At 40.8% G+C, this 144,179-nt stretch overlaps 1 protein-coding gene across 2 annotated transcripts; it reads left to right on the top strand.

Annotated features, from left to right (window-relative positions):
• The first annotated feature begins 11,263 nt into the window (after positions 1–11,263).
• On the top strand, positions 11,264–96,816 carry lrrc4ba (leucine rich repeat containing 4Ba). Of its 2 annotated transcripts, none has more exons than XM_017710366.2 (4): positions 11,264–11,531; positions 57,306–57,416; positions 90,984–91,508; positions 93,952–96,816. In XM_017710366.2, the coding sequence occupies exons 3-4, from the start codon at positions 91,263–91,265 to the stop codon at positions 95,908–95,910; spliced, it is 2,205 nt and encodes a 734-aa protein (XP_017565855.1). In that variant the 5' UTR covers positions 11,264–11,531; positions 57,306–57,416; positions 90,984–91,262; the 3' UTR covers positions 95,911–96,816. The 2 variants fall into 2 exon arrangements, with proteins under 2 accessions (XP_017565855.1, XP_017565854.1); XM_017710365.2 differs by lacking the exon at positions 11,264–11,531 and adding an exon at positions 20,270–20,384.
• The last annotated feature ends 47,363 nt before the right edge of the window (positions 96,817–144,179 follow it).

Here is a 144,179-nt window from a genome sequence, read left to right on the forward strand (position 1 = left end):
AGTTTGAATTGAATTTAGAAAACAACAGAAACCAAAACTTTTATAGAAAAGTGTCTGAAGTTGATGTTTTCACCAGGTTCTAATTTGAATTTTCCATTCTAACTTCCTGGATCGGCAGAAGGGCTTGTGTGGTCTAGGGATCTTCAGAGCTAAGTCGTCGGGAGCAATATGCTCCTGGTAGGGTCTCCCAGGGCAAACAGGTCTGGAATGAAGACCCAGACTAATACGATCCAAAAAACCCACCATGAAATACAGGCACAGAATACCGTATACCCTGCCTGGTATAGGGTCACCGGCCTGGGATAGGGAGCCAGGCCTGGGGGTAGTGTCCCCTGGGGAGCACCCGGTGGCCGGGCAGCCCACGTAACCTGGCCGGGCTCAGCCTGAAGAGACAACGTGGGGGGACCATGTGGGCCCACCACCCACAAGGTCTAGCATAGGGGAGTGGTGCAGTGGTGCACAGGCAGTAGGAGATTGCAGGGGGGCTCTTGGTGGCCTAGGCCCTTGTGGCAGAAACTGGCTCTTGGCACGTGGAATGTAACCTCACTGGGGGGGAAGCAGCCGGAGCTTGTGCAGGAGGTTGAGAGGTACCAACTAGATATAGTTGGGATCACCTACACCCACAGTGTCGGCTCTGGAACCAAACACCTTGATAGGGGTTGGTCCCTCTCCTTCTCAGGAATTTCACAGGGTGAGAGGTGCTAGGTGGGAGTGGGGATACTCACGAATCCCTGGCTGGTGGCCACACAGTTGGAGTGTTCTGGTCGACAAGAGGGTCACCTCAATGCGAATTAAAATCGCAGAGAGAAAAAAACTGACTGTTGTGTGTGCTTATGTACCAAACAGGTCAGAGTATTCGGCCTTCTTGGAGTGAGTGGGCAGGGTTCTGGAAAGGGTCCTGCCTACAGACTCCATAGTCTTACTGGGGGACTTCAATGCTCATGTTGGCAATGACTGGGAGACCTGGAGAGGCGTGATTGGGAAGAACGGCCTGCCCAACCTAAACCTGAATGATGAATTATTATTATTATTATTGTGCCAGGCAAGGATTGTCCATAACAAACACCAAGTTCAAACACAAGGATGTTCATAAGTGTACATGGTATCAGAGCTCCTTGGGTAAGAGGTCAATGATCAACTTTGTTGTCGTTTCATCTGACTTGGGACCATATGTTCTGCACACTCAGGTAAAGAGTGGTGCTGAGCTGTCAACTGATCACTATCTGGTGGCGAGTTGGATCAGATGGCAAGGAAAATTGAAGGTCAGACCCGGTAGGCCCAAGCGAATAGTGAGGGTGTGCTGGGAACAACTGTCAGAGGCCTCTGTTCGGAATGATTTCAACTCCCATCTCCGGGAGAGCTTTTCTCATGTCCTCTGGGGAGGTAGGGGACATGGAGTCTGAATGGAAACCTCCATTGTGGAAGCTGCCGGGCACAGCTGTGGCCAAAAGCTTGTGGGTGCCTGTCAGGCAGTAACCCAAGAAACCCCTGGTGGACACCAGTGGTGAGGGAGGCTGTCAAGCTGAAGAATGAGGCCTTTAGGGACTGGATGGCCTGAAGGACTCCCAACTCAGCAGAGAGGTACCAACAGGCAAAAAAGGTGGCAGCCACAATGGTGGCAGAAGCAAAATTCAGGGTGTGGGAGGAGTTTGGTGAAGCCATGGAAAAAGACTTTTGGTCGGCTTCAAGGAGGTTCTGAACAACTGTCCAGCAACTCAGGAGTGGTTGGCTGCACCCAAGCTGTATTTGGCAAGAGTGGACAAATTGACTTCAAATGAGGATATTGTCGGTCGGTGGAAGGAACACTTTTGTGGTCTATCACCCACACTGGTAGAGGGTGCAATATCAATACAATAAAAGCACCCCACCTTGTACTTATGCAGACACCTAAACGAAATAGAGCTTCGACTACGCCACCCCTATACTATGGGGAAGGGGACCCCTCCCACAGGCCACTCCACCAAAAGAGTGTCTAGAGCCAGCCAAGAATACACCTGCATCAATCAGAATATAAAGTTGCAGTACATATTTTATTTTACAATTATAAAAAAAAACATTAAGAACAAAGAGTCTTAAAGATTGTAGTTACTATTGATAACTGTGTGGGATTCAGGCTAATTACCAGGACTAGTTAGCATAGCACAGGCCCCCAATAAACAAATGTGGCCAAGGAAGTGCCCAAGCCCACGGTGCTCTTCGCCCAAAAGTACCACCAATCGACGACCAATGACCATACACAACCACGCTCACCAAATAAAGATCACCCACAGCAAGACTACACAACTAACAAATAAAACACCCAAAGATGGCACCACCAGAGCACCGGGGCAGCCCACCCCTTGACCACAAAACAAAGAAAAAAATAAAAGTAGACACCTTCCAGGGTGCAACCATGAGCAAACGACCTGTGATATGCTATTACAAATTTTCATAAGTAACAACGGTAATACCTAAAACCTCAATCCCAACACTACATCCTAAACAAAAAAACTACAATCCATAAAAATAGATAAGTGGCCCACAATAAAATAAGATTCAATATAAATCATAAAATCACAAGTATAGGGTGCTAATAGGTTGCCATAAGCATACAGCCTACACATATGTAAAGTGCTTATGATGACAGCTCAATTTATAATTTCCAACAATATAATACATATCACTATGCACCCACATAATATAAATCATCAATAGTAATAGTAATACGAATAGCAACAATGGCACCACATACACACACACCGGCCCATGTGCCACCACATAGTGGTATCTCCACATTGAATGACCTACCCAGGTAACAGGCACTACTGACGCCACTACGATTGCTTGCTCAGCATACTTGCTCCATAGCTGTAAGTAGAACTAGAATTATCATCCAGCTAGAATGTACACAAAACACTCCATACCACACACTGATCAAGCATGAATGAAAGGCAACACACGTGACCACATACCTAATACGTATGTAGACAGTGGTAGACCAGCCGCACCAATTAGGCCACAGTTGATACCCAAGCACGCCAGCCTATGCCAAAAAGATCACCCAATATATTCACCCATAGCTAAAAAACTCTTACCAGACAGGCCATGCTTCCCAACCACCATTAGCCAGCATAAAAAGTAGTAAATCAACAACCTACCATTGAGTCTGCTAAGTGCACTTCTCTGGTTCTCGCCTGGTTGGCTACCCCCCATGGACCTCAGGAACAGTACCCTTGGACTGGCAGACCTGGGTGGTGGTCCCCCATTTTTAAAAAAGGGTGTGTGCCAACTATCGGGGTATCACAGTGCTCAGCCTTCCTGGGAAAGTCTATGCCAAGGTGCTGGGAAGGAGACTCTGATCGATAGTTGAACCTCAAATTGAGGAGGAACAATGCGGATTCTGAACCTGGCTGTGGAACAATGGACCAGCTTTTCTCCGTCTCATGGATTGTTGAGGGGGCATGGGAGTTTGCCAACCCAGTCTACATGTGTTTTGTGGATTTGGAGAAGGCTTACGACCGGGTTCCCCAAGATATCTTGTGGGAGGTCTTCCAGGAGTATGGGGTACCAGGGCTACTACTCCGGGCCATTCAATCTCTGTACTCCCAGAGTGAGAGCTGTGTTCATATACTCAACATTAAGTCGGACCCTTTCAGTATTAGTGTTGGGCTCTAGGAAGGTTGTGCCCTGTCTCCACTCCTGTTCGTGATATTCATGGACAGGGTGTCAAGGCATAGCCAAGGTCAGGAGTGCATTATGTGTGGAGGCCGGAGGGTGGCATCTCTGCTATTTGCAGATGATGTTGTTCTTTTGGCCGATGTTGTTCTTTTTGCCTCCAGTGCTCACTGGTTTGCAGCTGAGTGTGAAGCGGTTGGTATGCGGATCAGCACCTGCAAATCTGAGTCCATGGTCTTAGCCCGGAAAAGGATGGCATGCCCACTCCAGGTAAGGGGAAAGGACTTGCCCCAGGTGGAGGAGTTTAAGTATCTCGGGGTCATGTTCACGAGAGATGGGAAGATTGTGAGATCGGCCACAGGCTGGGACAGGTGGCAGCAGTAATGTGGTCACTGTACTGGACTGTAGTGGTGAAGAGGGAGCTGAGCCATAAGGCAAAGCTCTCTGTTTACTGGTCGGTCTACATCCCGACCCTCACCTATGGTCATGAGCTGTGGGTAATGACAGAAAGAATGTGATCGCGAATACAAGCGGCGGAAATGAGCTTTCTTCGCAGGGTGGTGGGCTACACTCTATTTGATAGGGTGAGGTGCTCGGCCATCTGGGAGGATCCGAGGATCCATCTGGGAGTCGGAGTCACCGGTGATGATGTTCAAATCTTATAACTCAACTGACGTGTTTCCCTGATACCGCCTTGTTTGGAGAATTAATTAATTGAGTCTATTTGGTAAACAGTTTCCTGCACAAAAATGGAGATGTAAACCAAGAGAGATGTAAAAATCTATGGCCTAATTATTAACTAAAAATTGTAAGTTGTATGTATGAAAAAAATGGATTACCCCACTGAACTCTGAAACTATGAAATCAAAAGCGATTTTTAATTTTTATCCAATATGAATCCGCAGTGTGCTCCAGCATCCCCCCCCCCCGCCCCCCGCGACCCTGACGGAGAAGCGGCTTAGAAAATGGATGGATGGATGGATGAATCCGCAGTGTGTCATTTTTACAGTCTGACATTAACAATTGTGGAGTATTTTTAATCCAGTATGAATCTGCAGTGTGTGTAGTTTTGCAGTGTGTCGGTAATAATTGTGGAGTGATTTTAATCCAGTATGAATCTGCAGTGTGTGTAGTTTTGCAGTGTGTCGGTAATAATTGTGGAGTGATTTTAATCCAGTATGAATCTGCAGTGTGTGTAGTTTTGCAGTGTCGGTAATAATTGTGGAGTGATTTTAATCCAGTATGAATCTGCAGTGTGTGTAGTTTTGCAATGTGACGGTAATAATTGTGGAGTGATTTTAATCCAGTATGAATCTGCAGTGTGTGTAGTTTTGCAGTGTGACGGTAATAATTGTGGAGTGATTTTAATCCAGTATGAATCTGCAGTGTGTGTAGTTTTGCAGTGTCAGTAATAATTGTGGAGTGATTTTAATCCGGTATGAATCTGCAGTGTGTGTAGTTTTGCAGTGTCAGTAATAATTGTGGAGTGATTTTAATCCAGTATGAATCTGCATTGTGTGTAGTTTTGCAGTGTGACGGTAATAATTGTGGAGTGATTTTAATCCAGTATGAATCTGCATTGTGTGTAGTTTTGCAGTCTGACGGTAATAATTGTGGAGTGATTTTAATCCAGTACGAATCTGCAGTGTGTGTAGATTTACAATCTGACTAATAATTGTGGAGTGATTTTAATGCAGTATGAATCTGCAGTGTGTGTAGTTTTACAGCCTGACAGTAATAATTGTTGAGTGATTTTAATCCATTTTGAATCTGCAATGTGTTTAGTTTTACAGGTTGATGGTAATAACTGTGGAGTATTTTTAATCCAGTATGAATCTGCAGTGTGTGTAGTTTTACAATCTGACGGTAGTAATTTGGAGTGATTTTAATCCAGTATGAATCTGCAGTGTATGTAGTTTTACAGTCTGACAGTAATAATTGTGAAGTGATTTTAATCCAGTTTGAATCTGCAGTGTGTGTAGTTTTACAGTCTGATAGTAATAATTGGGTGCAGATGAATCCAGTATGAATCTGGAGTAATCGAATAACAGAACCTGTTAATGAACACGGCTATGTTGTTATTGTTATTGAGTGAGACCTGTGGTGGTTACCTTTCCGTCCACGATATCGGTAGAAATTTACCTATATTACCCAGATACTTTATCCGGAACCAACCAGCCAATCAAATCTCAACAAATTACATTATATAGCCTCATCTGGGAAAGCTAATCCAGCATGAGTAGGGTTTAAGACTCAGTACCAACCTGGAGCTGCGGTATTCTTTTTTTAACACTGTGATGTGCTCCAGCGCTCTGGAACATGAGACGAAGCTAATGCGGCAGAAAAGCCCTTGCGGAGAACAGACTCATTACAGCCGCTGCATGGCAAACGCAGGCAAGCAGGCGACAGAACGCTGTCTGCAGGGCTAAAATGCATCAGAGCGGTGCAGCAGCACGGCCTTCCCAAAGTAGAAGCACAAACACACAGCAAATACCCAGCGGGCCCGGGACTGTAAAGTGACAGTTCAGTCAAAAACCACATACACACAGTCTTCGTCTTACTATAAGTGACTGGGGTTTGCCTCTTTTTGCACTGCAGCTAATCAGCTAATGTTGCTAATCAATAATGTATGCTTATATCCCACCAATTAGCATGGTGCTAACTGCATGTCTAAATCACACATTTTCTTCAAACCGTGTGGAGTTATTCAGTAATCTCTAAAACTCTTGTTTATGTGGTGCGTAGCCACTTTTTTATTGCATAGTACCGGCTTGACTCGACTTGGCTTTTTTGGTTTTCCACTAGGCAAATCTGGAACATGGTACCACGTAATATTGTTGGTGCCACCTATGTCGAGTTTCCAAGCGAGCTGAGCAGATACCAAAAGGTGACATAAAACACTACCAATAACCGATTGGTAAATGGGTTGGAGAGAATTGCTAAACACTTATGCTAACATTAGCTACCAGATTAGCGTACCCTTTGTGTTGCCTTGTTTGAACTGTCTTGTCATCTGAACTCTGATGCAGTCTTTTGAAGGAGACAAAATTTGTCAAACTGTTGCTTGCCTGTCATAACACAACCTGGTATCCCCAAAAGTAAATTCACAGGACAAGGAAAAAAACATTTTTAACTTTCAATGTAAGTGGATGTAAGAAGGTTTCTTTCCTAGTTATTTGGACTCTTTGGACCATATTTGCCCTGTTCTTCATTCATTTTTCTTATACAGTGAAAAAGATAAAAAGGTTTTCAAAATTATTGACAAAAAGGGTTTTGTTCCTACAGTAACAATATTGCTGCTGTCTGAAATCAAAACCTCCAAAAAGGTGACTTTTCAGGACAGAGAAAAACATTCTTAATTTTTAATGGAAGTGGTTTTATGAAGTTTAATGGAGAAATCATTTTTTTCCCAGTAATTTTAGACCATTTCTGTTGCTCTGTTCAATGTGAAATTTTGACACAACATAATGGGCATCTGCCTTTTTTGAAATTATATGAATATAGCACCAACAAAGGTTCTTCTGTTGTTACTATCCTGACATTGTAAGAACAGCAGAACCCTTTCTGTTGCTAGTTAATGTAGAATTAACACATTCTCCATCAATCTGAATCAGTTAAGCATGCGACTGAAGTGTTAATGGTTCTATACACAACCTCTGTCTTCACTAAAGAACCCTTGGAGAACCTTCTTTTTTAGGAGAGTATCTGATCTCTGACTGTGTTGGCGATTCTCTCCTGACTGTGAGGATCAGCGGACTAGAGTGACACTCACTGCTCCGTCTTCATCACGCGAGCTGCGTTAATCCTCCGTCCGGCCTGCATCACTATTCGTTTAATGGCCTGTGGTGTCCACACCATCATTCACATTCCAGCTGCCCCGCCGGAGACACTGCGCTCTCTCACAGGGGAGAGAGGGGGCAAGTAGGCAGACCGCCAGAGTACACAAACACGCACACTGCGGAACAGTGACACCTACCCAGCCGGGGGGGAACAGGGGGCATTGGGGCTGAGTGTTTAATTAGCTTTAAACATTGGGGGCGGGGGGTGGGGGGGTGGAGATGGTGGTGGTGGTGGGCGGGGAGGGGGGGTTGAAAATAATGAAAGATTAGAGGAGTGTGGGTGAGGAAATAGACAGAGAAGTGGCTGAATTGATGGAGAGAGAGGAGAGGGGGAAGAGAGAGAAAGAGAGAGAGAGAGAGAGAGAGATGGAGAGATTTCTAGGCCCATTTCAACATATCTGTGGGAGAAAAGACGGGGGTTGGATGGAGGAGAGGGGAAAGAGTGAGAGGGAGGGAGGAGGTGAGGAGGATGTGTGCGCGTCTATGTGTGAGAGAGGGAGCGAAAAGGAGGGAGGGAGGGATATCCACTGCACTGTTGTGTGACTGGAAATTTAATAGAGAGAGAGAGAGAGAGAGAGAGAGAGAGGAAGGAGGCGGGCAGTGAAAGGGCCAGGATGCAAACGCTGAGAGACTGAGTGCATCCACTGCTATAGAATTCAATTCCAATGGAGCGAACAATACAGCTACTGCTACTGGATAGAGCGCAGGAGGGGGACGGAGGGACGGCGGGCTGGAGGGATGAGTGCAGACATTATGATTAGTTACATTACTATAGATGTACAACCAGCCCTCTCTCTACCTCATCCCTTTACTCTCTCTCCCTCGTCCCTTTACTCTCTCTCCCTTGTCCCTTTACTGTCTCTCTCTCTCTCTCTCTCTCTCTCTCTCTCTCTCTCTCTCATCCCTTTACTCTTTATCTCGTCCTTTTTCTCTCTCTCCCTCGTCCCTTTGCTCTCTCTTGTCCCTTTACTCTCTCTCATCCCTTTACTCTTTCCCTTGTCCCTTTACTCTCTCTCTCGTCCCTTTACTCTCTCTCTCGTCCCTTTATTCTCTCTCCCTCGTCCCTTTACTCTCTCTCCCTTGTCCCTTTATTGTCTCTCTCTCTCTCTCTCTCTCTCTCTCATCCCTTTACTCTTTATCTCGTTCTTTTTCTCTCTCTCCCTCGTCCCTTTGCTCTCTCTTGTCCCTTTACTCTCTCTCATCCCTTTACTCTTTCCCTTGTCCCTTTACTCTCTCTTGTCCCTTTACTCTCTCTTTTGTCCCTTTATTCTCTTTCCCTCGTCCCTTTACTCTCTCTTGTCCCTTTACTCTTTCTCTTGTCCCTTTTCTCTCTGTCCCTTGTCCCTCTACTCTCTCTCCCTCGTCCCTTTACTCTCTTTCCCCATCCCTTTACTCTCTCTCTTGTACCTTTTCTCTCTCTCACTTGTCCCTTTACTTTCTGTCCCTCATCCCTTTACTCTTTCCCTCTCATCCCTTTACTCTTTCTCTCATCCCTTTTCTCTCTCTCCCTCGTCCCTTTACTCTCTCTCATCCCTTTACTCTCTCTCTCGTCCCTTTACTCTCTTTTCCTCGTCCCTTTACTCTCTCTCTTGTCCCTTTACTCTCTCTCCCTCGTCCCTTTATTCTCTTTCCCTCGTCCCTTTACTCTCTCTTGTCCCTTTACTCTCTCTTGTCCCTTTTCTCTCTGTCCCTTGTCCCTCTACTCTCTCTCCCTCGTCCTTTTACTCTCTTTCCCTCATCCCTTCACTTCTCTCTTTTTATATCTCTCTCTTTTTCTATCTTCCTCTTTATCTCTCTCTTTTCCTCTCCCCTTTTTCCATTTTTCTTTTTCTCTCTGTTCCTTTCTGTCTCTCTCTCCATCTCTCACTCTCTTTCCATCTCTCTCTCTTTCTTTCTTTCTTTCTTTCTTTCTCTCTCTTTCTCTGTCTTCTTATCTCTCTCTCTCTTCCTCTCTCCCTCACTTTATGTATATCTCTCTCATCCTTTCTCTGTCTCTCTCTCCATCTCTCACTCTCTTTCCATCTCTCTTTCTTTCTTTCTTTCTTTCTTTCTTTCTTTCTCTCTCTCTCTCTCTCTCTCTCTCTCTCTGTCTTCTTATCTCTCTCTCTCTTCCTCTCTCCCTCACTTTATGTATATCTCTCTCATCCTTTCTCTGTCTCTTTCCCTCTATCTCTCTCTCTCGCTCTCTCTCTGGTGGGTTTAGGTGTAGAACCGGAGAGATAATGTTATAGATGTGTTGTCAGCAGAGTGAGGGCTCTATTGTGTACTGCGGAGAGATGGAGAGCAGAGAAGCCGGAGGAGGAGAAAAAAGGAGATGAAAACAGAGGAGAGGGAAGAAGAAAGGATGTGGTTCAGGAGGCTGATTTGCAGGGGACTGGTGGTGCCTGGCCCCCTGAGGACGCGCCAGTCCGACATGAATATCATTTCAGACACAGAAGCACATCTTCCAACCTCTTACTTTCACCACCGTCCCAGAGTAAACACAGAGAACAGAGATGAACAATGCTGACTTACAGCCCTAATTAACAGTTATTAATATCAATGATTAATCTATCAATCACATTATACACACAAACACACACACACACACACACACACATATATATATATATATATATATATATATATATATATATATATATATATATATCACATATCAATTACAGTGTTATTAGGGTACACTATATCGAATATTATTAGAATGTGTGACACATAATTTCTTTATTTTGTGGTGCAACAAGACAATAGAAGCCATATCACCCCCTACACTTCCTGTAGTGTATTATAGTCTGTCAGAATGACTGTGAATTATATGAACATTATAGAGCTTTTTAAATGAAACAATAGAAGGCACATCGCCCCCTACACTTACTGTAGTGTATTACAGTCTGTCAGAATGACTGTGAATTATATGAACATTATAGAGGCTTTTTAAATGAAACAATAGAAGCCTATCGCCCCCTGCACTTCCTGTAGTGTATTACAGTCTGTCAGAGTGACTGTGTGGATCATATTAACATTATAGAGCTTTTTAAATGAAACAGTAGAAGGCATATCGCCCCCTACAATTCCTGTAGTGTATGTCAGAATGACTGTATGGACATTATAGAGCATTATTGAGAACATTTGCTTGTTTGTAAGTGAACAATGCATCACTGTTTTGCCAGAATCACTGACTAATCAGCTTTGCAACTAAATGTTGTGGCCTTAGCTGATATTAGCAGAGCAGATGTCTCATTTCCATGTAGCTCGGTGCCTCGTGAAAACTGTAGGGGGTAAAAAGAATGATCTGGGCTCGGATATGAGGGGTTATCAACTGGGTGATTAGTGCTGAATTGATAATGTTCTAAATTCAGACTCAGGGAAAATCAGTCACTTCTTCCATCGTTCTCTCGCTTGCTCTCTCTCTCTCTCTCTCTCTCTCTCTCACTCTCTCTCTCTCTGTTGCACTGACCCTCATTTACCACCCTTCCAACCCCTCAGTCATGTCCTCCCCTCAGTCAGATCATACCACCAGATATTGAGCTCTGTCTGTTCAGATGATCTGCCAAACTGCAGTGAAACAGCATTTAAATGCGTTTAAATGAAGATGTAGGTAAGCAAGCTTGGCAGGGGCAAGTATGTGTGTGTGTGTGTGTGTGTGTGTGTGTATGGGGGGGGGGGGTCTAGGCTTTGCGCTTCAGCGTTGCCAAGGTAACACACAGCCGTAGAGGAGAGAGCACAGCCTGCCCCCCCTCCTCCTTATATACACATACACAACAAGTATGAACCCAAAACATCTCCAAAGCGAGTGATCTCTCTCTCACTCTCCCAGTGAATTCACTGCTCGTGACGTCGATGGAAGAAAGCATCAGAGCCTCAAAGGTGGGATCATCTCTCCTCCACCAGCGTGTCGTTTAGCGTGTCACGCATCGTGCGTGTAACACGGCCTTCCTGACACACTCACCTGCGCCATCGCCTGAAGAACAGCAGCAGCCTGCAGCCGGCGGAGGGGGGCTTCATCCAGCAACCCGCGCTATTGACGACTCACATACTGCAGTAAGTTCACCTGGAGCCGCTTCTATCAAGTTCTGGCGGATGTAAAAATGTGATCAGTGCGATGAGAGGATTACAGGCTTTCTGCAGACTCTCCTTAACTCCTTAAAATCCTTGAGGCTTATTACTCAGTAACTACATGGACTAGGGCTGCATAACGTGGCCATACAATGCAATACTGATGGATCTTGCGGTGATATAAGTAGCAATAATTATATTTCAAATGGCATGACTCATTCTGGATGTGCAACAAGTACAGACGGATTTTTTGGCATATGCTTCTTTTAAGCATATATAATATTGCAAAAGCAGCATTACCTGCTGTGCAAAGTAGGGCTGGTCAATATGACTATATATCGTTATCGTCATAATACAATAAAGTATACTTTTCTGAGCATATCATGAATATCGAGCACTGGCCAATATTAGTCAAGTTTAACCTGATTTAGTGCAGCGCAGTATACAAATAGTGAATAAAGGTCTTTGTGATCACAGTTTCTGATAGCATTTTTTAAAACGGACACAACGGACTCTGTTTTTTCTCTGTTTTAACCAAACAGATCAAATCAGTCAATCAATCAGTCAATCAATCAATCTTCATTTAACCTCGGAGAACATTGATGTGGCCCTCATTTACAATGTGGTCAAGCTGATACAGGAAAATGGAATTAATAATGTGGAAGAACATATCAAATAATAAAAGTAAATTTAATCATAAAATGACTCAAATCAGGTAAGTATAAAAAAATGAAACATTAATAATAAAATACTTCTTCTTTGGGCTGCTCCCTTTAGGGGTCGCCACAGCGGATCATCTGCCTCCATCTTGCCCTATCCACTGCCTCCTCTACTTTCACACCTTCCATCTCCATGTCCACCTTCACTACATCCATAAACCTTCTCTGAGGTCTACCTCTTCTCCTTCTACCCGGCAGCTCCATCTCCAACATTCTTTGCCCAATTTAATAAAATACATAAAAAACAATTTATAAAACAATAATTAAAGTGTAACTAAAGTGTAAAAGGTAATGAAATCAAAGGAGGATAAATAAACTAAAAGGAGGATGAAATCAAAAAAGGACACTAAAATGAGTTAAAACGGCAAAAATAAAATAATCATGAATAAAGTAAGAAAATAAGAATAAAATAACTAAAATAATACAAACAAGACAATAATAGTAAAAATCGAGCGAAACAGTTGCAGGCAGAGTGAAGGTGGTTAGAGAATTAGTTTTAAACTGACTGAGTGATACGTATCATCGTGAAAAGTATCGCGATATTATATTTTTGCCATATTGCCCATCAGTAGTGCAAAGTACAAAACGAAACTAATGAATAATAAAACATTAACGGCTGCTTGCAGCTGTGATGTAAGCAGCCGTTAATGTTTTATTATTCATTAGTTTCATTTTGTACTTTTTCGTTTTTTCATTTAATGTACCGCTGTTGGAACAGCAGTATTTTCTGTATATGCATTACAGTGACTATATACAGTCGTATGCAAAATTTTAGGCAAACCTGGTCACATGATATGTTCTGTTGATGTTCTAGGTGTTAATAAGTTACAAATCCTCTACAGGAAACACACTTCTGCACAGTTTAATACACAACTACTGTACTTGGCTGAATTTAACACATTGGAGAAAAAATTAAACAAAAAGTTAAAAGCTAATGTTTTTTTTCCCCAGATATCTTGCTGAAGCTTGGCAAATGAACAGAAATTGTGCACTAAAATTACAGAAAAATGACAACATATTTTAGCCATATTCTCTACAAATGATTTATTTTTGTATTTCACTTAGAAAATCAAGGAAACTTGAGCAGGACTGTTGAAACTTTAGAATAAAACTGTAGATATTTGATGAGTGAATTTTGTGATAAGTTCTTAGGTTGTGGAACGAGTGTAATAGAAGTTTGAATAGCCTTTTAAAGGCTTAAAAAAGTTTATTTTAAAAAGAAAATGCTTTTTAAAGTAGAGTATCACAGCCAAACCAGCTCATACTGGCCAAGGTGAGCCTAGTTTTAAATAGGAATAGCACAGTAAAGAAAAGCTGTTGGTGTTTTTTGAGTGTTCTCGGTTTTATTGGAACGGGTTTCCCACCAGGAGGCACCACACAAACGCCCTTCAAAGTTGGACGGTGAAGTCAGGTACATCGAAACTTTCAGTGCAGCATGAAATGGCTTAATAGTGATGCCTGCTTTCAGTCTGGTGGAGGATAGAAGTGAATAGTCAAAGTAGTTCTAAGTGGTAAAGGCCAAACATTTATAGCATGTTACAATTACATTTTCAAATGGTTTTGGTACAGATTACTGTATATATTTCTTCTAAATAAAATCATTCCAGATGCTTAAGTAAAAGTAATTTTGTAGGTCAACAGTGGCTTATTATTCATACAATCAAAATAAATATTATAAATATTTTCATTGAACAGTATAAAGGCACACCTGTATTAACATTGCTTTCTAGCTTTAGCCTAGCAGGGCTGGCGAAAACAGTGCTAAACGTTGTTTCACATCTGAATTTTGACCCGGCTAAAGTTGGCTTCTTACTAGGCAGCTGTTTTATAAATTTTCCATTCCACCTTAACTGGAGCAGCAGTTCCATTCTGGCACCTGTATATGCACCTGAATAGTACGGCTACACCTTTTAAGGTGGAACAGTAATTTGGGACAAATCAACTTTGGTGAATTTCTCAAGTTACTTGATTCATTTGTATCACTGCTGTCTGAAGAAAACCTTGTATCTCCAAATTGTTAACTTGTCAGGAGAAGTAGAAAACATGCTTAGTTTTGAATGGAAGTTAATGGAACCAGATTTTTTCCCAAGCCCTTTTGGAGCTTTTCTGTGGTCTGTTCATCGTGAAATTTTGGCAGATTGTAAAGGTCAGCTGGCATTTTCAAACTCTGTAAAAAAAGTACAAAACGACAAAAACTGAGGTACAAGGTGTTCTTCCAGCAGCAGCAATATGTGTGTCCTACAAGCTGGTCTATGGCTTGTTTGAAGCACAAGGCCCTGAGACCATGACCTCGTCTGATGCAGCTAACTGTGTCCTTAGCTCCTTAAAATGGTACTAGAGGAAACCATGTGTCCATGTCTGGCTAAGGCCAACTGCAAAAAGACCAGCCATCACTTTATGTCTGCTTTCTCAAAAAGAAAGTGGACAGCTTCAGATAAAAGAGACTAGACAGCAGGAGGAGATGTGTTTTCATTGTGACTGAAAGGCTAAATGGTAGCGTGATTTACACAGTTTCTTTGTCCTGTTATGTGCGTTTATTTGTAGCTCACCAGTATAGTCATAAAGGTTATGACGAAACTGACAAAAATCTGAACAACTTGCACTTGAAAGCAGCACATTTAGGAAAGAATACTTCAGTCAAATGTTGCTAACATCAAATTAACACAGATTTAGTTTTGTGTTTACATGCTAGAAACACTCAGACCAGTTCAGTCAGAAAAGCAAATGGGAGTAGCCACTAATTAGCACTGTAAACCATACTAATCAAAGCCTACTACCTTGTGTTCATTGTCAGCCCTGTTTGCATTTCTGTTCCAGTAAGGTCAGTCATACTGTGGTGTGTACGGTCAGTGAGATTTTCCGTGTGGAACTGAATCTGAGTTCTTTGCTAGAAAGCTAGCTTGAAAATTCAACTCTCAAAGTTCACCAAAGTTGAACTCAAAGCCAAGTTTCACTGTTATGTTCACTTTTATGTTCACAGTTAATAAATGAACTTTCTTTTATTTAGGAAATTAGAAAAATGTATTCCATCAAAATATGAAAGACAAATGAACAGTATCTTGTTTTTCTGCTTTCTTGTAATGCTATCATTACTGATACTGAGTGCTGATTGATTAGCATTACTGCTACTGAGTGCTGATTGATTAGCATTACTGCTACTGAGTGCTGATTGATTAGCATTGCTGCTACCTAATGCTGATTGATCAGCATTGCTGCTACTGAGAGCTGATTGGTTAGCATTACTGATACTGAGTGCTGATTGATTAGCATTACTGCTACTGAGTGCTGATTGATTAGCATTGCTGCTACCTAATGCTGATTGATCAGCATTGCTGCTACTGAGTGCTGATTGATTAGCATTGCTGCTACTGAGAGCTGATTGGTTAGCATTACTGATACTGAGTGCTGATTGATTAGCATTACTGCTACTGAGTGCTGATTGATTAGCATTACTGCTACTGAGTGCTGATTGATTAGCATTGCTGCTACCTAATGCTGATTGATCAGCATTGCTGCTACTGAGTGCTGATTGATTAGCATTGCTGCTACTGAGAGCTGATTGGTTAGCATTACTGATACTGAGTGCTGATTGATTACCATTACTGCTACTGAGTGCTGATTGATTAGCATTACTGCTACTGAGCGCTGATTGGTTAGCTTTACTGCTACTGAGCGCTGATTGGTTGGCATTACTGCTACTGAGTGCTGATTGATTAGCATTACTGCTACTGAGCGCTGATTGATTAGTATTACTGCTACTGAGTGCTGATTGGTTGGCATTACTGCTACTGAGTGCTGATTGATTAGCATTACTGCTACTGAGTGCTGATTGATTAGCATTACTGCTACTGAGAGCTGATTGATTAGCATTGCTGCTACTGAATTCTGATTGATTAGCATTACTGCTACTGAGAGCTGATTGATTAGCATTACTGCTGCTGAGTGCTGATTGATTAGCATTACTGCTACTGAGAGCTGATTGATTAGCATTGCTGCTACTGAATGCTGATTGGTTAGCGTTACTGCTACTGAGCGCTGATTGGTTAGCATTGCTGCTACTGAATGCTGATTGGTTAGCGTTACTGCTACTGAGAGCTGATTGATTAGCGTTACTGCTACTGAGAGCTGATTGATTAGCATTGCTGCTACTGAATGCTGATTGGTTAGCGTTACTGCTACTGAGCGCTGATTGGTTAGCATTACTGCTACTGAGTGCTGATTGATTAGCATTGCTGCTACCTAATGCTGATTGATCAGCATTGCTGCTACTGAGTGCTGATTGATTAGCATTGCTGCTACTGAGAGCTGATTGGTTAGCATTACTGATACTGAGTGCTGATTGATTAGCATTACTGCTACTGAGTGCTGATTGATTAGCATTACTGCTACTGAGTGCTGATTGATTAGCATTGCTGCTACCTAATGCTGATTGATCAGCATTGCTGCTACTGAGTGCTGATTGATTAGCATTGCTGCTACTGAGAGCTGATTGGTTAGCATTACTGATACTGAGTGCTGATTGATTACCATTACTGCTACTGAGTGCTGATTGATTAGCATTACTGCTACTGAGCGCTGATTGGTTAGCTTTACTGCTACTGAGCGCTGATTGGTTGGCATTACTGCTACTGAGTGCTGATTGATTAGCATTACTGCTACTGAGCGCTGATTGATTAGTATTACTGCTACTGAGTGCTGATTGGTTGGCATTACTGCTACTGAGTGCTGATTGATTAGCATTACTGCTACTGAGTGCTGATTGATTAGCATTACTGCTACTGAGAGCTGATTGATTAGCATTGCTGCTACTGAATTCTGATTGATTAGCATTACTGCTACTGAGAGCTGATTGATTAGCATTACTGCTGCTGAGTGCTGATTGATTAGCATTACTGCTACTGAGAGCTGATTGATTAGCATTGCTGCTACTGAATGCTGATTGGTTAGCGTTACTGCTACTGAGCGCTGATTGGTTAGCATTGCTGCTACTGAATGCTGATTGGTTAGCGTTACTGCTACTGAGAGCTGATTGATTAGCGTTACTGCTACTGAGAGCTGATTGATTAGCATTGCTGCTACTGAATGCTGATTGGTTAGCGTTACTGCTACTGAGCGCTGATTGGTTAGCATTGCAGCTACTGAGAGCTGATTGATCAGCATTGCTGCTACTGAATGCTGATTGGTTAGCATTACTGCTACTGAGTGCTGATTGATTAGCATTGCTGCTACTGAGTGCTGATTGGTTAGCATTACTGCTACTGAGTGCTGATTGATCAGCATTGCTGCTACTGAGTGCTGATTGATTAGCATTGCTGCTACTGAGTGCTGATTGATCAGCATTGCTGCTACTGAGTGCTGATTGATTAGCATTGCTGCTACTGAGTGCTGATTGATCAGCATTGCTGCTACTGAGTGCTGATTGATCAGCATTGCTGCTACTGAGTGCTGATTGATTAGCATTGCTGCTACTGAGTGCTGATTGATCAGCATTGCTGCTACTGAGTGCTGATTGATTAGCATTGCTGCTACTGCGTGCTGATTGGTTAGCATTACTGCTACTGAGTGCTGATTGGTTAGCATTACTGCTACTGAGTGCTGATTGATTAGCATTACTGCTACTGAGTGCTGATTGATTAGCATTGCTGCTACTGAGTGCTGATTGATTAGCATTATTGCTACTGAGTGCTGATTGATTAGCATTACTGCTACTGAGTGCTGATTGATTAGCATTGCTGCTACTGAGTGCTGATTGATTAGCATTATTGCTACTGAGTGCTGATTGATTAGCATTACTGCTACTGATTGCTGAATGATCAGCATTGCTGCTACTGAATGCTGAATGATCAGCATTGCTGCTACTGAGTGCTGATTGATTAGCATTACTGCTACCGAGAGCTGATTGGTTAGCATTACTGCTACTGAGTGCTGATTGATTAGTATTACTGCTACTGAGTGCTGATTGATTAGCATTGCTGCTACTGAGTGCTGATTGATCAGCATTGCTGCTACTGAGGGCTGATTAGTTGGCATTACTGTTACTGAGTGCTTATTGATTAGCATTGCTGCTACTGAGTGCTGATTGATTAGCATTGCTGTTACTGAGTGCTGATTGATTAGCATTGCTGCTACTGAGTGCTGATTGATTAGCATTACTGCTACTGAGTGCTGATTGATTAGCATTACTGCTACCGAGCGCTGATTGATTAGCATTACTGCTACCGAGTGCTGATTGATCAGCATTGCTGCTACTGAATGCTGATTGATCAGCATTGCTGCTACTGAGAGCTGATTGATTAGCATTACTGCTACTGAGTGCTGATTGATTAGCATTACTGCTACTGAGTGCTGATTGATTAGCATTGCTGCTACTGAGTGCTGATTGATTAGCATTACTGCTACTCAGTGCTGATTGATTAGCATTACTGCTACTCAGTGCTGATTGATCAGCATTGCTGCTACTGAAGGCTGATTGATTAGCATTACTGCTACTGAGCGCTGATTGATAAGCATTGCTGCTACTGAAGGCTGATTGATTAGCATTGCTGCTACTGAGTGCTGATTGATTAGCATTGCTGCTACTGAGCGCTGATTGATTAGCATTGCTGCTACTGAGTGCTGATTGATTAGCATTACTGCTACTGAGAGCTGATTGATTAGCATTACTGCTACTGAGTTCTGATTGGTTAGCATTACTGCTACTGAGTGCTGATTGGTTAGCATTGCTGCTACTGAGTTCTGATTGATTAGCATTGCTGCTACTGAGTTCTGATTGATTAGCATTGCTGCTACTGAGTGCTGATTGATTAGCATTAATGCTACTGAGTGCTGATTGATTAGCATTGCTGCTACTGAGTGCTGATTGTTTAGCATTGCTGCTACTGAGAGCTGATTGGTTGGCCTTAGTGTTAATGAGTGCTGATTGGTTAACATCACTGCTACTAAGTGCAGTGCTGGTTGGTTACCGTCATTGGCCTGCCTTCTTGTTTTTTATGCCTGCTTTCAATATTCACGAAACTTCCTCTACATTAAAGTGCCCATATCTTATCATTTTCTTCAACTTTATGTTCTTCCCTGAGGTTCACTTATCTACCTAAAAGCAACACATTGCATTTTTATATTACCATTTTCTAGCTTGTCTTCATCTCTGTTTTTGCTACTGTTCCTGACATATGTAAACAATTTCTGTTCTGATTGGCTGCCTTCTATTGTGAACAGCAAGCACACTCCTCATAACTTAAGTGTGAAGGGGTTGGGTTAAACAGCTCTTGACTGAATAGGCAGAAATATATGGGCATGAGTGTGTTGGTTTGTGTGACATCACAGAGACAACAGAATCAACATGGGCTGTTTTTGCAACGTAGTTTTCTCATGTGAATCAAATGGACTGGGAAGAGAACGGTCCAAACTAAACAATGTTTACATATGACATCACAATTTATTACTTCAAAATGATTAAGAAAATTCTGTGATATGGGCCCTTTAATGCAGCAAAACTGGAACTTACTTACTTTTTTGAGTACAAAAGTCTTGGTTGGTCTTCAGCTGCTGCTGACGAAGATGAAGATGAAAATGAGTTGCTCTCCATATGCGTCTGGCCCAGGTTTTTGGCCACAGTCTTTATGGCCCACCTCTATGGTTCCTTAAACATTCTCAGTGTGCATCTGTTCTCTGAGCTTGTGCATATGGTGTTGAACGGAAGAGCGAATCTCATGAACCTGTAGATGATCATGAACTCTCTCTCTCTCTCTCTCTCTCTCTAACTCTTTTTGACTCTCTCTCTACCATCTGACCAGTCACTGTGCACAAGGTTTGAGAAAGGGGGGAATCAATGACAGAGAGAGAGAGAGCGAGAGAGAGAGAGAGAGAAGGAGGGAGAGAGAGGGGGAGGGAAAGAGGGAGGAGAGAGTGAGAGAGCTACAGGGAGAGAGAGAGAGAGAGAGAGAGAGAGAGAGAGAGAGAGAGAGAGAGAGAGAGGACAGGGAGAGGGAGAGGGAGAGGGAGAGGGTGGGTTTAGAATGAGAGTGAGAGGCAGTGTGAGGCAGCAGTGCTGGAGTGCTCCTCCGCAGCAGTGAATGTGAGCGAGAAGTGCAGGGGATTTTTTTTTTACTGCCGTATGAAGGTAAGGCATTTTCATGTCGTTGTCATCCGGGGGTCTTTGAGGGATGCTTCTAGGAAAATAAAGCATGCAGACACATCCAGTGCGTCTCAGCATCCTTATCAATGCTATTAATCACATCCATTAATGAACGCTTTGGGCTGGGGGTCCGTGTGCATGTGTCCAGACTTTGAAGGGGGAGGGGGGAGGTTGAGGGGGTTGAGACACTTAATGCAATGTGCATAGCAAATAGCAGATTCTCATTTGCCTGCCGCTTACTCGAATTTGCCGTCCCACCTTAAATACTGCTGCACCATTTAAGGTGGAACGGCAGATCTGACTAAGAAAGCCAACTTGAGCGTCGCAGAAGATGCAGACTTGCGTTCAAACGCTTTAGACACACGAATGTAGGACGTTTAAGGCGTCTGCACGTTCGAATGTGTGGAGCACGCGCTCCCGAGGTTCTGAAAAGCGCGAGCTGGAAGTGATTTTCCTTATTTTGTCGCCTCGTGACGCTCCGTGTCAGCTCAGAGGAGCGCATTAAGATGCAGAGAACCTTTTTTTGTGCAAATATTCCGTGAGTGTTGGTGCGTAATTGCTGTGCACGTACAGGCTTGGAGGAGGTTTGGTGTGAAAATGGCCCGTCGCTGTTGCGCAGTGCACGCCGTCTCGTGCCCTTGTAGTTTATGAACTTAAATAATAACGCAGATTTGCATTTTTTGTGGTCGCTTTGCTTCGATGCAAACCTGCTGCTGGTGAACAAGTGTCTCCTTCCAGTGAGGATCCTGTGCAAACTAGCTGTGGCAATGGGATTGCATTGCTAATGTGCTGCTGAAGCCTGGAGTTCAGAACTGTGGGCTGCATACCTGTTAACATAAGCACAGAGGGGCTTAAAATCCCACTTCACTAAGTGTTTTTAAGTAATCAGTCAAGTAGAAGTAAAATTACCTGACTTTAACTTAAAAAGTATTCAAAAACTCTTATTATAGTTTCCCCTGTAGAACTGCATTGGAACCTCCTACACACTTCAGAAAGATTTAAAGGCAGTTCTCTCTCTTTTTCTTTTAGAGCCATGAGTTCTGTACAAGACCATTTCATGCTTAAAATGATTCTTTGCTTGGTAAAATGGTTGGTTGGACTGGTTCTAGCAGGAAAAAGGGTTTTTCTGTTGTTACAAGCCTGACATTGTAAATAGCCAGAACCTTTTGCATGTTAAAATCCTTATTCAGATTGATTCAGAAAGGTTCTATGTAGAAGATTCTCTATCAGTCTGAACATATATTCACCAAGCAAACAACCATTTAAGTATTAGATGGCTCTATACAGAACTTGTGGTTCTAGAACACCCGAAGAACCACCTTTTTTAAGTGTGTATTACATCCAGTATCGTTTAGCATAAAACTGGGATGCTAAAGCTCAAAAGTGTGATGCCTGAGCAACAGTGAGGCTGAAGCAATGCAACAGAATGAAATTAAACCCAAAAAAAAGAATAGCTAAAATGGAGGTAGATCCATTTTCTGGTCTAAATAAAAAAGAAGAGGAAGAGTAGGAGGAAAAAGCAAAATCTAATCCATCAAAACTGTACATAAGTACATGAAACTGAGGAAAAGGAACTAACTAGCACTGACAACAGTCTATGGTAGTGCTTTAGTTTAGCTTTAGCTATGTGTATATTTTGTAATTTTATATATTAGCTCCTAAATCATGGCCTAAATCATGAGCCTTTGATGCAGGAGCACATCACAGGCCGTCTTAAAAGATGCATCATAGGTCACGGTATGCCAGTGGGTCTGTTTTGGTGGCTAGCGCATTGCTAGCAAGAGCAAAACTCAAGCTGTTCTTTCTGTGGTTGTGTAAACATGGGGGATTTGGCATGTGTGATGCCACATTAACTGCACTGATGTTATGTACATGCTTTAAAAAGGGGGTTCTAAGGTTCCTACAAAAAGGCAGTGGTTATATACAGAACCATTTGAATGTTTCAGTGGGTATGTGCTTCTCTGTTATGGAAACCGATTTGTACTTGGTTTTGTCCTGTAAAAATTCCTGGACACTCGATTAGTGACTGGATGTTTTTACTGAATTCACTGGGTGGATTGTGTTCACAATACAGCCTAGTTCACAGTTCAGCCATAGAACCTAATGTTGTCAACTATTGTGTTAAAGTGCTGCCTAGCGTCCAAACATGCCACCAAACAATTGTCCCTACTTTGACGGCAGTATGACTCCGTTCTTGGTATACAAATGGTTTGACGATAAAGCTATCGCCTTCGATAGCTCAGTTGGTAGAGCAGAGGACTGTAGATGTTACAAATGGCCACCCTTAATGTATTTGTTGGTAAAGAGGAGTTAGTAACACCTCTGACCTCCATGCTTTAGACTTGGGTTCGATACTCTGTCTATGCAAACACCTATGCTGTACTGATGAGAGTCCTTGGGCTAAACTCCTAACATTACTTTTGCTTACCTCTGTAAGTGTAAATCATAAGTCGCTCTGGATAAGAGCATTTGCCAAATGCTGTAAATTTAAAGAAACGATTAGAAATGCTAACATATAAAAAAGGCTGGACTCCGGGATATTTTGGGTTTTTTTTCTGTACAAAAATCCTGGATCGTGGTCACTCTGACTGTAATCCAGCTGAGTTTGGTGATGTCCTGGCTGAAACACACCTGCTAAACCTTTGTCTCATAAATAAAGGTGCTAAAAAAGTGATCTCTTACCCTGGAAGAACCTTTTTGGTTCCCTGAACAACCAGAACATGCTTCATTATTTAAAAAAAAAAAACAAACTTGAATTGAAAAGCATAAAAGTAGTTCTTTTAAGCACCTTGCAAAAACAACCCTTTGTTTCTAACCGTTTATCTAACCTTGCTTTTTTAATTTTGGCATGCAGGAAAATCTAGGAGTGTAGGTTTTTAAACTTGCAATGATTCAAGATTCTTATCAAGTAGTTTAATTCGTCATGAAATCCGAACTTAGTGTGATTCATTATGATTTGTTGTATTTCAACATCATGTTTAAACATACAGCAGAGTGAAGGAGCTATTTATATATTAATGGAATATAGACCATAAAAGTATTATACCAACCGTCTAGGCTTAGCCGTAATCTGTGTCTGCAAAACTGGTCAAAATTTCATTAGAATTGATTAGAATAATATTACAAAACCACTGCAGGTGAATGGCTATTTTCAGATAGATGTGTCACACATTTCTGCACTCCAGAAGTCACCAAACAGGGCTGGATTCTAGCGTTTCAGGCCCAAAGCTGGACTGGGTTAGTGTGTCCTGGGCTTTCAGCTGTCTTTAGTAGGAGAAACCGACAACCCGAGCCAGCACAAAGTGCCAATCGTCCACAGGCCTGCAGGCCCTCCGGCACCGCCTCCGTAGCTGTGTTAGAGGAGAAAAACATGTTTCCTCTGTCATACAAGTTCCCTTGGCAACTGAAGTCATGGCACATCACTCGAGTACATTTGCTTGAACACAGCTTCACCCCACACACGTAGAGTACCTGGGCAATGAAGCGGCCGCATGCAAGAGAAGCGGACGGCTGTTTGTTTGTAAACAAAGTATTTCCCTCTTCCTCTCCACAGGAGCTGCAGCAATTAGAGCATATTTTGAAGCTGAGCCGGAATCTAAAGCTGAGCCTATAGGAAAACCCATAGAGCTGATAGGAGTGAGACAGATACAGTCTCAGAGACAGAGTGGCCTATTCATAAAAGCCATCCAACATGTTCCATTTGGAGCATGTTAATAAGCTCCTAATGCCTCGTGAAGGGTTTTAAAGCGCGCCGCTCGCCGGCTGTGGGTTTTTCCAGTCAGAGGTGCCGTAACGTGATGGTGAGTTTTTATGAATAATTTTATTAATGACCTCATTGCTCTCTGTTCGTCTGCCTCCCTGAGTCTTCGCGTCTGCCTCTGGACGCCTACAGCTGTCCGTGCAGAAGGCCTTCAGATCACATTCTGTGGATGCATTGATATGGGAATTCTGGGATAGTTTTAATGTACATATCTGTCGGATACTGATGCATTTATAATATGTAGAAATTAGCACTACAGAGGAAACTTTCATTTCTGTACAGGCACAGATGCAGAAGAATGAATAAAATATTTTATTCACACATATTTTAGTGCAGTAACCCAGTGTAACCTAAATATTCTGCTACAGTAAAAATAAAAGATAGCAGTTTGAAGTAGATGTAAACATATCTAAACAAGGGGTGCACCAAAATGTGCCATGTGGGGGGAAAAAGGAGCTAAAGGAGTTACTTACTTTTAAACGGCTTACTGAATAATATTTATTAAAAAAAAAAAAAAAAAATATAGTCTCCCAAAGGTATTTGAACTCCAGTGCTTCACCTGAAAGCACCACTTGCCACAATTTGGGCTGAAAACTGGACTAAAAAAGCTCTACATCGTTTAGATGCCTAAAAACTTTAGATGTTCATAATTTTACAATTATTACAATCCGTCTTTAAGATATTTAACATGTTTTGCACATTGTTTACAATTAAATTAGTCTTCTTGTTCTCTTAGTTCAAATTTCTTATACAGATTATCACCTTTAAAGCATTGTCAGCTTTTATGTTACTCATAAAAGAGCTAATTTTTGGTTTGCAGAGTCAGTTTTTAGATTCTGGCAAGAATTTTCATTTGGGTGTATCACTAATCTAGACATTTTTTAGTATATCATCTGCCATCACTTGTACGGTTCCATTATCACTACATCCTGGATGAAAAATATTTAGTTTTTGTTTCTTTCTTTCCATTTATGTATTTAGCTTTGGCCGTCCAATGAAAGCCTTCTAAGTCTTACACTGTGAAGAATTCTGAGTTTGTTCCTTAGAGTAGAGCATCTAACATCAAACCACTCAGAATAATTACATCTTAACAATTAAATGATGGAGAAATTTTTAAAGTTGGCGGACTTGCCCTTTCAAGAGTTACTTTGGCTGGGTCAAAAAGTGATGGATGTCAGTTGTCAGAGAGAAAAGTTTTCACATGAAAGAGCAAACTGATCCCCCCCCAAATGGCGGACCCCACAATCCCCCTCTGATCGCCAGGTCCTGGTGGGCTTCTGCCCGTGGCTAAACGAGCTGTAAATAATCAGATAATGATTAAAAGAGTGACAGAGATGAAAGTGTGTTGACGCTATGGAGCACCACAGCCCTGTGAGCGAGGGAAAAAAAGGGAAAAACAAGACGGAGCTTCAGGCTCCGAGTGACACACACACACACTCACACTCTAATCCCTATAAACCACCAAAGAACGTGTGTGTGTGTGTGTGTGACTGTAACCTCATCACAGTGTAACTCAGTTCTCATCAGCCATCACTCTCAAAATAACCACATCACAGACAGTCGGACTACAAAAGATCATCAGTGTCTTTAGGACTCAATTAAACAGCAACTTCTGATCAGCTGATCAATCAGTTCATTGATTTTCATATAAATCTATTCAGGGAAGCCCAAAGTCACAGCAGCTTTTTTACATTCTACACAAAATACAACACTGACAATATATAAATAATAACCATAACAATTAATGACATTAGCAATCTGTAAATAAATAAATGGTAGTAGTAATTCAGCAGATTGTTATTAATAAAAAATTATATTAGTGAAAATGAATATTGTGTTTTTTTCACAAGAGCCGTAAAATGTATTTTCATCCTGTTTTGGACGTTCACCAATTCTTTCTTTAATCTCTCTACATTTTAATGTGTGAAATATGCTTAATAATAATAGTAATAATAACAATAAAAGTTATTATTGATTAAAAGTAACCTAATAAAATTTTAGTTTTTTAGAGTCAAGAAGATAAAAATAACAAGATGAAAAGCTTAAATTCCATCAAAGTATGTGTTTATAAAATGTATAAAAGTATATGGCACTTTTGTGAAGTGCTATTGAAATATTGTGACAGATGTTGGATTTTGAACTTTATGCTGGTAACTATCTGGGTGCTTCTTTTCTTCGTTGGCCCGGAGAACACAATGTCTATTATTTCTGTAAACAATTTGAAAGTTTGACTTGTCAGACCACAATACATCTTTCCTTCAGTCCATTTTAGATCTTGACCCCTGTAAATAATAAATTATGAATAAGCAAGTACTAATTAGCAAAAACTAATATAGTAATAATAGCAGAGCTGGATTTTAAGGAGCCTAACCACTTCCTATTTCCTCATTATATCAAAAACAGGACTGCTAAAGAGCAGAGGGCGCCCACGAGTGAGTCATCAATAAATGGGAGTAAATGGAGTACAGCAGCTAAAAATGAAAAGTCAAATTATTTTCTAATCATTCTCCCAGCAGCTCATTGGCTGATGTACATGAGGCGCCGTTATAAACTCCTATAACTCAAGTTTAAACGCTATTAAAAATATAACGGCAGTGTTACAATGTTTTATGCTGTTCTGTGTTCAGGAAATGAATGAATTCTTTTATGTTTTGTCATTTACAAACTATGATTTTACTCAAATGCTCCCATTCCCACATTAACCCATTCATTTTGGCATGCAGGTGCACATTACAGGGTTGTGATTCTCCTCTCTCTAGTTCTCTGATAATAGTATCTCTGGGATTTTACATGGCCTATCACTTCATGGCTAAGTTGCTGTCGTTCCCAATCGCTTGCTTCCACTTTGTTATAATTCCACTGACTAGTGAGGAAATTTCACGACTGGACTTGTTGCACAGGTGGCATCCTATCACAGTACCACACTGGAATTCACTGAGCTCTTGAGAGCGACCCATTCTTTCACTAATGTTTGTAGAAGCAGACTGCAGGCCTAGGTGCTTAGTTTTATACACCTGTGGCCATGGAAGTGATTGGAACACCTGAATTTAATGATTTGGATGCGTGAGTGAATACCTTTGGCAATATAGTGTATATCAATTATTTACATACATCAGTCTTAAAGGCACAGTAACAAAAACAGCCTAATTTACTCTACGGAATAAGGAGGTCAGAAAGTGGTCATGCAGAAATGAACTAGGACTGGGCTGAATGTAGGATATGGGCCTTTAAAGCTGACTAAGTTAACTAGTCCTGTCGCAGTGTTTCTGAGCTCAATCTAGTTTTCTAAAGAAAAAAAATCGTTAATGATGTAGATGCAATTAATTAATCAGAGTAAAGAGCTGTTTACTCATAGAGGAGCATGGTGAGCACACACACACACACATGCAGCAGATGTGGTTGAAAACACCTGCACACTTGCAAACACACACACACAGCCACCTGAACTCCCACCCCCCACCCCTCCCTGACTGAAGCCCTTCTAAGCTCTTAAATGTCCATTTGACTGCTGTGACACGGCATCTCTCTGTCATCTCTACTGCAGCGAGTGATCTTAAATCACTCCTTCACAGAGAGAGACAAAAAAGAAAGAAAAGGAAGGAGGCAGAGAAAAAGAGAAATAGGGAAGGAGGAGAGAAAGAGGAGAGCAAGAAAGAGATGGGAGAAAATGGGGGAGAATGAGGAGAAAAGAAAGGGGGAGAGAGATGAGAAACAACAAGAAAGGAAGAGAGAAGGAGGAGAGAGAGAAACAGGGAGGAGGAGAGAAAGAGGAGAACTAGAAAGATGGGAGAAAATGGGGAGAATGAGGAGAAAGAAGAAAGAAAGGAAGAGGGAAGGAGGAGAGAGAAATGGAGGAGGAGAGAAATAGGAGAGCAAGAAAGTTATGGGAGAGAAACGGAAAACACGGAAGAATGAGGAAGAAAAGAAAGGGAAACGGATAAGAGAAGCTAAAGAAAGAGGGGAGGGGGAGAAAGTAGCAAGGAGATGGAGAGAAAGAGAGAGACAAGGAAAAAGAGAGAAGAAAAAGAAAGAGAAGGGGAGAGCGAGAAAATGAGAGAGAGTTAGTTGCCACTGGAACTAAGGGTTTTAGTCCAGCCCCTGAAAAACAACCCCATATTATTATCCCTCCTCCACCAAACTTTATGGCTGATACTGTGCAGTCAGGCAGGTAACATTCTCCTGACATTTGCCAAACCCAGATTCATCCATCAGACTGACAGATGTGTGATTCATTGCTCCACAGAATACGTTTCCACTGCTCCACAGTCCAGTGGCAGCGCTTTACACCACTCCATCTGACGCTTGGCATTGTGCTTGGTGAAGTAAGGCTTGCAGTTTTTGTGCTGATGTTGATGCCAGAGGAGGTTTGGACTCTGCAGTTATTGATCAGCAGAGCACTGGAGACTTTTCTGCTGTATGCTCCTCAGCACTTGGCGACTTTATCTGGTCTGAAACTTCATGGCTGAGTTGCTGTGGTTCCTAAACCACACACATGCACTTTTCAATAATATCACTCACAGTTGATGGTGAAATCTAGGAGGGAAGGAATTTTGGAAACTGACTTGTTGCAATGGTACCATCCTATTACAACACCACACTCAAACTCAGTGAGCTCTTTAGAACGACCCATTCTTTCGCTAATGTGTGTATAGTCAGACTGCATGGCTACCTGCTTGATTTTATACACTTGCAATGAGACTGTATGAAACCCTGAATTCAATGATAAAGAGGTGTGTCCCAATACTTTTGTCCATATAGTGTATGTTACTATCACTGTATTTTCACGCTGAGAGACTCTGTAGGCTTGTGTGTAGAGGTTTGTATGCTATAATGTGTTGCGAGTCGGCGGTTAGCGTTCAGAGTTGGTTTGAGCTGCAGCTGATGACATCGTGGGTAATATTGAGGGAGATTACCGCTGATTGGCAGCTGCGGAGCCTGCGGCCAGCGGACCGGCCTGTCTATCTCTCGCCGCGGTTCTCCATGTGAATCAGTCGCTCTCGCTCTCGTTCCGAGTCCCTGTGGGGTCGACTGCATCCAGCTGCTTCCAGCTCTGGCCTACAGAATGCAATTATAAACTGTAGATGGATTGAACTATATTCAGTGGTGCTTCTCTCTAGGGCTGGTTTGTGCTTCTCAGAGTGGTTTGATGTGAAATGGTTCATTGTACAGAAACTTAGCAGCTTTTTTCTTTAGCGACTTGTCTTCTTTAAGAAGTTTCTCTAGAATGGACGTTTCACACCAAACCACTCTGAATTACTTTGTTTACGTCATATGCATTTATTATGCAGGAAGTCTGAAATATCAGCGCAGTCTACATGGTGTTTTGGTACAGCAATTTATCTTTGTGTTTGAGGTGCATTTTTAACACATCACTGCTGTTGGGTCAAAATGTTGTATCTCCATTTTTGTTGTTTTTCAGCTTTGACATAATTGGAAAAGAACAGTTGGCTTTTATATTGTGTCAACATTTCATGATATATGGACCGAAAGAAATGACCTGGAAAAACATATTAATCCTTTGACTTCAATTAAAAGTTAAGAACATTTTTCCTCGTCCCGTAAAGTTACCTTTTTGGAGATGCAAGGTTTTTTTACTAGTTGGTCAACAGAAGTTGTACAAGCTTGCAATTTATAAATGTATAATTGTTTTTTCTTTGAATATTTTTATATATAGGCAAGCACAGGGGTTGGCAACCGGCCAACATCCTTTTACTGTCTTATTTTGACCCCACAGCTGAATTAGATTATTTAGGTAAAAAAAAGTTCTGTTGGTCGTTCAACACAGTTTAACAATAAATGGTCTTAAATGCTGGAGTTAATAACCCTTTAACCCTGAAGATCGGTGCAGACTGCTGCTCACCATAGCAACATACACAACAGTCTCGCCTAGCTAGTAGCTAACGAAATGAAAGTTAACAAAAGCTAAGAGAAAAATTTTAAATTAACATCGATAATAATTTGGAGACCAATAGAAACTGTCAAACACTAAGTCATGAAGCTGGAGTTTCTCATTTGTCAGCTTCTACCATAAGTTCCACCTCAAATGGTGCACCATTTAGCTACATAGCTAGCTACATTCTGGCACCCCAGGCACCATCAGGTGGAATGGGAAAATCTGAACAAGAAGCTGGCTAATGAGAAACTGAGCTTAGCTTCGTAAAAAATGTAATGTTGAGAGACATTTTACAAGAAACTGTTCTTCTTCTCAGGAAAAGTTTCCTGCTGGAGATGTGAGAAAAGCAGCTATAGCTGAGCTAAATCTTAAAGCAGAGCAAAGCAAGTCTGAGTTTGTGTTATATTTTCAGCATATTCTAGTAGATTAGCACATACTGAGACAGATTTACAGTCAAGGTGATGAAACATTACTTCAATAAAATGGACATGAAATGCTGTGGCTCCCAAAACTTGACAAAATGGCTCTTCGTAACATTTGGGTTGCCAACCCCTGAGCTACCATGTAAGCTAGCTTATTGTGAGATGCAATATCAGCTGCTTCCTTCAAAAATGTTCAAAATGATAATGCACTGTTTATTCAATCTTTTATTCCAGATTTTTCAAATATCCACAGCGCTGTTGTCAGAAGAAAAAAATCCTAACTGGTACCAAAATGGTAACTTTACAGGAGAAGGAAAAAACCTACTTTACTTTTAATATAAGTCAGTGGAACCAGACATTTTTCCAAGTCATTTTGGGTCATTTCATTTGGTCTGTTCTTCATGAAATTTACACATGATGTAAAGGCCAACAGGTATTTTCAAATTATGTCAAAAACTGAAAAACAACAAAAATGGAGATACAAGGTTTTCTTCCAACAGCAGCAATATATTCTAATAACCGAGCCTCCTACGCTCCATGGTTTGGGCCATGATTGAGTGTCTTCTCTCAGGTGTGAATCAGTAATCGCTCCTTAGCTCTGCCAGACTCTATATACACTTGAGCACATATAATGTGCATGAAACATTTAGCGTGTGATGTTGTACTGCCACCCTGGCATTTGTAACAGTGTGTGCTGCCATGTTGTGTTTAATTTTGCTGACTGCTACATTGGCCTTTCGGCTTTAGAAGCACTCAGCCGGTCAGGGTTGGTTAGAGGCTTGTTTAGTGCCCGCAGTTCACTTAAATTTTAGCGGTACGGCTTTGTGGTCCTGTATTATATGATGCCATTTGGATGAGAATCCGCCAGGAATCCCGAGACATTCAGCGATCCCACAGGAGAAGGAAAAGGGAGGAAATATACACTCTCCCACGGGACCGAGGAGGCTAAGAGCAGCAGGATGCAAGAGCAGGCGGGACAGCAGCAACTTTTTAAATCTATCTGGCAGGAACAGGCAGGAACAAGGGGGCGTAAATCTTTGGCTTTGGAACGATCCAGGAATCCAATTGTTTTGATTATTTGGTACAAATGCAGCTACTAAACCTGCTTGCTAACTAATTGCTGAGTTAAATCAGGATGTAAAGTGCTTGGCGTTAAAGGGAAATTCCAAATTTCAGCTTAATTTAATTGTTAATATGTAATCAAATACATTCATAGTGGTAAATAGGATGGTGGAACCAGGGGTCTCAATGTCTACAACTCAAATAATGCTATTTTATTCACTATTCAAAACCACCAGTGAACCTATACATCTTTTGAGTTTTTACATGGAATGATAATGACGGTGAAATAGCATGAAACCCTTATATGTAAGTTTTCTTTTTTTTGTCCTAAAATGCCCTGCACTTTACTTACCTTGAGTGGTCCGACCCATAAATGGACAGCGCTAAATACAGATGTGAATGGGGTCCAGTGTGTCTAGGAGACATGCTGAGGTCCGATCGCTCAAACCATCTTCAGAGTTGGTCAGGGACACGTGACCACATTTGTTGGGCGAGCACTAAAGTGTCCTGATGTGTCCAAAGCAAAGAAGGATCACCTTCATGAACTGCAGCATCGCAGCAGAGCTTAATGTCACAATTCCATGAATGTTTGCATCATAAACTGCATGTGTAAGAATTATACAACAGTTAGTTCCAGCCACGCAAGCTGATTGGTTGAGAGGCGTTCTAATCGTGCTGTTATTTCATCATAACATCACGGTTCTTCGCACTGTATCACTCCGCTGAGACGGCATTGCTGAGCAACGGCTTTGACAACTGTAGGAGATGCTCAAGCTATTTGAACGTTTTTACTTCTTTGTTTGAGCACAAACAGAAAATGGATAAGAATTTTTTAAGATCACATTTGACTGGCAGCTGATTTGGTCAGACTCTGAAGATGAGACTACACTAAATTCGCAAACTGTCAGTTTATCAGTGTGAAGCTGGAGAACAAACTGCAGGCTGTGCAGCGAGTGGATGGAGCTCGTTCGGACCACCCAGATTATTGTCCTGCATACAAGATCTAACTAGTTTTTAATTTTTTTGGAAAATAAACTAAGACAAATTTTACAAACAGCTGAATTAATGACTAGACTTAATATAAAAAGATTTTGTTGAATATGTTGTTGCTGGATTGTGCTAAATTGGTTGCAGCTCTGTAACTGGCTCTATTTGTGATAATACTGTTAAAATTATTTATCAAACTAATTTACAAAGAATAGAATGAAAGGAAGGAATTGAAGGAAATCTAAGTAAACTGGACTGTGAGTGGAAAATGTGTGATGAAATGTGGCATTTTGTCTGATATTCTGTTTAACCACTGGTGGGTTGCCTGGAAAATGCTGACCAAAAAGCCAGTGGGCCACCATCGGTGGGCCAGCAGTGGCCATCCTCTTGCAGTGTGGGGGAATAAAGCTTAATCTCATTTGCCTGCTAGCAGAATTTTTTTTTTTTTTTTGATAAACAAAAGGTGTGAATAAAGTAATAAAGTTTTCACATTAAACACTTTAAATAATGAGCAGTACAGCATATTAAGGATGATGAAATGATACAGCACAGTCTATGCTGTTTATGCTGATACAGTGCAGGTTACAGTAGTATTTCCTTGCAGTGTTTGCAGCACTTGGTAAAGGCCTCACTGCTTTACAGCAAATCCTTAAGTCCCAACTACTGGATAGTAGTTAATTGATGTCGTTCGTGTAGCCATCGCCATGTTGTTGACATACCACTGGTCAGCCTGACAATGACAACAGCACTCCTAGAGCTACTGTTTGTAAACTGTTAGTCAATAAAGGATCCTGACAGATAAAATACAGCCATGATTTGCTGTGTTGTTCATGGTTTTAGTAACAGCAACAAAAAACAAAACTGTAAGCTTTTATAGCGTCTCAACTGCCAAGCGGCGCGAGGGGAGAGAGGCCAAAGGGCTGAGCTACACTCTAAAAAAGATGGTTCTTCAAGGATTCTTTAGTAGAGAAAATGAACAAACATTTTCTGGATAGCTTAATTTGAAAGCCATAGCCAGCTTTGAGTGCACATACACATTATGGTGTTATCAATATGAGAACGTGCCCAGTTAGCGAATTCAGCTAACTTTAAAAATGACATGCATAGCATGTTTTATGACATTAGAAACATGTTTTAAAACTTTTGTTCTTTTGTCATAATTTTATAAAGTGTGATAATTATTTAGGTATTTACGGTGCTTTTTTTTCCCCCCATACCGTCACACACCATACATGAAAACCTGAGTGATCCTGTAGATGTGCATGGTGACCTTCTTCTAGTCCAGAAAACCGTTCATAGCCGGTCTCTTGAGACACATTCGAGACAGATGGAAAGGCAGTCGCTGTTCACTTGTGGTCAGATCCCTCGAGAAGGATGTTGATACCAGGTATTTACAGGGTCTAAATCCTTGACCTTTCATCGATTCAGTGTAAGTATGATTGTTAAAGAAACGATTCGGTGCATCAAAGACTCTCCGGAAGATTTTTTTCCACTTAGGTTTTATTGTTTTGGTTTCATTCCAGAAAAAAAACACTGAATATGGCTCTAAAATCTTAACCATCCATTAATTCTTATTAAAATATGTCATAGAAAATATTTAACTTTGCATATGAGACGTCTAATTGGAATCCTGACGCACTTTTATTGTAATTCCCGTAATTTAGGAATTCCTGAAACTGTAAGGCACATGGTATGTGATTGTCCAGAAGTGCAGTGACTTCTGTTGTAACCAAAGTCCAGCTTCCCTTTAAAATAGCATCGTATCAAGTGAAATTATCTTAAATTTTGTCTATATATCTAATATCTCCCATTTTGGGATGGTTGTGCGCTGATTTATAAGATTATCCAGCTTGTTTTTAGACATTATTTACTTGTTTTAGGTGATTTTCATTTTTATTTTGAGTAAAATTATCTCACTACACTGGCAGATCATTTTACTGGTTTTAGTCACTTTTCTTAAAACAAGCAAAAGAATCTGTCAATATGGTGAGATAATTTTACTTAAAAAAACACTTAAAACTGCAAACACCTTCTGTAAAATACAGAAAACGTGGAGAGACTCTCAGTTATTCTGCCTCTAAACTGTGGAGCTCAGTTCACCTTTTATTAGACAGTCAAGTATCTAAAACGTATCTCTTTAACTTAGTATTTAATAAAAACTGTGTCATTTTCTTATATGGTTCTAAATGAATACTGTTTAACTTGATCACCTGTCTGTAAAGCACTTTGTTCTGCCACTGGCATAAAAAGTGCTATATAGTGACTTAAAATAAATAAATAGCAAAAGTTTTTGTTTAATTAATGTAATGTAAATATTGTTGCTATTATGATTGCTATTATTATTATGGCTGCATTGATTTAACCTGTGTGTGATGTTGATGTGTTTGTTACTCAGTGGTCTGGTGGACCTGCCGCATTATTGTTTTATTAAATCAATACAGCCATAAAAATGTATCTAAAAAAAAAAACAGGTGTTTAAAATATCACGTGTCCATCGTAAGGTTCTACTTTAGCAGCTGTAGCCAGTCAGCAGCTTGTCCATGTTATCCACCTTTGCACGCACGCACACACACTAACAGCAGGTCATGTAGGAGGGCAACAGAGTCAAGGACACAGCACCTCCACACTTCTACTCCGCGTGGGTTCAGCCCAACGCCACATGTAATGTGAATGTGTGGGGGGTAAACAGAGTGAAGACACTGAAAATGGGTTATTTTATATGTTCTTCACAGAAAATGAGCAAAGGCCAAGAATCTGAGGCTGAAATAATAATAAATCACATCATTTTTTCTTTTGGTAAACATTGAAAACACAGACTGAACACCACAACCCTTGAAAAAACAATAATGTGGCAGGTCCACCAGACCACTAAGTAACAAATACATCAACACCACACAAGAGTTAAAGTCTATTTTGACTAAAAATGAAGGTTGTCCTTTGCGAGTGATGCACATGGTTATACGACATGGTTAGATTTGTGTCGTTTATTCAGGGTTGTTATGCTACTGTAATGTGTTTGAAGTTTTAATGTTCACAGAACGCCAGCAAAAGCGAGTTAGTTTGAGCTTTGAGGAAACCAGCAGCGCAGCGTAAAATGACTCAAGCAAAACAGCTAAGAAAAGAAACTACGAGCCGGGAAGGGCCGGAACGAGGCTGGACGTGTTTTCTGCACGGAGGCAGACAGCAGAGGAAATGATTTTGACAGGACAAGAGCAGTACTGAAGACAAATCAGGTATTTTAACAGGATTGGAATGGGACAGGAGAAACGCAGGCAGGAATTCTTCCCAGTCGTCTCGCCGCTCTGGCCCTGCATGTAGGTCCTTTTGTACTCCACGTCCAGATTTGAGTTGAAACGCAACCGACGCGACTCTGCATGGCTTTAAGATACTTTCCTTTGAGGTTGGGATTACAGCATGTACTCGGGATCAGGGCTTAAAGTGGGTCTCTGTCCAGCGCTGCATTACGGCATGAGGAAAAGACTTTGATTTTAATAGAGAGTACTGGCCTTTTCCATTTTTAATGAATCTTATAATATATTACACTCCAACAGCCTTTCTGTGGTCTCACTTTTCTTCTGGCTGAGGTTACAAGGCCTGAGCTGACGTGAAGTGTTATAGAACTGTGCTTTGCAGTGATGTCTAGACACACTAGATGTGCTTACACCATAACAGTCTCATCTAATGAATGCAGGAATGACCAAAATGGTGCTGAGGAAGGTTTTCAGATCATCCAAGTCTTTGAATCGTCCAGTAGTAGCGAGTGAAGATGAACAGATGTTTGGTTTAATTGGTTCTTACTACACTGTAAAAAAAAAAACAAATTAGCGGGAAAAGTGAAAGAATAGCCTGATATGGCATAAAACACAGATTATTGTTCCATAAACCTGCGATTCAAAACTCAATTAACTCGCAACTTTAAAGCAGCCTTAAAACAGTAACTCACTGAGTGCCTTTACATGTACTTAATAATCTGATAACTGCAGATTTTGTAATCCGATATAGTAAGTAATCCGATCAATGTGTTTACATGCACTTGAGTAATCAGATAATGGGGACACTCATGGTCTACACGAGTCAGACAGTACACATATTTCTGCTTTGCAACCAGCCACAGAAGAGGATGTGATGTTAACGTAAACTCAAACATTGCACCACCTTACCTGAAAATGTGAACATACACTCACCAGCCACTTTATTAGGTACACCTTGCTAGTGAAAGGTTGGACCTCCTTTTGCCTTCAGAACTGCCTTGATTCTTCGTGTCATACTTTCAACAAGGTGTTGGAAACGTTCCTCAGAGATTTTGTTTGGTTATTTGAGTTACTGTTGCCTTTCTATCATCTCGAACCAGTCTGCCCATTCTCCTCTGACTTCTCACATCAACAAGGCATTTTCATCCACACGACTGCCGCTCACTGGATATTTTCTCTTTTTCGGACCATTCTCTGTAAATCCTAGAGATGGTTGTGCGTGAAAATCCCAGTAGATCAGCAGTTTCTGAAATACTCAGACCAGCCCGTCTGGCACCAACAACCACGCCACGTTCAGAGTCACTTAAATCACCTTTCTCCCCCGTTCTGATGCTCAGTCTGCACTTCAGCAAGTTGTCTTGACCACTTATAGGTGTACCTAATAAAGTGGCAGGTGAGGGTACATCATCTAGAAGATGAAGAATATTTAAATCCTTCATTTCATCAAGCATGTTTTTGGTTTCAGCTTCGCTCCGAATGTGTTTTACTGTGCCTCGCGGTGATGCTGCTTGCTTAGTTCTGCTATGCTTAGTAAATGCCATCCGTTTTCACACATGCTCAGACAGAAAAAGGAAAGAAACCAGAGTAAGAGTTCACATGCACAGAAATCTGCTTATTGAACTGAAACCCAGCCTCTTTATCAGATTTCTTAATTGGATTTCTAGACCTTACTCCAACCTAAGAAGAGCATGCTGTTTACATGACCATTTGAATAATCAGATAACTGCAGAAATATGATTACGATCAGAGTGAGTGCATGTAAATGCGCTCATTCATTTCATAATAATATTAATAATTAATAATAATTTTATTTATATAGCACTTTTCATGCTGGTGGCAGCTCAACGTGCTTTACAGACAGGTGATAGAAGATAGTTATAGAAGAGATCATTTCATTAGAATCAGAAGAAAATGAAGATTAAATTAAAAGATAAAGATAAACACCACAGGACATTCAGTTTTAGTTAAATGTTAGTTTAAAGAGATATGGTTTTAGGTGCTTCTTGAAAGTGAGCACTGAGCTTGACTGTCTAATAAAAGGTGGAATGGAATTCCACATTTTAGATGTGTAATAACTGAAAGAGTCTCTCCATGTTTTACAGAGGGTATCTATAGATGGCCAATATCTGCAAATCTTAGAGTACATGCCAGAACATAAACAGACAGACATTCTGTGATGTAAGCAGGTTCTAGGTTGTTTTGAGCTTTAAAGACCAGGAGCAGAACCTTGAAATCTATCCTGAATGATACAGACAGCCAGTGCAGTTTTTTTTTAAACAGGACTGATCTGATTTCTCTGTGTTGTTTTTGTTAGGATGCGCGCTGCAGCATTTTGTACGAGTTGTAAGGGATGTATAGTTTTCTTAGGAAGTCCAGTAAGAAGAGCATTACAGTAGTCAAGTCTGCTTGTTACAAATGCATGAACAAGTTTCTCTGTGTCGCTCTGAGATAGAAAAGGCAGAACTTTAACAATATTTCTTAAACGATAAAAAGCTGCTTTAGTGTCCGTATTTACATGTGGGGTTAAACAGAGCTCAGAGTCTAAGATCACACCCAGGTTTCCTACTTCACGTTTGGTTTATGAAGCTAAAGAACCAAGTTTCTCATTTTTCTCAGTTTTTGTACCAGCGATCAGTTTTTTTTTCATGATTAAATTGCAGAAAATTTTGTGACATCCACTGAAAAATATCTGACACACAGCTGGTTAGTCTGTCTACAGAGTCTTGATCTTCAGAAGGAATAGAAATGTATAACTGGGTGTCGTCAGCATAGCTATGAAAATTTATACTATGCTTCCTAATGACATCACCTAGAGGTAGCATGTACAAAAAGAAAAGCAAAGGCCCTAAGACTGAACCTTGGGGGACTCCACAAGAAACAGCAAATTGTTTTGATGAATGATTTCCAAGTGAAACCATGAATTGTCTATTACTTAAATAAGATTTAAACCATTCTAAAACTGTGCCTGAGAGGCCAACCCAGCATTCAAGACACTGGAGAAAAATCTTGTGGTCAACGGCATCAAAGGCTGCACTAAGGTGTAATAAAACAAATTTGGCTGAAGGAAATAGAACTAGGAATATTGACAATTGGAAAAAGTTAATAGCATTTGTAGCACTTTTCAAAATGAAAAAAAGCTTTTTCCCTCTCTTTATTTTTACATTGACTACAATGAACGCTGGGGTTCCCGAGCAGTGTATTTTACACCAGATACAATAACTATCTGATGCTGTGCTACACTCCTATGCTAGCGTCACCTTTTACATATCTAGTGTCATAACTAGCATCACCCTTTATAACTTGCATCATGCAGTGGCAGTGCACACACAAAGCACAAAAATATGCTTTGTGTGCTGCATGCTAGCAATTTCTAGCTAGAAACAGTACAGAATTGAGGATTCTTGCTCTATTGTATAGTCTAAGCCCATAATCAAAACAGCATACAGGTTTGTTTGAAGCTGTAGCAGTAGCTTGGCACTAGTATGACGTGCTTTGCTGTGTCTGGTGTAAAAGCACTTATGCATTGGCCTTGAATTGAATTTGCTGCCTGGTCATTTCATAGTCATACACAGCTATTAATTAGCCTTCTGTTTGAGTGAGTAGGATTGTCTCTGACTGCACTTTCACTGTAGCAAAGAGAATGACATAAAGCTAATATTTTAATATGTTGTGCTCATAACTGGAATTGACACCCAACTGCTATCTTTATCTGGGTGGGTATGATGGTCCTCCTCTAGGAGGATTTTCAGTTAAATCTAATGACTGAAAATATCAGCTGAAATCATTTTATATAGTGAAAAATTAAGCAGACTCCTTTTTAACATCCCTGCTTATGATGCATCCCTGGGAATATGTGGCAAAACGTCCTCATGATAAAGACCAGTCGCTTTTTGACTTATTGCTACAAGGCGACTAAAAAAGTGATGAAGTGGTGTAGTTGAGGAAGGGCTCCCCTCCTCAGCCCCTTCTGAATCTGAGGCAGAGCATCACTGTCAGCACGGCGACGGGCGCTCATAAATCAGCCGCTCAGCTTGCGGAGGTTGGGGGCGATCCGCTGAGCGGTTTTGTGGGCTCTGGCAGGCCTTCAAGCCCAATAAGCGGGGCGGAGCGGCCGATCTGAACGTGTACGCGCTGACCCGTCCATCCTGCTGATGCTGGACTCCCTGCTTAATTAGCACTGACTGGTTTGATTGAGTTCCCTCAGGTCCAAGCCAGCGCGCTGGAGCTTCAGGGAAAAAATGAACACAGTCTGAACACTGTCAGCCCTTTAATTATTCAGTAATTGTCAGTAAAGGATGGAAGCGGTAAGTGATATTATAATTGATACTGTTACCCAGGCTGGGCCGACATACACTAACGTTCAAAAATGTGGAAGCACTTGTTATGTTGATATTTTTGTTATTTTATTTTATTTAATAAGAACGATAAGTTTGGTTTATGGCTCTGTAGAGAACTTTTATATTAACATTCTGGTTTGCTCTCACATCATATGACATCACATTTTACTCATCATGGCTTTAAACCTATGGAGATCACTTAATGTTGCTTTTAATTTTGCCCTGATGAAGGCCAACAAGGCCAAAACTTTGGTATTTTGACTTGGGTATTAACCTGGGTTAATACATTTAAATGCAGTGGAGGAATGGCCTGTGCATAGCTTTCATGTGAACCGATGTGAGTGCTCCACTTCTGTTTTTGGGTCAAGCACCACAACAGTCATTTGGCTTTTTTGTTTGATTGCACATTCAATATTCTGGTCAAAATAACAGTAAAAAATGCTTTACATATTTAGTTTATTTAGTAGTTTAATTACAAATAGTAGTGCATTCCGTAGTGTAGTATGTAAATAGTACACCACCAATAGTAGTGCATTCAGCACTGTAGTATGTAACTGGTACACCACCAATAGTAGTGCATTCAGTAGTGTAGTATTTAAAAAGTATGCTTCAGAATGCACTATTCTCTGTGAACCATTTTACGTACTACATTTAGTAGTGTTTGCAAATAGTACACGTTGTGCATTCAGTAGTGTAGTTTGTAAAAAGTACATATTCAATGCGCTACTCTTGATGAACTATTTACATATTACACAGTACTCCAGTACTAGTGCATTTAGTAGTCTAGCTTGTAGTGCACCACCAGTAATAGTGCATTCCGTAGTGTAATTTGTGCATAGTACGCCACCAACAGGACTGCATTCAGTAGTGTAATTTGTGCACAGTACACTACCAACAGTAGTGCATTCAGTAGTGTAATATGTGCATAATACACCACCAATAGTAGTGCATTCAGTAGTGTAATTTGTGCAAAGTACACCACCAGTTGTAGTGCATTCAGTAGTGTAGTATGTAAATGATACACCACCACTTGTAGTGCATTCAGTAGTGCATTTGATAAACTATTTACATACCACACCATAATCCAAAATGCATTTAGTAGTGTTTATAAATAGTACCCCATCAGTAGTAGTGCATTCAGTAATGTAGCATGTAAATCATGCAGAACCAACAGCAGTGCATTCAGTAGCGTAGTAAGTGAAAAGTACACTACTCAATACACTACTCTTCGTAGTAACATATTACACAGTACTCCAGGCATAGTGCATTCAGTAGTCTAGCATGTAAACTGTACACTACCAACAGTATTGCTTTCAGTAAAGTAGTATGTAAATTGTACTACACCAACGGTAGTATATTCAGTAGTGTCAAATTTGCATAGTGCACCACCAATAGTAGTGCATTCAGTAGTGTAGTATGTGCATAGTACTGCATCAATGGTAGTGTTTTCAGCAGTGTAGTATGTGCATAGTACATCACCAACAGTAGTGCATTCAGTAGTGTAGTATGTGCATAGTATATCACCAATAGTAGTGCACTCAGTAGTCTAGTAGGTGCACAGTGCACCACCATTAGTAGTGCATTCAGTATTGTAATATGTGCATAGTGCACCACCGACAGTAGTGCATTCAATAGTGTAATATATGCATAGTGCACCACCAACAATTGTGCATTTAGTAGTGTAGTATGTGTATAGTGCACCACCAAAAGTAGACCATTCAAAAGTGCACCACAACAGTAGTGCATTCAGTAGTGTAGTATGTGTATAGTGCACCAGCAGCAGTAGTTCGTTTAGTAGTGTAGTATGTGCATAGTACGCCACCAGTTGTAGTGTATTCAGCAGTGTATGTGCATAATACACTACCAATAGTAGTGCATTCAGTAGTGCATTTAGTAGTGTAGAATGTGCACAGTGCACCACCAATAGTGCATACAGTACTGTAGGATGTTCATAGTAAACCACCAATAGTGATGCATTCAGTTGTGAAACCAACAGTAGTGCATTTAGTAGTGCACCACAAACAGTAGTGCATTCAGTAGTGTAGTTTGTGCATAGTGCACCACCAACAGTAGTGTACCAAGTAGTGAAGTGTGTGCATAGTATGCCACCAATAGTAGTGCATTCAATAGTGTAGTATGTGTAGTACGGTAATGTGATAGAATGCGGTTTTGGACACAGCCAGAGATTTACACCCGTATTGAACTGCAGTGTAATTGGAGGTTGTGGAGAGGCTTTCCCGGGAGAGCGAGCATTCGTAGGATTCGTGTCTCCCTCGGCGGTATGTGTGGAGTGTGTGTAAGCCCACTGGGGATGTGGAATGAACTCATGTGTGTATAAGAGGCTTGGGGGAAGGAGGCAGCAGGCCGTGAGCTCTGGTCATGTGCAAGGAAAGAGTGGAGCGAGGGATGGCGATGGATTCAATCGTGTGTCAGTAAAGAGGTTATGGAAACGGTTAGCCAGTGTTAAGGTTAAGTGAATCGCTCTCAGGGGAATTTTACTAAGCCTGTAAAGTTTAGTTTAGTAAGTTTTCTAAGCTTCCTTCCCTTAAGCACTTTCTTTTAGCAGTCATGCCAAACTCTGAACTGTATGTGAATGGACTGCTTACACTAGATAAATACACACAGCTCTGATTCTGTTGATTCAAGTAGTGCCTGCTAGATATTACCTACCTTGAATCAATATGCTGCAGAAGAACATGAAATTGACAGTGTTAAAGGATTCCATGGATTGTTTCCATGCTTTAGTTATCAGATGCAAGTTTTATAAATGTCTGCTTAGCAGTATTTGATAAGGTTTGTTCTATTGAAATCTTTGGAAGTGGTTCCTCCTTACAAAGTACTCTTTTTTGCATAGTTTCACAGACCCAGGAATTCTGGGCCTATATCCATGTACAGCGCTCACTTACTATTCAATATACTCGTAGAATGGAGTCATATTAGAGTCATCTACAACACTGTTCATCACTTTGGATGCATCTATGTTTTTACTGTTTCAAGCTAATTGTTTGTATTTATATAAACTTGTGAAGTGTCACAAGATTAGTATATTAAAATCTTAATTTTAAATTTTACACATTTATCTTCTACCATACTGGATAAATATGATTCAAAATATTAATTTTCTTTTGAAAATTGCTGTATATGTACATATTTCATATTCATGAAATGTAAAACATTTAATAAGGCATGTGCGTTCTGACTCATTTTGATTTTCGAGTATCTGTAAGGGTCGATGAACAGGGACGGTTAGCCATGATAGGAAAAGAACAACGTCAAACAAAACCAACTTTAGCTATAATGTAGGCATACCTTTTAGGTGATAGCACTGGTGTTGCCTAAACAAATAGCTGCAAGTGGAGGAAATCAATAGGTTTTCGTGTCTGAGTAACAGAGGCTGCCTCTTCAGATGAGCTGAGGAGCAGCTAACAGATGAGGGATGCTGAAGAGGACTTGTCACCTTCTTACAGGTGGTCTTTACTGCTCAGTCGACGATCTGCCAACACATTAGTGTGTCAGGTATATACATATTTTCACATCATTAATAATGCTGTATTATCTCTACCTTCTCAATCATGTCCTTGACAATGTGTTAACATAATAAAGACTAGAAACACTGCAAAAAACAGTGTCTTGTCAATTATCTTAATTTTAACTGATATATCTAATGTGCACTTATTTTAAGATCATTTAGCTTATATGTAGAGTTTTTTTTTACCTATTTTAAGTAATTTTATCTCACTATAAAGTAAAATTATCTCACTATAGTGGCAGATAATTTTGCTGGTTTGAAGCTCAATTCTTAAAACAACCAAAAATTATCTGCCAATGTAGTGAGAGAGTAAAAAAATAACTTAAAACAAGTAAAAATGTTTGGAAATAAGCTAAATAATCTTAAAATAAGCTTATAAAATGAACAATCTCAATAGGAGAAATATTATCAATTAGAATTAAGATAATTTTGCTTGTCAAGATACCATTTTTTGAAGTGAAATAAACATAAAACCACTGCTTCATTGAATTGATGGTCTAGATATTTTATCTGCCGTCCAGTGATGAGATATTTCTTCAGTAAAATTAATAAAATGTATGCATTTTAGCTCAATAGTGTTTCTTAATTTTTTCCCCAAATACAATACACGCATAATCAAATATCTAAATGTATAAACCAGTTTGATTCATATATATTTTTTTAAATGAAAAACGTATCTGCCGATATTCACATGATTCCAGTATTATCTAACTGTCTCAAATTTTCATAGCTGTCACATCATTCTGTTATATGGGCAGTGGTTACTGTTGGTGCAGCCCTGATGATGATGATGATAATGTTGGAGGTGTCAGAGAGGTCAAGGAAGGTGTTGACAGGACTGGAGGAGGCCAGAATCCAGTAACAGTTCACTGCCTTCAAACGCACTGATGAATGAAGAAATGCACGACTGAAGCAGTAGTTTGGGGAAAACAGCACATTTACATAAAGCTCCCCCTCTTAACTCCAAATATATTCCATCAGCCAAGGCCTGTTTGGTGTCTGAAGTTTACCTCTTTAGCTTTGGACCAGAGCTACAAGCTATTGTGACTAACAAGTTATGGCAACTAATAGCACTTAGCATTTAGCATTGTGGAAATGACATGCCTAAATCATCACTAACTCGCCTCAATGCCTGTGGAGTTGTTCAGTATCTCTAATGGACTTGATTATATGGTTTCTGACAAACTGTTATCTATAATCATGGACCTCAGGACAGTTGTTACTGTTTTCAGCTAAGCTAATGTGCTATAGTCCATGTTTAAAAACAGTCTTCTTCTTCTACAGTTTTAGACCCAGACACATAATCAGGTCTATTAGAGATTACTCATTTTGGCCAACGTGTCCACTTAACAGCAGCAAGGCCACTTTGGTGTCTCAACTTTGCTTCTTTAGCTTTGGACTGGAACTACAAGCTAATGAAGCCCACAAGTTATACTAATAGCACATTAGCATTTAGCATTGTGGAAATAATGGCCTAAATCACACACTTGCCTCAAAGCTTGTGGGGTGGTTCAGTATCTCTAATAGACATAATTATATGTGGTTTCTGACATTGTATAACACACTGTGTTCTATAAATATGAACTAAAGTACAGACAAAATTCAGACCTCAGAGCGGTTACTGTTTTTAGCTAGGCTAATGTACTTTAGTCCATTTTTAAAGACAATATGTTGTACCGTGTCAGACACATAAGTCTGTTACAAATGACTTAGATGACTAAAAGGCCATTTTGATCTGTTGTATTTCGCCTCATCTGATTTATGGAATTCACAGTTTTGTATCCTGTGTTTTCATTCATCATTACAATATCCACCAATAGCATTTAGCATTTTCGAAATTATGTGTCTAAATCTTCACACTCACCTCAAATCATGTGGAGGTGTTCAGTATCTTTAATAGACTAGATTATGTGGTTTCTGACACTGTATGACACACTGTTATCTATGAATTTAAACTAAAGTACAGACAAAATTCAGACCTCAGGATGGTTGCTACTGTTTTTAGCTTAGCTAATGTACTTTCGTCCATGTTTAAAGACAGTATGTTGTACAGTGTCAGACACATAAGTCTATTGGAGATGATTTAAAAGGCCATTTTGAGCTGAACTATTTGCCTCATCTGATTTAAGGGTGTGATGGTTGAGGCATGTAGTTAGCATGATGCTTAGTGGTGTCTAAGGGTTACATTAGCCATAAAGGTGTCTGACTATTGAGTGAAAGCAGTGGGCAGATCCCGTTACTGTACAAGCTCTATGCGACCGAATGAGTGTCCTACTTTGTTTGTATACTTTCACGTTGTGTTCTCATCATTTTGTTTGTAAGCTTGAGTCACGGCAATAGTTGGGCTGCGTTTTTTGTCCTGCACTGGCTGTGTGTGAGGTAAGCAGCGAAGATGTTCCAGGGTCATACAGCAGACGATGCTTAAGCTGAGGGAGAAGAAGCGCGAGTTAGGCTTGGCCAGGCGTGAGTAACCGTGACTGCGGGTGATGGAGCTATGTTTAGAGTGCCATGTTTCAGTTACGACATGAACAAAAGGCTGCTGGAGCCATGATCCTTACATTTATTGGCAATGGCTTATGTCCTGGGACTTGTCACAACTCTTATGTGTTATTAAAGCAAAAATCTAATTCATACAGTTTTCTCCTCTCCCCAAATGTAGTCGATCAGCTAAAACAGTGGTGTTCAATCCTGGTTCTGGAGATCGACCTTCCTGCCTCCAGTTTAGTTCCAGCCTGTATCCAGTAAGCTGCCTTATTGACCCTCTAATACATCTGATACAGCCAATCAGGGCCATGGAAAAAGGTGGATTAGTTAGAGCAGGTGTGGCAGAAAGGTAGCTCTCCTGGACCGAGGTTGGAGACCACTGTGCTAAGACATGGAATATCTGAAATATTCTTCTTTTTTGCACTGGAGCCGAAGGCTAAGAAATGGAGGCTAATGTACACCAATTAGCACTGTGCTAACCACATGCCTAAAGGCTGATTTATACTTCTATGAAGATCTGTGGATCCGGTAGTGTTGGGAGTGGGATGAGACTCAAACGCTACTCAACCCCAACCAGAACGAGCGTAAAATCAAATGTAGTAGTTTGAAGATCGGCTGGCAGAAAAGGAGCAACATTACCAAAATTTTTACGACACATCTTTGAAATATTTCAAAACTGTGAAGCGAGTATTCATTTTTGGAGAGAGAGAGAAGATTTATATGACTTCCCTCTTCATTTTCTGTACATTCTGGTTTGGTCACAGCCACGTAGTGGCACATGTTTAGCCTTTACTCTGAACTATAGGCAGACATGTGCACACTAGATTTCATTTGAGATTTCTCTTGTTTTTATTTAGAAACAAACATGTTCTTTTCCAATATTGAAAATGGAATATGGAATATTGAAAATATTCCAATATTAAAGTGGCCATCTGTTGCATTCAGCTACGTGGTGAAGCGCTTAATAAGTCACATTGAGCTCTAAACCACATGTCTCTTCGACCTTAATGAAGACTTGGCTGCAGTTTGAGCGGACTGAGAGACGTTTTATGGATGTATTTTTACAGTAACATTTTGGGTGACTATTGACTTCTAGTCAGGGATGGGGGAGTAGCAAAGTAGCGCGCTACTTTTTTGTAGCTAGCTACAAATATTAGAAGCTAGTAGCTTGTAGCCACTACAACTTTATGGAATGTAGCTAGTAGCTGTAGTGCTTCCAAATTTTTGTGTAGCTATAGCTCAGATTTTCACTACAGGCTTCAGTCAATCTGTGCAAAATGAACCACAGAGCGCAGTCATTCACTGGGCTGGTGGCAACTGTGCAATCCTGACTGAGCCGCTGACAGTTTGAGCAAACGGGCACGCGTGCCCCACATGCTGACCTATGGAGCCCTGCTGGTGACATCCTGTATAAATAAAAATAATGCGTGGCCGCGACTTAGTAAGGTGTGGGAATGAGGTGATTAAGTCATGGCCTCGACTTAGTTAAGCATGGGAACGAGATCCTAATGCGTGGTCACAACTTAGTAAGCCGTGATCTCATTCCTATGCCTTACTAAGTCGTGGCCATGCATTACTAAGTTGTGGTGATGACTTAATTATCTCATTCCTACGCCTTACTAAGTTATGGCCACGCATTACGATCTCGTTCCCATGTGTTAATAAGGTGTGGCCACGCATTATTTTTATTTATACAGGATGTCACCAGCGGAGTTCCGTACTGACCACCCCTAACTAGCAGGCTTAACTCAGGGGTCACAACCGAAATGTTAAGAAGAGCCGTTTAGTCCTGTCAGCAAAAATCAAACCACCTCGGGAGGCACGACATTTTCTGTCCGTTTTACCATCTTGGCTGTAAGTGTGTCTCAGTGTGTGCTGATATACAGGCTGAAAATATAAATGCAAACTCAGACTCACTCTGTTCTGCTTTAAGCTTCAGCTCAGCTGTAGCCGCTTTTCTCGCTTCTCAGGAAACTTCTCTGCAAGTTTCTTGTAAAATGTCTCTCGATGTTTGACTTTTTTAGAGGTTGAAGTCGCTTCTCATCCTCCAGCTTCTCATTCGAATTCTCCCATTCCACCTTAAATGGTGCATGAGGTGCCAGATTGTACTGCTGCGCCATTTAAGGTGGAACAGGAGAATTAGAATGAGAAGCAGGAGAAGAAGGGCCTGATTCTCACCCCAAACAGAGACACAGTCACTGATGAGGATTTTGAGGCTGAAGTTTAATAAAGACTCTGAATGTCATGTCTGTACACTCACCAATCAGGCATGACATTCTGACCACCTCCTTGTTTCTACACTCATTGTCCATTTTATCAGCTCCACTTATTGTATAGGTGCACTTTGTAGTTCTACAGTTACAGACTGTTTCTCTGATACTTTATTAGCCCGCTGTTCTTCAGTGGTCAGGACCCCCATGAACCCTCACAGAGCAGGTACATACTGTACAGCAAGAGATGAGCTGTCATCTCTTGCTGTACAGTATGAGCTAATCATCGTCTAGTCCTTCATCATTGGTCATAGGACACAGCCCACAGGAGGCTGTCAGCTGGATAGTTTTGGTTGATGGACTATTCTCAGTCCAGCAGTGACACAAGTGTTTAAAAACTCAGACCAGCACAACACACACTAACACACCACTACCACCACGTCAGTGTTACTGCAGTGCTGAGAATGCACCTCCACCCAAATAGTACCTGCTCTGTGAGGGTCCACGGGGGTCCTAATGGTCATGATGTTATGCCTGATCGGTGTATCTTGCTGAAATGTTTAAATTGGAGATTTATTTCAACAGTTGACAATGTTTTGCACAAAATTCTCTGGTTTGTTTTCAGTTATTCAGTTATTTTTGTTGATTTTTTAGGAAAAGCCTGGAATGATTGACTTTACCTTTAGTCTTAATTTTTGTTGGATATCACGCCTTTGAGTGTGTAGGTTCGATTGTTGGTTACACTTTTTGGTGATCCTTTTGTACATTTGCAGCTTTTCAGTTGTGTGTTTCTTTCTTGCACAGGATTAAATGCAGTGTCTTGTTCACGCTGTCAGTTGGGTCTGTTTGGTCTGTCAGGTGGAGATTCACATTCTGACACATTCAGTTGAGCTTTGAAAGTAGCTAAAAAATAGCCACTACTCTTTCTGGGAAAGTAGCTACGAAGTAGCTAACTACTAATTTTTCAGTAGCTATCCCAACGCTGCTTCTACAACCCCAATTCCAATGAAGTTGGGACGTTGTGTAAAACATAAATAAAAACAGAATACAATGATTTGCAAGTCCTTTTCAATCTATATTCAACTGAATACACTACAAAGGCAAGATATTTAATGTTCAAATGAATAAACTTTATTGTTTTTTGCAAATATTCACTCATTTTGAATTTGATGCCTGCAACACGTTCCAAAGAAGTTGGGATAGGGGCAACAAAAGACTGGGATAGTTGAGGAATGCTCAAAAAACACCTGTTTGGAACATTCCACAGGTGAACAGGTTAATTGGGTATAAAGGGAGCATCCCTGAAAGGCTCCATTGTTCACAAGCAAGGATGGGGCGAGGTTCACCACTTTGTGAACAACTGTGTGGGCAAATAGTCCAACAATTTAAGAACAATGTTTCTCAACGTGGAATTGCACGGAATTTAGGGATTTCATCATCTACAGTCCATAATATCATCAAAAGATTCAGAGAATCTGGAGGAATCTCTGCAAGTAAGTGGCAAGGCAGAAAACCAACACTGAATGCCCGTGACCTTCGATCCCTCAGGCGGCACTGTATTAAAAACCAACATCATTCTGTAACGGATATTACCACATGGGCTCAGGAACACTTCAGAAAACCATTGTAAGTGAACACAGTTCGTCGCTCCATCTACAAGTGCAAGTTAAAACTCTGCCATGCAAAGCAAAAGCCAAATATCAACAACACTCAGAAACGCTGCCGGCTTCTCTGGGCCCGAGCTCATCTGAGATGGACTGACACAAAGTGGAAAAGTGTCCTGTGGTCTGACGAGTCCACATTTCAAACTTTTTGGAAATCATGGACGTTGTGTCCTCCGGGCCAAAAAGGAAGAGGACTGTCCGGATTGTTATCAGCGCAAAGTTCAAAAGCCAGCATCTCTGATGGTATGGGGGTGTGTTAGTACCCATGGCATGGGTAACTTGCACTTCTGTGAAGGCACCATTAATGCTGAAAGGTACATCCAGGTTTTGGAGCAACATCTGCTGCCATCCAAGCAACGTCTTTTTCAGGGACGTCCTGCTTATTTCAGCAAGACAATGCCAAGCCACATTCTGCATGCGTTACAACAGCGTGGCTTCGTAGTAAAAGAGTGCGGGTCCTAGACTGGCCTGCCTGCAGTCCAGACCTGTCTCCCATTGAAAATGTGTGGCGCATTATGAAGCACAAAATACGATAACGGAGACCCCGGACTGTTGAGCAACCGTAGTTGTACATCAAGCAAGAATGGGAAAGAATTCCACTTACAAAGCTTCAACAATTATTGTCTTCAGTTCCCAAACACTTATTGAGTGTTGTTAAAAGGAAAGGTGATGTAACACAGTGGTAAACACTCCCCTGTCCCAATGTCTTTGGAACGTGTTGCAGGCATCAAATTCAAAATGAGTGAATATTTGCAAAAAACAATAAAGTTTATTCATTTGAACATTAAATATCTTGTCTTTGTAGTGTATTCAATTGAATACAGGTTTGCAAATCATCGTATTCTGTTTTTATTTATGTTTTACATAACGTCCCAACTTAATTGGAATTGGGGTTGTAGTGATAACAGCATTAGCCTCAAGTTAGCTCTAGTTTTAAAAGCAGAATTTGGACGCCAAAAAAGTCTGGGCTGATTAACTACATCCAAGGTAAATTGGCAAAACCTTTGCCAAAAATTGCTTATATGGAGCAAATAATGTTATTTAAACTGTAACTTTGGCTTACAACATGGCCTTTGCTGCTGTAACACTGAGAATGTCCTCATTGTGGGACTAATAAAGGATTATCATATAGAAAGTACAGCGAGTGTACTAATGTGAGTCGTGCATTTAATTAGTTCACACAGTGAGAGTTTAATGTTAAAAAAAGCTAAGAAAGTGTCCAGAAAGAAATCAGCTTTAAAAATAAGCGCATCCTTAGTAACAACCATCTCATAGTCTGAATATTGTCCATACTTTATTCAATGTTTATAGGTAGCAGTGAGTCGACCAGTGTCAGAACCCACATGTTCAGGCTTATTAGAGATTATTGAACAAGTACATGGTGTGAGGCAGGTTTCTGATGATTTAATCATGCAGTACATACTGGTTAGCTATTAGCCTAATAGCTCCAGTGCAAAACTAAAGAGGCAAAATGCGGAAAATTTGTTGATTTTTATTTAGTTTTGTGTAAAAAACAACACTTTTGAGCGAGCAAAGACATGAAACACAAAGTCCATGCAGGTCTAAGCTGGTTTTTGCTGGTCTTCTGCTTGTCTGATGAGGTTTAGCTGGACACTCAGCATGGCCTTGCTGGTTGACCAGCATATCGGCATCCATCCAGCATACGCTACTGGTGACCTGGCATGCTTGTCAGTCAATGTTGTTTTTTTTTTTTTTTCTAGCCGGAAAATCAAACCCCAGTTGCGTTTTATTGTTAGTTTGATAAAGAAAATAATAAGAATAATAATAAGCGCTTACTGTTCTGAACTGATCGTTTGGGTGAAAAGAACTTGGTCCATCCAACTATAAAGGAAGCCTCATGCATCTTTTATACAGTGATAGACAACACTTTAGCACACAAGAAGCTCTAATTCTACACCTGACGCGTTTCACCATGGGCAATGTGAACATGCATCCCTTTAAACCGGTTCAAGGAGCCATCCTTACAATGGACCCTCGGGTCTTATAGGGCTAAATGCTGTTTCAGTTAAAGGGCTGCGAGACATGTTGCATGTGCCTTGCGTGTAATACTGTGAAATCTCTGGTTAGGCCGTGTTAATAAGATAACGCGTCCAGCATGTGTGGTTATTATATGTAGGGTAATAGACGCGGTCAAGTTGTTCTTGGCTGGCGTGTAAACAGACAGTAGCCTGAACGGAGGGAGCGGCTCGATCATGTGTGAGTAACGATGACTTGGGGTAATGGAAACGGTCAGGCTTTGGTTAGATGGTGTGTTAGGGAGAGGCTGTTTGGTAATGAGAGCAGTCAGGCTTCACTGACCTCCGAGTGCGGGAGATATGGCTGCTCCTTCTGCACTCAGCTCCAGTAGCTGCGAGCAGTTTGATTCAGGTCAGCGAGAGAGTAAAGAGAGAGAGAGGGAGAGGGAGCTTAGACTGCAACAGACATAAATCTGGAAGAAGGAAAAGGGGCTTTTCCTATTTTAACTGCTCGTGCGTGTGTTAGAGAGAGAGAGTGCGTGTGTATACGGGTTGCACGGTACAGTAAAAATAGTAGTAGTGCTGTTATAGTGTTGCGAATATGCCTTGCAGTATATTAAAGAGCCCATATCCTACAGTTTTGTATTTGTATTTTCCCCCCATGTGGTTTCACGTTCTAAAAAGCTTCTTTACTTGACCACTTTCCAACTTTTCTGCCTTGCCGTTGTGCCTTTAAGACTGATTTATGTGAAAGAGGCTCTGTTCTGACTGGCTGCTCTGTATTGTGTCTTATTTAAAAAGCAATTCGATCTGGATCCCTCCTTAAATGCATCAGCGTGAATAGGTGGAGCTGTAATGATGTAGGATTAATAGGCAGATAGTGAACTGATCTTTGTGACATCACGGAAATAATTCATTCAAAATGGCAGCTTAGTATCCATACACAGACTTTAGAAAGCAATAAGCCGTGAGAGGCTGTGTGTTACTGTGATTTTATCACAGGAAGGGTGTTGTTAGGCACGACGCGAAGCAGTAACGCAGGGCCTGAAGTGGCTTATTGCTTTCATGATCTGGCGGCCAACATTAAATGTGATAATATATTTCAGAAAAGAATTAGTTATTATTAATAATGATCGACATCAACAAGTAATTGTAGTTCCTTTAGAGTGTGGTGTTATTGCCAAGCAACCATGAACGCTGAATGAGGAGAAAGCTCAGTCACCCATTGCTGTATATTGAGGTCATTTGAAGCATGTAAATCATTCAAGTGACAATTTTTAGACTCTATTAACTGTTTCACAGTTAATCAAACTGTAAGTACTATAATTCAAGCCTGTGATGTTCATGATGGAGAGCATGTTTAGCATGTTTGCTATCTTATAGCTTGCTAGCTAGCTGAACAGCCAAGTTCTAGTTAAGAACATAGGTTTTTATGGATTTTATGGAATGAGGAAAATGTGTTTTTTTTCATTATTTGCAATATTCACCATTATAAATAAGCATTCTTTTAGGTTGTTAATTACAATTTATGTGAATAGAGACAACTGAAGCTGAAGGGTGTCAAACTACAGAACAGGCACCAAACTACAGAACTACTGCCCAGAAATGAGAGAGAGAGACGGAGAGAGAGACGGAGAGAGAGACGGAGAGAGAGACGGAGAGAGAGAGAGAGAGACAGAGACAGAGAGAGAGAGAGAGACAGAGAGAGAGACAGAGAGAGAGACAGAAAATCCTCTGTAATAAACTGGTTCCTGCTACAGGGCTCCACCTTTACAGCTCTAACACATCAGACACAGCTCAGCAGCTAATTATCAGGTGAATCAAGGGTGTTTGAGTGAGACCAGCATGAAGCGCAGGACAAACAAACAACATCATGGGGGGTTACACTGCCCCTCCAACTGCAATATAACATGGTTTACTTTTGAGCTACATCAAAACATAATTTATTGAGTTATTTATGGAGTTATTCACTTTTTTGGGAAAAGCCCTGCTATGTAAATGTGACAGATGATGATGATGATGATGATGATGCTGGTGATAGTTTTAATGATAGTGTTTGTGGTGCTGTCGTTGTTTGTGTTGAGGATTATATTTATGATGGTGCAGATGAGGTTGGTGATAATGCTGGTGAGGATGATGGTAGTGATGTGACTGTGTTGGTAATGATGTTTAAGATGTTGATGATAATGCTGGTAGGGATGATGGTCATGATTTTGGTGATAGTCATGATGATTGATGATGATGAAAATTCTGGTGGGGAGTGATATTGGTGAAGGTAAGGATATTGTTGGTGATGGTGATTGTTATGGTCATGACAATGTTTGAGGTCATCCTGTATCATCAGTGGTAATGATACTGTCATGTTTTATGCTTACTGGTGATGATATTGCTGCTGGTATTGATAATGGTGTTGTCAATGATGAAGTTAGTGAATGATTATGATAGTGATGAGGATGATGATTGATTGTGATGGCATTGTTTAAAGTATTAATGATGTACATGATGGTGATCATTTTGATGATAACATTGTTGATGGCACTGTTGACATTGCTGATAATGCAGCTGGTGCAGATTATGAAGTTGGTGATAATGTTGGTGATTGATAATGGTGGTAATGATACTAATGGTTATATTGGCAGTGATGTTGATGATTGTGTGTAGTGATGATGTCAAGTGAAGATGCTAGTGGGGGAGACTGTAATGATGGTGATGATGACACGGATACATATGATATTAGTGATGATCCTGGGTATGATGATGTAGGTGATACGGATGATGATACTGGTGTTTATGGTCGTGATGTCAGTGATGTCAGTGACTATTTTGGTGGGGGTGATTGTGATGGTGGCCTTGATAATGATGGTCATGATAATGATGATGACACTAGTACAGATGATATTAGTGATGATCCTTTGTATAATGATGTAGGTGATACGGATGATGATACTGGTGTTTATGGTCGTGATGATGATGATGATCATGCTGGCGACATCAGTGCAGATACTGATGGGGTGATTGTGATGGTGGCATTAGTAATGATGATGATGGTGATGATGACAACACTAGTACAGATAATGTAAGTGACGGTCTTGGGCATGATGATGATGATGCAGATGATGATACAGGTGTTTATGGTCGTGATGTCAGTGATGTCAGTGACTATTTTGGTGGGGGTGATTGTGATGGTGGCATTGATAATGATGGTCATGATAATGATGATGACACTAGTACAGATGATATTAGTGATGATCCTGGGTATGATGATGTAGGTGATACGGATGATGATACTGGTGTTTATGGTCGTGATGACGATGATGATCATGCTGGTGACATCAGTGCAGATACTGATGGGGTGATTGTGATGGTGGCATTAGTAATGGTGATGATGACAACACTGGTACAGATGATGTAAGTGACGGTCTTGGGCATGATAATGATGATGCAGATGATGATACAGGTGATTATGGTCGTGATGACAGTGATGATGATGCTGGTGATGCCAGTGATATTGCCTGACAAATCTAATACAGTTTTTCCATGTATTTGGTCATGTGACCACTCTGCTTGAGCATGTTTCCATGCGTGGGATGGTATACGGCTGTGTCCTGCCCGCGGGAGAGCAGATCTGTAGTGAAGAACAGTAGCTGTTTGTGTGTGTATGTGTGTGGAGAGGGAGACTCATTTTAATCACATCCTCTGGGCCAGAAAGTAGAGAAATAGAGGCACTGGCGCTCAGAGGAACATGCAGTAGGGGTGATGCACTGTATATAGGTCTGAGTGATAGAGAGAACTGGGGAAGGAGTGAAAAGAGAGAGAGAGAGAACTGGGGAAGAAGTGAAGAGAGAGAGAAGGATTTAACACTTTCTGGTGTGCAGGAGGGGGAAGGTGTTTATAGAAGTGAGAGAGAGTGGGGGAAGAACTATCAGTCAAAAGTGAGAGGATGAAAAAAAGAGGTGAAAGGTAGAGGAGAGAGAAAGAATGAGCCAAAAAGAAGAGAAATGAGGAAAAGAAAGAGAGAAAGGGAAATCATAAAGTGAGAGAGGTATGTTTGATAGTGAAAATGAAATGACGATGAAAGAGAGAGTCAGGCGTAAGAAAAGAGGGTGAATGAGTGAGTGGACAAGATACTGAGAGAGACAGACAGAGGGATGATGAGGGAGAGCAAGTGAGTCAGTAAGAAGGAAAGAGAAAGACAGATCTGATGAAGGGAACTCAAAAAAGAAGAAACACAACATAGACAGAAATAAAGGGAGGCAAAATGAAACAGAAAGTGAAATGTGAGTCAGAAAGAAAAGGGAGAGAGAATGTGTGAGAGAGGGAGAAAAATAAAGAAAGGGGGCCAGAAAGCAGGGAGAGAGAGAAACAGAGGTCGAGAGACACTTGGTCCCACTGTGTGACGTCAGGGTTATTAGTGCGATAAATCAGCGCTGCGCTCCGTGGTTAGAATGATTATGCTGAGTGCCATCATGTGAACACGCTGGCTTTTATTCACTCACCCACTCATTTATTTATCTCTCTCTCCTTACTCTCTCTGTGTCTCCCTCTCTTTCTCATGCGCTCTCTCTAATTTCCCTGTTTGCCTTCTTTACTATTTTATTTTCTTTCTCTCTCTCTCTCTCTCTCTCTCTCTCATTTCTCCCACTGTCTTTCTCTTTTTATCTTTCGTCTCCTCCTCTCTCATGCACTTTCTTTTTTTTTCTTTCTCTCTCTCTCTCCCTCTTTCTCTTCCATTTCTCCTCAGTCTCTTTCTCGCTTTATCTCTCTTAACCTTCTCTCTTGCTCTGTCCTTCTTTCTTTCTTTTATTCTTTCTTTCTCTCTTTCTCTCATTCCTTCTCCCTCCCTTTCTCACCAACTTGCTCTCGCCTTACTTTTTCTCCTGTTCTCCCTCTCTCTCTCTTTTTCGCTTTTCTCTCTCTCTGTATTTCTTTCTCTCTCTCTCCCCCATTTCTTCTGACTGTCTCTGTCTCTCATCTTTCATTCTTTCTTTTGTACTTTTGTTCTTTCATTCTATCTCTCTCTATTCCCTCTTTCTCCCTCTCAGCCACTTGTTCTCTTTTCTCTCCCCATCTCCTGCTTTGTCTCTCTCACTCTTTCTTCTCCCTTCTCCACCCCTTCTCTCACTCTCTCTTTCTCTCTTTTCTCTTTCTGTCTTTATCCTCTCTCTCTCTCTCTCTCTCTCTCTCTCTCTCTCGACTCCTCTGGGTGCTGCTGGGAGTCTTCTGAGGCTGGGCTTAGTCACGGCCGTTTATTTATTTCATTATCCGCTCTGTTCGTTAATTATTTGATTGACCTTGTCCTCTCTCTCTCTCTCTCTCTGTCACCGCCTGCAGGACTACAGGCCGAATCCCCAGCCTCGCCTGATGGAGTCGGCCCACTCTCGCAGCCTCTCCACTGGGTTACAGACGCCAGCGAGCCCTGGAATACGGACCACGAGCAAGATGGTGAGTGTGAGGCGGTTACTATGGCAACCCAGGTCTCTGAGAGTGTGCTTCCATCTTCCATTTCACACAGCGTGGGAGAGAGAGCAAAAGAACAGAGATAGAGGGAGAGGAGAAAATAAGGAAGAGGGAGATATAGAGAGGGGGGAATGAGGAAAGAGAGAGAGGGGAGATGAAAAAAGATCATTTAAAGGCAACTCAAGATGAAAAAGAAGAGAAAAAGATAAAGAGGGGTAGAGTAGAGGGGAAAGATGAAGGTAAAGAGAAAAAAAGAAAGAGATGGAGTGAAAAAGAGAGGGCGATAGATAGACAGATGGATAGATACATAGATACAGAGGAAGGATACAAAAGTGTCAGTGTGTGTGAGAGAGACAGAGAGAGAGAGACAGAGAGAAGAATAAGGAAGGAGTTTCTACAGATTGGAGTGCAGTGGGGTGAAGGGAGAGATGCTGTGGGCAGTAAGAGGGCACTGAGGGGGAAGGAGGTGTGGAAAGAAAAGCAGGGAGGCCAGAGCTGTGGAGCAAAGACAGAGTGACAGAGTTGAGAGAGAGAGAGAGAGAGAGAGACTGCTCCTTAAATCTCTGAACATCTGCGTTGTTTCAGTGTCTGTACTGTAACTAAATATGGTCAGGCTGTGGGCGTCATGCCCATATTAGGAATTCTGTGTCTGAACTGGTTTCTTCTACGGGAAAAATAAATGGTATTTTTTTTAAATCATTGCTATCATGCCCTGTGGTAAACAAAAACATTCCAAAGCAGATAAGTTTTTTCCATGTGGCTGTTTTTCCACTGAACATTGCCGGATGCTCAGAATAATGAGGTCATTAAGGAGCCGAAACACAACTATTGCTATAAGGTAACACTGCTGACACTGAACTGACATCGTAAGACTGAAAACCTCAACAGAATGAATAACCTACATAATCCTGCAAGCTGCGGAAGTTTAGAGGCTTTGGCAGCAGTAGCTAGTGCCAGTATGTTACAGCACTAATGTCTAATAGTACTTTCATGTGATGTTATTGCAGTGCACAGGAGCGCAGCTTGCTTGTAGCGTTACTCATATTTTGATTATTAAGCGACCTTGTAATTCCAGGAATCCGGTGACTTTTGAGGGGGGGGAATGTACACAGGGCAAAACGTATCAGGTTTGAATAATTTTTGTTCATCACAGGGAACAACAGGAAGTGACTCTTCTCTTGGACAGCACACACTGCGCTGTACAAACTGTTGTTTTGGTCTAAATTAAGTTGTTTTGCTTCAAAATGTCTTTGTTGGAGTGTACTGCCAGCTTTAGCATGGTATTAATTTCAAATGGCATATTTTGAAAGGTCTCATGTCCTAGCCAGTCGTATCTATCTGTGCTGTCGTTTCCTATCCAAACCCTGACTATCCTACCCTTCTTTACCCTATCCTATCATAACCCAACCTAATGTTAAGTAGAGCCTTTTTCCTTTCAGCAAAAATCAAAACCACCTTGGGAGCCGCAACATTTTATGTCCATTTTCCCATCTTCTATGTAAATATGTCTTAGTGTGTGCTAATGTCCTAGTATAGGCTAAAAATATAGCATAAACCAAAACACAGACTTGCTTTCCTTTTCCTCTGCTTTAAGCTTCAGTTCAGTTCAGCTATAGTTGCTTTTCTCACATCTCCAGCAGGAAACTTTTCCTCAAAAGTAGAACAGTTTGTTGTAAAACGTGTCTCAACATTTAACTTTTTATGAGGCTGAATTTTCCCGTTCCACTTTAAATGGTGCTTGAAGCGCCAGAATGTAACTGCTGCACCATTTAAGGTGGAACAGGAAAATTTGAACAAAAAGCTGCCGAATAAGAAACTTCAGCTTTGTGTCTTTTTAGTGTTTGACCGTTTCTCTTTACTGATTAAATGTATCAGGAAACCAGCTGGAGCGATTGTAAACACATTCGTCTCCAAATGATCCATGTTTGTCCTAAATCTTGACCTTTTGGTTAGCTACTAGCTAGGCAAGATTGTTATCTGTGTTGCTATGGTGACCCAACCTACTTTATTGTATCCTTTCCTATAATTATCCTGTCTCATCCTGTCTTATCCTAACATTTCCAATCCTACGCTACATTCCTCAAGGATACATATGAGTACCTTTTGTCAGGGAACATAATTTTGCCGTATTCCGTTGCAGATATTTTTGTTAGGTTGTATTGACTCTGCACACTGTGTCTGGAGCCTTTTTTATTTGATTGTTCCATTTTAAGTTAAGATTAAGATTAAGTGATAACTTTTTTGATCCCACAACCGGGGAAATTCCACCTCCTCATTTAACCCATCCGGGAAGTGAAACACCACATACACACCAGTGAACACACACACTAGGGGGCAGTGAGCACACTTGCCCGGAGCGGTGGGCAGCCCTATCCACGGCGCCCGGGGAGCAGGTTGGGGGTTAGGTGTCTTGCTCAAGGACACCTCAGTCATGGACTGTCGGTGCTGGGGATCGAACCGGCAACCTTCCGGTCACAGGGCCAGCTCCCTAACCTCCAGCCCACGACTGCCCCCCCAAAATCTAAAGTTATGAAAATGTCAAAAAATATGCTTTTCCCCCTGTGAAAAACTTATATAAGGTGCACAATTGGACATTAAAACCATTACTGCCTTTGAGGGGATTACACTACAGTACACGTACAGTACCTTTTTTCTGACAGTGTATCCTATCCTGTTCTGTCATATCGCATCCTATCCTAACCTAACCTATCATATCCTGAACCATGCTATCTTATCCTATCCTTTCCTGTCCTGTCCTGTCCCGTCCTGTCCTGTCCTAACCTATCTTAACCTAAACAGTGCTATCTTATCCTATCCTATCCTATCCTAAACTATGCTATCCTATTACATCCTATTCTCTCTTATTCTGTACTATCCTGTCCTGTCCGATCCTCTCTTACCCTATTCTGTCCTATCATATCCTCTCCTGTCTTCTTCTGTCCTAACATATATATTTCTATCTTAATCTAGAATAATTCTATTCTAACCTGGGCTAACCTAACCTTTACTAATTGTATCCTATGTTAACCGATTGTATTGTAACATGTTCTGTCCCAGTACTGGTCCTGGACACTGCCCTGCACAGGTTAGTATATTCGTTGCTTAAATACACCACCTTTAATTTGCGTTGTTAATGATCTAATTAGCTGGATCAGGTGTATTGGGAGCAGGGAAAACAGTGCAGGGCAGTGGGCCTCCAAGACCTATGTTCAGAACCGCAGTCCTATCCTATCCTGTCCTATCCTATCTTATCCTATCCTATCCTATCCTGTGCTAACCTAACCTATCTTGTCCTGTACTGTCCTGTTCTGTCCTTTACTAACCTACCCTATCCTATTGTATTCTACCTCATATTCTACCTACCTGTATTCTCCTATCCTTAACCCATCATATCCTATGCTAATCTATCCTATCTTATCCTAACCTAGACTATCCTGTCTTAGTCTAATAATTATGACCAATTTATTGCTACTGCTGTTCTCTCTGCAGGTTTGTTCTGTGGAGTTTGTCTGAGACTGGTCAAGAGGTGTATCAATCACTATTTTGCAGACATATATATGCTAAATAGTGATTATATATAGAGAGAGAGGAGAGAGAGAGAGGAATAGACAGGTATGTGAAAGAGTGGCTGTCAGGTGAACAGTGGCCTCTCTGCAACCTGTCTGTTTCACTCACTCTCTTACTCACACACACACACACACACCTCCCACCTGCCTCACACACGTACACCACGTTCCCCCACGCAGATATTGATGGCACCGCACAGAGAGAGACACAGCGTCAGTCTCCACAGTGACAGGTATCCATGGAGACGTCCATCAGTCAGCATGTGCCAGTGTTTCCATGGGGATGCGGATCAGCGTGTGTTTGCGAGTGTGTCGCGCTGAGCTCTCTTATCGTGTTTGTCAGAGTGAATGTTTACTGGCCCATGTATTAACCACTGCGTCAGTCAGAGACGGGGCCTGGACAAAATGCACAACAACACAGGCACTCACTGGCCACTTTATCAGCAAGGCCTTCCTTGTGGCTCCAACTTGCAGGCGTTGAATTAAGGACTTTGATTTTTAACATAGGGGAACCTTCACAGTAGAGGTCTGCATGGGTCTGAAATTGAAACCTGAAGGCGAGCCGTAAAGGCAAGTTTGAGACCCGACCTACACCAGCCCTTGTACATTTTTTAATTACGAATAAATGACCCTTATGTTCACTAGTGTATAAAATGCCACAACAGGGAAATTTCACCTCTGAATTCAACCCATCCGTGCAGTGAAACACCACATACACACTAGTGAACACACAATAGGGGGCAGTGAGCACACTTGCCCAGGCAGTGCACAGTCCTATCCACGGTGCCCGGGGACCTGTTGGGGGTTAGGTGCCTTGCTTGGCTCAGGGGTTCGAACTGGCAATCTTCCGGTCACAAGGCTGACTCCCTAACATCCAGCCATGAATGCCCCCTCAAAAATGAGGTGCACTGTTCCAGGATGAACTGCAATACCAGGTCGATGCTTGGAGAGGACAGAGCAAGCTCCTTTTCCGTCTCCCTGTTATGTCATACTATTGAGAATAGGAACAAAATGGCAGCAGGAACAAAAAAAGTTTAGAGACGCTGTGGATTTTCTCTTTGCCAATCATTGCTTCACCGTGCCGTGCTTAATTTGCATAAAGTTAAGAAAATCTCAACTCAATTTGTCACCCTGCTGCTCATCTGTCTGCTAATGTGATCATACAGTTAGGTTGGGCCCATACCACATTTGCCCCTTACGACAGATTTTCTGAAGCAATTTTCCAGGTCAGGAGCTCGATTGGAAGTGACTGAACGGATGATCTTTTAGTGTAAGAGGAAAAACTAGTGAATCTGTAGCCCTCCGATCGATCTCTGAAGTGACCAGAGATTGAAGTGATCATGTGATTGGTTACAACTGATTTCTGGGACAGAACTTTCACTCTAGTGTTCCGGAATTCTATCTTTGGGAATTTTCAGTAATCATGGTTAATCACTCTCAGCCAGTCTGAAACATGAAAGTCATATTATTTTAGGATCTCCTCTTCTGTCAGGCCTACGTGAGTTTGACCGGCCCAGCATGGATGGACTAGATGTGCTCGCATGCACGATTGTGGTTTCCTCGCACAAGAAGTTCTCTGAGCGTTTGTCTTTGCATGCAAGAATATTTTGCTTGTGCGAGAGTAGTTTAGCTTTGTTTGTGTCATGTGACCTGGGGAGATCTGGGAGTTTGTGTTCTTATTTGTAGCCCAAACTCATTATGTGTGTTCTTCTCTCTCTTTGCACTGTCACCTAGTCTGAGCGCCTCCCAACAAAAAGACAAGAAATTCTGTGACAAACTGATGTTAAGCGTGTGGTGCTCTCCGTTGTAGAGACCTGTTCAGATTTTAAGTCCTGTTGTGTACGTCCAGCGTCAGGCAGTTGTTTTTGTGACTTTATACACACACGGCCCATCGCACATACTGTCCACGCAGACATGATCACACACACACACACACACACACACACACACACACACACACACACACACCTGCAACACAGCAGAAAATGTTGAGCTCACAAAAAGAAACGCACACATTTCTCACAGCAGCCACACACAGTGATCGCAGCAGTGTAGCAAAGCTAGCCTGAGTCTGCTAGCCTGCAGTGCAAACGCTAAATAGAAACACAGGAACGAGAGCGAGGGAGAGAGAGAAGTGCTGAGGTAAGTTCTCTCAAAAATAGCTGGAAGCGTGGTTGCTGAGAGGTTTTGGCAGTCACCGCCGTGCCTCTGTGCTGCTGTGATAGTTTACATGGCTCAATAAAAGACCCACGGATGTCCTGATTAAAGCAATAGTTCAGCAGAAAATCACATTTACGACACCCCCTTCTGTCTCCGGACTCCAAATGTAGTCAAAGTTTGCTGCTTTAATTTAAAGTAATGGAGCCTTATGTAGATAAGTTCACATCATTACAGTCATGCAACCTGCATGCATAGTTGTTAAATGGGCGTTCTGGCCTAAAACTAGTACGGTTACTGAAATAGAGTTAACGGAATTGCCCATTTTATATTGGTGTATGTTACAAAACCCAGGCCTGAAATCATTTGTGTTAGCTGATTAATTGCCATGTAAATAACTGTAATCTAGAAACTAAATTGTCTCCTTTTATTCATTGTAAGCAACTTTAAAGCTACAAACCTAAAGTGTTTGGTTGCTAGACCAGAAAATCTCCCTCTAGAGACCTGAACACTGCGACTAGGCATGCTGACAGCAGATGTAGCGATGGTTAGTTTTCATTATGCCTGGAATGTCCCTTTTAAGTTATCATAAATTGACTTCATGTGTCAAACACAAGACCCGTGGTCCAGATCAGGCCCATGACACAATCCCTTCCCATCTGACCCCCAGAAGTATTTTCATTTTCTGTTAATATTAGCCAGTTTCACAATGCCCTGCACTACAGTCCCCAGCATGCACTGCAGTGTGATGTGTGCTCTGACACTTACTCCCCAACAACAGTCTATGGGACCTCAGTTCTGCACAATTCTACTCAATTCCACACGAGTCAGATTTCAGCTGTAGTTCAACCAATATAAACACTAAACACCAGCTCAGAAACTAAGCCTGAGTCTTAATGAACGTGCAGTAAAGAAAGCCTGCCAGACAGAGGTGGGCGAAGTACACAAACCATGTACTTGAGTTAAAGTAGAGATACCCAAGGTAAAATATTACTCCAGTAAAAGTAGAAGTTCCTCCCTTTAGACCTCCACTAGAGTAAAAGTACAAAAGTATCTGCCTTCAGATGTACTTGTGTCAAAAGTAAAAATACTAAAAGATTAATTATGACTCTGTCCTATTAGAATTTTTATAGCAAGACTTGCTTCATGAAGTCATTTTAGGTGAAAATACTCCAGTGTCACAACTGCATATGTGTATATATTTCTGTATTATGGTCTATTTATACAAAGGTAGCTTAGTTCCATCATTTGTTGAATAGACTAGAATTTTATGATGCTGGACTCTCATTGAACCGTGAGCTTGCACTGGGTCAGTATGTCCAATAGGTCAAATTGGGGGCAGTCGTGGGCTGGAGGTTAGGGATCTGACCCTGTGACCAGAAGGTTGCCGGTTCGATCCCCAGGGCTGACAGTCCATGACTGAGGTGTCCTTGAGCAAGACACCTAACCCCCAACTCCGTGGATAGTGGATAGGGCTGCCCACCGCTCCGGGCAAGTGTGTGCTCACTGCCCCCTAGTGTGTGTGTTCACTAGTGTGTATGTGGTGTTTCATGGATGGGTTGAATGCGGAGGTGGAATTTCCCCGGTTGTGGGATCAAAAAAGTATCACTTAACTTAAATCAAGCTCAAAACAAAGTGCGTGCTGTGCCCTGATTGGTGTTCTTCCTTTGCGCTTCTTTCGTTTTGACGTTATGTTTTTATAATACATATATAAGCCAAAAGAAAGGACAGATTTCTCATAATATAGTGGAGTAAAAAGTAAGATATTTGACTTTGAAATGTAGTCCAGTGAACGTAAAAAGTCGCCCAAAATGGAAAAATTCAGCAAAGTACAGATACATGAAAAAAACTACTTAAGTACAGAAACTAATTACATTAACTTAGGTACTGTCCACCACTGCTGCCAGGTGTCAAGATCAAGCAGATAGGTAGGTTTAAAAGACTGAGCTCCTGGGGACGTTTAAATTCAGAATATTTCAAGTAGTCATGTGGTATTTCAAGCTCTGCTACAAGTGCCCGTAATTTAGCTTTTATGTATTTTGAATAAACAATGGTCAGTTCTGGTTACAGCACAACGTTAAATAAAAATGAAATAAAAGTTGTTTTTTTTCCTCTGTTTTTTTTAATATGGCCCCTTTAGTGGCTGATTTTGACACTCCTGCTTTATGGTGTATATTGTTATCTCTAAAAAGGGACAGAAGTACAGTTGAGATTCATGTTATGTGGTGTATTTAACTAAAACCGTAAGTTTGATTTTCACTCTCGCTCTATCCCACCCTCCATCTCACAGGAACAGAGAGAATCAACACGCTTAGTTCTCCAAAGTGCTGATTAATTGTTTGCCAGGAGCCTGTGTGTGTTTGCGTGTACGTATGAGAGCCCGGGGTGTTTTTTTTTTTTTTTTTTTTTTTTTTTACTAAAGCTTTTCCGCTGCAGCGAAAGCTAAAAGTTGCACGACATTCCGACTGTGCTGAGCGCATTTTGGAGGAATAAAGAGTAAAGTCGTCGTGAGGACCGAGCAGTTTAAAGTCAGCGTGAATGTGAAGTCGTCCGAAATCTCCCTTCTGTGATTTGTCATGTGTTTTTATAAGTGAAACACAGTATCTGAGCTAACTGAGCACTTTCTCTCCATGATACAGTTGTATGCAAAAGTTTTCAGTCAAATGACGTTACTTTGATTTTAAGGTAAAGAAATGCATTAATAAGATAATAAACTACCATAACCTTATTTCTCAGTGTAATTAATGTATTTAAATCATTTTATGGAAACGTTCATTTTTGCGTCCATAGCATTGACAGATATATTACACTTGAAAAACATGTTAGGGTTACAATTTATATTTTAAAATAATTTTAAAGTTATTTTAACAATTACACCATCTTGATCCTCAATATTATATTAACAATATAAAATTATTATAAAAATTAAAATATGTTATAAAAATTATATTAACCAATGAGGATCAGTAACGCCAGTGACTCCTGTGGAGAGTTTGAAAAATGGAAGTTTCTGTAGAACGACACAAATCCTGGTAAATATACAGGCAGCGTTGCGTTAGTGGGTGAAGGGAGGGTCTGTGATTTTCTTGTCTGTGATGAATTTTGTGCAGGTAATTAAAAAATCTGAGTTTTTACGGACATGTATGTAAAATACCTGTCCATTTCAGTAAAAATCTAAATTTGAAAAAATGTTCCCCGCAAGTTTAAGAATATTGGCTAACTTGTAATTGTTCCATTGACTTACATTAAAAGTAAAGCAGGTTACCACACACACACACACACACACACACACACACACACAAACTCTATATTTAATTTGTGGAGAGATGTTTTAATTATATATATGTGTGTGTGTGTGTGTGTGTGTATGTGTATGTGTATGTATATATAATGTATGTATATATATATATATATATATATATATATATATATATATATATATATATATATGTGTGTGTGTGTGTGTGTATGTATGTATATACTGAAACCGAATTGTGAATATGTAATTTGCTTACTGACCACTGCTGATCCTCAGGTGGAAAAAGAAATGAAAAGTAAAATGTAGGACATGCACCCTTTAACACAAGAGAACTCAACCCTGAACGTTCTAAAGTTATGACATATTTTATAATTTCTTTCAGCAAATAAATAGCAATTGTGCCCCAAAATGTTTAGAAAAATGTCATACACTTTATTGCCAAAAGTATTCAGTCACCCATCCAAATCATTGAATTCACATGTTCCAATCACCTCCATGGCCACAGGTGTATAAAACCAAGCACCTAAGCCTGCAAACTGCTTCTACAAACATTAATGAAAGACTGCGTCGCTGTTACTGGACTAGAGGACACGTGTTCTGTGGAGTGACAAATCATGTATTTGTTCTGGACACAATGACATCATCAAAAATCAGGCAACATTTAGATGCATGGAAATAATCCTTGTATTTGGGTGGAAGATTAAAGGAAAACAAGAGTTTTTTTAATTTTATAATATCCCAAATTTTAATTTAATTTGTATCCCAAATTTACATTTTTATTTCCTTATTTAAATATGCAGAAGAGAAATCTTTTTATGCCACACTTCAGAATGTGATTGGCTGACAGGCATACTTATTGTCACACTGCTCAAACACAGGCCAAGTTATTTAATCTCCAATTTTAACTCCACACTTCACCTTATTCACCTTAGTGTACAATAAATAGAAGATGCCTGTGTGGCTCAGTGAGGCTGAAGCTATGCGATGTTAGACGTTTGTGTGCTCATAGCGTGTGCTTTTCAGATTAAGCACATTTTTAGTAGTTTTTATTAGCGAGGTATGAAATAATTGCTCTTTGCCTTAAGATGGAAGAGTCAGCAGTTTTTTTATGTAAATTTCAGCAGCTGAAAGTAGGAGATGATGTAGCTGAGGGTGTTTCTTAGAGCTTTCAGTTTAATTTAGTTTCTTTCCCTTTTCAGAAGAATATTTAAGCTAAGAACTGCTAGAAGACACTGATGTACATGTAGACTGATACAAGTAAGTGTTATCACACGCACACAGAGTCACACAGAGACACTCAGGCTGCGTTTACACCTGCCATTAACCAGCGTCTCGTGCAATGAGGTCAGAAGTGGAGGTGTGAAAAGGGTCAGAGGTGTTATAAAGGGGGAGGAGTCAGTTCGCTGGTAGAGAAAGTAATGGAGACTCATTGTTACAGGTCTAAGCGTGTGACGTCGTCAGAATAAGCTGTAAAAAAAACCAACACTTTTTTTGGTATGTTATTTGATCCAAACGCTGTGCGATTGTCAGATTTTGCTTATATTATTATCATTTATTTTTGCATAATTTATGTCTATATTCATTTCTATTTTTCATTTCTGCCTTATGTTTGTGTAATTGTATGTTTTGCTACTGTAACACTGCACAGCATCTGTCTATCTATCTTACTGTATGTCTGTCTGTCTGCCTGCCTGTCTTGTCTATCTGTCTGTCTGTATGTATGTATGTATGTACATCTGTCTGTCTGTCTATCTGCCTTTCTGTCTATCTAACTGGCTGACTGTGTGTCTATCTATCTGCCTGCCTGCCTGTCTGTCTGTCTATCTATCTATCTATCTATCTATCTATCTATCTATCTATCTATCTATCTATCTATCTATCTATCTATCTATCTATCTGTCTGTCTGTCTGTCTGTCTGTCTGTCTGTCTGTCTATCTGTCTATCTCTCTGTCTGTATGTATGTATGTATATCTGTCTGTCTGTCTATCTGCCTTTCTGTCTGTCTAACTGGCTGACTGTGTGTCTATCTATCTACCTGCCTGCCTGCCTGTCTGTCTATATGTCTTGTCTATCTATCTATCTATCTATCTATCTATCTATCTATCTATCTATCTATCTATCTATCTATCTGTCTGTCTGTCTGTCTGTCTGTCTGTCTGTCTATCTGCTAGTTACATAAAGTATGTTTCTGAAAACATTAATGTGGCTGTAAAAGTTTGAATAACCCAGTCAAATTTCATATTTTGCTGATTTACTTAGAACTTCTTTTGTTACCACGTCAAGCTTGTTAAAAAGAAGAACCTTTTTGGTGCTCTATAGAGGCATATTCAACACATTCTCCATCAATCTGAATAACCATTTCACCATTCAAAGAGTGTGTCTGCGTGAGAAGGTTCCTCAAGGGTTCTTTAATAAAAGCAATCATTCTATTTAGAGCCATGAATTCTATATAGAACCATTTAAGCATGAAATGGTTCTATATAGAATTCATGGCTCTAAATAGAATGATTGCTTTTATTAAAGAACCCTTGAGGAACCTTCTCACGCAGACGCACACTCGCGTGGGGCAGGTGTTGAGGGCCTGCAGCAGTCGGCAGAGTGGAAGTCTGATGTGCCGACTTCAGCACTGTCTGCTGTTCAAAGCAGGGAGGGGGCGGAGCTTACAGCCCACAGAGAGAATGAATAGAACAGACCTTCCATCTGCATCCCGATAGAGAGAGAGAGAGAGAGAGAGAGAGAGAGAGAGAGTCAGAAGTTAAGAGTGAAAATGGAAGATCTTAGCACTGAATGAAAAATTAGAACCAAGTCTCAGCTGCTATTTTACACTACATTTCTAATTAAATAAACACAGCAGATCCTCATTTTATAAAGAGCTCTTTACAAAAAGCTTTTTAAAACCAAAAGAGAAAAAACATTTTTTGTTTGTTCCTGAGGTTTAGTGGTTAGATTATAGAATTCTTATTAAAACCCCAATTCCAATGAAGTTGGGACGTTGTGTAAAACATAAATAAAAACGATTTGCAAATCCTTTTCAACCTATGTTCAATTGAATACACTACAAAGACAAGATATTTAATGTTCAAATGGATAAACTTTATTGTTTTTTGCAAATATTCACTCATTTTGAATTTGATGCCTGCAACACGTTCCAAAGAAGTTGGGACAGGGCAACAAAAGACTGGGAAGCTTGAGGAATGCTCAAAAAACACCTGTTTGGAACATTCCACAGGTGAACAGGTTAACAATGTTTCTCAATGTGCAATTGCAAGGAATTTAGGGATTTCATCATTTACAGTCCATAATATCATCAAAAGCTTCAGAAAATCTGGAGGAATCTCTGCAAGTAAGCAGCAAGGCAGAAAACCAACACTGAATGCCCGTGACGTTCGATCCCTCAGGCAGCACTGCATTAAAAACTGACATCATTCTGTAACGGATATTATCACATGGGCTCAGGAACACTTCAGAAAACCACTGTCAGTGAACACAGTTCGTCGCTCCATCTACAAGTGCAAGTTAAAACTCTGCCATGCAAAGCGAAAGCCAGAAATCAACAACACCCAGAAAGGCTGCCGACTTCTCTGGGCCTGAGCTCATCTGAGATGGACTGACACTAAGTGGAAAAGTGTCCTGTGGTCTGACGAGTCCACATTTCAAATTGTTTTTGGAAATCATGTCCTGTACATCATGGACGTCGTGGACGTCGTGTCCTCTGGACCAAGGAGGAAAAGGACTGTCCGGATTTTTATCAGCGCAAAGTTCAAAAGCCAGCATCTCTGATGGTATGGGGGTGTGTTAGTGCCCATGGCATGGGTAACTTGCACATCTGTGAAGGCACCATTAATGCTGAAAGGTACATGCAGGTTTTGGAGCAACATCTGCTGCCATCCAAGCAACGTCTTTTTCAGGGACGTCCTGCTTATTTCAGCAAGACAATGCCAAGCCACATTCTGCACGCGTTACAACAGCGTGGCTTCGTAGTAAAAGAGTGCAGGTACTAGACTGGCCTGCCTGCAGTCCAGACCTGTCTCCCATTGAAAATGTGTGGCGCATTATGAAGCGCAAAATACGACAACGGAGACCCCGGACTGTTGAGCAACTGAAATTGTACATCAAGCAAGATTGGGAAAGAATTCTACCTACAAAGCTTCAACAATTAGTGTCCTCAGTTCCCAAAATGCTTATTGAGTGTTGTTAAAAGGAAAGGTGATGTAACACAGTGGTAAACATGCCCCTGTCCCAGCTTCTTTGGAACGTGTTGCAGGCATCAAATTCAAAAGTTTATCTGTTTGAACATTAAATATCTTGTCTTTGTAGTGTATTCAATTGAATATAGATTGAAAATGATTTGCAAATCATCGAATTCTGTTTTTATTTATGTTTTACACAACGTCCCAACTTCATTGGAATTGGGGTTGTACATACAAGACCTTTTTCAAAGACCTAGCCTAAGCCTAGACTTAAAATATTTCAGATAGTGATTCACCACAGTGTTTACAGCAAAGATTTTTGCCGATTGTTCCTGTTTTCTCAGGTCTAACATAAGTAATAATTTGAATTTTCCATTACACCTTAGATTATGCAACATTTGCCTTAAATTGTGTGCCAGAATATAATATCAGCACCATTTAAGGTGGAACAAATTTTTATTATTAGAAGCTGGCAAATAAGAAGCCAACTTCAGCTTCATTCCTCTTTCCCACAATGTTTTGTGAGAAAGTTATTTTTTGTTGTTTTTCAGTTTTTGACATCATTTGAAAATGTTGTTCTTTACATTGATTTAAATTAAAAGTAAAGTATGTTTTTTGCCTTCTCCTGTAAAGTTACCATTCTGGAGATACAAGGTTTTTTCCATCAACAGCAATGTATATATTTAACAATACTGCATCTGTAAACCTGCGTCCTGACAAAGCCTAAAAACACCCCTGTGTGTGTGAGAGCGCATGTCTCTGTGTCTCCTCTCCGACTGTACGGCTCGTGTAGAATCTCCTCACCCCCGGCTCAGCTCTAAAACTTTATGAGATGAGTGAACAGAAGTTTTTTTTTACCGCCGTCGCCCCATTATACCCAATCACAGCCATCAGCCCTGCGCTCCCTCACAGCCCACACAATTACCACTGCACACACATCATGTCCTTGGCAGACGGCAGTGTATCTGCAGTGTGTAAAAATTAAGTGTGAAGTGAAAATAGGGGGTGATATTGGGAGGAGATCAATAAAGCACTGTGATGTTCATGTCTTTAACTGTCACTGAGTGAGGCTGAGCTAGGACACACTCACAGGTTTGTTTTTATACAGTGGCACGGTATTATGTCATCCATAGAATGGGAATATATAGATACAGTGGAGTTTTTTCAAAGTCATTTTGGGCTGTTTGTTTTGGTCCATTCATCATGAAATTTACACACAATGTAAAGAACAGGCATTTTCAAATAATGTAAAAACTGAAAATTATTATTATGAGCATCTTACAGTATATTGACCATCAGTCTTGTCCCTTGCGTAAAGGGGTTTCTCCAGATTCTCTGAATCTTTTGATGATATTATGTACTTTAGAAGGTGGGCTATCCAAAGTCTTCACAATTGTACGATGAGGAACATTTTCCTGAAATTGTTTCACATTTTTTTAGATGTTTTTCGCAGATTTGTGAACCTCTGCCCATCTTTGCTTCTGAGAGATTTTGCCTCCCTAAAATGCTTTTTTATACTTATACTTTTTAAATAACTTACTTCCAGCCTTTAAAAAGTTTAAAACTGAAACACACATACACATATACATTTTTAAAATATATATTATATATTTTGTTTATTCAAATATTAACACCCTTCTCAGTAAATAAACACAAAGTACACAAATAAATAGATTTTGAAAATGTGTCTTGGGTGCCTTAGACTTTTGCACAGTACTGTGTGTGTGTGTGTGAGTGTTTTCCATTTTAAACAAATAAAACATGCAGCTTTAAAAGCACTTTACATTTAATTGGCGCCGTTAGTAGGCAGCACGGTGGCGTGGTGGGTAGCGCTGTCGCCTCACAGCGAGGAGGGCCTGGGTTTGATTCCCCGGCCGGGCGATCAGGGTCCTCTCTGTGTGGAGTTTGCATGTTCTCTCCGTGTCTGGGTGGGTTTCCTCCGGGTTCTCCAGTTTCCTCCCACAGTCCAAAGACATGCAGTCAGGCCAATTGGACATGCTAAATTGCCCCTAGGTGTGAGTGTCTGTCTGTCTGCCCTGCGATGGACTGGCAACCTGTCCAGGGTGTATCCTGCCTTCCACCCAATGACCGCTGGGATAGGCTCCAGCACCCCCCCTGACGGAGAAGCGGCTTAGAAAATGGATGGATGGTGCTATTAGTCACTGTTTTCTAAATTTCTACACAATTCAGTGTTTGAGAGAGAAACAGTGATTCAGAGTGGTTTGATGTGAATTGGTTCAGATTTCTTTACAGTGGTGGTGATGAGAACCTGGGGTCACTGTGTCTATAAGACAAAAAGTGACACCAGTGAACCTTGTTTGTTGAAATTGTGGTCTTTACGACATTGTGCATATGCCTACCTATTATCTATATGGTAATGGTATACTGCTGTGGTTAACAATGATGATGATATTTGAAAAAATAAATAAACACTTTCCACCCATTCATATTTTAGTAGTTGTTAAAAAATAGCTGTTGCCAGAGATTGAAACTCATCCAACATGCATTCCCATCTACAAATTAACCACCCACTAATCGCATCATGGAAAGTGTCAACCTCCACTGTAGAGCCAAATGCTTCCCGCGCCTGTATTTCACCAGTTATGGCTTCTTTTGTGTTTCTGATGTGCCGCCAAAGCACGGCTAGAATATACCTTACAAAAACTACACAGGGCAGTGACGGCTAAAGGCTGCACAAACCACAGAGCATGTTCACTTCAACATCAGTCATTTGTCCTCGCATTGTAGGGCTATATTTTCCAAACACGTGTCATTTAGCTTAGTTAGCAGACACTTTTGTCAAACTAACAACTGTAAAAATTGATGTTACTTTAACATTAGCTAACACGCTACAGCTCCAAACACCACAGAACAGGTTCGATTTTGGCTTTCTGTCACTCAGATACTGGTTTGCTATGTTAGACGTTAGTTTCAGATTTATCATCTTGTGCATTTTGTCATAACTGAACCTAAACTGTGGTGACTGTGCATGTGTAGCCTGCTTGCTAAGCTAATATTAGGTTAGCTGTCATCCAAACAACACAGAACAGGTTAAAATTCACCTTTCAGTCCCTCCTTGATTTCACTCCTTTACATTTGAGTCATTACCATCTAAACTTGTCAGTGTAGCTTCATTTAGCCAGAATCAAACATGTTCTATGGTGAGCAGAGGTGCTAACATGCTAGCTAAGCTAATGCTAACCTTCTTTTATCACCTGATTAGCGGCACTGTTTAGCGCTGTTGTGACATATCCTGGCATTTATGAACGACGAATTGAAATTTGTGCCTTGCGTTTACTTATTTGGTGGCATGTAAGCAATCCAAACTTTAGATTTTTTTATTTTTGTTTTTGAAGTAATGCAGGACAAGATGGCATTGTTTCATAGTCATTTTAGCAGTTTCCCATGTCTTTGTGCAGTTTTTGCATACGAGGATTACTGTGTTATATTTAAATATTTGAAGCTGGTCTGAAAAAGTAGAAGCCAGAACCTTCTCAAAACTATCATAAAACAGTGTCTCAGACATCAGGCAGCGTATTCACAACAATTTCATGTCATAACTTTCTGTGAGGCAGCTTTTAGAGGTGGACGTCTGGTTCCTATCACCACCACTGTGGTTAACGTCTTTTCTTGCCGTTTCTCTGAGTTTCTCTAGAACTGTGATTTCAGTCACAACTAAAAGATCATCTTTGGCATCTTTAGTTTTTTTCCTATAAAAGCTTCAGTTTTTCTAGCAAAAACTCATTTTTTTCTCATGGAAAGCAGCTAAATGTCCCCACAATGTCAAAATGTTCATTTTTCCTTCAGGCTTGAGGCATTTGGTGCCTACAAACAGCTAAACACACACACACACACACACACACACACACACACATCCTCCGCTCAGCTCCTGTAGCCATGGGTAGAGTATCGACTGGTGTCATTGATTTACCTGTACAAACATTCAGCCTCGAACCCCGTGCAGAATATTTCAATAACCTGGGGGCCCCTCTCCCCCGAGCCCACTCATAAATCACCAATTACATGCGCTGCACAAAGCAGGCAAGTTAGCACACTATTAGTCACGCTTCTTACCGCGCAAGCTGGCCGCAGTGTGCGCTGTGCGGGGTGTGTGGGCACGCGACGTCGATTCATTTATTCGGTGGCCAGTGTCTCAGCCACCTCTGTATTTTGTGTAGTGCTTAGTCTGAGTGACCACCCCCAGCCTACACTATAGCTGCCCTACAGAAGTGCCACACTGCCCTGCACCGCTACTGTAGTATTTTATATATACAGGTGTTTGGCCCAAATCAAGCTGTGAGAAGAGGAATTAGGGACAAGAACCCCTGTTATATGGAGCCCCTGGAGGGACGTAGTGTATTTTAAATTTTTTTTTTTTTTTATGTAAAAGGGATGTGGTGTATATATATTTTTTAGGTACAAGTCTGGTTTGCACCAGATACTATGAGGTGAGCACTTGATACTAATAGAAAAAAAGTGAATTACTGTAACTTAACTTGCTTGAGTAGCTAGTGATTTAAGCTTTTAGGCTACTTTCACCAAGCGTGACACGTACACAGAGAACAGCGTAAGCTGAGTAGCTAGCTAAGTTACCCTACTAACTATATCTAGCAAAGGAAGCCTTTTTTTATATATAATTAGAATCGGGTGCTCAGCACATAGTATCTAGTGCTCACTTGATAGTGGTGGGTGCTCACCACATAACATCTGGTGCCCACTAGATAGTGCTGGGTTCTCACCATATAGTATCAGGTGCTCAACATGTGGTATCTGGTGTTCACTTGATCGTGCTTTCTGCTCAACTGATAGTATCAGGTGCTCACCTGATAGTATTGGGTGCTCACCACATAGTATTGTCACCACATAGTATTGGGTGCTCACCACATAGCATTGGGTGCTCACCTGATAGTATTAGGTGCTCATCTGATATTATCGGGCGCTCACTTGATAGAATTACGTGAGAATCTGGTGTGCACCAGTTTTACCTTTAAAAAAAAAACGTAAAAAATACAAATGAAAACATCTGACAAATTCTAACTTAATTTATTTTTAATATATTATTATTTATCCTAAGTTGTTTATAAGCGCATCAGCAGACACCTTATGATCCAGCTAATTAGTTTTGAGGTCCATTATGTGTTTAAATGATCTCATAATGTGTGAATGAATACACTCATAAAAGATAATTAAACGTTGTTTTCATGGTGTTATATTGGTAGTGAATTGTATTAACTTTGTATTAATACTTTGTTTACTCCAGACTATTAGACTCTTTTTAGGCTCTAAATGGATAAATGGTGTGCATGTTTGTGGACATTGGTGTGGGGATCCCTTAGAAGTCACTGCCCTGCACACAGAAGAGAGAAGCGTCTTCCTGTTCTGTGTTTTTTCAGAAGAAAGAGGCAGTGTTTAGGAGCGCTTTGCGTTTTTCTGTTATTTAAATGGCTGAGTGTCATGACGTCGCACAATGGCGCCTTTCACCTCTGTAAAAGCCTGGGCTCTGTGACGGAGTCTGTGAGTCCATTGCTCTTGGCTCAGGCTCAGCTGATTTAAATGCCTGGCACTAATGCATACTTACATTTCGGCTGGTCCTCCACAAGAGCGGGGAGATGATAATAATCCAAAAAAGATTCTCTCCTCAGACCAAAGATTAGCGCGGAGCGCTACAGTGCTATCCTGGCTGAGGACATCAAATAGGAAGCAATTGCAATGAGAGAAAAGTGGGATGGCATAAAAATAAGTCTCCTAATTACAGCACAGCTTGTTTTTATGTGCAGTAATGAAGGATCTGTTATTACAGTGTGCAGCAAAACCGCGGTATAAAAACCATGCCAGCCACTTTCCCCATGTGAATCACTAAAAATAAAGAGAGATCGCTACGCGTCACATTGGATTAGCACAACAGAGCTTAGTTCTTCCTGGAAGCAGACATGCCACAAACATAGAATATATTATTTATTTACCAATTTCATGCTGAGAGTCAAACCAAGAAGCCAAGATGATGATGAAGACCCATTATTAACTGCAAGGTGCTTAGGTGCTTGGTGGGAGTCTGAACTTCATAAGGGAGTCTGAACTTCATCTTTCATAAAGAAAACATGTTCAAAAATTAAAATGCACTGGCATTTGCCATAAGTGCTGTGTTGCTTCTGTGCCATACTGTCACTATTGAAACAAAACCTTGTATCTCCATTTTAGTCGTTTTTTTAATTTTTTAAATCTTTAATACTCATGATGCTTATTTCATATAAAAACGCTCCATTATCATTGTCACCACTTTCCAGAACCACTGCGGCAACTCTCTGCACGGCATTTTACATGTGGACTGCATGAAGAATGAAGGGTTTCTGGTGTGATGGTCAGTCTTCAATGATTTCCTGAGTGTCCATCGGTCAGTTTCACACAGAATGCAGATGGACACACGAATCCACCAGTTCCACACAGTGAGAGGCAAGTTTAACTGCTAATTCACCAGCCTTTAACCCTGAAGGCTGGAACACAGACTGCTGGTCACTGTGGTAACACAGACAACAGTCTCGCCTAGCTAGTAGCCAAGGAAATGAAAGAAAGATGTAAGACAAACATTTAGAATTTGGTGACGAATTGACTTTTATAAGCGCTCAGCTGATTTCCTGATATGTTTAATCTGCAACAAGTAACTGTCAAACATCAAAAAGCTTGTTGTTAAAATTTTTCCGTTACACCTTAAATGATGCAGCACACACCATTTAAGACAGAATAGGAAAATTCAAACCAGAAGCTGGCAAATGGGAAGCAACATCAGTCTCGTAGAAAGTCGAATGCTGAGAGAAAAATATTCCACTTTTACAGAAAGGTTTCCTGCCGGAGATGTGAAAAATAGCTGTGCTAAATGACTACAGCTGGGCTAAAGCTTGAAGCAGAGCAAAGTAAGTCTGTGTTTTCATTTATATTATATTTTTCGGCCTCTGCCAGTACATCAGCACATACTGAGACATATTTACAGCCAAGATGGTAAAATGCACATAAAATGTTGTGGCTCCCAAGGTGGTTTGATTTTTTATTAAAAGGACAAAATGGCCCTTGACATTTGGGGGACCGGTCAACCCCTGAGCTAGTGGGTAACGCTATTGCCTCACAGCAAGAAGGGTCTGGCCTTGATTCCCCAGCCGGGCAACCAGGGTCCTTACTGTGTGGACTTTGCATGTTCTCCCCATGTCTGCAGTCAAACATTCAATTCAAGTCAAACATTCAATTTGTATAGTGCTTTTTACAACAATGTTGTCACAAAGCAGCTTTACAGAAGTTTGAAAACACACAGTTACAACACATCCCCCAGTGAGCAAGCCAGAGGCGATGGTGGCAAGGAAAAACTCCCTCAGTCTGGAGGAAGAAACCTTGGGAGGAACCAAGACTCACAAGGGGAGACCCATCCTCCTCTGGTCAAACAGTATTTACAATTTAATAAGCTAAATACCAAATAAAAGCCAAGAGAATCTCTGTTTGAAGACTGGATGTTAAAGCTTTAGAAACTGCACTGGTAGAGGCAGTCACTGACTGAGGCAGTTTCTGACTGAGTCTTTATGAAAAGTGGGAGTGAGCTGAAACAGTCCCATCCTATCTCAATCCTGGTACATCTGGATGGCACAGTGATGTAACTGAGGGTGTTGCAGTTGGCACAAATGAACAGAAGAGGAGGTTGGTGATGGCGAGGAGGAGGCCCTGATGGTCAGTCTTCAGCAGGAAGGGCAGTCATTATCTCAGGAAGAGTAAAGAGACCAAATTAGTTGTGCTCAGGAGTATGACTGTAATAAATATGATTTCCCCCAGAGTGTGGCCGGTGACTCCGGCAGATCTAACTATTAACAGCATAAACTAAAAGGAGAGAACCAGAACATAGATATGAGAGTACCTTGAGACAGTGGGTTTCCCCCACTCCACCGTCAACAAACCTGTGTGATCGCATGAAGTGGTGGGTCAACAGCACCAACATCTCAGTTTATCATAAGCCTCTATGCCCATGAACCCCTGGAGCTCTTGCCTTTATCTAAAGGGGAAGGCTAATCATCAAAAGCTAAACTAAACATAGACTGTTTTCAGTCTAGACTTAAAGGTTGAGACTGTGTCAGAGTCCCAAACATTAACTGGGAGATTATTCCACAATTTGGGGGCTTTGTAAGAAAAAGCTCTTCCCCCCGTTGAAGTCTTCTGAATTTTAGGAACCAGTAGAAAACCAGCATCCTGTGATCTGAGTAAGTGAGGCGGTTCATAATGGGAAATAAGAACTTGCAGCTACTCCAGTGAGAGACCATGCAGGGCTTTATATGTCAATAAGAGAATTTTATAGTCAGTACGGAATTTGATAGGCAATATCAGTGTAATGCTGATAAAACTGGGCTGATGTGATCAAATTTTCTGGTTTTAGTGAGAACTCTAGCTGCAGCATTCTGAACTATTTGAAGTTTATTTAGGTTCCTGTTGGAGCGTCCTGACAACAATGCATTAAAGTAATCTAGCCTTAAAGTTATAAAGGCATATACCAATTTTTCAGCGTCATGTAGGGATAACGCATTTCTTTAACGCATAACTTTGAAATGTTTCAGAGGTGAAGAAACGCTGTCCTTGTAATATTACCTATGTGTTGATTAAACGTTAGATCTGAATGAATCGTCACACCAAGATTTTTAGCTACTGAACCAGGTATTACAGAGAAGTCTGCAAGATTTAACATTAAATCTGAGCATTTATTCCGAGCAGCCTTTGGACCAAGAAAGAGAACTTCTGATTTATTTGGGTTTATAAAAAGGAAATTCTGTAGCATCCAGTTTCTTATCTTTTACGCAATCTTCTATTTTATTTCATCTGGATTTATCTTCTGGTTTGGCTGATATGTACAGCTGTGTATTATGCAGTCAAGCTGACTGGAAACGCTAAATTGTCCCTAGGTGTGAATTTGTGTGTGAATGAATGTGTGTGCGCTTGCCCTGTTTACAGTATACATCAGACAACAGAGCAGCCAAAGCTGAAACTGCCTGACTGTGGTTGTTACATTAGCACTGAAGCTCTTGAAGCCACTTTTGTGTTGATGTATGCAGCTTTATTGTTTTCAGAGAGCTGCACTGGGTCACTGATGTAAGAATACATTGTCAGTATAGGATCAGGAAGTTCATCAGCTTTGACACTGACCTATACTCGGTCCAACTTCTCGTCCTTCAGTGAAGGACATCGGACACTTTGCCTCTTGCGGCCTATCTGGAAATTCAGTCCCCCAGGGACAGCTCTCACTCTGATAATTTACTCTGAAAATTGACCTGCTGATCAATATCAAAGATATGTGGGATTTACTGTTCCTTGTTCCCTCTCTATGCACTCTGCTCAAACCTCCACTTCCAGCAGAAACTTCTCGTGGCCTTTCCGAGCTGAAATCACCACTTGCTTTTACATATTTATCATTTTGAATATTACCCACACACTTTGTCAGAGGCCAGATATTACACTAGCAATGCTTGAGGGAAAATGTAACTTGATTACATTACATTATGATAAAATGTTTATTAATTAAGAAAGTGTGTGTCGAAATGATTAAGAGGGCCATGTTAAGTGTTTCAAATGCAGTTAAGTGTTTCACAACGTATGGTGAGGATCCTCTTTTTGTCTGATTTTGAATAAAAATGCACCAAAAATAAGATAATAATGAGTAAGAAAAAATATCTCTACACCTACCTCTAACCTTAACTACCCTACACATAACCTACCCTACACCTACCTCTAACCTTAACTACCCTATACATAACCTACCCTACACCTACCTCTAACCTTAACTACCCTACACATAACCTAATGTACCCTACACCTACCTTTAACCTTAACTACCCTACACATAACCTGACCTACCCTACACCTACCTCTAACCTTAACTACCCTACACATAACCTGACCTACCCTACACCTACCTCTAACCTTAACTACCCTACACATAACCTACCCTACACCTACCTCTAACCTTAACTACCCTACACATTACCTAATGTACCCTACACCTACCTTTAACCTTAACTACCCTACACATAACCTGACCTACCCTACACCTACCACTAACCTTAACTACCCTACACATAACCTAATGTACCCTACACCTACCTCTAACCTTAACTACCCTACACATAACATAACCTTCCCTACACCTACCACTAACCTTAACTACCCTACACATAACCTAACGTACCCTATACCTACCACTAACCTTAACTACCCTACACATAACCTGACCTACCCTACACCTACCTCTAACCTTAACTACCCTACACATAACCTAACCTACCCTACACCTACAACTAACCTTAACTACCCTACACATAACCTGACCTACCCTACACCTACCACTAACCTTAACTACCCTACACATAACCTGACCTACCCTACACCTACCCCTAACCTTAACTACCCTACACATAACCTGACCTACCCTACACCTACCTCTAACCTTAACTACTCTACACGTAACATACTCTGCACCTACCCCTAACCTTAATTACCCTACACATAACCTACTCTACACCTACTCTAACCTTAACTACCCTACACCTACCTCTTATTTTACACCTGCTCCTTATTTTATTTAAAGCCATATACTGACCTAATATCATTTTTGTATTTCTTTAACATTTGTATTTACATCTGTTTAGTATACAGAGTGTTGACCTGGACGCTGTCGAGTTGAAGTATTATTTAGTATCCATTTAACACGGTGTGTCGATTAATTAAAAATGTGGCTTTTCATAAGACATTACGTCTGTGTTTCTGCAGCCCCCTGATATCCTCACTCAGTGTCACTATTAAGCATTCAATTTGTTTATGAGCCATTTCAGGTCCATCATGTCTTCTTAATTACAATTTCACAGTAAAAATGCTTTATGATTTCTTCACAAAGGATGTTTTACACATACTTTTGTTTGCACACACCCCAATCGAAAATGTAAATTTGCTTTTTTAAATTAATAATGTTCTTTTTGAATAGTGATTTAAATATTTCTCTTTAAAATGTGGGAGTGAAAATAGGTTGCAGATGCGATACAGTGCAGTGATTTTTATTTGTTTATTATTAAGTTTTGTGGCAATTAGAGCAGAGCGGCAAAACAGCCAACAGTACAATACATGCTAGAGTGATGATTACTACATAACAACTACAAATACCTGAGATACTATGTAGAGTATAAATATATATATGAAATGCTTGAAGCCTTTTGGGGTTAAATGTTCCAGAAGAGGGTCCTACACATTAACCTGAAAGATTAAGCTCATACAGAAAGCAACACATTCATTATAAAAATGTGAAACTTATAAAATATATGGTGCACCATAATGGACGTGAAGGCCCAATCCCATCTCTTATTTCTACCCCTACCCCTTGTTTTTTCGAGTGTCTCCTTGCCCCTTGGAACTGAGTTACAAAGGGTAGTGGTTGAAATCTTTCCTATGAAATGGGACCCTCAAATAAAAAGAACATCACTTCATTAACAGCTACTAGCGCTGCTCTGTAGGCGACCCTGCCAGTCTGCAGTGATAGCAGAGGATGGTAAAGTTCAGCTCCTCACTGCTGGTCTTTAGTTACATTTAGGACATCATATGAATTCAAAGGGGAGGCAATTATTTTTTATCACCCACCCCTAATTCTTCAGTGATATGAAATTGAAGTCAGATATTTGTCAGCTTCTCATTCACATTTTTCCATCCACCTTAAATGGAGCAGCAGTTACATTTTGGTGCTTCAGGCGTCAGAATTGCTGGACTATTTAAGGTGGAACGGGAATTTAGCTAGCTACCGAGACATTAGCATAGTACTAGTGATTTTTTAATGCTTGTTATGAAGAAAAGGACCATAATACACTGAAACGTTTTTAACAGAGAAAACTCTATCTCAACAAAACCGGGACACTCTACCCCTAGATATGAACACAGAAAATGGATGAGTAGGGCTAAGTGGTAGAGGCAAGGGGTGAAATGAAATTGGGCTGAAGTCTCCCACTGATACATGAGTTTATAAAAAAATCCGCAGACACGCCTCCAAAGTTCAGTCTTAGAAGCTGGTTGATCATTTTCTGAAGTCAGTCCATTGTTCAGCTTCTTTGTTTGATGTGTGCGTCTCCTTTTCTCAGTGAGGTTCTTCTTGATCAGCTATGCATCCTTTCAGACCCACAGCGCTGAGTCGTCTTCTCACAGTGGAAGGACGGACAGAAACACCTGTGGATGTTTTCAGATCTGAAGCAGCTTGATTTCCTCCTCTTTCTCAATGATGAAAGCTTTAACTTCAGTTTATCTGATGGGGCAGTGTTGGTGTCTACCAGGTTTTCCAGGTGGTTCTTAGGAGGCTGTAGATTTTCAACAGTTTTTGAACTCCAGGTTTTGGAAACTCCTCTTTCTTTCACTCATTTTCCTTTGACTTTCTCTTTCCTTATGCAAGTGGACTGTGCTATATTTCGTCTCTTTGGAAATATCTCCTAAAAAATGAATAACTTGCACTTAATGGCCATTTTTGAGTGGAAGATAAATAAATGAAAGCTGGGCTATGACTTTTGCATGGTAATGTTCAAAAATACCTTCAGAAATTCTTATCATACAGCTTAATCTCTTGTCCATGCTGTTTTCTGGACTTGATGTGAAGGTTCCACTGCATAAAAAATTGCACTTTTTTCCTTCTAAAGAAAGTGCTTGGTGCAAATAGGCCTTTACAGGAGTGGAAATAAACCTCAGTGGCAATTGCACTAATTTCAACCTGAATCCACTGGGCAACTGATGGACCTTTAGTCAGTAATTTCTTTAAAGCTTGTGTGCATTAGCTGCTACCCCATCCACAGAGACGATAAGGGTCTTAACTAACCGCTGAGTCTGAGGAGATTACATGGCCTTGTTATTGATTCTTTATTTGCATTTAAAACACATTATTCCAGCACTGAGGCACATTTCTTACATTCTTGTGGTTTGTTGAGCTCAGAAACGTACCTACAGAAGATGTATTGACTTCTCCTTTGACTGCCTTCAAAATCAAATCCCATTCGTTTTCCTTTCACACTGTTCCGTTTCTTCAGCTGTCTACGAAGTAACTGTCAAAAGTACAGTTAAAATGAATCGTTACAGTTTTATTACATTAAGGAGACAAAAACAATAACACTGAGGTATTTGTTCTGACGTAGAGCCAGAGCATCTGGCAGCGGCAAACAGCGATCAGTACTTTCATGATGGATTCGCGTTGGGTTCGTTGCATTTCAGAAGATTTGTTTTGTTCCGCCGCTTTTTGCTTATCTTGCATTATTCTTTATTTGAGCAGGGCCTGCGCTTTGCCTGCAGCACCTCACCTTAAAGGACGGAGCAAAAATACGGCCAGCGGCCTGAACTCGGAATGTGTGAGAGCAAAAATAGAAAAGCCCCTCTCCTGCACATCCAGCCGGCGCCTTCGACTTTGCGCGGCATCCCTTAAAGACATTATGTGTTTTTTGCTGCATTATGTGTTTTGTCCCAAATGGAAGCCTGAGAGCGCTTCCGTTCTGTTACAGAGGATTCTAAGGGATTTTTACTAGAAAACGGGAGCAGCCGTACTGGTAACTTATTCCGCAACACGGACTTCCCCTCGAGGAGGCTGATCTCCGCGTCTCGGCGCATGCTGGAGCAGCTGGCACTAGAAGTGATACATGCATGTGTTCCGTCGTCTCCAAATACGATTTCATCCTCTGCGTGCGTATGTGTGTTGCATGAGAAAGGAGCTTTTTGAACTCGCCGCTGCTCTGCGGATCTTGTTGTGCTAAGCCCTCGTGCAGCCTAGTTTCTGAGACTGCTTATGTATGTGCATGTGTGCGTGTGGATACGTGTTCCTGCGTGTTAATGAGAGAGAGAGAGAGAGAGAGAGAGGGAGGAAGGAGAGGGGGATGGTAGAACGGGAGGATACAGCTGGAGAGAGAAAGAGAGAGAGAGAAAGATTGAGTTTGGTGAAAAGGTAACCATGGTAACTTCCTTCGCTAAGGTTTGCATTGAGGGAGAGAGAAGGGAGGGCTGGCTGGAACAAACAGGCAGGGAGAAAGAGAGGTGGTGGGGTGGTGGCGGGTGCTGTTAGGATGCTGATATAGAGTCCAGGCTAAAGGGTTAATATGTGTCAGAGCAGCAGGTTAATTTTTCATCAAAGACCCTGCAGGACACGCTTGGATGGAGAGAGCGAAGGAGAGAAGAAAGGAGGACACTGATATGCTTAGGGATGGGAAGAGGGTCAGGACAGGGGACAGTGGAGGAAAGAGGCATTTAGAGAGCAGGAAGGCAGAGAAAGTAGCTGTAGCAGGGTCTCAGAGTCATAGATGCATGGCACATTTCGCATCGACGAGCCTGAGCACACGGCAACTACATTTCCCAGCAGGCCCACAGCTGACTCAGTTTCCCATCAAGCGGCGTCATTTACGAACTGTATATCCCATCAGCGCCATCGTAGCAGATGTCATCTTCCATTACGGTCACTTAACGTGGCAGTTCACACTCGGAGCTAATTGTGTCTCTTGTCAGTCATGCGTGAAGATGACACAACGCGGATAAATAAAATAAGGTGACGGTAATTTCAAGCACGATGTTTTAATAATCGTTTTTTATGGTGGGTGCGTCCGTCCTTTTGCCTGGCAAGCTGGCCTGCGGCATTCCACACAGATGCAGTGAGGGGAGTGGAGGGGGGGGTGCTTAGACAGAGGCTGGAGCAGGTGCAGATGCAGTCTGGAGTTATGTGAGTCCTAGAAAGGACCCTGGGCCTCCCCATGCTGCTATTTGTGCAAAGGGGCCTGGAGTTCCAGCTCCTATGATTTCAACCTTGGGATTTATACTTTTAACTCTGTGTGTGTTCTAACTCTAACTAAGTGTTCTAAATCTGGGGTGTTTGGGATGCTGGAGTTTAGGCTCTTGGGGATTCAGACTCTGGGGTTGTGCTGCCAGGATTTGGGTTCCGGAGTTCAGGTTCCTGGGGTTTGGACTTTTAAGATTGATGTTTTGGGTATTTGACTCCTGGGTTTCTTTCAAGCTCTTTGAGTTTGAGCTCCTTGGTACAGGCTCTTGGGGATTGGGCATTTAGGGGTTGCAGTCATGGAATTTTGATAATGCAATTTGCTGCCCCTAGGATTTAGGACCAGATTCGACTCAAAAGTTTTGTGCTTCTGGGTTTGGATGATGGGTCTGTGCTCCTTGGGTTCGATTACTAAGGTCCAGGTTTCTGTGATTCGAGCTTTGAAGTTTGGACTCTGGGATCTGGACTGTAGACATCAAACTGTGAGATTTAGACTTGGACTCTGGGGTTCGTGCTTTAGGTTTTGGACTCAGGGATTTACTCTTTTTGTGCTTTGGAGTCTGGGTTTTAATTTAAGTGATACTTTTTTAATCCCACAACCGGGGAAATTCCACCTCCGCATTTAACCCATCGGTGAAGTGAAACACCACAATTGGGGGTTAGGTGTCTTGCTCAAGGACACCTCAGTCATGGACTGTCGGTGCTGGGGATCGAACCAGCGACCTTCTGGTCACAGGGCCAGTTCCCTAACCTCCAGCCCATGACTTAGGCGCTAGGTTCCAGACACTAAGGTTCAGAATCTACGATTCAGACTCTGGGGTTTCGACTCAGGGATTGCTCTCATTGGGCTTTGGAGTTTGGACATTGAGGTCTGGACTCTACGTTAGGTTTCAGGCTCTGGGTGTCAGACTCAGGTTTGGACTCGGGGATTGGGCTCACTGGGCTCAATGACTTTCATTGGTCAGATTCCTGTGATTGGGGTTTTGGAGTTTGGATTTTGGGGTCTGGACTTGACATCAAACTCTGGGGTTTAGGCTCTGGGATTTGGACTCTACTTTAGGTTTCATGCTCTGGATGTCAGACTTTAGGGTTGCAAATTAGGTTTAGACCTAGGGGTTTGGACTGAGGCATTGGACTTACTGGGTTTGAGTTTGGGGTATGGACTCTAGACAACAAACTCTGGGGTTTAGACTCTGGGATTTGGTCTCTGGGGTTTATACTTTAGGTTTTGGACTCTGGAAGGTCTCTGGAATTTGGACACTCTGGTTCAGACTCCAAGGTTCACACTCCGGGTTTCATACTCTGGGGTTGAGACTTCCAGGTTCGGACCCTGGGGTTATGACTCCTGGCTTTTAGTCTCCCAGTAGAGCTGCTGTATGGAAGCTCTGTACATGGCAGGTTGTAACACACAGTATCACAGTACCTCTCAGGTCACAGTTAAACAGTGCTGTCATGCAAGCTCAACAGAGTGCTCTCTGCAGTCTGTGTGCACGCTTGAGCGTTGGCCTTAATGTCATTACACACTGTGTGCGCATTATTGATTAATCTAACCAGGCTTATTGCCCTGCTCCCCCAGCCTCTCTCCTCCATCTCTGCACCTCTCTACCCATCTACTACAGCACAACCCTCTCCTCTCCTCTTCTCAGTCCATCTCTGCCTGCTTTATATTCACTCGCCTGTATTGTCTTTCTTCCACATCTCTCCATCTCCCCCTCTCTTTCACTTACTCTGGCTCTCTCTGCTTTATATGCACCTCTGTGTTGTCATTGCCCTCCCTCCTTCTCTGTATTTCATATTCATTTCTTCCTATTGAGCCCTTCCCCTCCCTCCCTTTCTCTCCCTCCTTCTCTCTTTCTCTGGGAGAGATTATTAATATTAATGTCTCTGTCTCTTCCTCTCCTTCTATCTCTCCTCTCCCGTTCCTCCCAAATCTCTCTTCTCCTCCGCCCTCAATCTCTAATATTTTCCCTTCTGAAACTGTTTCTTGCCGTATTGTCTGTCTCTCTCCCCTCTCTCCCTCCCCTCCTCTCTCTTTATCTTCATCTCTCTTAGACTCTTCCCCCTTTCTGTAGCTGTTCTGTATTCATCTATTAGTGTTGATAATTCTCTTCTCTCCCTGCGGCTGTACAGTCATCTATCAGTTTAATAATCCCTCGTTCTTTCTCTCCTCATCCCCCAGATTTTTTTTTGCCAGGCTTGAAGACTCCCTGTGTCAAATGAGTTTTTGTGTCAGTGTCCCATCATTAGGACTCTCATCATTAATAATGGCCTGCATTTCACCAGATTTGCCCTTATATAAGGTAACCTGGGTCTAAATAACCTGCAGTGAGATCGGAACTCTCCTGCTCAGGGTCCGTGCTGAATTAGCCATCCATCAAAGTAAACGCACTGCGCCATCGTACGTCCTCGTTGTGGCCCCAGGAGCTTACAGGTTCCTGCAGACACAAGGATTAGCACAATGACCCGCGGCAGCTATATTATGCTGGCAGACACCTGAGGATTAGGAATGTAAGTCCGCCGTTAATGAGGTGTAAATGTGGACTTGTGTATTTTGTTTCAAATCTGTATAACAAGCGAAGTGCCAGGCTAAAGAAACCTTTCAAGTCCTACCCCTAGAGGTGGCTCAGAGTAGGGCTGGGTGATATATCCTCTACACCCTTAAACCATGATTCAACATGGCAGTGTTCTTGCATTTTTAGTTTTAGAGACATTTGTTCAACATATAGAGAAGAAGAACTATAGAAGAAATTCCTTCTTAAAACCCACTAAGCAGGTTTTTACAAAGATTCTGGCATTCACCAGTGTTTTCCTATTTGGGTTTCGTTCTTAGGTCAGAACAGAATCTACACACACTCAAGAGCAAAAAGGTCAGAACAGTTCTGTGGTTTAAGAACACGTCAGGAATCTGAGATAGACTTTTTCTTAAGATCTTTCTCAAGATCACATCTAAGACAAGTTTTGGAAGATCCTGGTGAATGAGGCCCATTATATCCATGATATAATGACAGGGCAGTCATGGGCTGGAGGTTAGGGAACCAGCCTTGTGACTGGAAAATCACTGGTTCGATTCCCTGAGCCGACAGTACACGACTGAATTGCCTTTGAGCAAGAAACGCCCAACTGCGTTGTGGGCGCTATGGACAGGGCTGCCCTCTGCTCCAGGCAAGTGTGCTCACTGCCCCCTAGTGTATGTGTTCACTAGTGTGTGTATGCAGTGTTTCACTGCACAGATGGGTTAAAATGTGGAGGTGAAATTTCTGCTTTGTGAGACTAATAAGTTACAAAGTATACTGTAAAAAAGGTTCAGTCTTTTAGAAAAAGAAGGTTTTTCACTTTTAGAGTAAAACATGTAAACTTTGAGATCAGCAAAAGCAACATTTACATCAATTTTAATCTAAAAAATTCTCCTGCACCTTTTCACTATGTGTAGTCTGCAAGTGCTGTAGATTACAGTTTGAAATTCATAAAAGTTAAATAAATAGTTAATTCCTTTACGTTCATTTTTTTTATTTGGTTAATAATTGCAATAATGTGTAAAGTTTCATTTTGTGTACAAAATGTTTACAAACAATCTGCCAGATTTGTAAGAGATTCTTCACTCAGGAAGCATGGTTTCATTAACTTTATTAGTGCAAATAAACTTAATCTCATACCATCACACTGTGAAACATTTTGAAAAGGCAATACAAGTTTATTTATATAGCACGTCTTTACATTGCTGTCATTTAAAGTGCATTACAAATGAGAAAATACAGTGTCAAAAAACGCAGTTTGAAAAAAAAAGGAAAGTCAAAAAGAATAGAAATTAAAAAGATTTAAGATTTAAAGCAATAGACTTAAAAGTGAAAATCATTAAATTAAAAATTAGAAATTGAATTAGATAGTTAAAAAAAATCTATTTAAAATTTAAAAGTTAGAGCAGGAAAAATGTTATGATGTTGACTTTTATTTATCTCTCAGGCTTGGTACACAACTTTATTATTTTATTTTTTAATTTGGTGATATTATGCTATAACCAGTCTACAGTCAAATGCAAAAAGGTTTAATGAACAATACTCTTTAATTGGCGATTTTTAACATATTGGGGGGGGAAATTTTTTTTTTTTTTTCTCTAATATATTAAACTCATCAAATAAGCAGAAATTGTGCACTAACATTTGCAAAAAATGCCGTATTTTGGTCTAAGTTTGTTCCCTGTTGAAGATGTATTTACTTTTTTCACTTAGAAAATCAACAACACATGCAATTCGATCAGTGGCGTTCAAACTTTTGCAAGTGACTATACGTCCTATCAACAAAAAAAAAATTCCTTTGGGAATTTTTAATGGGGGATTGCTATTAGAATTAAATAACAGGTTGCATGTAAACCCTTTATCCTACTTCAACAATGATTCATTGCTCATGTAATTCCTAACACCAGTGGTCTCCTTTCCTGGTCCTGGAGATCTGCTTTTCTGTAGAGTTTAGTTTCACGCTGCAAAAAATGGTACTGTGCCAAGTAAAATTATCTTCAATGTAGTCAATAAATCTAATATTTCTCCTGTTGAGATTGTTGTACACTTAATTTAAGATTATTGAACTTATTTCAACATTTTTACTTGTTTCAAGTGACTTTATTAAGTAAAATTATCTCACTGTATTGGGAGTATTATTTTTTGCTTGTTTTAAGAAATGTGCTTGAAACCTGTAAATTTAGCTGCCGGTATATTTTGATAATTTTATTCATTAAAATCACCTAAAACAAGTGAAAAATGTCTATAAATAAGATGGATAATCTTATCAGTGCACAACCATCTCAAAATGGGAAAAATTAGATATATTGACTAGAATTAAGATCATTTCACCTGACAAGATACAGTTTTTTTCAGTTCAACCTGTAATCTAATATGCTGCTCCTGCCTTATGTAACAGTAATGCATCTGATCCAGCCACTCAAGGACTTCTGAAGAGTTTAATTAAGCAGAACGGGAAGGCAGATGCCCAGAACCAAATTCATATTGTGTAATAATTTCCAAACATTTGCTCACCTTCCTCTAAGCCAGGGGTTCCCAATACTGGTCCTAGAGCACATGTGTCAGGCTCCAGTCCTCACAGGTCACTGTAAACTTCAGCTCATCAGCTACTTAGCAAGGCCTTCATGGGTTGAGTTCAGAGTGTTTAATGAGGGTAAATGCTAATCTGTCTGTTTTAGAGAGTTCAGATCCAAAACGCCTGACTTTAATATTCAGATGCCTCTAAGGCCTTTATTTTTAGGATCAAGTGTGTTAGATTAGGGTTGGAGCTAAACTCTGCAGGGTGGTAGATCTCCAGGACCAGGAATGGTCTCGCCTGCTTTAACCATTAAACTAAAGGATTGTTATCTAATATTAATCTTAAGACTTTGTATTCAGTAACTATTATAGAACAACTTATAAACACTAATGAAACATCTAATGTGTAAGTTCTGAAGTTGAGAGTGAGGAACCCGAAGTGTAGGCCCACATACGGAATGCCTTAAGAGGTTTAACAGGATTCATTTCCATGTTTTTATTTCTCAAGAAGGCACAAAATGAAGTTCTGCGATCCTGATGTTTCCTCTGTTTTCTCTTTTCCAGTAACACACATATTCCACACAGAGAGGCTTCTCCAATTCTCAGAGGATGCTTTAAGGGAAAAGGAGGCACAGCATATGTAAATGTGTCATATCTTCTAAAAAATAAACAAGGAAGGAACAAACAGGCGTGCCGAGGAGACGGCGGAGCGTTTCACCTGAGAAACAACGCAAAACAATGTACGACTAAACTGAAATCGGCAGCTGAGACCCGATACGGATATTTCTGGAACCGGTCTATCATACACCCCTGGATTACTGGAAAGGTCATGACCCAGTTGCCATGCGTATCACCACGGTGACCGGCCTTCCTAGCCCCTCCCCCCCCTTCCTTCTATTGGCCCAGCTGCCGTTGTGGCTCCTCCTCCTTGGCCAAGAGGTAGCAGGAGCCACATCTACCTGCCCTGCACCTTGCAGTTGCTCCAATCAAGCGAGTCGAGTGATCTGTACAAGACAAAACCTGGATGAGGTTCCTGAGAATATATCCAACAACACACGATACCTCAACTTACAGGAGAACTCAATACAGGTAAGTATTGACCCAACTGCTTGCTTACTTAGCGCCACGTGTTTGTGCGAGTGGTTGAATGCAGGTTGATGCCTGTGTTTGCCGGTTGTCTGTCAACACCTTTACAGCTTAAATTACTGAGGCATCGAGAGACTGTAACACAGGCAATGCTTAAGCAGCGAGTGAAGGCGGTGTAAGCATCTTTCTCTGCTGAAACACAACTGAAATAGTTGCTGATTCTGAGCCCTCGTTCAAGTTTAGGGTTCCCTTTTTGAATCAGGTGTTACGACGTGACCTAATTTGAAAGCAAGGTACATGTTGATGGGATTAAAGGGAAATTCCACCCTATTTTCAAAATGACTGCGTAATTAAATGGGTAAGATGTAAACAGTCGTTCCAAGTGGCTTGGTGCGAGACACTCCATTCTAGAAAAACTTACGGAGAATTGTTCATAAGGTTGGGACCCATTAGGAACCAGATGTCCACTTCTGAAAGCTCCCTCACAGAAAGTTATTACATGAAAAGGATATGAATGTATGGATGGACAATGTAAATGTTCCCTCAAAGGTATGACAGTGGTTTTAAGGTCCAGTTGTGAGTGTTTTCCAGGTGGAAAAGTAGTTATTTGTATCTTTTCATAACAGAATGTTTTAAAACTGAACAATAAAATGAAAAAGCCTGGAGATGAGACGGGGTGTGTGGAGTCGATACAACTGAGGAAATGTAATTTCAGTGGCTTATGGTCATTGAAATTCATCCTTATGGTACAGTTATGTTCTCTGACTAATGTTCCCTGACCCTACCTTTGAGGGTACCATCCTAGTGACAAGAGGGGGACTGCCCCAGTGATGGTTTACCTACCTTTATTTCTGAGAGTGTATGGCAAATTAGTCCCTGAGGGATGAACCGCAATGAACTATTTCACATCAAACCACTCTGACCGACTTTGCTTACATCATAGATACACAGTCAAATGCAAAAGTTTCAATAACCCCATCCAGTTACCTGGGAAAATAATACACTTCCTTACTGTGAACTTGAATATATTGGTTTTGCACTGTTTTTACTTGTTTGCTTAGTTTGAGATAGTTTGAAATATAAAATGTGCTCTAATATTTGCACACGTCGTGTTTTTTTAGATTTTTTTTATCAATTAAACAATTAAATGAATTACATTAGAATGTTCAGAAATTTGTTCTTGGCACTTGCTTTCACTTACAAAATCAACAAAGGATGTAATTTGACACCCAAACTTTTGCATTTGACTACGATTAAAGTCAGTGCATGCAGAAATTTCGAAAAATTTGTGGAATTCCCCTTTAAATAATAAACAAATGCAGAGTTAATCCTTCGTAGTTTGGTCTGAAAGGGTTAACAGAAAGCATCCCTATTAAAAATAGAAAAAATAATAATAATACTCATCACGTCTCCCTCTTAGCGTAAAAATTCTGATTTGGTTTGTTGTATCCTGGAGCCCCACTTGAAATGATTAAAAATCTAAAAATGTTTTAACACCTGAAGGCATCCTAGATTTTTTTTTCTTTGGCTTCTTTCTCTCTCATTGCTGTGTACCCGGAGAGTAGAGATTTGACAGTTTCCTCTCCCATCCTCTCTGAAACACCCCCAGCCCACTGTGTTTCACACCCACCTCCCCTTCCCTCTGCTTCCCTCCCCTCCCCTCATGTGGTTCGTATATAGAGAGAGCTGTGGCAGCAGGCCAGGACTAGGCTTCGCTCTCTACCCAAGGAAAGCAGCTCAGGCTGTCACTAATGTGCCGATTCTCTGTGTAACGCAGCTCTCTGCATCTTCAATGTGTGAAATTGCGGTAGCATTTGAAACCCCTACATCATGTCAAGTGGAATTTGAGCCATCTCTAATGAGAGAGGCCTTGCTTGTGCTCACTGGTTAAGTAAAAATATTTCCATAAAATGAATTATTTTGACACGTGCCACGAGAAGACTGCCGCTGCTTCTGGAGATGCGCCCTGTCTGTGTGTTTTTTGAGGTTTTATTAGGTAGTACTGTCAAACAGATGAGCTAACTCTCCTTAGCTAAATGCCTCAACTTTTGACTGCTCTTGTTACAGGGAAATGTTTTATGCACACTTGCTTTTGGGACTACAATGCATGGCAAATATAGAACAGACAAAACGGGGTTTATGACTGGCTGTGAACAATAGCTCTGTGCTCAATAGTAATTTGTAGAATGTGTTTTATGCCTAGATCTTTGACTGTACCATTTGTCTAAAGTTTTAGGAAAAACAGACAGTCAAATCAAACCCAGACACATGAGCAAAAAAAAAAAAAAAGGAACTGTGATTGGGATGTCACATAACTGACAGTTCTATTTATGAAGTGTTAGAAGAAATACTATCTAAAATAGCCAACAATTGAACTTTAAGAACCTCATGTTTCTAGAATCTCAAAGACATAAATTTAACTTGGACTTGAACTTCTCTCACCCAGGTGATTAGGTCAGATACCTTCAAGCACTTGCGGCACCTGGAAATCCTCCAGCTTTCCAAGAACCACATCCGTCAAATTGAGGTCGGTGCATTCAATGGCCTCCCGAACCTCAACACACTGGAACTGTTCGACAACCGCCTCACGCTGGTGCCATCACAGGCGTTTGAGTACCTCAGCAAGCTACGAGAGCTCTGGCTTCGCAACAATCCCATCGAGACGCTGCCAGGCTATGCCTTCCACCGGGTGCCCTCCCTTCGTCGCCTTGACCTGGGTGAGCTCAAGAAGCTGGACTATATTTCAGATGCTGCCTTTGTCGGTCTCATCAATCTGCGCTACCTAAACCTTGGTATGTGTGGTCTGAAGGACATCCCCAACCTGACGCCCTTGGTCCGGCTGGAGGAGCTGGAGCTCTCTGGAAACAGACTTGAGATCATAAGACCTGGATCTTTTCAAGGGTTGGAGTCTTTGCGCAAACTGTGGCTCATGCATTCCCAGATGTCAGTCATCGAGCGCAATGCATTTGACGATCTCAAAAGCCTTGAGGAGCTGAACTTGTCACACAATTCCCTTCACTCTCTGCCCCATGACCTCTTTACCCCCTTGCAGAAGTTGGAGAGAGTTCACCTTAACCACAATCCCTGGGTGTGTAATTGCGATGTTCTTTGGCTCAGCTGGTGGCTGAAGGAAACGGTACCCAGCAACACCACGTGCTGTGCCCGGTGCCATGCACCACCCTATCTGAAGGGCAAGTACATTGGCGAGCTTGACCAGAGCCATTTCACCTGCTACGCCCCTGTCATTGTTGAGCCTCCCACAGACCTCAATGTGACCGAGGGTATGGCTGCTGAACTCAAGTGTCGCACTGGGACCTCCATGACCTCCGTCAACTGGATCACACCCAATGGTACACTGATGACCCATGGGTCATATCGTGTCCGAATCTCTGTGTTGCATGATGGGACTCTGAACTTCACCAATGTAACCTTGCGTGATACTGGCCAGTACACATGCATGGTGACCAACGCAGCTGGAAACACCACAGCAACAGCTGTACTGAATGTCACAGCAGCAGATGCCAGCGTCAACTACACCTACTTCACTACTGTAACTGTGGAAACTGTGGAATCCACAGGGGAAGAGGATTCTGCCCTGCGTTCCATCAACGAGACCATCATCCACATCCCTGGACCGACACCTTCTGGGCGTCTCTGGCATGATGTGATCCCAACCACTGCCTCATCTCTGTCAGTTTTTGGCTCTTCGTCCTCTCCTCGGGCAACCAAACCCACCTTCACTGTACCTGTCTCTGAGCCCAGCTACCCTTCGGGCCTGGATGACGTGATGAAAACCACCAAAATCATCATTGGCTGCTTCGTGGCCATCACCTTTATGGCGGCCGTGATGCTCGTGGTTTTCTACAAGCTGCGGAAGCAGCACCAGCTCCACAAGCACCATGGACCAGCCCGGGCTATAGAGATCATCAACGTGGAGGATGAGATTGGAGCAGGAGCCAGTGTCCGAGGCAGCGGGATCAGTGGTGGCTCGACTGTGCCCCAGGTTGGATCCGGAGGAGGAAGCCAAAGCTTGCGGCTGCACCACCCAGAGATTGTCAACTTGCCCAACCTTGCTCGGGCTGAGCACCTCAACCACTACTACAAGCCCCACCACTTCAACAACAACATGATGGGTCTGGGCCTCTCTGGAGGCTCTGGCATAGGCCTCAACAACAACAACAATCCTTCTCCTTGCTCCCAGTCCCAAACCACACCCATCTCTTGCGCCCAGGTGCCTGTCTCTATGGGCAGCGTGCCGTGCTCCATTCCCTCCTCGATGCCCCTGCCAAACCTTGGCATCCACGGGTCACTCAAAGGCCTGATAGGTAAAGGGCAGAACCCTCAGATCGAGCCCCTGCTTTTCAAGAGTGGCTCCAAGGAGAACGTCCAAGAGACTCAGATCTAAAACAGGAAGAGAGTGAGTGAGAGAGCGAATGAGAGAGAGAGAGGGAGAATAGAAGATAGGGAGATGAAAAGAGGAAAGAATAATAGAAAGATAGCATCAGGAAGACAGTAACAGATGAAGGGCACTGGCTGTTCAGCCCCCGTGGGTATGTTCTCAGGAGTAACGAGCGAGGTAGACCCAGCATTGTATGACATATTACCTACACAAGAATAAGACGTAGCTGTGAACCACTACAAAGTCGGCACTGCGACGACACAGAGTGGGTGAAAGAGGAAGGCAAGAACACCACACCGCAGTTAGGATGACGTTTTTTTTAACTTTTTTTCCGAACCACACTGATCAGTGTCGAAACATCAACGAAGTGAGCGTGCTCCCACAGCAGCACACAGTACAGTATCAACACATTCGAATCTAAGATCAGTATCATGTGCCAAACTTGCACAGATCCGTGCCAAAGCAGAAATCTTTGCGCATCAGTGTCACGAAGCATGTCCACTATCTCACAGAAAGGGTTGAGAACAGTGTCAGTGTCTGTACACCTATGCTGACATGCTATGAGACACTGCACAGTATGCATTAGAAGATGTGTGTTCATGAATTAAAGAACAAAATCTTTAAAAAAAAAATAGATATATACATATATAGAAATATATATATATAGAACACAAGCAACTGAAAGTATTTTATCTTGTGAGTAAGTGTTTTAGAGTGCCAAGGGAAGCCTGGGACAACAAAAGGGAATGACTGTACTTGAAGGTTTGCAGTAGCATTCAGGGTGGACGGTGGATTAGACAGACCAGCACTGTGTTGAGGGCTTGTGTTTTGTTCTGAATGGACTCTGCCATATTCTCACTTTCTCCTCCCTTTGAACCTTCTTCTTGAAGTGAAAGGAAGAGAGAGAGAGGGGAAAAAAAGACAAGATTTTTTTGAAAAAGAACCTTAAAGGGCAAAAGACATTGATCTTAAAAAAGAAAAAAACTAAAGAGAAAAAAAAACTGTGAAAGTACACATGATATATAAATATATTTTCATTCAGAGAAATAAATTATGAAGAAACTTTAGCATTTTTTTTTTTTTTGGTTTGTTTTCGGTTTCGTTTTCTGACTGAAAGCCACGGCTCTTGAAGAATCGAGCAGCTGCAGTTGTAGCGCTTTGACACTCGGGAGAAACCTTTAGTCTGCTTACAAACCGACAACACGGCGGAAGACCTCGAGGTCGTCTGTGGGACACCATGCGGTCATGGATGGGGGGAGGGGGGTGTTGTGGGGGGGGGGTATTAAAATTCAGGAGATTGTGTCTGACTACTGCTTATTTTTAGTCCTTAAATCCTCTTCCCTTTTCTTGTTGCATTCTTACTAACAGGGTCGCTGAAGAAGAGTAACTTTGTTCGTCTTTTACAGTGGAATTGTAACGGATTATAAACATTTTAGTGACCCAGAGTGGCTCGAGCGGGGAACAAATGACCAATACCGATAAACTATGCTAACCATAATGCAGATAATACAGTAATAGGTAATATAACGAGAGCAAAATGTGAATTTTTATCTAAATGCTGCTATACAGAGAGATATTTGATCTGCAGAAAAGTGAAACAATTTAATCTGTCCCTCTATATTGAATAAGAGTAAATATAATATTATTGATATTGCAGTTATTATTATTATTATTATAATAACTATAAACATGCTTATATGTCAGCTGTTTTTTTAATCATTATTATGATTATTATTATTATGATTAATTTGTTTCCTTTTGTATCCAGAGGTGATGTTTGTATTTCATTGTGCTAGAAGTGGTTGTCACTACAGCATATATTCCCTGAGGGATTACAATTACAGTACGATGGCAGGAACTACAACCACAGATTTGCTTGGAAAGCAGCAACATTCCCCCGAAAAAGTGGAAAATGGGTCTTGTAAACGGGCTCTCCGGCTCTCCTGTTCCTTCTGTTTTGTACAAGAACTCAACCAGGAGCCTGCGTTCCTTTTTGTTCCCCCCCTATGTGATTGAACATGTTTCCGAACAGAACACAGACTCTGATGAACATCATGGACGGGAGTGCAGTGGATTACAGCGAATCACTGTGTTCTCTTACACGGACGGACGCAGGATACGAGTAAAGACTCTGAGGGCTAATGGAAGACAGGATTTTGAAGCGTTTGACAGGTAAGAGAAACCCAACTCAGTGAGCGAGACCACGCTAGACTGGAATAAAAGAGTTTGGCGAATCGTTTTTTTGTTTTTGTTTTATTAAAATGGAAAAAGGACAAATAAACGAGAAAAAAAACAAACAATAGAAACTTATAGAGCTCTTTTAAAAACAAAACTATTATGATAAGTGTCTTTCATTATTTGTTTTTATCTAGTTTGATTTTTTTTTGTTGGTTTGTTTTCTTTTTTTTAAAAAGTTCAAGTGTTATCTTAATTGTAATATTGTTATTGTTATTATAATTAGCTAAGGTTACACTGGTTATTATGAGAACTATTCTGTTAGCGGAAGTCACTTCGAAATTAAAAAGAAACATGGCACACAAAAAAAATGGCAAGTGGAACAGTGAAACCGTTCATTTTTGGTTTTGAGTTTGTGTTTTTCGGTTTCCGTTTGTTTTACTTGCTTTTTGTCTCTCGTTAGCTGATGTAACCGAGGTAACACATTTCCTATCATACGTGCACACGTAAGAGATGCTGAGGTGCGGTAGCTGGTGGGGGGCGGGGTGGGGGGCGTTGTGTACAGATGGAAAGATGACAGAGAGAAAGAGAGAGAGAGAGAGAGAGGGATCTGTGCCTGTTCTCAGAATGACACCCATTATCAGTGCCAAGAAGTGCGACTGCACCATGTCAACACCCTGTTGCCTCGGCAACACGCCTTCGAATTAATGAGCCAAACTGCATCAAAGCTGGGGTGCCATCTCTTCTACTCCCTGCATTGGTGTTCATCAACCCTCTGCACCTGAAAAACAGGGTCATACTTATGTCCCACACACACACACATATATATATACATTATATATATATATATATATATATATATATATATGTAGGTAATTTTATATATATATATATATATATATAAGAATGAACATATATATGCACACATACATGTATAAAGGTAGGTACCTACGTGTTTAATGTTCTAATCCTAACCTTTTATAAGATCATACACTGCCCTTTACAGAATTAGGCCATAAACCTTGTTGTTTGTGTTCTTTTTTTGTTTTTCTTACTTAGTCAGGACATTTTTTGTGCTCAAAATGTACAAAAAAACAAACACATGAGGAAGCATTGCTTTCTCCATGTCGCTGCTTTGCGTCCACCGAGAGCTGGAGTGGCCCAGCATCTCTACAGGTTCCTATGGTGAGGTTTCCCTGGCAACTGTTGCCGCTGCGACGACAGTCCCCCATCACCCAGTGTTCGGGTCTTGGATGCAAATGTGAGGACAGAGGCAGTGCAGAACGGCGTTTTTCCGAGTAATGTCGCTGCTAGGGCTGCTCAATATGAGCGAAACACAAAATCCCTGTTATATTGATACATATTGCATGCTGCATACGGCCTGATGCATTTGAACACTCGAGGGAGTAGTTTGTCACACAAGCTGGAGACATCTGTGCGACTGAATGGAAATATGTGGCATAATTAAATTTAGTTCATTTATTGAGTGAAGATCGGCATGCATCGTTTTCTATCAGAATGATAGAACTTTGTGCAGGCTTGATTGATTTAAAACACTGGATGCACATGTAGGATTGGTCATGTTGCTCACAGCGTGAGGAGAAATGTCCAGTTACTAGTAAGAGGATCGTTTTCATGTTGCAGACTTCTGCGATATCAATAATGTGAAGGCTGATGTCTAGAGGTGTAACTTGGGCCATGATTCGGTTCATGATTTGATGTTCTCATAGTATTTTTAACAAAACATAAATGAAGAAAAATGATGACTGTATTCATGTTGCTGTACAACCTGCTAAGTCACTGAGTGTGTTTACATGTACTCAACACGATCCGATCATAATCAGATTTTTGCAGTTATCTGATTATTTAAAAGGTCTTAGGAACAGCATTCTAAGGTCTCTAAATTTGATTAAGAAATCTGATAAAGAGGCTGGATTTTAGTTCAGTAATCAGATTTCTCAGTATATGTAAACTGTTAGTCTGATTTCGCTGCAAGGATTTAAAGTTTCTTCATCTTCTAGATAAGGTATGTTTTTCTGGTAAAGTGGCACGATGTTTTAAAAAATAAAGTTTGCTTTTTACGTTACATTTGCACTACATCTTTTCCTGTGAGTTTTTTGGCTGGTTGTAAAGCAGAAATCTAATTACTGTCTTACTCGTGTAGACCTGGAGTTTCCCCATTATCTGATTACTGAAGCGCTAATATGTTGATAGGATTACTGACAACATCTGAATTTCTGCAGTTATCAGATTAATAAGCGCATATAAACACACTCACTGTGACATATTGAATGGGTTGGCATCTTTGCTCTCTTTATAGGGCCCATGTCATGGAAAACTAACGTTCCTTTCCTTTTTTGAGTTTAAATGTAAACACGTTTAAATATCCCAGACCCTACAGTCTATATGGAAACTAAGCTGGAAAAACATTTTGAATTTATAGTTTCTATGATATCACAAGAACCAGCTGATTTGCATATATCCACCTATTAAGTCTGCCACAGTTTAGCCCCGCCCACTCACACTGAAGTCATAAGGAGTATTTCAGTTTTTTGAATGGGAGCTCATTTACATACATCAGTCTTAAAGGCACAGTAACAAAAACGCTGTTTAATTCTAATTGATTAACTGATGTCAGAAAAGTGTCATGTAAAAATTAATTGACCAATTTTGGTGCATAATACCACCCCAATTGTTATAAGAGCAATAAAATGAAATACAATGAAAATATACAATATGAACTTTTCATAGATCTCTGAACTCATCATTTTGTAGGCAGCATCAAGTCTAAGTGTTTTGCTCTGTGGGAAAAAAACAAATGCTGTTTCTAGGAATTGGTGCTATCACAACCTGTAGTAAATAAAATTGTTTGAAATCTGTTGGGTTTGTGCCTCCAAGCACTTCAGTGTTAGACATACTTTCATGTCAGTTCAATGCAGAGGAGTGTTAGTTTTCTTATAGAGTGGATGTTGCATTATTCATATTTTGACCCCTTAACGAACTCATAATTCAGAGGATCCTGTGATACTGTGATCCTGAGAAACATGCTTAGAACAAAATAAAGTGGAACATTTTTGTTTACTACGTAGGATAACATCAAAAATGGTTCGTTTTGCCCCATGGAGAATCTGCTTGGACCCAGAGTTCTTTATTTGGGCATGACATCAACTAGAAGAAGTACTCAGGAGTTAAGAGGTCTATGACATATTAACCCCTTAAAATCAGGTCTATTGCATAATTGGGTTTATTATTCAGTAAGTACAGGCACTTCAGTGCAAACTGGCTGAGCTATTCTTAGGTGACAGAAGAGTGTAATAAAACTTGGGGCCCACTAGTGAGACCTGGCCATTCAAGTGGCAAACAAAATGTTGCTCATATTGTCTGTCAATAGCCAAGGTTACATGCAGCCTATTAATCCATTAATAATCTGTTTATTAGCTCAGTCTGAATAAAATACGTCCATGTAAACACCTCAATCAGAATAGACTAGTCCGATTGATGTCATTTGAAATACAGGTTCTATCTGACCGAACAAGGTAGGTAATCCTGTAAATAATCCATTAAATAGAAGAATAATATCCGTGTAAATGCCTGTATCTGATTACATTCCCAATCTGAAAGTTTAAGTACATTTTGCATGTGTGTCACACACACACACACACACACACACACAGACAGACCTTCTCCTTCTGGGTCACGGGGGTTGCCGGAACCTATCCCAGCTGTTATAGGGCAGAAGGCAGGATACACCGTGGACAGATCACCAGTCCATCGCAGGGCAGACAGACAGACAGATTCACTCACACACACACCTAGGGGCAATTTAGCATGTCCAAACGGCCTGACTGCATGTCTTTGGACTGTGGGAGGAAACCCACGCAGACACGGGGAGAACATGCAAACTCCACACAAAGAGGACCGTGGATGTCTGGCCGGGGACTCAAACCCAGGCCCTCCTTGCTGTGAGGTGACGGCGCTGCATGTGCGTCACATCACAGTAAAAGTTTATACCGTTCAACATGGCGGAGCAGAAACTGGCTTGCAGAGGAGACTAAGTTTATGCTCTGATCCTAAATAATATGCCGGTGGGACGGACGTCCAGCTTATGTGTTTCAGAACATGAAGTCTTCCTCTCGGCCTTCTTTAATAAGGACATGTGAAGTACGTTTTCCGGAGTCTGACATCATTTTAAAGTCATTAAAACCACAAGCACTGCTCCCTGCTGCTCATCTCACTCTGACTAGACTCATTTGATGCTTAAATTTCATGGTAACGTTTACACTAAGTGTTTCCCTATGCATGTAATCCTAATTTTGGATCAGGTTACTTATAGTGAGCATGTAAATGGAGATTTTTCATCAGATTGTTGAGTAGAGCGAGAATAAATACCTCAATCTTCATCTGTAATTGGAATGATTTCAATCAGGTTCAAACACAGACTTGCTTTTCGTTACCATCACATTTTTTTTGTTTGTTTTCTGGTTTGTTCGGTCAGAATGTTTGGCCTGTTTTCTTTGTGGCTGATGTGCTGTTGCAACCCTAGTAATATCCTGATGACCATTAGCAAATGTTAAATTGTGCATCCCCCACCGCTACATCCATCCGTCCACTACTCACTTATTCCTCACACACACACTGCCTCATCGTTGACATTCATGAGTCTCACACTGCAGTGATGAAGATACCCATATCTAATAGAGCATTGATCTGCCATATGCACGTCCACAGCATTCAGCCTCTGGCATATTTCTGCCTCTAACCTGACTCATTTGCATATATTCATATGCTCATCCACTCATTTACATACACACACTTTGCTTTCAGTCTGTGTATGCAAATTAGCCTCTATGAAGCCTTTTAAAGCCTTTATAAGGCACGTATGAGCCATGACGGTGATTCAGAGACAAATCTCCCTTACTTTGTCATCTTCTTCCTGTTTCTTTCTTCCTCTTCCTCTCTTCCCTTCTTTTTCATCACTTTCTCTCTTTCTCTCTTTCTCTCACACTTTCTCTCCTCTTTCCCTCTCATTCTATGCAGTGTCTGAGTCATGGGGAAACGGCTGTACTCTTTAGTTATCCTATAAACTCTCGCTCTCTCTCTCGCTCTCTCTGTGTTGCTGTGTTCACTGAGTAGAGACTCAGGCTGTCGGAGACTGATGAGGACACAGAACACCACAGTGTTGCTGCGGGTTTGGTTAAGCTGTGTGTGTGTGTGGGGTGGCTGTCATGTAGAGATTCTGTGAAATGATCTGATCTCATTCCCTGTCTTTCATTCAGCATTTCGTTTTTCACTCTGGCTTCTATTATCCTCTCACATTAAGGATGTGTGTTTGTTTGTATCAGGGGTGTAGCTATGGAGGAGGCCTCGACCACCACTACCACCTCCCATAAATTTCTGATCATTAAAAAAAAATACAGAATGTCATCATAGACACAGGTGCTGTTTTCATTCATTCTTAAGTTTTGCCACCTTAAAAAGATCTTCACATAGTCTGTTGAGAATTTAGCGGAGAACATCCATACCCAGTCTGTAAAGGGTCGGCTTCTGGTTAATTAGTCTTTACCCACTGTGTCAGTACCCGGTCAGTTGTTATAGTACCAAACGTTAGCCAGTTAAATGAGATAAACAGTCGTGTGTCATGTTTACTATTAAAAAAACTTTTTTGGCTATCAAAGCGCTGACCCTATCATCAGGAGATCATGAGTTCAATCTTTGGTGATGCTATAGCCGTCTGTTGCTGGGAGTCCACAACTGGCTTCGCTCTATGGGTGGGTCACATGGCATTCTGTCTCTCCCCATCACTCAGCACAGTAGACAGCCCAGGCATCTGTTGGCTGATGTAACAGATCTGGTGATTAGTATTCTCCTCCAAGCATGTTCAGCTGTCTAATGATGTTACGGTAGCAGCAGTCCAGAAAGATGCAGTGGTTTCACATGTCTGAGAGGAAGCCTGTGCTAGGTTTTGCCCTCCTAGCGCTGGTGGTATCATGTGATTGAGTCCTTAGTAGTAGGTAGAATTGTCAAGAAAATTGTCTGCCAAAATGCCATAAATGTAAACTGCAACGAAAATTAACAACTGCAGACATCATACAGAGGCTTTGCTTACCGTGTCCACAAGTACTTCTCTCAAAATATAATTAGGTTTTTTCCTGAAAAAAGTAATCTTAGTACTCATTACATCTACATTACTCTGTAAAACCTGCTTATACAAGGCAAAACCCAACAGTCCTTCTCAGTAATTTATTTAGAAAGATAGTCAATTACAGTAAACATCACTTAATAGGCATCAGTATCCCTGACAGCCAGTTAGACTCATTAAAATGATGAACTACTGAAACTAGTGAGTAGAAACAGTTCATAAACAGCTGCATTGAAATAAAATCTCTTAAAAAGCTGTTTCTGAATGCAAATCAAATCTGGTTTGTTTTGATGAAGTATTAGCATGGTTAGATGCTTCTGCAGGTACATTTAAATTTGCCAATCTTCCCATATGCTACACTCCTGATATTCTCAAAGCCATGCAGTCAGCTGACACAGTTAGCAGATGCATACATGCAAACTATATAAAATGACAGGCACTGATAATATATAGAGACAATTTATGATTAATCACATTCTTTATTGTGTTTGCTTAAAGACCTATAAGTAACAGTTGAAATTACAGATTAATTCTGTAACTATAACATTAGAACACAAGGTACTCTGAAAGAATACTATCCGTATGGTCACCAGAAGTCGGACACAACTTGATCGCACTTAATAATAACTATAACTGTGCCCCACCAACCAATCTTCATGCCCCACTAAACCCCCTACTTTTTAATGCATACCTTATGAATACCTTTATGTTGCTGCAAAAACCTTTATAGTCATTGTACAAGTATAACAAGATTCAGTGTGCACTTCACTAAAAGCTACCTAAATCAAAAGAAGAATAAAAATGAAATGAAATAATAGCCGCAGGTGGCAAAAACCAATCAAAGTGAAACTATGTGCATACTGCACCGTTTGCCATGCAAAGGCCACATGGGTTAAAATAAGAGTGTTTAAATGCATCACTCTGTACTGGTAGCATTAGGAGGATGCAATGGATGTTGATAAACTAGCAGATTTCACAAATGGGTGATTGGTGATTTACTGTAAATGTGTATTTATTTTATCACATGGATTTGCTGCACTGACAGCTGTATTTCAACTCTAACTGATATTTGATGATGTATTTATTGTACTCTGTGGTGTAGGCAGAACTAATTTTTGGGTTGGCTTGTGAAAAAGTGGATAAACCACCTTGGTAGATACAATTTCCGAGAATGCTATGTCCCATGACGCTATTACATCAGGTTATTAGTTATTCCTGACAGCAGTGCAGTCTTCACCATACCTGTTCCAACACTTCACTCTATGGTGATGCAAAACAATGGCAAGACCAGAATACTGGATTCACACAAACACATCCAGAACTTCACCTCACTAACCAACAGCACCCTTCATTTATCACAGGCACAGCTTGGCCAATGAGAACAACATAGCTGTCTAATTTGAACTCAGTTGAGATGTACAGAGATGAGGAGAAACAACACAGCAAACTTAAAAAGCTAAACCTAATCATTCTAGGCTAACGCATTCCCTCATGATGGGCATAATAATTGTATATGGGCCATTTATGTATTTTGATGACTTGATGCATTATAGTAGATGTTTGCTTTCAAATGTTGAGACTGCCCATTTTAGCTTTAGTAGTTGAAGACAAGGTGCAAAATATAGGTGGTCATAATCAATCTCTTGGACTCCCTGAATCTCTTAAGATCAAATTTCTTAGGGGGCACTGGAAGCAAATTTATTATGATGTTATGCTGTCCATTAGGGAATAACAAATACAGCTTTAGCAGACTGGTCCACCCATTTGGCCTTTCATAACCTAGCAACTGTAACTATGCCCAGTATATATCTGAAAACTTTACAATATGCCATAGCATATTTTAAATATGAAAATGAATCGGTGGAGTAGCCAGCCAACATGGGGACCCTCCGAATAACAAAGGGTATTTTGCAAAAAGAATATTGTAACTTACAAAACTGCAAAAATTGGCTGACAACATTTTTAAAAATGTGTTTTTTGGCCATGAAAATCGATAGAAAACCTCATATTCCACTGTACAGGGGACAGCATCTCACTTTTACTCATGTTCTAAATGCTTCCATTTCAAATACTGGTGCATATAACGAACCGAAGGCTTGAAGCAATGGTGGATAGCAACATTTGCTAAACAGTGATTGGCAGTTGAGAAAACAAGTTGGAACTTGGCAGAGAGCACAAGTTCACTTAAAAGTCAGTTTAATAAATATTATGACACCATTTGCTGGATTAGGCCTGAGCTTAGACTGGGTAGGCCCAGGCTTACCCATGGCTGCACCCTGATTGTACTCCAGAGGGACAGAACATTGAGGCGACACTGGGTTACAGCACTGAAATATCTACACTTTGTTCATTTTATGACATTTGTAAATCTTCAGAAATAAATGTGATATTTGTCTGTAATGCTAACTCAGATTTAGTCCTAAACCTGAGTTAGTCAAAGTTTCTACATATGACAAATGATTATGTATCAGCAGATTTGTACATTAAAAATATCCAATAATAGCATCGGCCCATAATTCTCATATCTGTGCATCTCTGTTTTATTTCATTCTTGTTCTTCTTGTATTTGTCAGAAAGCATGACTGTTTTTCAGGCAGTAGATGGAGAGTTTGTGTGTGTGTGTTTCAGGGAGGAGAGTGTGTAAAATCTCATGGTTTAAATGAGTTCAGATGTCTCCCCACCACCTCTGAGCTGCGGGGGGATCTGAGAAAGGCAACAAAAAAAAAAATTGGTGGGGGGGGGGGGGGGGGGGGGGGGGGGTGTGGTTGGATTTGTCTTCCTGCAGCTTCCTGTCTAATCCCTCCATCTGATTCGTCAGAGAGGTGAAAACTCTTGCCCTCTCAGCAGCCATGGTGTGTGGAATGGTGAGCGATTCTGAGCTGTAGTGTAGCGGTCAGTGGTCCTCAGGCTGTGATGGACAAATCTAGGGCATCTCTACCTTTTAGGGATGGAAAAAAGGTCTTACTCCAGCGTTTTCTTCCAAAGCTCGCTCATGTTCACTTGAACATCATCTGAGATTGTCTCATAAACCAGACATCTAACTGAGAAAAGCGGTTGGATTAAGTAGAGTTAGGTCATCAGGCATGTTCTGTTGATCAAGAACTGTTACTCTGACAGAAGAGGGCCATTTGACCGCTGTTTTAGAACAGTGCTACAACAAAAACATACCTGGTGGAAATAGAGGGTGTAACTCAAGGGTGCGCAGCTCCCTTCCTGGTGTTGAGCACAGTTTGGTGATTTTCCTGTTTAAACTGATTGATGACGTTGGAGCTAAAAATGCATCACCATGAAGTTTTTTTAACTGATATGCTGCTTTTATGAATGTGCCTTATATGATTTCTCAAATGCTTAAATCTAAATAACATGCTTTTCAACACCACTACATAATTGCTGCATGCATTATGTCAGTTGTTTTTGGCTCCATTCAACGCTACACTTTTAAAAAGTCTTGAAGTCCGACTATTTGTGAAAGGGGATTCTAAAAGTTTCCAAAGACCCAAAGTGCTGAAAGTGTGGGAGTACTTCAGATTAGCACAAAACAAAAGGTGGCTTGTACAGAGTTTTGATAGTGTACCACAGCAGTGTGCTGCATGAGCACCTGAAGAGAAAGCAGGTCAATGCCAAGCAACACTTGAACTATGGAACACAAAAAGTTTAAAAAAAAGGTTGTATAGCTAAAAGACAGAATAAATGATAAAAAGCTGTGAAACCTTAACCTTTCTTAAACCTTTTCACTTTCAATGAATGTGCATATCCAAGGAAACGTGAATTTGAGGGGGGAACTGGATTGGATGCAACACCGGAAAAGGTGAAACCACTGTTAACATTAAGTTATCATTAGTAAGGAGAGGTTTTTAATCCTGTTGTCCTTGGAGCAGCTAAATACACTCATTATTAAGACTATAAAGTCATCTGCCTGCTACCTTTAGAAGTTCCTCTAAATGACTGTTTGAGGAAATGTTTAGGCTCAAATCTGGCCTCAGTTTATGTTGATTTTTGGTGCCAGTGTGTGTGTTAATGCAGGTTGGACTTGATGGGAAGTGGTCATTATTGAATTATTTTATTTCTGCCATTATTTTAAGCACATTTTTTGTGTAAGAATTCAGTTTGTGAAATGGTGCATTTACATGCACTCAATAATTCAATTATAATTGGATATCTGAAGTTATGACTATTCAAATGGTCGTGTAAACAGCAAAGTCTGATTTCTTAGATCGGAGTACGGTCTAGAAATCTGATAAAGAGCCGGATTGTAGCTCAGTAATCAGATTTCTCATCTGAGTGCGTGTAAACTCTGACTTCTTTCAGATTTCTCTGTCTGAGCATGTGTGAAAACAGGCCGTCATTACTTAGATTGCACTCTTTAGAAAGTTTACAACCTAGAAGTTGCACATGAGCTGCCTTTTGATTTACAGTTATAATTCTGATTCATGGATTTTTGACATGCACCCTGTCTTTATTTTCCTACATGCAATGTATTGTTAGTAGTCATTCACTAGACGATAGGCCAGAGGTGGCGAACTCCAGTCCTGGAGAGCCAAAATCCAGCACAGTTCGGTGGTTTTACTACTCAGGCACTAATTCAACTCAGTGGCTAATTGTCAGGCTTTGTAGGTGTGTTAAGAGCAGGAAAATCACAAAAGTGCTGGATTCTGGCCCTCCAGGGCCACAGTTTGCCACCCCTGCAATAGACAGTTGCTAATTTGATTGAACCGTGGTTCTGAATTACTATAGTTTAATGTCTTCGCGTGGTCCTGTTTCACACTTGCATCCTCCCAGGGTTGCTGCACAGTTTTTACAAACAATTTAATACTTTTTAATATCTTTTAACAACTTTAGCATAACAGAAATAATACCACTTCCACCACATAACACACATACAAATCTGACATTTTTAAATATTGGTCATTCTACAGAAAGGTCCACTTTACTATCTATCCATAGGAGTCACACCAGTGACTTCAACTACAAGCTTCATATGAAATCATGAGCTAAATGAGAAAATCTCTGATAAGTGAAAGACACAGTGGACTCACCATGGGCTTTTCCTCATAGATCCTCAGAAAACAGGTAAAAGGAAGTCGAGTGATGTCATCAGTGTGATTTTTATTTCTAAATAAGAGATTTTTGGTTATGTCCTGATTTGTTTTTTACGCCGATCCGAGTTCTTTAATATTCAGTATGAGTCAATGATAAGTCTGACCCTCTATTTGTGTTTTTATAGATAATGTAGCTCCGACCTTTAGGTAAGATTGTGCTGCTCTGACAGTTAATCCTAATTTCATTTTAATGTGTGCATAATGTGACATTCTGTACTGATACTTCTTTTGGCCCACTTTTTCAGAATAACAATTATATATTGTCTTGAATGTTGGCTTATGGTCAAATTTGATTGCTAATCATTCTACCAGTTACTTTAAAGTGCAGTTAAATAAATTGCGTTGTATTAATACATTTTGAACTGATAGTTATAGGGCTAAAACATTGCAGGAGTGTTTATATTACATGGGTTTGGCAGAATGACTCTCATTTCACGCAGCCATTTTTAGATGAAAGGTAGCTATTTTAACACAGTGGACACACCGGCGCTGCATACATTACACAGTTCAACCCTCAGGGGTCTGTGGTCATTCTCTCAATTTGTTCATATTTTCTTAAATTCTCCTTTAAAGATTGTTCATATAACATGATCCTCATATGTTTCATATCAAAATGCTCCGTCATCTTCATCACTACTTTCCAAAAGCGCTGAAGGAGCTTCAGCAGCTCTGAACTCTCTGCACGCCGTTTCACACGAGTCTCCGATGTGGACTGAATGAAGAATGAAGGGTTTCAGATGTGATGGTCAGTCCTTAGTGATTTGCTGAGTGTGTACGTTGGTCAGTTATACACAGAATGTAGATGGACACACGAATCCACCAGTTCCACACAGAGAAAGGCAGATGATCTGTATCTCAGCCCTTCTTCACAGGCTCATAACTCTGGATGTGAGTTACGTACGATCTCGTGATAGGATGGAATGGAAAGGGAAGTTTCTGAGCCCTATTTCTGTGCTGGATCATGACAACGATACAGAAACAGATATAGTTTGTTGGCTGAGCTTTAATACTGCAGTCTTTTAAACCCTCTTTGACCTCTGAAATCACTCCTCACTGCTGCAGGTTGCGGTTAATGTCTATTCATTACAGCAGAATAAACCACAAAAATGAAACAAAACATCAGAACTGGGTCAGAGTTTTAGGGCCACTGTCAAAAAAAACAATATTAGACTTTGAGAATAAAGTCATAAAATTTTGAAGATAAAGTCATAAAGTTACAAGAATAAATTTGCAGTATTTCGAGGATAAAGTGAGCTAATTGTAAGGGGTCTGCGAGTTCTCCTTCAACAAAACAGACAGTTTCTGATTCTTTATTCAAAATAAACACAGTTTCCTGCACAGCCCTTTCAGATGTTTCTTACACTAATAACAGGCTGGTGCTGATATGCAGGAGAGACTGAGTATTTCTTTATTGGTCAAATGAAGGTATAACTTTACCGACTCCTCAACGCCCCTCATTTTAACGTGAGGAGGTGCTGCCTTCCCTTTTGAAAACCCATTGGCCACAATATTTCTGGTAACATCCTGCTTAAATGTCATAATTCTACAACTTCATTCTTGAAATAGTATGACTTTATTCTCAAAGCGTCATACTGTATAAAATTCTAATCTCAAAATATATCATACTGTTTTGACAACAGACTTTTTTCTCAAAGTCTACTATTTTTTACATTTTTTAACTGTGGCCCTAAAACACCATTGTATTTCAGATGTTTTGTGATCTTAAATATTCAAAATTTAGGTTACTTTTTATGGGTACCTTGAGTTCTATTTATCAATGTTTTTTTCCTTCAAGTAGTGTAGTAAAGCTATAATAAAAGGTACAATAAAGTACTTTTACCCTACGTTGTCTGTACTTTAGTCCATGTTTATAGATAACAGTGAGTTATACAGTGTTAAAAACCACATAATCAAGTGTATTAGATGCTGAACACCTCCACATGGTCTTAGGTGTAGATGTGAGGCTAACAGGCTAACAGTTTGCACAATGGGAGTCGTTCCATTACTTGTTTGCTACATTAGCAATTCAAAACAAAAGAACTTCAGATATGACTTGGCTAATTGAATGCATATGGGGTGGGGGGGCCCATGTGATATTTTGTTGAACTTTTCCTTTAACACAGGCTCCTCCTCCTTCCACAGTCAGGCCTTGTGTGTTATTGATGTGTTTGGTGTCAGTGTTTCATGCCGGTGAGGCGCCAACTCTAATTACATTGCTGTTTTTTCCCCACGAGGCCAAATGTGCCAAACTGTTGTAATTTATCCGTGTTATTATTGTGATCAGTAATATTTTACTGCTGTCTGTGCAGCCGCCGCTGATGAAGAAGAGAGAGAGAGAGAGAGAGAGAGAGAGAGAGATAGAGATGTGAGTGTCGGTCGGCCTCGGACAGCTTATTTAACCACGGAGTTAGAGTGTGTGTGACAGGTTTGGAATTGAACATTAAGCCTCTCTGTGTGTGTGTGTGTGTGTGTGTGTGTGTGTGTGTGTGTGTGTGTGTGTGTAAACAGCAGCTGATTTATTGAGTGTTTTTGTGCTATAAATTTATGTCTAGCTTAGTGTTTTGTAGGTTTAGAGTAGAGCTGCAACAAATATTCAATAAACTCATTTATTGAAATATTCAAAAATGCTAATTTGAATAACCAACATTATCACGTTTATGAAACTATGCACTTCTGTGGGGAGACAAATGTTTGTTTAGACACAAGTGGTGCACAGTTGCTAGCTTTAAAGGGGAACTCCACCGATTTTGGAAAATTACTTAAATCATTCAATTATTTAGATGTAAACAAAATCAGAGTGGTTCGGTGTGAAATGCGCCTTTCCAGAGAAATTCAAAGCAACCAAACATCAGAAGCATTTAATGGCTCTACAAGCTACATCCCATTAAGGTATTTCACAAAATGGTTATGACTGCGTTTCTTGATACCTGCGATGCTGTTTTGTGATAGTTTTGTGATAAAGTTTTGGCCTAAAACATGTTGTTGTTACTAGCCTGTAACGGCAGCAGCAGCTTTTGTTTAGTTTATTTTTACAGTTTTGTTACCTAATTTGGAAGATGGCAGAGTATGTGGAGAACTTTGAGGAGGTCTGTTTCCAAAATGCCATAGATACAAATCGTTTTGGACCAGAACACACAAATGAGTTGCAGTGGCTTGAAGAAGAGAGAGTCAGAGAGAGAGAGACTGAGACTGAACCCATTGAGGTCCACTAAGTCTTCTACTGCTGCTCTATTGCTAGCTAGCTTAAAGCTTTGAATGTGAACATGAAGATTGCATGCTTTCCAACAGTTTCCCATTTTCATCACCAGCGTCCAGTGACCAGTAAAAGCAACAGTGTCTGCATGTTCCTATCAATGCCTGTGCATGGACTATTCTACTGTGCTACTGCAATGAATTAGTTCAAACTGTAAAAATAAATAAATAAACAAACAATTAGGTACTCAGACCAGACTCTATTGAAACCCAAGACATTAATAAAGATAGTAATACACTAAATATATACCAAATCATTATTTATAGAGTACTTTCTGTTGTGAGGTGTCCATCCCTACATTTCATCTTTCAGGGTTTTTTTTTTAAATATATTTTTATATTCCTTTAAGGTAAAATTGACAGCTTTATATTTATCATGAGTTCAGTTTTTACATTAAAAAAAAAAAATTTAAAAAGCTGTCCCATGTCTTCATGTCACTACCGAAACACAGTCTTAGTCTGTAGTTGGAGCCTTATTTTTTAGTCATGCCCCTGCATTTTAGAGCAGGAAGTGAGGCCACATCCCTGTCCCTTATGGCCACATGGAGAGATCCCACTGTTTTGAAATAAATGAGTCCAAAAGTCTGAACATCAGTGCGGAACATTAAGAATCGTCACTACCGAAACACACATTTTCTGTATTAAACTTTTCTGTGTTTTAATAGAAGTACTATGATTTTATAAGATAAGATAAGAGAATCCTTTATTAGTCCCACAGCGGGGAAATTCACATTGTTGTGCTGGGGGTGGGTGTGAGAGAGGGGGTAGAGCAGCAATTTATGTGTGAACATTCAAAGCAAAGGGATTTTAGTCTACGTCCAAACCAGATAAAACTCTTTAAACCAATTCAGTAGATTGCATATCACTACAGTTGGGACTAAACCTTGTATGGATGTCCATTTTTGTCGTTTTCAGTTTTTGCCATAATTCAAAAATATCTGTTGCTCTTTACATTGTGTGTAAATTTGATGATGAGTGGCCCAAAAGAAATCACCCAAAATTACTTGGAAAAAATCCTGGTTCCATTGACATACATTAAAAGTAAAGAAGGTTTTTTCCTTCTCCTGTAAAGTTATGAGATACAAGGTTTTCTTCCTGATATACAGTCAGTGGATTGTAGCCTTTTGCTGCGGTTCATATGGCTCACTGATTCTTGTCACAGGGGAGGATCTCAAGGGGATCTGGTTCTCCACCAAGCTGTTGCTTTGGTTAGTTTGCTGCTCATTGATTTATCCATAGTTCTCCTGTGAGCACTGTCCAGCATAGCCTGCTAAGATAACTGTCAGTGCTTATGTTAACTGATATGACTCATTTACTGCATCAACTCTGTGCTTGGCTTGTAAATGATACTTCATGTTTGATGTATTTCACTGATAAACAAATTCACAGCATTGCAGCAGCTGTAAATAACCTCTGGTTAAAAGCTGTATTTGAATGAGATGACTACAGTTGTGGGCTCAGAGCAACAGCACATAAGGAGCTGGACTTCAGTGGGGGCTACGGATGGTTCTGAGGGTCATTGGGCAAGACTGCTAACATCATTCACCTCTGTGCCGTTATTAAACCGTAGGTCACTTGATAAGAGCATCTGCAGTGCTTAAAATATTGGTAATGATCTCTAAAAATAATAATGAGTAGAAGAACAATTTAAAACATTGTTTGATTGAGTTTTTCTTATTCATATAGAATATTCAAACAGGGGAAATAATGGAATATTTGCAAATGAAAATGCTGGATAGTTGCAGATATGGCTTAGAGAGCGGGACAGTGTGTGTGGTGTGTTTTATAAGCTGAATGAGATCAGCTGTTCTCTGCGGCTCTTTGCGTCATCACACTGATCTGTACAAGAGCCCGAGGCAGCTCCTCAAACACTGATTACCCTCAACACACACCACAGACGTAAACGCCAGCACTCATGCCACCCTCACCTAAGTACACACACACACACACACACTCTTCCCCACCACTCGTTCCTCACTCACACACTGACTGTATCTGATCTTTAAAGAAAACAGTAACTCAGTATATTGATTTGATCTGTTCATACTGTAGCTGTAAAAGCTCCACTGTGTGTGTGTGTGTGTGTTTCTTGGTACATGACTGATTCATACACTATCAAGGGCAAAAGTTTGAACACCCCCAGTCAAATGTTTCTTCGATGTTCTGTTGATGTTATGAGTGTAAATATATTGACACATCCTCTACAGTGAACACACTACTGCACATTTCAATACACACTGTTTAAGTGAGTTTAACAAACTGGAAGAAAAGGAAGGAAAAACAAAAATGTGACATCATTTGTGTCTACCAGGAAATAGAAATATCTCCAAAATAGATGACTTGCGCTTACTGGCCGCTTGACTACAAGTTGAATAAATTAAGGGGTGTCTCTGACTTTTGCACAGTTCTGTATGTGTGTATGTTTTTGTATCTGTTATGCACTTGAATCATGCTCGTCTCTCTCAAAGCGCTGCCACAGTCCAGGCTGTGTGGCCATAAATGTCTGAATAAATATCTGTCTTGAGACAGAGAGAGACTGTGTTGTGTGTGCGTGCGTGTGTGTGTGTGTGTGTGTGTGTGTGTGTGTGTGTGTGTGTGTGTGAGAGAGACATAGCCCTGATTCACGCCCCAGAGATGGCCGCTGCTTAGCTGCTCCATCTCCACGGTAACACAGCCCTCTCAGAAGGACTTTGTGAAGTGACAAGAGATGTCAGTCACTGTCGTCATGGCAATGACGTGACAGACAGCAAAGCAGGGTTGCAGGGTCATCTGTGGTCTCCTGCGATTTCGCAAAAGCTCACATTTTCTGCGATTATGTTATGAAGGTACATCTGAGTTCATCTGTATGAAAATTCTCAGCAGAAAACCCACCAAACTGCCTGCCCCCACTGGCGCAAAACCACCAGTAAATCTGCCCCCATCTGTGCTGTTGTACTGAGCGGTCAGTGGTGTCCTCTCCGGCCGTGAAGTGAGTGAGTTCATCAGGTCACAGATCCAGAAGGCTGGACTTTTCCTTGAATCCCTCAGAGACGTGTAGATCCGGGATGGGTTTATTACAGAGCTGAGCAGATTGAATGTGACTGGTAGCCCACGCAGAGTGTGACGGAGAATTGGCGGCTCTTAGCGGTCAGCGCCTCTTCCTCACATCTCTGTGGGTATATGAATAAACCCAGAGCTGGAACCTAGAACTTGATTCACTACACTTTTACAGTCCACTTCATTAAAAACACCTACCTTTTAGGTCAACTGTGTACCAACTGTGGTCCATCTGGTGCTGCACAGTTGATCAGCCCCACTCAGTTTCTGATTAGTTGGATGCCAATTGGGTAACTTATGGGAGTCCAGAGAGGCAGTTAGGTAGTTATAATCTTCTGGACTGTTATCTTGCGAACACAGCTTATTTGTCTTGTGATTTCAAGACAAGGTGTAATCTCAAGAAAACAACTTCTGTTATCTTGAAATCACAACTTATTTCTCTTTTCATCTCAAGATAAGTTGTGATCTCAAGAAAACCACTTTTGTAAAAATCTTCTGGACTGTTATCTAGAGATCACAGCTTATTTGTCTTGTGATCTCACATAAAACAACCTTTGTTATCTTGAGATCACAAGACAAATAATTTGTGATCTCCATAATAATTTGTGAGTCCAGAAAATTCTAACCACCTCAAGGCCTTTCTGGACTTCTGTGGTAACTATATCAGATTTATTGAGCATTGTTTTTATTTGGATTCAATTCAGCTCTTTATGTGCACGTCCACAATACTCAATGAGGCAAGTAATACAGTGCAAGACTAAACAATAGGTGTAAAATAAGGAAGCATAAGAAACCAATAAAATAATAAATAATAACAATAATAAAAGAGTTGTAACAGAGCTACTGTCTGAGTTGAGGGGCAGGCACGTGCAGATAGACCCTGCTGGGGGCTTGAGCCCCTGCTTTGTTCCCCTCAGATTGTGCAAGCATCCTCCTGGCGAGTGTGGATAATAACTGTATTTTATACGGCCTCTGTCATTGTTTAGGATACATTTCACGAGGCAAGGCCCACTCTCACCCCAGGAACAGAGCCAGTGGGTCGGGTTGTGTTCTGTAAGCTTAATGTGCCCGTCTTCCTTCTTTGGTGCAGTGCCGACTGCCTATAGAAAAAAAATGTCACCACTTCATGTTCCTGACATTAAGTTGAAAACAAACACAACATTGTCAGTAAAGGGAGCTAATAACTTAATGAAGTCTCTGTAAAAGTCTTAAAGAATTAGTTTAAAGAAAAAACTAGTTTGCACAATTTTCCATTTTCTCCCTTAGCACAGATGTAGTACATCAAGTCCAAATTTTGCATCTGTAGTTTTAGTGCTGGAGCTATGAGGCTAACGTCACTAATGAACACTAGAATAGTCAGTAGTCACCCAAATCTTTTCTATTAAGGCATTCCTAAAACAGTTCTCTACTTGCTCAAATTGCACCCAGCTCTTCATTAAGTAAGCACAGATTTGTTGATGTTTTAGGACATAGTATGACTTAGGCGACATTCATGCAGAAGCTAATCTGATTTTCTCACCAAATCAGTTTTTTTTTTTGGCTGTTCACATTATCTTTTAAATGTGATCTGTATGTGACATCAGTCTGAACGGATCAGCTCCTAAACTGACCCACATGAGCAAAAGAACAATGCGTCAAACTGCTTCACGCGGCTTATCCAGAGGTAAACAATCACAATTGCCAACGAACGCCAGTCACTCCCAGAGGGTTCAGCTTCATCTACACCTGCATCACAGGAGCCATCATGAAGCCATCATGAAGCTTCACTGACTGACAGCTGGGCTCAGCATCCAGAATGTGTTTGAACTTGCAAGAAGTTGCTGGTTTAATTTCCTGCCACACTAAGAGTCCTTGCTTTAGACTATCTGTATTTTGGGGTGAGAATCATAACAATACACTGGCCTTCCTGCGAAGCATGATTAGACCCTCTCACTTGATAAACCACATGCCATATTTTGTAAATTAAATAAAAATTCATTCATGCTGTTGAAGGGTGCAATGTACTGCAAGGGACCAGTGAGTGAAACTGATTTGAAACTGGCTTGACGTTTTCGATTCCCCAAAATGGATGGTCTATTTTAGCGAGTCCCCTTAACATGCATAAATGTCCTTTATGCTGGACATCCTGGCTTGATGAATAACACAGATTGTTAAAAAGAATGTTTTGGCATGTTCCCTGAAAGTGTTGACCCCAATACCTCTTGGTTCACAATAACAGTCCACAACCTGGAATGTTGTTCTGCTCAGGGCTGGGAAGCATCTACCTATGCGGCGATATCAACAGGTAATCTTTGCGAGTAATGATGACACACACTTACCCCGTCTTTCTTTACTTTTCTTTACTCCATCTTCCCTCTGTATCCACCTTTTTTTCATATGACCTCTTTGTTTTGTGATTATGGAAATAATATAAAAATATCTGGTTGAGGAACAGAAGTGTCATTCATTACCATTTTTAGCAAAGCCAAAGAAAGCGTGATAACTTTTTAAGTCATTGTTTTGCCCTATCCCATTAGGCATATCTGAGGTGCTCTGGGACAATGTGCAGGTTAGGGCTGTCAGTAGTATGGTGGCTGGGAAGATCCAACAAACTGCAAATAAAAAACGAGCTGCAAACTCAGGAAGCACTTTCATCAAAATGACAACACAGATGCTACATTTCATAACGCACTGCATGAGTCACAACACAGCGGAGATGTATCCGGAGGACACCCGGAGAGGATGAAACCATTCAGACTTTTAAATTCTATACAACACAAACATACACCGGTAAAAGGAAGTTTACTTTTATTAGAGCAGATTACTGACATCACTGTATTGTAATTGAAATTAACTGTAGAATTTAATTGTAAATGTTTAACTAGTAACTGAGTGTCTGTGGTCTGATCTACTTCTATCTGATTTTCCATCATAGATAATCCATCCCTTTTGAGTTCTTTGAGTCTTACACACACATTTGCATTGTGCTGTGACTCACTTCCGTTGTGTTGTGACTCACTTCCATTGTGTTTTGACTGGCTTTGCAGTGTTTCCAAAGTTGCATGTGCATTTGTAAGATGTAGCTCCGATGTAGTCCGGTTAATGAAAGTGTTTTCTGTATTTGCAGTGCGTTTGTGAGTCCTTTAATTGTTCTATGAATAGGGTCATTTCGACCACCGTACAATTCAACAAGTGAAGATACAATTACGACAAAAACAGCTAAATTACAAGCTCAAATAGCGCAGAGCTTCAGCAGACATGAGACTGAGGCTTCGTAGTGACTAAAAAGTGATAAAAGCCCAGTTGATAGCAATACAATTTGTGTCTCTTAAATGCAACCAGATGATAAACAGTTGAGCATCACTATTTGCTGCTAGCAGACTTGCTTTAACTTTTACACTCTTTATAACAAACTTTATTCTGCCCTCACTCGTACACTGGACAGGTAGCAGAAAGCTAGCCAGCTAACAGGCTAACACTACAGACCTGCCATTACATTAATCAGGAACCAGCAGAAACTTTAAAAGGTTTCTATGATTTTATTCAGCAGGGAGACTTCAAGGTTAAGCCTTTATATTAAGTGTTACTTAAAAACAAAGTACATACTGTTACTTACATGCCTGGTATGAGCTAGAAATATCCATATTTAAACTAGGCCTGACCTAAAATCTTAAATAGTGCTGAGCTAACCCTGCAAGCTTGATGCTAATATACCAGGCTACCATGGTGAAAATACAAGGAGCATTATCAACAGGCTAGTTTAGGCTAGATTTCTACGTTAGACATTGCTGTAAAAAGGCAATTTCTTTGTTCTCTGCCTGCACATGACTTTCAGTGTAAACAAAGTTAGAACGAAATGACTTTATTAGCTTAAATTATTGGTGTAATGTTAGGCTGTAAACAACCTCTGACTAAAGCATCCCTGTGGTCTGCATTGATTTGCTAACTCTGTGATATTTGGGATTTTTGTTCAATTCAATTAAACTTTATTGTCATTATACAATACAGGGTAGTACAGTATAATGTCGGCTCTGTCAACTCTAGTTTAAATACAGATATTTTTTGCTTGTAACAGGCAGTAACAGTCTACTGGGAGCAAGGGAGGGTGGGTGACGTCACAAAGCTGACCCAACATCATGATATCTGTCAGCCATCAATGACGGACAATGGCATCGCCTATCAGCACAACCCTTGTTCTGTTATTGTTTGGAAGCTCCCAGGATGATTTGACATTTTTGGATGGAGTTTTGGGGGGTTCTATCTAGTGCTAGTGCTAATTACTGCATAGACCAAAAGTTAGAGAGAAAGTTGGGTCGAATGACATGTTTTGGGTTTTTTCTGAGTGAAAATAACACATCCTCTTTAGAAAACACACTTAAATATGCCATTTTTCTGCACATTTAGTGCAGATTCTGTTTATATTGTAAATACTGAGTTTAACATATTGGAAAAAAAACATAAACAATGTGCCATTAACTTCTGCACAGTCCATATTTTATATTTTATCTTTTTGCAGTATAACAGAGTCAGCAAAGAAACAGTAATTGTGCACTGCACACTGCTGCTCATCTCACTCTAGACTCTTTATTGTTTTTTTTAATCAATACAGCCATAACAATTTATGTAAAAATACCAGGTGTTTAAAATATTACAAGTGTCCAGTATAGGGTTCTCCTTTAGCAGCTGTAGCCAGTCAGCAGCCTATCTATGTTGTCCACCCTCACACACACACACACACACACACACACACACACACACACACACACACACACACACACACATATATATATATAAATATATATATATATATATATATATATATATATATATATATATATATATATATATATATATATATATACAAACACATACACACTAACAGCAGGCCATGTAGGAGGGGAACAGAATGAATGAGTGTTCACCCAACACCACATGTGTGATATAAATGTGTGGGGGGTTAACAGAATGAAGACACTGAACGTGGGTTACTTTATGTTCTTCACAGAAAATTAGCAAAGGCCAAGAATCTGAGGGTGAAATAATAGTAAGTCACATATTTTTTTTTCTTTTGGTAAACACTGAAAATGGGTCCCACAGACTGAACACCACACAAGGGTTAAGGCCAAAAACAATGTCCCAGACATCAGGCAGTGAATTCATAACCATTTCCTGCAGTAACGTCCTGTGAGGGAGCTTTTAGAGGTGGACATCTGGTTCCTATCACCACCACTGTGAACAATTCTGTCTCGGATTTAGATTTAAATTCTGATTTAGTTTCTCTAGAACTCTGTTTCACACCAAACCCCTCTGATCAACTCTTTTTACATCTTAATTGTTTAATTATGCAGGAATTTTGAAAAGTCAATGGAAATCCCCTTTAAATGAGTTTTAAAGGTGCACTACATTCACTCTCCCAGGAGAGAGGGGCCTATTTGTACCTGTACAAGTTAAATTAATAACAAAATAAGAATCCTGGAGTCAAGGCCAGGTGTATGAAGTCAATGCAACTTGCAAAAACATATATAATTATATTGTTACCCAACTAAAGGTACTGAAGACATGTTTCAGACTGTATGATGAATAGGCAGATACATGTACATAGGCTGGATTTTGTGACATCACAAAAACAATGAATTTAAAATGAACTGTTTTAGCATATTTATGGACTGAAGAGTGAACTGTGAACTCTCGAAAGTTCATCAAAGTGAGGAACATGATATGGGCCCTTTAAATTTAAGAGTCAGAGAGAGAGGGAACTACACTGTGACCCAGTTCCAGCAGTGCAGTGGAACAGAGAGATTCGCCAGAGAAGCAAAACAGGAACTTGCCATTATCTCAGTGCATAAAACACTCAGACACAGATTTTGGTGCACGGGCGCTAAAAGGGCGCGAGCAGAATTGCAGTAAACATTCATCAATATGAAATTAAGTTTAACTGGAATTATCGATTTTGCTCTAAACTTTTTTTTTTCCTCTCCCGGCCTCTTCCTTGTTGCAGCTGATTTATGTCCGCTGGCCTGGCCTTCATATTTCTCATATTCTTCCTGCTCTTACTCTTTTTCCCGGCTGCTGTTTTTCTTTAACATCTTCTCCATCCTCTGGAGACACTCGCTCACTCACAGCACAGCGCTGGAACAGATACTGCTTTAAACAGCAGACATGTTCAGATGGCCTCTGGCCTGCAGCCCTGCGCCTTGATACTGCTCAGAGAGGGGGAGAGAGTGAGACAGATGCATAGGAGAGAGGGAGAGGGAGAGATAGAGACAGTGTGAAGGAGAGGGGGAGAGAGAGGCAGAGAGAGGAGGAGAGAAGGAGAGAGAAAGGAGAGCGAGACAGGAAGAGAAGCGGACAGCGTAAGAGAGAGAAAAGTATTGGGGGACAGAAAGAGAAGGAGAAATGAGAGAGAGACAGAGAGATGGAAAGATTGCACAGAGGAGGAGAGAGAGTGAGACCGAAAGAAAAGAGGAGAGCATGAGAGAGAAGGACAGAGAAAAGAGAGAAAAAGTGCAAGACAGAAGAAAGAGAGAGCCCGAGAGAATGACAGAGAAAGAATGCGAGGGAAAGAGGAGATGGAGAATGAGCGGGCGAGAGGAAAGAGAGAGAGTGACGGATGAGGTTGGCTGTCAGAGGACACTCGGAGACGTCTTGTCACATCTCATCTCGTCTTATCTTGTGTGTGTGTGTGCGTGTGCACGCGTGTGTGTGTGTGTGCGTGCAATCAGCACGGAATTAGACTGATCATATGGCTACTTAAAAGGAAATCCCACCAGATTCTCAATATTTCTGCATAATTAGATGTTAAGATGTGAAGAGCCATTCAAAGCGGTTAGGTGTGAAACGCTCTGTTCTAAAGAAACAGCATCAGGACTGTTCTCAGGGTGGTGATAGGAACCAGATGTCTGTTCCTCTGTGATGCACCACTTCTCATTAAACTAGTTGCTTTATTTACACAATTAAGAGGACGAAGCTGCTGTGACCTTTCACTGACCCTGTGCATGCCTCTCATCACGACTTCATTCTGAGACAACTTCACCCATTTCAGTCTGAGTCCAGTCTGAGTCCAGTCTGAGTCCGATCTTAGTCCGAACTTAGTCCAGTGCTGCTTGTAAGAAATTGCCACAAACCAGACAGAAACCCAAAATTTTGGGTAGCAGACCACTGGTGTGTGTGTGTGTGTGTGTGTGTGTGTGTGTGTGTGTGTGTGTGTGTGTGTGCGCGCATAGAGGTCAGTGTTCCTGTATGAATTTGTTTGTGAGAAAATGTGTGTGTGTGTGTGTGTGTGTGTGTGTGTTTATATGTCACACAGTGCTGGAGGGTATGACCTCACTGGTACTGACCTGCAGGAACCAAACAAACAGGCCCACATCCCTCCTTCTCTCTTTTTCCTTCTCCTTCTTCCTTTCTCTCACCCTCTTCATTCCTCCTTGTTTCTCTCACTCTCTGTCCTTCCTTTGTTCTTTCTTTCACACTCCTTCGTTCTTTCTCTCTCTCTCTCTCTCTCTCTCTCTCTCTCTCTCTCTCTCTCTCTCTCTCTCTCTCACACACACACACACACATACTCTTTCATCCATCCTTATTTCTCTCACATCCTCTTTCACACTCTCTCCTTTATCCTTCCTTCTCTTTCTCTCTCAGACTCTCTTTCTGATCCATCCTTCTTTCTCATTCTCTCTCCTGTATCCCTTGTTCCTTCTTCCCTCTATCTTTCTCACTGTCGATCACTTCACTGTTAACACAAGGATTCAACAAGAGAGGAAGAAAGAGAGAAAAAGATAGATAGAAAGAGATGGAGAAAGAAAGTGAAAGATGGATAGAGATAAAGAAGGAAAGGCAGTAGAGGGGGACAGAACTTCTGTCCTTCTTTTCCTTTCTGTTTTTACCCCCCCCCCCCCCCCCCCTGCAACCCCACCTCTCTAATGCCATCCCTGCTTTTAATGTCCATTGTGTTTTGTCGATCGTGTACTTTGTGGGGGGAGAACAGAGATTAATAATTGTCTGCTGGTTTGAAAAGAGCATCCACACACACTGTAACCTCAATTCTTTCAGGAGCAAAAAAACAAAACGCTTAACAAAACAAGAGGAGCTAAACTGATGCCTCAGATTTTTCCTTCCTTCTGTTCAATTAAACATGCTGCCATCTGCTGCTCTCGCATTAGCTTTAGTTAAAGATCCACTGAAATATTCACTGTGCTTTTGTTTCATAAAGTTAAATAGAGCAAACTGAAGAACACTGTACATCCAAAAGTATCTGGACAGCCTTTCTAATGAGTGAATTCGGATACTGTAAGGTGATACAGGTGTGAATATCTATAGACAGGCACTGATGAGAATGGCATACACTGCACATGAGCCACGGTCTGTGGGCTACAGGGGTATTAAGTCCCCCCAGCATTGGGCTGTGGAGCAGTGGAACTGTGTTCTCTGGAGTGATGGAGCTCCATCAAGTACCTTTGGGATGAATTGGAGTGTCCAGAACTGACCATCCAATATCAGTATCTGACCTCACTAATGCTAAGTCAAATCCTCACAGCAATGTTCCAACATGTAGGGTAAAGCCTTTCCAGAAGAATAAAGGCTGTTACTGAGCAAAGAGGACAAACTCACTATTAACACCCTTCATTTCAGAAGAAATGCTGGATACAAACATTTGGATGTATAGCACCATTGAAAAGTGTTCTTGTTTAAAGGGGAATTTCAGCAAAATTTAAAACATTTTGCATAATTAAATTCATTCAGAGTGGTTTGGAGTGAAATGCTCAGTTTACAGTAGGTGTGTGTAACCCAAATGTTAAGAAGGGCCATTTTGTTCCTTTAACAAAAATCAAGCCACTTTGGGAGCCGCAACATTCTATATTCATTTTATTAAACTCATGTTTTATCATCTTGGCTGAAAATATGTCTTAATGTGTGCTAACTGTAATATTTAGCTCAGCTATAGCTGCTTTTCTCACATATCCAACAGGAAACATTTCCAAAAGTAGAACAGTTTCTTGTAAAATGTCTCTCAACGTTCGACTTTTTACATGGCTGAAGTCACTTCTCCTTCTCCAGCTTCTTGTATTAATTTTCCTGTTCCACCTTAAATAGTGCCTGAGGCTCTACAGTGTAACTGCTGCACCGCTTAAGGTGGGATGGGAAAATTTGAACAAGAAGCTGGAGAACGAGAAACTGACTACAGCCTTGTGACTTTTTAGTGTTTGTTAGTTTCTCGTTGCAGATTAAACATGTCAGGAAACCAGCTGGAGTGACTATAAATGCAAATAAGTCCATTTGTCTCCAAATTTTCAACGCTTGTCTTAAATTTCTCTCTTTGCGGTTTCGTTAGCTACTAGCTGGGCTGCTATGGTGACCAGCAGTCTGGGCGCTGATCTTCAGGGTTAAAGGATGAATTAGTTCTACATTAACTCCAGTGTTTAAGATCAGTTGCTGTTAAACTGAGTTGAACAATCAGCAGAGCTTTATTTTAATGTAAAAGATTATTTTATGTTTACCTACAAATCAAATTCTTCTGTGGAGCCACAACAGGGCAGTAAAAGAGCCGCAAGCAGCTCTGGAGCGTCATGTTGCTGAACCCTTTAGGGAGTTTAGGGAGTCAGAATTGCCTCTAAAAGTCACTGAAAACATGTTTTTGGTTTTCTAAAACATTTTTTAGAATCCCTTCAAAATAGAGCACCACACACAAGACAATGTGAGACAAAATAATTAAATGTATATTTTTAGATTTGCCACCATCAACCTTACATATAAGGACTCGTGTAGGTTCTCTGGTGGTTTATGATAGCAAATAAAATGTCTATATCTGTGTTGTAGTGACCCCTGGTTCCCATCACCACCACTGTAAAGACATCTGAACCATTTTACACCAAACCACATTGTATGATTTAAATCTTAATGATTTAATTATGGAGACATTTTTGAAATTTGGATGGAGTTGCCCTCTAAGTATAAGATTATTCCTGTGGATTTTTTTAGAGCTGCAATGAGTGCAAACGTGTATGTGTGTGTGTGGAGGAGGGAAATTTGTTCTGCTGTTGAGGTTTTCGTGCCAAAATGTTTAGAATTTTTCTTTTTTTTCTGTGTTTTTTTCCCCCAGACCATTCCGTCTCTGTTCATGTGCCATACTGATAAATTTATGGAATAAAAATGTTCTTTTTCACAGCCTGCTGATGAGCTGTGGGTGGTTATTTTGGATGTGTTTAATGTCAGGAGTGCTGAGTGTGGATGTGAGTGGAAGGGGTTATACATGTATGTATGTATGTGTACGTGAGTGTGTGTGTGTGTGTGTGTGTGTGTGTGGTGGGGGGTGGGGTTACACTTTTATGCTATATTTAAATGCATTGATTATTTTGTGCATGTATAAGTAATTGCACATACATACGTATGTGTGTCTCTCTCCATCTACTGTCTCTCCATCTCTCTTTCTCTCCATCCTATCTTTTGCTCTCTCTCCTGCTCTATCTCTCTCCATTCCTCACCTCCTTTCCCTCTTTTTCTCTCCATCTAGTTATCAGTCTTTTCTATATTATTGAACTTTCTTCCTCTTCACATCACCCTCTATCTCCTCTCTCTGTCCGTCCATCTCCGTCTCTAAATCTTTTTTCCCTCTGTCTTGTTCTCTCTTTCTGTTTATTTTCTTTCTCCATCTGTACATTTCTTTCTGTCTCCATCTCTCCTTCTGTCTTGTCTCCATCTTTCTCTCTTTCTCCAATGCTTTCTATCTTGCCTTTCTCTCCATTTCTTTTTTCTTCTCTGTATCTTTCTGCCTTTTCTGTCTCTTTACACCTTTTTTCTTACCATTTCACTTTCTTCTTATTCTCTTTACAGCTTTATCTTTCTCCACCTTTCTTTTTCTCACATTCTTTCTCTTTTTCTCTCCCCTTCCATTTTCTCTTTCACATCTTCCACTCTCTCCTTCTCTGTCCCTGTCCTCTGTCTTTCTCCATCTCCCTCTCTATCAGTTTCTTTTTCTGTCTCACCATATTCTTCTGTCTCTCTCTTTTTCTTTCATCTTTCTGTGTGTGTGTTTGCGTGTGTGTTTGCGTGTGTGTTTGCGTGTGTGTGTGTGTGTGTGTGTGTGTGTGTGTGTGTGTGTGTGTGTGTGTGTGTGACTGGTCGCTTTGACCTCTAATGACCTCTGCCTGCGCCATGCACTGTGTGTTTGTGTGTATGTGTAACTGTCTTTGACACGTTGTGAGGACTGAGTGTCCTCATTATGATAGGACAACCAGGGTAGATTACTTACCAGGCCGGGGGGCTTTCAAAGTCTTCAGGGGCTGTCAGACTACACAGATCAAGCAGCTCAAAGACTGGGGACAGTGCAGGTTAGAGGTCTGCACAGGTACACACTCACCCACTCCTCAAACTCCAAACACAGATATAGACTATAACGTTACTAGAGAAAGAAAGAAAGAAAGAAAGAAAGAAAGAAAGAAAGCATAAATGTGCAAAATAAATTTTTTAATTTTTAAAACATCACAAGTGTCCAGCGTAGGGTTCTCCTTTAGCAGCTGTAGCCAGTCAGCAGCTTATCCATGTGGTCAACCCTCACACTCACACACACACACTAACACATATAAAAACATATACACACACACTAACAGCGGGCCATGTAGAAGGAGAACAGAGTGAACGGAACAGCACCTCCACACTTTTACTCCCTGTGGGTTCAGCCCAACATCACGTGTAATATTTATGTGTTGGGGTGAACGGTGTCCTAAAGCAGTGCGCAACTATAATGTTATCTGATTTATATTCTTCTTCTTTCGTCCCGTAACTAGTTCCACAGTTTTCGAGACATCGATGCTGTTCCAACTCCAGATTGTCCGGCCCGATTGTGTGATGCGTACTTGTATACAGCTTTTCATCGAATGCATGGATTCCATGTAGCAATGGAATTTTGCACAATTTTTTCCCCATAGAGAATGAATGGTGTGACAATTTGCATGCCAATCTACGGTACTTCTGCTTGCCCGAACGAAACGGTTTCGCATACACTATCTCAGGGCAGGCCCCCAAGCATGAATTCACTGTTGTTTTGACCCGCACTCATCTGTTTGTCGTTTTATTCCATCCTTTGTTCCTCCCATAGAGAATGAATGGGTGGAATGTTGGCAGCATGCCATACGTGATGTCACAATGGGACAGGAGCACAATGCCTCACATGCTCCCAGCCTAATGCTCAGCAGCATCAGCACACATAATGATTTTTTTAAGGTGGAACTGCTTTAAGGTGGATTTAATTTAGGTAGCACTGAATTTTAAGGTGGAACTTCTTTTAAGGTAGCACTTACTTTACACTGAGAATGAATGGGGTGAAAAATTGCATGCCAATCTATGGTACTTCTGCTTGCCCGAATGACACTGTTTCACATACAGTACCTCAGAGCAGATCCCCTAAGCATGAATTCACTGTTGTTCTGACACACACTCGTCCATTTGTCATTTTATTCCATCTCTCGTTTCTCCCGTAGACTCCTATTTATTTTTGCCACCCCACAAAATCTATTACTTCTTTGCCCAACAGTCACCAAAATGCATGTACTCATTCAGAGCAGGTCCCCAAGCTCTAAGCTACAACAATACTGACCTGCACTCCTCTATTTCTCATTTTTCCATCCCTCGTTCCTCCCTTTGAGTCCCACTCATTTTCGCCACCACTCAAACTCCATTACTTCTTTGCCAGACAGCCACCGAAATGCATGTACTCACTCAGGGCACATCCCTAAGCTCTAATCCTTAGCCATACTTACCCACACTCCTCTGTTTCTTGTTTTTTCATCCCTCATTCTTCTCATAGAGTCCCATTCATTTTTGCCACCACTCAAACTCTATTACTTCTTTGTCCGACACCCACCGAAATGCAAGTACTCACTCAGGGCACATCCCCAAGCTATAATCCACAGGCATACTGAGCCACATTCCTCTGTATCTCATTTTTTCATCCCTCGTTCTGCCCTTAGAGTACCATTCATTTTTCCACCCCACAAAATCTATTATTTCTTTGCCCAACAGTCACCAAAATGCATGTACTCACTCAAATCCCCAAACTCTAATCCACACCCTTACTGACCCGCTCTCCTCTATATGTATTTTTTTCATCCCTTGTTCCTCGTATAGACTTCTATAGTATCCGCTGCGTAACTATTGCATGTTTCCTTCAAGAAAGGCAAATTTCTAGTTTTATGTGTTCTTTACAGAAAATGTGCAAAGGCCAAGAATCCGAGATTGAAGTAATAATAAATCACATAATTTTTTCTTTTGGTAAACATTGAAAACGGGTCCCACAGACTGAACACCACACAAGGGTTAAATAAATAATTCATTAGTAAACAAAATTACTCTCATAAAGGGTTTGAAATTAGTTTATTAATTGGTTAATATTTAGATGATAAATATCTTGATCATTAATGTCGACTAATAGCATAAAAAGAGCAACAGTGACCTGTTACCGCTGAAGAATATGTGATGAAGCTGAGAGGTTTAATGCTGACTGATGGAAAAGACAGAGGACCAGTAACCAGCAAGATCTGAGCTTCAACAGTGCAGCTAAATGTGGGCTCACAGCCAAGCAGGCCACTGTTTTCCTTTTTATTTATGTGTTATAACTGCTTATTAATGATGCTGAAGGTCTTTATGACCCAATTAGAACCATCAATAAAGTCATTTTAAACCTTTCATAGACTTATTATTAGTGGTTCATAAAAAATGTGAAGGGGATAAAGCAGTTTTATTAATTATTAATTATCTGTATTATTAATTTTTCTGATCCTTTTGTGGGGGTGTGGGCATATGAGGGGCCTTGTGATTCATTGCCAAGGACAACATGACAATTTTGCTGGACCTCAGAAGAAAGCATGCTGTTTTCACCTCATAAACACCTTTTTAAAAAAAACTGAAAGATCAAGAAGCTTTCCGTTGGGTTTCTGTGGTTGAGACTAAAGGTTAGGGTTTAGGCTTAGGTTTAAGCATAGCATTACCTGGCTACAGTTATATAGAAGTCAATGGAAGTCCTCACAAGTATAGCAATACCAGCTAGGCTTTGTGTGTTCAGTCTGCAGTAAACATGTCTCCTGTGCTGTTGGAGGTTAGCCAAAGGGTCAGCTTCTGAACACCACTGAGTCAGGGTTACAATTATCACCTAACCCACAGGTGTGTGTGTGTGTGTGTGTGTGTGTGTGTGTGTGTGTGTGTGTGTGCTGGTAGGGTGGGGGGTGCTGCTTCATGGCGACCTATATTGTGCATTTTATAAAACATAAACAGCACAAAAGATCAGAATGTTCCCCAATTCATTGAATTCTGTGATGCTTTCTGATTTTTCAAGCATCACTCACTGTGTATGCATCAAAAACAACAGCCTACAAAACATGGTATTTCCATCAAATACCTATATTAATGATCAGTGGTCTAATGAGCTAGGCCTTCATCTAAGGACATAAGTGTCAAAACACACGCACACACACAGACACACACATCTTAGCCGCTTATCCTTCTAGGTTGCGAAGGGTGCTGGAGCCTATCCTAGCAGTCTTTGGGCGGAAGGCAGGAAACATCCTGTACAGGCTGGCAGACATGTTAATTATTGTGAGCATCCCTATGGGATTCTAGTATTATGTGAGTGCTAAAATAACAGTGATTAACAATATTTGTGGCTATATGAAATTAAACATAGATATTTGAAGCTTGTAAAAGATTTTCCATGTCTAATTTTAAGTTTTTATCAGACAGTGTGTACCTGAGCTTGTATCACTGAGTATCAATGCACTATCCTTACAAAAGAAAGCACACTTAAAGTTAATTTTACTAAGTAAACCTAAAAAGGAATGTCTGTATAAGTTTCTCGCTGCTCCGCTTCGCAGCTCAAATGCCAGTGTGTTCGAGCAGTAGCGTGTGTAAATTAGGCCTTATGCTGCACAGCACTGCACTGTCACTACAGACTGGTTGATTACAAGTTCTCTAGTATTAATTTATATCTACTTTAGGTGTTTTATGTTAGATGTAGGTGTTCAGAGGTCTAGACGTACTGATGATAACCATGGTGTATTCAGGATATTGTAATGTGTCAAATTCTAAGGCTGATATTTTAAACGTGATCTGTCTGTGTTGTAAAGAGGCCGAGTAAGGTTTATATGAAGGCTGCCTGGTCTGTGCGTGTGTGTGTCCTTCATAATGCTGATTTGACACACACCTCTAACACCCCCTTCCCCCCGGGGTGCCTGCAATGTGCTCACACTGAATAGATTAGATTATGCAAACTGCTTAACAATTCTCATTCACACCTCGTTATGCACACACATTCACCTCTCGGAGCTTCCGCAGCCCAGGATCAACCTGCTGATCTTCCCTCCGCTGTGCAGAATCACCACAGCCAGCTCCCCTTCTCACATCCCTAAACCAGTGGGGTTTATAGAAATACATACCAGTAAAAATGAAGAAAAATACACTATGATCAAATACACTAATTTCCAAAAACCAATTGGATATGCCTTCATTAGTAGTCACAATGAACAATTCTTCTTCAAAGCAATGTAATACATTTACAGTTTTCTGTAGTTGCCAAGCAACATAAGATTTATCCATGAAATTAAAATGGTTTTTAATAACATGGTGTGTTAAAGGAATTGGTTTAGTGAAAACTCTAATTTACCAAATTTTCTACTTACCTCAGATGCAGTCGATCAGGATAAGACACTTTTAGTGTCCAGAGTTTGCTTCTTTAGTGTGGAGCTACAAGGCTAATGTTGCAAACAAGGACAACAACAACAGCAATAATAATAATAATCATGATAAATGTTTATTTATATGTCACCTTTCATACATTAAAAATGCAGCTCAAGGGGCTTCACAATATAAAGTAACAACAGAAGAAGTGAAAAAAGAAAAATAAAAACAAAAAATAATAAACAATTAATAAATAGCCAAAATGGCATATATTAATAATTACAATTGAAAAGCACAAGATAAAAGTATAAATAAAAAAATACAACTAACAAGCAAATAAAAGTTATGGTGATACTAATAGTAACAAACACTGAAAGTCAATAGTCACCCAAATCTTTCGCATAAATACATGCCCAAAACTATAGATTGCATTCATGATCGCGAGTTCGATCCCTGGTGACGCTACAGACATCTGGCCGGGCTCCAAGAGAGCACAATTAGCCTCGCTCTCTGTGGGGGTTCAATGGCTCCCCATCTCCCCATCACTCAGCGTGATGCTAGTCAGCACAGGCGTCTGTTAGCTGACGTAAGTGGTGATTAGTGTTCTTCTCGTCGTCTGGCTGTCCAATAACGTTGCATGAGCGCGAGTTCGAAAAGATGTGATGGCGCTCCACAGGTCTTGGAGGAAGCCAATATTAGCCTTCGCCCTCCTAGTGGTATTGTGTGACTGGAGGCGTCCTAACTAGTTGGTGGAATTGGAGATGACTAAATTGCTTGAAAATGACAATAAGTGGTAATTTGTGGCATATCGTATATTCGTGTATGTACGTGAAGGGTACTAGGAATTTGAACATGACTGCCAACATTGTTCAGCTACACGGTGAAGTGTTTTTTCACATATATTCATATTACAGATCTGGGTGCGGTTTGAGACGTTTTGGGGGAGTATTAGTAATACAGGTATGATTTGGGTGCATATTGACTTCTAATGTTTGTTACATTAGCCTTGTAGCTCCAGTGCTATTCTAAACAAGCAAAATCTGGACAGATTTAGTGTTTTGGCTGAACATCTATTTGGGCTTAAGTTGAAAATTGCGTACATTTGATTTTCACCCAAACGATTCCTTTCATCGTGAATTCGGTTGACGTGTGGGATCATGTTGAATATACTATAACTGCTTGAACATGGCTCAGCCAACCAGATTTTAAATCCACGACCATTCGTTTTATAATGTAAATAATTTATAACATATTTCTCTCTATACTATTTATCATAAAGATTTTACCATATTGTAAATATCACCTGAAACAGTCCTAAATCATGAACGGTCTCGACCCAAATTGGGAAAAAGCTTTGTTTTCTTTTATGGTCTTGAGCAACTTTTCATATTATTTTCCACAGAGTCAAAAATAGTGTGATATAAATTTCAGTCCATATTGCCCACTCTTGCACGCAAGGTCTGAGCTCCATATTAATCCTTATGATCCGTCCAAGCGCGCTGCGGTCAAATTTAAGTCTCGATAACATGATCCTAATCCGCACACGTCACGCTCAAAACCATAATGTCCCAGGCATTAGCTGCAAGGCTATATGGTCAGCGTTTGAGGAGGATTCTGGGCTTCACAGATTTGAGAAAGAGTGAAAGAGAGGTGGAGGCAGGCAGCAGAAGGCAGGTAACAGACAGAAAGCGTGGGAAAACTAACACTTTCTCTATCTCTCCACCTTTTTCAAAGGTCAAATCATACAGTCATATGGAGTATAATGCACTGGCTGCCAGCTAAACACTTCATCTTCAACCAGTCTGTCCTCCAGGTCTCTTAAACACCCCTCTATCTTCCTTAGTCCTTCAGTTCAGACTGCTTTTGTGGTCTTATGAATAATGCTTTATTTGTGTGGCCACAGCTTGAGAACGTGAATGTGATGCTATATTCTAACTGCACCTCATGTAAGTGTTCAGAAGCCGTTATTAGCTAAACTAACAGGCTTTAATAATATTCAACGCCAAACTTTGAGTTTAAGTCTTTAGAAAACGTGCTGCAATAACACTGAAAAGGAAGCAAATGGGTAAACGTGAATGATTGATGGGACTGGCTACTTAGCAATTCTGCTTAGCTACACTGATCTAGCCAGCTACTTCACTACTAGCTCTAACTTACTAGGCAAATAATAACTAATATCCCAGTTACTTAGTTCTTCCCAATACACACCTTAATAATACAAGCTGGCAAACAGAATTCAGGCTAGGCTTAGGATTATCCAAAGGATGCTAATGCACCACAGAAGTATCCAGTCATGTCTAATGAGTGAGTTCAGCTACTTTAAATTTGCTGTTCAAATGCATTAGAAAATGTGTTCCAGTTCCAACATTAGCCTTCCCAGATGAGTAGAGGCTGTTACTGCAGTGAAGAGGACAAACTCACTATTATAAAATGGATAATTCCAGTCCTAAAACCTGATTGGCTGAGCTGCAGTCAAAGCCATTGTAAAATCCACAATATAAGCACACCTATGATTGCCTCGCTGCAACTGAACATCTGTATCACTGCACCACAGCATGAAAAACCTTTGTGCTGTTAATGGAATAATTTTCAACTTAAATGCAGTTCACATGGACCAACGAATATACTAATGAAGTAAAAAACTGTTTTTTTTATTCTGAGGGACAACTTATGTTCTTAGAACTAGGCTGGTCAGCTAGTTAACAGGCTAAAACATAGCTAACAAGCTAAACATCTCCATCATTAGTATGACAGGTTTGAATTAATGTACTTACAGTAAGATTAACTGAAAAATTGCACAATAAAAGTCTGAAAATGTCAGTTGAATAGATTCAGTCAAAAATAGTGTCAAATCCAGGCTGAATGCCAAACGGCTCCATACTCCCTAAACAGTGTGCTAGCTGTAAAGTTTAAACATTCTAGCCTCTGCAGTCAAATAGTGCATCATTTATGGAGTGTGGATGTGTTGGAGTCCCAAATGACTGTTTCTTAGCTGTATTTTGCTCTGTTGGGCTGCAGGATCCAGTATTTAAACTTCTATGTAGTGCACAGGGAGGCATTTAAGATTCAGCCCCAGTGTGAGAAGAGGACGCCGCTGGATCGGTGCTAAATAAGACTTGCAGTGATAATTTAGTGACCAAACATATGTATAAAGCAAAGGCCTTTTCATTAAACAGTGCTGTGTTTTCATATGTTCATTGCTAGATGACAAAAAATCATGAAATGACCAAATGTTCTCCTCATTCAGCAGTCTATGGTTGCTTGGCAAGGATGCCATACTCTGAAGGAACTACATTTCTTGGCGGAATACTTGTTTATGTTGATTAAATTATAAAAAAAAATATATATTGTGTATATATTATGTATTTTGTCATATTTTATGTTGGCTGCTGTTTAATAAAAGCAATAAAAAAGAACACCCTGCCCTGAGATAAAACCGCAGTAACACAAAGCCTCTCGTAGCTTATTGCTTTATTAATCAGGGTTGGGCAGTATGACAGTAATAGGGTTTACCACAGTATGTAAAAATTATGACAGTTTTTGAAATTTTCATGTGGCACATTTCTATTTCACGTCTGAACAGATAAATGAACACATTTCTCCCATTTATATTTAAGAGGGCTCACTGATTGGTAATGCGGGAGCTCACTGATAGGTGGAACTACTAAAAGAAGCCAGAAAAGCCTCAGTTAAACTAACCATGATAGCAGGTCAGCCACAGCAAAGAGCTACATGGATCTGAGCTGCACATTCTCTGCACACACCACAGAGTTTGATTTCAGCTTTCACTCCAACTCCAGCCACTCAAATTGGCGCTATCCTTTAAACGGGTGTCATTTTAGCATCAGTTAGCTATGACCGTGTTTGGTCTGCTAGATAAGCTCAAACAGCAGAGAACAGGTTCGATTTCAGCTGTCAATCTACTTTTGCTCTCTCAAACATTTTACAATCAAAAGTTGTGTCAGCAGATCGCCAGTTTTCAGAATCAAGCCTGTTACTGTGATGGAAGGCACTGTGTGGCTCTGTAGCTGCATGCTAAGCTAATGTTAAGGCAGCCTACAGATCTAAACACAACAGAACAGGCCTAATTTCGCCTTTCTTTCCCTTCAGCGGCCGCTAGACTTCAATCTCAACAGTTTTAATGATTATTTTTAATCGTTTAAACTAGTGCTTTAGCTGGTTAGCCATAATCAAACATGTTCAGTGGTGGGCACATGGATATACATAGATGCTGCGTTGGGTCCAGCCAGGCACGTCAGCGGTGCCGCCGTTTTGGGGAGGTCAACATCGCTGCTGGACTGCGTTCAGTACCATTACAGAGTGGCAGTTTAAATGAGATCAAAAGTTATACTATTTCAAGGATATTGCTCTCAGAAAGTGGGATAGGATTATATAACGGAGGGAATGCAGCGATCCAGGCTCATGTTTGTGTGATGCGCAGAGAACATGTTGATGCGATTGTTTTATATTAAGCTTTTTCATTTGATATTCAATTCAGGGGATCTTAACTTTATGTAATAGTTAATTATTTACACTGATGGTTAATGCTTTGTAGAGGTAAGTTATAGCGTTCATTAATCCATGTAGATATTCATAATAAATTAACGTTAGCACCTTCTTACATGAACCTGAAGTTAGATTCTTATTTGCCAGCTTCTTGTTCAAATTTGCCCGTTAGACCTTAAATAGTGCAGCTTCAGGCATTAGAAAGCGACTGCTGCACCATTTAAGGTGGAACGGGAAAACTTGAACAAGAAGCAGGCAAATAAGAAGCCAACTTTAACATGGTCCTTCTTACTGTGTTTTGGGGGGGTTATTTCATTTCTATGTGTATTAAGATTAGAAGTGATTCACACACTGATGGATTTGCTGATGTGGGTGAGATTATGTTTTTCCCGGAGAGCTAAACTCAACGTCAGGTGCAGACCGAATACTTTCCTGCTGGTCTGACGGCTAATTAGCACTGTCAGTTGTTAAAGAAATGAAAGCTACTGAGAGCAGGCCGTGCAGCCTAGATTGATCTGTGTCTGTGGTTGGTTAGTGTAGAGGGTAACACCTCTGCCTTCTACACTGTAGACTGGGGTTCAATCCCCACCTGGGCAAACACCCTACACTATACCAATAAGAGTCCTTGGGCAAGACTCCTAACACCGCCTTGGCCTACATATGTAAAAATGATCAAATTGTAAGTCACTCTGGATAAGAGCTTCAGCCAAATGCCAAAAATGTAAATGATAAAAAAAATGTGTCTGAGGATTATAACTAAACACATTTGGTGAAAATTGGTTGATTATTGGAAGTTGTGGCCGATTTAATCCTGAGACTCATCATCTCTCAGTACAAGTGAGTTCGGTCACAAGACGATCTTGACCTCTCCAACACAATGAACATGCAGATGTAAGGCCTCAGATAGAGAACAACAGACAACACAGCATCTAGGAATGGATATCTATGGGTGGGCAGAGCTGTTGGCATGCTAGCCAAGCTAACACTAACCAGCTCCTCTCTCTGAGGTATTTATTTTGACACAAATGTACTATCATGTTCTATATCTCAGTGAAATGTAAGGAAAGTATGAAGGCATAAAAAATATATACCACAAAGACCTACTTTAAATAGCGCTGATTTAAGAAGAGACACTGGACGAGCAGGTTGGCCACTTAGCGTACTTGAAGACATGCTGCGCTAAAGTACGCTAATGCTAAGCACATCCTCTCTTTGTAGTACACGGTCCAGCTCGGCTCCTTTGTCTGAGAGCTTTGCTGTAATTCTTCTCAGTGTTAATCTAAGCTCTGCTCTGAAGGCCTGAAAATCATCTCTTCTGAAATGTTTGGGTGAGACGGGAGGTGTGTGGGGGGGGGGTAGTTGGTGGTCGGCGGTCAGAGGTCGTTATCAGAGCCGCGGTTAGCCTCTCTGAGCGCGGCTCAAGAGGCGGCGCTGCTTTCCTGAAGATTTCTCTCTGAACTGGAGTTAAATTAGAGCAGCTCCACAGCAGGTCAGAGCAGCTCTTTGATCTCACTGCTGACTTCAGCTCCATCTCTCCATATGCCATCACTCCTCTCCCACCACCCCCCATCCCTCCTCTTACCTTCTTCCTCCTCCCTCCTGTGCTTCGTCCTCCTCTCTTTCTTTCTTCTTCTTCCCATCTTTTTTTCAGCTCTCTTCTCTTCCGTTTTCTCCCCGTCTCTCTACCTCTGTCCTCTTTGCCCTCGTCTCTCTCCGCATGTCCTCTTTTCCCCTTTTCTCCTCTCTGATCTTCTCGTCTCCACATCTTTTCTCCTCTGCACTCTGCTTTCCTCCTATTTTCTCCTCCCCTGTTATCTTTTCTTCTCTGTTTTTATTCTGTCCACCTTTCACCTCTCTTCTCTTTCACTCTCCTCTTCTCTCTTCACCTTTTCTGTTCCTCTTTTGTCCTCTTGGTCCCTTATTTTCTCTCCTCTTTTTCTTCTTTTCTTCATTTCTTCTCTCTTCCTCTTCTCTTTTCCTCGCCATTCTTTTCTCCTACCCTTTTGCTTATTTTTTCTTCTTCTCTTCTTTCATCTCCTTTCATACTCTTTTTTTCCTTCTATTCTCACCTCCTCTTTTCTTTTTTCCTCTTCTCTCCTCTCCTCTACTCTACAGTAATACAGTTGTAAAGTATAACCTTACAGAGAAAGGTTAATCATCCATCACATCACTACCCCTTCACCCCCCCCCCCCCCCCCACACACACCAACTCACTCTCTCCTCTCTCCCTCTCTCTCTCTCCCTCTCTCTCTCTCTCTCTCCCCCCTCTCCCTCTGTCTCTCTCTCGCTCTCTCCCCTCCTCTCTCGCTCTCTTCCTCTCCCTCTCTGTGTATCTCTCTCCCTCTCTCTGTCTCTCTCTCTCTGTCTCTCTCTCACACTCTCTCCCCTCCTCTCTCTCTCTCTCTCTCTCTCCCTCCCTCTCCCTCTCTGTGTCTCTCTATTTCTCTCTCTCTCTCTGTTTTTCTCTCTCTCTCCCTCTCTGTGTCTCTCCCTCTCTCTCTCTCTCTCTCTCTCTCTCTCCCTCTCTGTGTCTCCCCCCCCACCTCCACTCCTTGATGAAGGGCTGTTTTTCTTCGTCGGATAATTTACAGGTTTACCGTCATTTCCCAGTAATCAGAGCAATTCCTGTAAATCTCTTTCTTTTTCTCTCCTCTGTCTCTCTCTCTCTGTCCTCTGTCTCTAACTCTCCCCTTCTACTCTTTTTACTCTATTCCCTTCATCTCACTTCTGATCTCACTCTCTCTTTCCTCTTTCTCATTCTCTCTCTCTCTTTCTCCTTTGCTTTGTTTGTCCTGTAGAAGGACATTTGTTTTCCTGTGGGGGACGAGAAAAATCGACATCTAAAGATGAGTTATTGATTACAAAGCAGAGAGAGAGAGGTGTATAGAGAGAGAGAGAGAGAGAGAGAGAGAGAGAGACTGAGAGAGAGAGGATGACAAGCGAACATGTTATGACTGTACACAGTCTTCCATACAGAACCTGCTCCATGCAATATTCATGATCATATTCATCATTCATGTTTGTTTAGCTGAGCAACACATCACAGCACAATATTTACTACACACAGTCAACAGACAGCTGATCCTTCAGCGCTTGGATAGTATAAATATATTATTATGTTACTATTTAAAATACAGTTCAAAAGTTTGGCATCATTCGTCATAATAATTATTGTTCATGTATTCAATACTAACACTTCAGCAGAGACTGAAATACTGTAAGCTAGACCTGAGAAGGTACAATGTATGGCCAAAAGTATGTGGACACTTTAACATCACACCTGTATGAACTTGTTAACATTCCATTCTAAACTAATGGACGTTAATATGGAGTTGCCCCTCCTTGACAGCTTTAACAGCTTCCAGTCTTCTGGAGAGCTTTCTACAAGCTCAAAAGAGCATTTGTGAGGTCAGGCGCTGATGTTGGACAAGAGGGCCTGGCTCACAATCTTTGTTCTAGTTCATCCCAGAGGTGTTCAGTGGGATTGAGGTCAGGGCTCTGTTCATGCCACACCAAACTCATCAAACCATGTCTTTATGGACCTTGCTTTGTACACTGGGTCCCAGTCATGCTGGATCAAGAAAGCATCTTTCCCTAACTTCTGCCACAAACCTGGAAGCAGATAATTGTTTAAAATTGTATGTTGTAGTAGTAACATCACCCTTCACTGAAAAACAGCCCCAGCCCATTATCCCTCCTCCACCAAACTTTATTGTTAGCGCTATGCATTCCAGTAACTAACGTTCTTCTGACATCCACCAAAACCCAGATTCCTCCATCAGACTGCCAGATAGTGAAGCATGATTCATCATTCCAGAGGACACCACTCCAGCTGACAGCATTATTATTGAAGCTTTTCAGTACAACCCATTCTACTGCCACAGTTTGTCTATGGCAGGGGCCGGCAACTTAAATGGTAAGAAGAGCCATTTTGTCCTTTCATCAAAAATAAAATCACAGTAAGAGACACAAAATTGTATGGCCATTTTACCACCTTGGCTATAAATATGTCTCAGTATTTGCTAATGTCCTAGTATAAAAATATAATGTAAACGAAGATGTAGACTTACTGTGTTCTGCTTTAAGCTTTAGCTCAGCTCTGGCCACTTTTCTTGCTTCTGCAACAGGAAAATTTTCAGCAAAAGTGAAATATTTTCTTGTAAAATGTTTCTCAGTGTTCGTTTAATGAAACTGATGTCACTTCTCATTCACCAGCTTCTTGTTTTCAATTTTCCCGTTCCACCTTAAATGGTGCCTGAGGCGTCAAAATGTAACTGCTACACCATTTAAGGTGGAACGGGAAAATTCAAACAAGAAGCTGGTGAATGAGAAGTGAGTTCAGTTTCATGACTTTTTAGTGTTTGACAGTTTCTTGTTGCAGATTAAACTTATCAGGAAACCAGCTGGAGTGATTATAATTGCTAATAAGTCCATTCATCTCTAAATTATCCATGTTCATCTTTCTTTGCTGTTTCGTGAACTACTAGGTTGTCTGCATTGCTATGGTGACCAGCAGTCTGTGCACCAACCTGAATTGAATTAGCAGTTCTACATTAACTCCAGCATTTAAGGCCATTTATTGTCAAACTGAGTTGAACGATCAGCACAGCTTTATTTTACTGCAAAAAAAGAGCCACATGTTGCCAAAGCCTGGTACAGAAAGACTGCAAGGCTATGTGCTTGATTTTATACACCTGTTAGCAACAAATGTAGCTGAAATACTCTATATTTAGGATGAGTGTCTTACTTTTGGCCATATGATTTATTTCAAGATGTTTTCTTTAACATTAAGTTTTTTAGGAACATCATAAAAGTTATTAAACGATAAAGAATATTCTGTATTTATTTACTTATATACATTTCATATTTTTATATTACCTGCACTGCTGCGTGAAGTAACTGCAAAACTACAAGCTGAACTAAACGTTCTCCCAGGTTTTCTCCTGTCAGGTTAAACATGTGTTTCAGTTAAAGCCACAGCACTCAGATTAACACTGCTTTTACAGCCAGACTGTCATTAATGAGAGAGTGCTAAAGAGATGGAGTCCTACCAGACGGCTGAGTGTGTGGCTTGTGTTAAGAGATAATCACTAAGGATTCACACCTTTTCAAGGCAGAACTGTCACATTACAAACAGGAAAAAATACAACATGGTACCATGCATGCTGTAATAAAAACACATATATAAAGTGCGCTTCCAAACCAAGGTGTGAAATAAAGTGGGTCCTGGGGGGGTCTAGGACCCAGCAATTAACCTCTTGGATCCCCTTGATGTCTCAAAATCTATTTCTGGCGAGGATCACTGAAGATTTATTGCAATGTTATGCCATCTGTTAGCATACAATGGATGTTCAAATGCAAATTCATGGAAAGCTTGTTGTTCATCGTGCTTCACCCACAATCAATGAGTCTTTAATATTCTTAAAGAACTACAGACGCAGCCCTGATTCGTAGCCTGGCACCTGTAACTCTGCCCTGCACACCTCTGAAAACGTACCCAATTTCCCTACAGTTTGGTGTAAAGAGTCATTTGTCAAAACTAAGACAACTAAGATGTGTAGGATGCCATGTTAATGTGTGGAAGAGCAAATTACTGAACTAGAAAAGAACATTTCCAAAAGAAAAACTGTCAAACCAAACACGTTGCTGCCATTGAAGCTAGCACCAGCGCCGCTATGGTGAGGGAGTTAGCAGCCAGCCAACACTGGAGTAGATAGCCAACGTGGGATCCTCTGAATACCAGGGGGTATTTCACACACTGCTCCTAAGCAAAAACAAAAACAGTATTTTGGTAGATATTTTGCTAAATAAAGTTTTCATCCTTAACTGTCCCCAAAAAAATCATTAATTTGAGATCCAGATCTTTTTAATCTGTGCAGCCCACTTGGTTTTAATTTGTGTCTTACCCTTAAACTCCAAGTTGTTTTTGGATCAAATTTTATTCACTGTATACTTTTACAGATTTCTATACCTTGTATGTGGTACTTTTGTGTTTAGGCCGTATATTTGTTGAGTAAACACAACCTATAAGTGGACTACATGCTTATTAATAGTGAGCAATAATGTAGTCTCTCTCATAGCAGCAGCTACTTTTCACCCCATAATGCAGCCAAGAACTGCCTACCCTGTCAGGAAGAGGCTGTTTAACTGACATGCCAAATGACCAATCACAGTGTGATGTTTTCTTAGGCTCTTAGGCTCATTTTTCACCAAGATGTCCAGTGGATTTTGTCAGGACTTTGTTAGTTGTATTATGATTTGCAGTCGTGAATGAAACTGACAAAATCCTGACAGTTGTGACAGCTTCATACAGCCTATCACATATTTACAAATTATCCTTAAATCCAGTCTGCAAATCTTTTTTTTATTTTACTGCAGCTAAATGTTTATACCTGTGTTAGATTTGCTTCACTCAGACGCTGTGGCTGGAAACCCAACATAAGCTCTACAAAATCAGCTCAGGGTCATTTTCGTGCTGCACGAAAGAGGAACCATTCAAACAAAACCCTGACGCAGCATGAACGCTGCACACTAAGCGGGCATGAATGGAATTTAGCTATAACTAAAATATTAATCTAATTCAGATACATCATAACCAAGGAATCAAACGAACATCAAACAAATCCAGTGAGATGAATTAGCCTCTCTCCTTTTGACAACACTTCACCAGAGCCGGAGCCTGGCCACTTCCTATTCCCCCTGTTATATCAAAAACAACACTGCTAAACAGTAGGGGGCGCCCACGACCGAGCCCTCAATGAATGGGAGTGAATGGAGCTGAAAGTTAAAATAGTTTCTAGAATGTTTCTTTAATTTTAGAAAGTAGAAGGATGTATTTCACTAAAAAACAATGACATCTTACCCATGTATTTCCATTTTTCTACAGCAAAGAGGTTTTGGGCAGCAGAAGGCAGCATTACTGTTGAGCCTGAAGGTTGATTGGCAAGCGGAGCAGCTCATTGGCTATTCGTGCTCACTGATGTCATGGACATACATGAGGCGCCGTTTTAAACTCCTATAACTCGAGTTTAAAAGCTCTTAAAAATATAACAGTGGTGTTAAAATGTTTTGTGCTGTTCTGTGTTCAGGAAATGAATGAATTATCTTACACTAAAAATGTTTAAGCATTTATAAACTATGATTTAAATGCACCATATCAACCCATTCATTTTGGACTCGCTCAGGAGCGCCATCTAGTGTTTGAGAACCACAGAAGACATGTGGCAATTCTCCACTCTACATGTTCTCTGACTTCACTTGCAATAGCTTCACTCAAAAACATCACTGCTGTCACAATAAGAGTCCCATAGCATTTTACTGTTAAATGTTTGTTTGCTTGACTTAATTTGACACTAAAATATTTATTAAACACTATTTGTATTTCTGCTACTATCTACTAATTCTGCGATAACTACTACTACTAATAATTAGAAGTACTGTGGTTTGTCATGACAGAAGCTAATAAACTCTAAGATGTGCTTAAGCATATATGTAACATATTTAAGATTCATACTTATAAGTCAAATCAAGTAAGTTGAAGTTTATTTATATAGAGCTCCAGCCCACTTGGAGAAGAGCACCTGGCTAGTCACCCCCAGGTAATTTGAGTTTGAGACCCCTGTCTTACATATTAGATTGTCTACCAGCATAATTGGGAAGAGCAATCAACCAATTATGTTTCAATGGATGGGACCATTTTTTCACAAAATCATCATTCTGAGCCTTCTAGGAGTTCTAGATACATCACTAACTGTGAATACGAATCGTAGTCTAAGCAGGTTTAGGTTAGTTGTTAGGAATGAAAAACAGCGGTGACAGCTCTGTGTCAGAAGTCTTTACTGAAAGAGTAACTGTAAAGCTAATATATATATACATACATACATATACATATATATATATATATATATATTCTCTCAATTTGTTCATATCTTCTTAAACTCTCCTTTAAAGGCTCTTCGTATAACATGATCCTCATATGCTTCGTATCAAATTACTCCAAAACCACTGCAGCAGCTTCAGCAGCTATGAACTCTCTGCACACCGTTTTTCATGTGTCTCTGATGTGGCCTGAATGAAGAATGAAGGGTTTCCGGTGTGCTGGTCAGTCCTTAGTGATTTCCTGAGTGTCCGTCTTTCAGTTTCACACAGAATATAGATGGACACACAAATCAACCAGTTCCACACAGTGAGAGGCAGATGACGTGTGTCTCAGCCCCTCTTCATAGGCTCATAACTCCAGATGTGAGCCACGTACAATCTCGTGATAAGATGGGATGGAAAGGGCGAGTCAGATTCAGGAATGTTGGAACTGTATTTCAGTGCATTTTATCCCTTCTGTGAAAAAGGGTTAATGTCTATTACAAACTTTTAACAAATGGATTTTTACAAGCTACCTGTATTCATGTTTACTCCTGATCAGTTAATATGTATTC

This window comes from Pygocentrus nattereri, chromosome 14 (genome assembly GCF_015220715.1).
Source record: "Pygocentrus nattereri isolate fPygNat1 chromosome 14, fPygNat1.pri, whole genome shotgun sequence".
NCBI lineage: Eukaryota > Metazoa > Chordata > Actinopteri > Characiformes > Serrasalmidae > Pygocentrus > Pygocentrus nattereri.

Coding starts and splice junctions, on each gene's coding strand:
- lrrc4ba (XM_017710366.2), top strand. CDS start 91,263: ATGCGTATCACCACGGTGACCGGCCTTCCTAGCCCCTCCCCCCCCTTC. Junction 91,509..93,951: donor TACAGGAGAACTCAATACAG/GTAAGTATTGAC, acceptor TCTCTCACCCAG/GTGATTAGGTCAGATACCTT.